Source organism: Ixodes scapularis, unplaced genomic scaffold, assembly GCF_016920785.2.
Source record: "Ixodes scapularis isolate PalLabHiFi unplaced genomic scaffold, ASM1692078v2 PGA_scaffold7__128_contigs__length_106722199, whole genome shotgun sequence".
Lineage (NCBI taxonomy): Eukaryota > Metazoa > Arthropoda > Arachnida > Ixodida > Ixodidae > Ixodes > Ixodes scapularis.
In genome coordinates, this window is record NW_024609882.1 from 21,785,570 (window position 1) to 21,926,887 (window position 141,318).

The 141,318-nt window shown below is 46.8% G+C and overlaps 4 protein-coding genes across 4 annotated transcripts; 2 read left to right on the forward strand and 2 right to left on the reverse strand.

The window, feature by feature from the left end:
* The first annotated feature begins 498 nt into the window (after positions 1 to 498).
* LOC115314433 lies at positions 499 to 69,630 on the forward strand. Its single transcript, XM_040223176.3, has 6 exons — positions 499 to 1,076; positions 29,360 to 29,608; positions 30,623 to 30,806; positions 49,972 to 50,186; positions 63,601 to 63,661; positions 69,432 to 69,630. Exons 1-5 carry the CDS (start codon positions 999 to 1,001, stop codon positions 63,658 to 63,660), a joined length of 786 nt encoding a protein of 261 aa, XP_040079110.1. The 5' UTR covers positions 499 to 998; the 3' UTR covers position 63,661; positions 69,432 to 69,630.
* A 9,570-nt stretch (positions 69,631 to 79,200) lies between these two features.
* Positions 79,201 to 94,693, reverse strand: LOC8040439. Its single transcript, XM_002414211.5, has 5 exons — positions 94,554 to 94,693; positions 84,781 to 84,842; positions 82,480 to 82,561; positions 80,414 to 80,529; positions 79,201 to 79,940 (listed from the first exon to the last, which is right to left on the reverse strand). The coding sequence occupies exons 1-5, from the start codon at positions 94,612 to 94,614 to the stop codon at positions 79,890 to 79,892; spliced, it is 372 nt and encodes a 123-aa protein (XP_002414256.1). The 5' UTR covers positions 94,615 to 94,693; the 3' UTR covers positions 79,201 to 79,889.
* Positions 94,694 to 108,140: 13,447 nt separating this feature from the next.
* LOC8040438 lies at positions 108,141 to 114,751 on the forward strand. The gene is made up of 3 exons (XM_029973589.3): positions 108,141 to 109,137; positions 110,535 to 110,588; positions 113,215 to 114,751. Exons 1-3 carry the CDS (start codon positions 108,771 to 108,773, stop codon positions 113,577 to 113,579), a joined length of 786 nt encoding a protein of 261 aa, XP_029829449.1. The 5' UTR covers positions 108,141 to 108,770; the 3' UTR covers positions 113,580 to 114,751.
* A 2,149-nt stretch (positions 114,752 to 116,900) lies between these two features.
* LOC8053654 (probable vesicular glutamate transporter eat-4) lies at positions 116,901 to 137,955 on the reverse strand. Its single transcript, XM_042286392.1, has 11 exons — positions 137,764 to 137,955; positions 136,217 to 136,350; positions 135,993 to 136,107; positions 135,838 to 135,925; positions 135,536 to 135,622; positions 134,203 to 134,339; positions 131,483 to 131,614; positions 130,327 to 130,459; positions 129,080 to 129,190; positions 118,458 to 118,585; positions 116,901 to 117,221 (listed from the first exon to the last, which is right to left on the reverse strand). Exons 1-11 carry the CDS (start codon positions 137,851 to 137,853, stop codon positions 116,952 to 116,954), a joined length of 1,425 nt encoding a protein of 474 aa, XP_042142326.1. The 5' UTR covers positions 137,854 to 137,955; the 3' UTR covers positions 116,901 to 116,951.
* Between the last annotated feature and the right edge of the window lie 3,363 nt (positions 137,956 to 141,318).

Consider the following 141,318-nt stretch of genomic DNA (forward strand, 5'->3'; position numbering starts at 1 on the left):
ATTCAAATCACTGATTCACAGGCGGAAGGAGACGTGTATTTTTTTTATAAAAAAACAACAAAAAAACATGTTTTTATCTTTCTATTTTTTTTTACTTTTTTATATAGCACGTATAAAAACACGCGATAGAAGCAGCAAAAACGCCCACTCACTGTCACTCGTGTATTGTGTTTGTGCCCGGTGCGTGTGTGTGTTGTGAAAGTTCTATTGTGCCGCATTTAAGTTCGCTTCGTTAAAAACAGTAAAAACGCTTTTTTTTTTGTAGAGTTTTAAACGTTTTTAACAAACATACCGCATTTAAGTTCGCTTCGTTAAAAACAGTAAAAACGCTTTTTTGTTGTTGTTTTTTTGTAGAGTTTTTAACGTTTTTAACAACCATACACGCGAACGAGACACCGCACCCGGTAGCCCCATCTATCGGACTCCCGGCGCACCAGCCCCAACTCCCTCTCCTTTCGGAAAGGGCAAGATGCCAAAAAGGCAGAGCAAAACGCCTCGGCGGCAAGTCAGCCGGCCGGCAAAAAAAGCGGTGCGCTGGGCATCTCTCGCAGTCCGACGCGCCGGTCCGGGGAGCTTCGCAGGATTTCTCCGCGCGAAAAAAGAAGTCTACCGTCAGAATCAGTCAGTGCGCGCTCGCAGAACCCGCGTCAGTCACTTCCCGTCAAGTGTCCTCTCTCCAAGTCTCTTGAAGCCCTTAGAACCTTCCACCGTTTGTGCGTGTGTGCGTGTGTGTGTTATTTCGTACGGGAACTTTATACGATCCTTGGGGTTGCTCCTTAAATTTATTTTCGTGATGTTAGTTTTGAGGATAGTGACGGTTTATCGGTTTCGGGTCCGCGGCGGGGGCAACCGAGCTTCTGGTGCGAATTCGGCCAGCCAAAAACGAGTGATGTGAAGACAGGTTTGACCAGCGCCTGTTGTTTTTAGTGATTTCGCTAAAAGATTTTATATTGAAGAAGAAAAGAAAAAAAAATCTTGCGATTTCGTGGGACTTCGTTATGGTAAAGACGCGATCGAACTGGATGGCCGACGGTGTCCTGTTACTCACGGTCCTTGCCACAGTATGCTTCCTGGTGGTAAGTTTTGTTTTTCTCCTTCCTCTAAATTATCTAAGGGATTTTAAGTGTTTTTACTCCGCGAGTAAGTTAGTCTTGTTTACGTGTTTGTGTGCCGCGCTTTTGTAACAGTCGGCGATTTTTGTTTCAAGAAATACTCGTGGAACGTTCGACGGGTGAGCCCGGATGAAGGCGGGATTTGTCCATTCGTTTATTCACGAGATTGCATTTAGCGCACCGCGCAAATTACCACGTGACTGCGACATTTAACTGCACACATCCTTGGGTATACTGTGAGAAAACTGTGTCAACACAACTTATCCCTCAAAAAAGCGCTTGTTTAAGTGCGTGTCTGTGCGTGTGTGCGTGTGCGTGTGCGTGTGCGTGTGTGTGTGTGTGTTTGTGTTAAATTTTCCCGATAATTTTGTCTACACTTGGGGTCAACTTTCTGTGGCGTTTCTGAAGACGTTAGCAGTGCCCGTGCAATTCTCGTTGTCTGTGACATTTGTTGTAAATGTAGCCAGCGGCGGCGGAACAGAGGGTGGGGAAGGTGCCATCATCGATTTGTAGGGTTCTGTGTTTTCTGATAAATCCGAAAAACACTCGTCAGTAAATTGTACGTCAACTCAGATTTATCCGAAAAACTCAAAATTTAGAGGTCAAAACGACCAAATAAAAGTCCCCCCAAAAAAGGCGGTGTTTTAGAAATCAACTGTATGGAGAGCACAGGGTCAGTGGTCCTGAGGAGATTCAACTCCAGTTTACTTTGAAATCTCGAACGACTGGCAATTGCCTTTTAGCGCGTCAAGGATCTTCCAGGGCGACGGATCATGGTACCTGGACTTCATTTATTTTGTTTTTGAAATCTCAAACTACTGACAATTGTGTTCCCAATTTTTTTTTTAATTTAAAGCACTACATAAACTTTAAATCTTAAAGAATTGGGAATCTAACAAAAATAAACTCCGATAAACCCCGAATTTTCGGCGAAAAATACCTAAGTTCCGAAAAACATCTTCCGAATTTCATGAGAGATTAACTCCGAAAACACGGAATCCTACCGATATGTCAAAATTTTAGTTTAAACAATAGGAGGAGAAAGTAAAATATCGCCCCCCCCCCCCCTGCCTTCCCCTCTCCCGAATAGTACCGACGTACGCCTTCTAAATTCGGCATTTACGTTCACGTTTACTTTCGGTTGTGATGGGTATTGTTAAAAAGTGGTTACCTGCTCATATACTATTGGCAGTAGTACGATGACGCGGCATCGCTGACTCGATCTTTGTCGTATAAACTATACGGCGAGAAATCGAGGGAGAGGGGGAGAGTGCGCCCGGACGTCAGGGCACCGAATTCTGGTTGAAAGGATTCGTTGAGAGACGTAAAGCTGCTCTTGTCTCTCTACTCGCTGTTCGAAGGGTGAGCAGATTACAAAGGCAGTTCGTCCACCCCAATCAAATACTGTTTTCTAGCAAAAAAAAAAAAAAAAAAAAAAAAATATATATATATATATATATATATATATATATATATATATATATATATATATATATATATATATATATATATATATGGTGGAGAGTTTTAGGTACAAAATTGGAGGTGTATTGCCTGACGGCTCAGCCCCTTCGCGGCTTAGTGCTGATAGGGTACGCGCTCCTCCAAAAGCACAGAGACACGCAAGAGCTTGTCGTCTCTGCATGGTTTATCGACCGCGTAGAAAGACTCCTCATTATGATCACAGAGGGCATTCACTGGACGCCATATTGGAGTGTGCTGTTTAGAGCGCACGCTCAGAACGAGCCTGCTGAGTCCGGCAATCTCGATGGTGCAGAATTACAAGGGCGAACTGTGGAAGCTCGCTGTCAGCACGCGCACGGCAGCCGCGCGTCAAAGCTATATGGCCGCCAGTGAATAGCCCCTATAGTGATTGACAGGTTAAGAATCGCGGGGCGTGGCTTATAATTATGTACTCGCTTCGCGATTGGTTCTCGGACGTTCTCATCGGCGAATGCCGCGAGTCCATTGGATGTGGGATGATGATTAGATGCTCGGGACACACCCTGCTGCGCTTCTTGCGTTGTCCATGAGATTTCGTGGGGTTTAACATTTTCCAGAGTAAAATATACATATAAACAAACGTGCACACCGTACAAGACGAAGAACATTCAGACAGCGCTGCTGTGCAAGCGTATACCACCTTGAGGTAATGTAATTACCGGTTATTCAATTTCCCAAATTCCTACCGCGCAGACAAAGGCGCAGGCGCGTGAGCCTATGCATGCCTCACATGATGATGTCGAACACCGTTGTATCCACCATGCTGGGGGTTGACCAACACCACCTAGACAGAAGGCCTCCGCATGGTTTCCTCTTCCTCTATGAAACGTCATCACAGTCGGATCGCGCTCGGTCGGCTATTGGACCCGAGTCCGACCTTCGACGCGCTGATTGGCCACGAGCCGCAGCCGAACACTGACGCAGCACTCGTGCCCAATCTCTTGCCTCGATCGATCCGACTATGATGACGCGTGTGGAGGCCTTCTGTCTAGGTGGTGTTGGGTTGACTCGACAGCCCTTCGCAGCGAGAACAATGGTGAACTGCGCCGCGCTTGGCTGTAGCAATTACTACGTATACCGACGATCGTTTCCTCGGCATGCCCCGCGAGACAGAGTAGCCGGCAACTTAGAGAAAGTGCGAGCGGCAGGAAAGGGATGGGCGGCCGCGGGTTACCGAGTCTGCGGGACGCATTTCATAGCGGCGAGCGACAGCAGTTTTCTACCGTTGTTTACGTTCGCGCACGCCTTTGCGTCGGCTTTTGCCTTTTCGTGGTGTAGATTCCCTTTGCCTTTCGCTACATCACGCCGTTTCCAGGCTTCGAGCGCACCATCGGGGCTCCCAGCCGAGTACGGGCGAGTGTCGCGTCGTGAGCCCGACCAGACGGCGATCGGTCGGCGGTGGCCCCCGTGTGCAAGCTCGCCGAGACGTGCCGCCGCCGGGGCATCGGTTTGTGCCGTCCGCGAGACGGTAACCTTTGCAAGGAGCGAAAGTATGCGGGCCAGCCGGTTAGGAAACGTTATAATATAAACCCCGCCACAAGGAGAGTTGTCTCGTCCGTTATTTGATGTATCCTTGTCTCAGAGTTTAGATTATGACGAGAACCTTGCGTTTTTTACCAGCATTTCGCAAAATCGTAAAAATTTTTTTCTACAAGCGTCTCCTAGAGGCGTTCATCAGATTTTAAGGCACGCAATTAAGCTTTTTTATTTGTTATTATTAATTTTTTTGGGGCGGCACGACAGTGCTTTGCTTTAAAACTTCGTCGGCGGCATATTGAAACTAATTCTGCTCGTAGCGCAATCGCACCAATGCCGAACGCACGTACTGGCTGAACGCCATCATCGTAAGCTCGGCACGTTTTTCCAAGCTCACATGTAACACAGCTAGGTACCTTTGTTGAAAATGTGGTGCATGTCAGCGCATGTCCGGGCAGTTAGCGGCATCCTACGCTTCGATATGCACATCCACGCCGTGTGAAGTCCGCCACCAGCATGGTGCAGGGTCCCGTCCTTTCCTAGCGTGACGTCATGTGCAAAAGATGTATAGCTCGGTGAAATGTTTGGCAAAGTGACAATCTCGCACTATTGTCTTTGTCAGTATTGCAGAAGTTGGGGTATACATACACTAAATATGGCGCACGTTCCAGACCCCGGGTTAGCAGTTGGCAGACGCGGCCTACGTACCTAACATTTCCCCTAAGCAGTGCCTCTATTAGTCTATACGGTCTATACAATGGATGGATGGATGGATGGATACTAATGGCTGTGTACCCTTTATAACAAGTGGCAGCCTGCGCCATCTACACTTCACAACATGGCAGCGCGCTGCTGCCCTCTAAAACGTCCCACCCTCCGTTAAACGTGAACGTTATGCGCTCCCCGGGGGTGAGGGAGTCAAAACAGAAAGGCTCCGCGAGCTTCCGGCTTTCTGTATGATGCTCGGAGGCTTCGAGTGACCTGCTCGATCGTTCAACCCATAATCAATCAATCGGCTTTCTTTTGGAGCGACGGCCGTCTTCCCGGTAATCTCTCACGTAAACATGGCCTCGTCCATCCGTCACCTACGTCACGTTTACTCTCGACGGAGTTCTTTCCTTCCTCTTTTTCGGTCACCGTAGGTTACGCAGATACTCGCCGAGTGTGTGCGAGTGCGTTGTGCTCCCGTCAGGGACTACAGACGCGCTATCTAATCGACATGACAGTCTGCTCTACGTGTCTCGACGGCGCCGTGCACTTTCTAGAATAATCCGGTTTTTGTATAGCTGACGGGTCGTTGTCTTCATCACCTTGTTGACGTGACTTCCTGTAGAGAACATTCCGGTGTTTAAGTGATCCTCGAGCACCACGGTCTTGTGGCAACGGCCATCTTAACCCCTGTCACAAATCAACTCTCTCCGTCATAAATGTTTCTCACCTTTCGTATAAAAACAAAAGCTCAGATCATTAAAAAAAAACAAAAAAACTCTACGCATTATACAGTTTCTATGCACACATATATAGTGAGGGTTCTACCAACGTGTTCAAATCGATGCCAGCAATTGCTGTGCCAAGCAAATTAAAAAAGAAGAAGAAGAAGCGCTTAGCATTAGGTTTGCTCGCAAAACGTCAACAAATTCAGGGTTGATGGACGTACTTTGCGCGAGGTTGTAAGCGCGAACACGATTTGGGAAATTGTAACATTTTACTTCCGGAGACTATCGGCGAGCATCAAATTTACCGCTTAGGGGGAGGGCTCCAAAAAAAAGAACTTTCCATTAGACTAGTAGTTTTGATTAGAGCCCTTTAATACAAAAAAATAAATAAAAATAAAACAGTGGATTGCTCGTTCGCGCTAACATTGTTAGCGCGAACTAACGCTGCTCACACTCAAACTCCGTGAGAATGTGACGCTATAGCGGCTGGAATAAAAAGCGAAAGTTTTGAGAAAATGACGCCATTTTGATCAAAATATAATTGAGAAAACACGAAATTTCTTAATGAGCCGTCGTCCAGCTAAGCCTAATATCGTCAAAAGTAGAAATGACACCGTAAACGCCTCTAAACAAAAATCAGGAAAAAAATTATCAGCAGGAAAGAAAACAATATCTTCTTTCTTGATAAGATTTTTTTTTTTTTTTAAATAGGTGTTACATGTTTTTACTGTGTCATTTCGCGTTTTAAAGATATTAGGCTTAGGTGGACGTCGGCTCATAAAGACATTTTGTTTTTCTCCATTATCTTTTGATCCAGGTAACGTCACGTTCTCAAACTTTCGCGTTCTATCCCAACCACCAGCGTCACATCCCCGCGGAGTTCGAGCTTCCTGCGACGCATATGTTTATTTACCCATGCCGAAAAACACGGTTCTCCTTTTTCGGAAACTCCCTTTATTATGCGACCGCGGCTTTCCCGTTCAGAAAAGGCTCGGTGACACTGTGGCTCCGTTCAACGCTCCGCTGAGGCAGCAAACGCCCTGCTTGTCTTTTCGCGAGACACATGCACTGACTTCCTACGGCGTGAAATGATTTTTACTCTCATTAACCTCCATCATCGTCCGTGTACTCTCTTTTTCACTTGATATTCATCTTGCCACTCTTTTGGTTCTCCAGTGCAGTCATCTATAGCCACTAGCCAGCGAAAGAGCGAGAACGGCAGGACATTTCTTTCATATATGCCCTAGCTGCCTCCACGCGCGCGCTCGTTGTGTAAATTCTGCCGTGTCTGGGCTGCGCGTGCTCACGAGTCGCTCATCTGTCATAGGAAGCTTGCGTCAGAGGTGGGACCACCGAAAGACCTCCCTGCCGTCCTCATCCTGTCAGTGACCATGGAGAATAACTTCTTCGCCTTTCAGTCATCCTTGCTTTCTCCCATAACATTAAGTTTGTGTCCTGGGAAACCGTTGACGACATTCGCAAGGTCCGAGTGTTTACAAGGTCAGTCTGAAATCCAGTGAAAGAAGAGACGGGTGTCCGAACGGCACCGCCTGGCCATGGAGCAAGCGTGGCTACGGTTCACTCGCATTTCCGACAAGCTCCGTGAGATGGCGCAGCATGTAAGGGGCCAATCGAGGAGCCGCCCCTATTCGCGAACACGTCTACGAGGCCGCGCGTCGCGCGATCGCGCCTGCTTTGGTTACCCTTGTTCTTCAGACACCTCGCATTTATTCTACCGTGATCATGAAAACATCATCTACCCTGTATTTGATGATGATGATGGTGGTGGTGATGATGATGATGGGTATGATGATGATAGAAATGTTGTTTATTCAGATAAAAATAGATACACTTCGGTTCTCTTCACTAAAGGAATCTCCCTCTCGCTTTCTGTTTCTCTCTCATATACTTTCCCCACAACTTGATATTTCCAGGCTTCTGCTGGTGGGTGCGTCAGCGAGAACGTTATTTTTTTTTTTGCATTCATGGTCACCACACTTTAGGGAGCTTTCGTACACCGTTTTCAGACCTCCGCTATAGGCCCAAGCTCTATAAAGGCTTGTTCACACATGTAGCGGAGCGCTACAAGCGTAGCGCTGACCTCGCGCTAAGCGCGTGCTGACGGGAGCGTTCACCAGCTTTGTGTGGCACCGTCAATACTATTGTTCATGGCAGACAATAAGTAGCAGACGACACGTGAGAAGCGCTACATTAGAGCTTCGCTGCATGTGTGAACCGGCCTTTACGCAGACGCCGCTACTGCGCATCCGCCAGCCTTGCCTGCAGAGTTTCTGTCTCGTAGCGGGTTGCCAAAAAGCGTTGCGAAACGGCGGAAACGACCTACGAAAATTCCTTGTTGACACGGTTCCCTGGTGTGTCGTTAACGACGTTTCCCATGTTTATGTGCTTCCGCTAAAACGCGAAGCAATGCATTCACCGGTCGCGCTAAACAAGCAATTTCATGTCCTCGCGTGGCACACTGCTGTATGCTGTGGCAGCACAGCTGGGGTGGATCCTAAAACCAAATGATCTATCTGGCCCTGGCGTCCCCTTCTTCGTGCGTCATCGGAGACCTCGTCCTCTGCAGCAACCAGGCCTCTTTATCGCGCGAAGATAAATGGAGGGCGATCTAGATGCCTTTGTGTACCATTTTACGACGCCAGGTGATCTTTAGGAGCGCGTGGAATGTGCACCGCTGCGCGCGACACTGTTTACTGTCGTAGCGCGCTCGGGAATTCAGACTTTTCCCTAAGGTTCCCAGGCACCAATGTAGCCAAGCGCCAAGGAGCAAGCTGCAGTACGCTGCGCATGTTAGCGTCACCTGACCTAACCTAACGTAACCCAACCGAACCGAGCTTAGCCTAACCTAACCTAACCTAACCTAACCTAAGCTAACCTTACCGAACCGAACCGTACCAAACATAAATTTGAAATCTAAAATAAATGGCGGATTGAATGTCTGCTCGTCAGTGCCTTATTATATATATATATATATGTATATATGTAAATTGTTAAAAAAAGAAGTATGAAAAAAAGCTGGTGGAGTGTTAATCTTCAGCAACATCTTTTCGCACTTAATGTTTAGTTAATTTTTTTTTGTCTTCTATTTTCTTTGTCAGCACAAAGTGTGTAGGTTTAGTTTGATCATATAAATAATATGAACATGTGTATTAGAATCAATAGCACAGATAAAGCTGCAGCAAAAACCGGTTGTTCACTCCTAAGATGGCGGTGTATCTTGACTTTAATAAGCTCTTTCTTTTTTTTTTCAACATCATTTTCCGACAGAATGAGGATAGCAGGACGTACGCGTGTCTTTCGAACCCCCGGCCTCCAGCGTGCTCTCCATGCCTTCCACCGTGCTTTGTCTGCGCCTTCGAGGTGCACGAGACGTTGAAGCGTTGCCGAAGGCAGGAAGCTCGCGCTGGAGGCGGGACAACCGAAGCTCCTCCCTGCCGTTCTGACCCAGACGATCATCAGACATAGCGTGCAAAGCCTGACTCTTCTGCCAGATAGGGCATTTCACTCTAAAAGATGCTTGTGCGTCTACTTTCACGCACAAAACTCGGAGAGCCAATCACCGCAACTTACGGAGGCAGCTCAGCGAATGACAATGCCGAAACATATGTTTAGACCGAAAAACGCAGTCTGAGTTGTGACATTGAGCAATGCAAAACGTCACGCTTGCATTGCTTAATGTCACAACTCAGACTGCGTTTTTCGGTCTAAACATATGTTTCGGCATTGTCATTCGCTGAGCTGCCTCCGTAAGTTGCGGTGATTGGCTTTCCGAGTGTTGTACGGGAAAGTAGACACAAGGACTTTTTTTTAGAGTGAATTGTGCAACGAACGTTTATAGCTTTCCGGCCTTGAACAAAACGAAGCAACGCCTATAACACTGTCCTGGGTGATAATGCAACTAAACAAAATCAGTTTTTGGTAACGCAAGCAATCTTATGCAACACCGCTTTTTCATAATTTTGTTTTATATAATCATATCTGTGTAAAAAAAAAAAAAAAGCACAAACACACATTCAGTTGCGTTTTCTTTTCTTTTTCTTTTTTGCTAGCATAAGGAGAGGAAAGGCGCGTTTCCATATATACCTTTTGCTAGATTTCCCAGGCAGCAAAGAACATGCTGCGAGTGTGATTACATGCGCTTCCCCTGCTGGCGTCTGTACTAAAGCGAAAATCTAAAACAAAGGGCGCTTAAAAGCGCAATCTGCGTCGCCTTGTTTTGATTATTAACGTGAAACGTTCTTTGGCTAGATGCTCAACCTTTCGTGAAGCCTGAGAAGCGAAGCCTGCATGATAAGCGTGGCCGCTAGGCTCGACGCTGATTGGTTAACGGGGGAGGTACGTCATGGAATCAGAGGGGTGGGCGAGGAGGAGCTCGACCACCTGTGCGCAACGAGGTAGGAGGAGCTCGAGAATATGGAGGGCTCAGCAAGATCGCCAGGTTTATCAGCCCTGCGCACGTGAAACTCGGAGTATCGCTAAACATTTGTGATGCCAGAAAGTTTCACGTACACAACATAATTGCCTAGCAATTTGCCGTGCGTTTTTACTTTTATATAGACGCTTTACACACGCGCCAAATTACAGCCGCCATTGCTGACCTTCTCTTGTCTTACCGAGATGCCGAGCAACTGAAACGGTAGTTGACGATCCTCTACAAAGGCCGATGCTTTAGAAAAGGACATAGTTGAATCTAATATGGAAATAACCTGGACTGCTTTGGTAATGATGAAGTGAAATAAACGAAATAAGAGGAAACAAAAACCGAAGGTCAGTTATGGCGGCGTTCATGCACAGTTGCTGCAAAGCGTCTATAGAAAAGCCGAGCGCGTGCAGAGCGTGTACCCACATTCCCAGCATGCTCCTTGATGCTCGAGTAATTTGGCAAAAGTTCTCTTCGGGCGAATAATTCACGCTATAGCCCTCCTCCGTAACATTGGATAAAATCGAGTGAATTACGTCACAGGGTCTTTTCGTCGTCTGCTTTTTCGAGTTGGTACGGCCACATGTCGCCAGCGCAGTTTTTTGGAAGAAGATAGTTTTTTTGCTTTGTTTTTTTTTTTCAGCTAGTTTTGAGCAGTAATAGAGAACCGACGTTTTGTATGAGTGCTCTGGTAGGTTATTCTAAACTCCGGGATTTGTGTTGGGGCTGATTCTAAACGTGTACTGGCCCACAGAACGTAGGCGTGTCGTTATCGTTGCGCGTGTGTTTTCAAACGTTGGAGTTCATTAAATTAACATCATATTCGAGGCTCTGGTATAATTCGGCAATAGGCAGAATGTTTAAAGTTGCACCTCTATGAGATTTCTTAACGGCGGAGATTTTGAGAAAGTGTAAAAACACGGGCGGGCTGGTGAAGAACTTCCATAACCGAAAACACAAATCGATAAAAAAAAAAACTAACAACACAACAACAAATTTTGTTTTTTCTGTTGTCTTATCGTTCCGTGTCTCCGTTTACTATGGAAGGAAATTCTAATCCGTATAAATCGGTTTGCTCAAACGAGGAAAGTGTGGCTTCCGCATAGCGTTGCATCAGAATGACGCCTTGTCCCAATTATTTCTGCGCGCAGCGAAGCGGTCGCGAAACGTCACGCGTGTCTGTCCAGCCAAATTAAATGATGTAACTTATCACCGGCGGACAACTTGTTGCCTTTTTAATCCAGTCAAGCGACCGGTTTAAACCGGACAAGGCTGAAATAATAATCAAATAATACGATCGCTTCCGCAAAACGAAGCATTTTATTTCATCAGAAAACAACCACGCATAGGTACGCATTATCTTAGAGCAGGGGTCTCCAAACTCCGGCCCGTGGCCGCTTCTACCAACACAAAAAATAAACGTACGTACAAAATATTAAAAAAAAAAAAAACGCGAACGAAGATATTAGGGACTTTTAGTAAACCATTACCGTGTTCCGTCTACCAAACTACCGGACGATGCTCCGGTAGTGCGGCACGCGGTATACTGTATCGGTATGCTAAAAATTCCTATTAAAAAGAACGAGAGGAACACCGCCTCGAAACGCGGGCTCTTTCGCCATATTATTTACATTGAGCATTACTATTCGTAGTCCCCCGTTTCATATCTGCGTAACCATGTTCAAATATTTGCGCTCGCACGTATATCGATCGTGCATTGTGTCATGTGTCCCAACCATTGCATATTGTCATAGTCAGATCTACACTTTTATTAGTCTTGTGCCCCGTATAAATGTGCCATGTTCCTATGCGCTTCGATTTATTCACGCTGCGTTTTCTGGGTCACAATTTATTTTGCAATGTCATAATTAGCGACACGTTACATTTAAAATCACGTATATGTGTTCATCCACCTCACATTCATTTTTAAAAATTATTATTCTAATTTATTATATTGTATTTAAATGCTTATATAGAAGTGACTTACTGAGTATTCCCTCCTTTATATAATCTTAATTAGTTTCCAGCCTTAGAGACTGCTAAAAACTTTCGAATCAGGCCCCTTAGCCAAAACGTTTCGTTGACCTTGTCTTGGAGAATACTTTTCCTTCGAGTGATCTTCTTCAGTGAATGGCATGTCGTTTCGTGAAAACGTACGGTTGTTTCATTTAACGACGTTTGAGAGATATAATAATCTTGATTTTGTTGTGTCCACAAACAACACATAGCCTAAATCCTTTTATCCCGAGGTTTATGGAAGCGTTCTCCGCATGCTATAACTGAACACTCGCTGGAATCGGTACACAGATGATAAAGGAGTAAAAACGTAGGCAACCTGAGGAATAACATCCATGCTTCACCCAGATTGTGAAAGAAAAAAGAAAAAAAAAAAGAGTTTTTGTGGCATACCTAGGCATAGCTATTATTCAAAAGTCTCTAACGCATGCCCTCGCACGAAATACACAACCCACATTGGCCTTTATTTTTTTGCTTTATGTTTTTCTTTTTGTTTAACGATATTGGTGGTGGCCAAGACGAGAGTCAACTGCTTTGCAGGCTGTATAAGTAAACCAGACGAACAACAACAACAGCAACATTAAATCGTAGGTATAAACAGCAATAACACACGATGTAAATGAGTTACGGGCTTGAGTTGGGCTAGTTAATGCATTACTATGATAGAACCAGCTGGAATTTAAAAGACAAAAAACGTTAAAAAAAAAAGACAGAAAGAGAAGAGACAGAGATAAAGATACTGCTGACGCAGATACCATCAGTATCGCTATCTTCGTATTTCTTTTCTACCTCTGTTTTTCTACGTTTTTTCGGCTCCAAAATTTTATACCCCTGTCAGACGGGCTAGTTTAGTGTCACTACAAGCGAGTGCACTTCGCCCTTAGTGTCATTTCTGTAGTGTGCCACACGGCCGCTTTCTGAGGAACACACTTGGCTTGGAGTGAGTTTGACGAACTCACTTCGCTCGATCGAGTGCGTGGAATCAATAGGAAGTATTCACTGGCCGCCATAACTGTGTGCGCGACTGCTGAGCGCGTGCTGTCGGCGAGCTTCCCCGGTTCTTTTGCAACGTGCATTCCGCACCATCAAGATTGCCGGTCTTAGCAGCAAATGTGAGTTCCTTGTGAGCATGCGCTCTAAACATCGCCCTCAACTATGGCGTCCAGTGAATACTCCCTATAGGAGTGTTTCAAGAGTAAAGCATAACATCATAGAAACCAAAAAGGTGGCGTAAGTTTTATTTTATAAAGAAATAGAAATTCGTGAAAGAGAGGACACGTAGAAGAGTGGCATTGCAAAAATAGTGGGGTAAACTTGGAGTTTAGGCTGATCTGGAACCAAGATTAGCGCAGCGTGAATTGATAAAAGACGACGATAAAAGTCAGTCATTCAACGGCTATCTTGGTTGGTTAGCAGAGAATGTTGAAGCCTACTTTTGTTTCAGCATGTAACTATTCGAGACAACAGGATAATTATGATCTAATTTGGAAGTTTCAGGGCCTCCTCGTAGACTTCCATGGAACGAAGCGGAACGCCAAAGTTGGATATGCTTCGTTCTTTATCTTGGCTTGCGATGATCGATGAGAATCATGGATTATTCGTGCACAAAAAAAAAAAAAAAAAGGTATCTTTAAAGTCTAAAGATACCTTTTTTTTTTTTTTTTTTTTTTTTTGTGCGCGAGTAAATTTTTATTGTTTTCCTCAAAAGTTGTGCTAGCATTCTCCAAACTCCCGTAAAATCAAATCTTAAAAAAAAAAGAATTGCATTGGCAGGTAATATTTTATTTACGTTCTTATTTGAAGCTGAAAAGTGGTCATTTCGGCCTCCTACTAGCAATTTTGCTGTCAGCCACAGTCTGATCCGAAGCCAATCCAGAAAAAAATATCCAAGCATTTTTTTTATGAAGGCCAAGACAAAAAAAAATAATAATAAAATGTCACCAAATCAAATAAATACGCATAAACATCCAGTAAAACGAGTAAGCAGTTTAGTCCTTGGAGTTCATTTTAACGAAGAGAAGTTAATCAATTGCGCTAGAAAATGCAGCAAAAGATACAATACTCGTCAAACTGCAGGGCAACTCGCTCCACTCGCAAACGGCAAGCAGACAAAGACAAAACAAATTAAAACGTACGTTTTTACAACGAAACTCACTAATCAGTTTTAGAGCGAAATGTTTAGAACGAACACTGGAGCGAATTGTTTGCAACGAATTTGGAACGAATCTTCCAAAATCTAGTTGCAGATCATTTACTCGCATTGTCACATGGTGCACACATGGCTTGCGTGTGACGTCATTTCCATCGTGTTTGTGGTCCTTCCTACTTGTTCGTGCAGGAACAAAAAAAAAAAAAAAAGAAATCGTTGGTGCGAATTTTGTGAGGCAGAGCGTTGGCTCTCAGCAGCAGTGCCACTGATGTAACGTCGATCCAAGCAATTTGTTATCCGCCGAAGTAAGCCCGAGAAAGTTTTGGAACGCAGTTTTAATTAATGATCCCGGGGCACTACCTCGTTGTCTCGTTTGTTCTTGTCACTTGATGCATTGAGAGGCCCCGGAACTCTACGCGTCTCTGCTCCTTCGCACACTTTCAGTTGACGCCTCACTGACATCAACAATTAAGGCTGGCGGGTAATTTTTCTCTGCGTGGGGAAGGCTTAAAAGTCCTCTAACGTCCAAAATATAGTCTAAAAAAACTTTTTATTTTCCGCGAGATGCGCTCGTTTTTAGGGCCGACCTACAAAAAGTTGCTTCTGCAGCGTAGAAAATCTTTCTCGCCACCCTTCACGTTTTCCCCTCTCCCAGTGCTATCTTGACGGCGGTGGACTCGTCTTGTTGCTGCCTCTCGGGGTTAGATAAGTCGGGTTATGCTCTCGGTTTATTCAGCCCCAAAGAGGCAGCAATGGTGGACACTGAGTAGTGAGTGAACACTAAAGCCGGGGTCCATACTGCTTACACATCATACAAAAGGACTGTCTGCACACGGACTCGAACGCGAGTCACCGCGAGATGCGTACTTCGAATGCCGCCGGGCAATGAATTCAAGGAGAAAACTTGGCACGTGGCATTCGAACCACGGATATTTCGCTGATTCATCTTTGCAGACTGTCGTTTGTATGATGTATGTGCAGTGTGACCCCGGCTTAAGAGTGGACCCTGAGTAATGAATTCCTTGCTGCGGGGCAACACCTCCTACACTGGTCGTCAGATCACGAAAAAAAGGAGGTTTTGCGCAATATCAATGCGCTGCGCGAAGTAGTTCTTCCGAGATTTGGTTGTCGAAGGAAAAAGCGATAATTTTGGCTTTTGAAACGTGTACCTCTCGGCAAGAAAACATAAAGCTGATCTAAGATGCACCTACATGTACCTTAATTCAACACTGGAAGGGTAAAATTAGTAACCTTCCGCTAGGAGCCGGACTTTTTTTTTTACTACGATTTTCGAGGTGAATACGAGATTAGACAACAAGGCGTTAGTGAAAAGATTGTAAGTGCGGAGACGAGCTGGTGGTAGCTAATGATGTCGTCATTTTTTTTTTTTTTAGTTTGATACGTTCTTTTTTGACTGTGTTCCTTCGACTAAAAGTTAGTTTCCTTTTCTGCACCAAACTCTCAAGTGTTAAACGACATGAAGGCCTTATTGCTTGATTCGTGACGTCCCCTACTCGAGGCCAGCGTGGGACAGGGATTGGACACGAGTGTAACGCGTCAGGGTTCGACTGGGACTCGTGTTATTGCTGATTGAACCCGAATCCCAGCCGAACGCTGACGCAGCACTCCTGTCCAATCAGTGGCCCGCGCTGGCTTCTGGAAGTTGACGTCACTGGGTCAAGTACTCAGGCCTTGTTACCTAGGAACGAGGAAACCGGCACGGAGCAGCGTAACTTCAGAGATTCCAGCAGGGCCGGCTTACTAGAACATCGTTTCATCTGTGACCGGGTGAAAGAAAGCACTGCAAAGGCTGGGGCGAGTGAGCGTCTCGAGACACGCGGTTTGAGTCTCGCTCAGCCCGTGCGCTGGCTTTGGCAGTGCTTCCTTTCCCCCAGTCTCATCCGAGACGTGCTTTCTAGTAGTGCCACTAAATAAGCTACGCTTCAGAGTAACGTCACTTGGCCATATTGTGTCTTAAAATCAAGGTTGCCAGTTATCTGAAGCTTTATCTGAAATAACAGGAAACGCTTTTCCGCCCTCCACAAATGTTTAAACCGTTCGCGACAGAGCAAAGCGATATTACATGACCTTCCTAACACCGAATCTAATGCTGAGGAAGTCGCACTTTTGAATCATGACGATCGGCAGTTGCGTCCGCTCTGCATACGAGCCAAAATGGCGACGCCCACAACAATGTCGGGGAACGGAGTGCCGATACTCTAAGCGCAGCTCATTTAGTGGCTCTAGTTTCTAGCAAGCTGGCCCAGATCTCACATGAGTTCTTCGCTCCCGACAACTATACATTCAGGTTTAAGTCAACATGATTTTGTGTGTGTGTGTGTGCGCGCGTGTGCGTGTGTGTGTGTGTGTGTGTGTGTGTTTCGGCAGTCATAAAATTACGTTTGGTTTTAATCTTATTAGTCTTTCGAATAATAAAGTACCTCCTCAGACAAGTCGTTACTTCAAAAATATAATCCGAGTTCTGTGTAATTATTGCACGCCACTAAGAATAAAAAATGGACGTTCCGAGCTGCAGCTAATTCTTACCAAACGGTTTGATATACTAAAAAAAAAAAAAGATTTTTTTAGTTGCAATTACATTTTGTTTTTAATATTGGATCCTTTGGCCCGTATTTTCGTAAAACTAAGGCATGCATCATTACCTTGTCAGATACCATGTAACCACGTAAATACCGGTTAAAAAGCTATGCAGAAAGAGAGTCGTCTGCTTCTTTTGCAGGGGTTGCAGTGACGTCAGAAGGACGCCGAGTTCTGATTGGTTGTGAGTGAAGGATAGTGGGTAGACCTCAAAACAAGCTGCCTTGAGGTCTACCCACTCTGCTTCAATCAGAGCCAATCAGAGCTCGGCGTTAGTCTGACGTCACCACAACCCCTGCAAAAGAAGCAGACGAACTTGCGCATAGAAGAGAGAGAGAGAAGGATAAGTGATCGCACACACAACTCATTCGCTAGCGTTCTGTGCCCCTCAGCCTCAACTTACTCATTTTTAGCTTTCTTGTTTGTAAAGGCCCGTTCACACTCCTGCGACCGGGTAAGACCGAGAGAGAGACCAGACCGGTTTTTAAGCCTCTTGCGATGTCTTGGACCAGCTCCGCTGCAGCGCATCCGGTCCTAAAAAGTCGCAAAAGGCTTAAAAACCGGTCTGGTCTCTCTCTCGGTCTTACCCGGTCGCAAGAGTGTGAACGGCGCTTTAGGGTTGTGACCATGTCGCTTTTCCGTTCAAACTGGGAATGGGAACGATTTACAGTGTTTTTCTTTTTCATCGACCAGATGCCGAAGTTTCAGAGCTTTTCCGTAATTTGATTCATAACGTATAAACAATTTGCGGAAATTTTCAATGGGGAATATTGCAGCCCGCGATGCCCACGAATACAGGGAGGTGACGGGCGTCAGCTACCGCGGGAAACGGGTCACATTTATATCCATTCAAACTTTCATAAAATCTTCTATAACTTTTGAACCAGATACCGGCTAGCTCTGAAACATTGGGATTTGGTCCGGACCGCTATAGCCCTACTTTTGGGCAGAGACTTGAAAGTTCAGCAATAACTTTTACAAAAAATAAAAGAAAAACGGTAAGGTTTTTTTGGGGGACACTCTGTATATATGCGTATCATAGATGCAGCTGACCTCTCGGCGAATCAGCGTGGCGGAAGCAGACGGCCAAGCGTCCCCCGAAGTACACACTACACGAGATGTTTTATCCGCGGCTATGTTTGCCCTGCCGAGTGCTTTTTACGCAAGTGTTCCCGATAAGCCCGCGCTCATCGCACAATGACAGACGGCCCGACATATCGTACCGGAGGTGTCGCAATCTGAGACGCCGCCATTTTTAGGCTGGGTCACTTCCAGTATAATTGTCCGACACATCGCGACGCCCCAATTATAACACTTCGCGGAACCCATATTCACCGGACAAAACATACAAGTTAACCCTCCCCAAAAGTGGAGTGAACGTGGAGAAGCACAAGATTAAGCCTCTTTAAGTCTTATAGAGTTGATTCTTTTTTATTTGCGAACAATGATTTTTAAACATGTATGAAGAAAATATTAGAAACATAATGGGGGGAAATCAAAATTAACGACTCCCCAGATTTTAAGCACAGGCCATCTGGGATTAGCAGCGTTCATCATATGGCTTTTATTTTTTTTACTCTCTCTGCATAAGTGGAGGGGGAAAGGGATTATTTCTTGGCCCATATTTTTTTTTTTCTTTTGTCGTCTCTTAAACCTACATGCATAATATTTGAGTATGATGAATCAATCGCCTTGGTGGTTTGTTCACTTCGTCTAGGTTCTCGTCTTTGTTTTTTGGTGCGGTTACTTTTTAAAGATACATCAATCACCTCAAGACATATTTGCGGAAAGTTTAACTGCTCTCAAATCATGGCTTTATTTATACGATTTTTTCTTCAAGTTACGCTCAAATAACGTTCGAAAACGCCCCGTGTAGCCCCGAGCAAAGTTCTTGGCACAAGACTCAGGCTCCAACCTGCCCATATACTTTGTATATTTCGTTGAATATGCACACCGAGAACGTCTGAAGTGGGTCTTATCGTCTGCTATCTCGAGGAGCGATTTTTGGAAGCGCGTCCGCTGGTCGCTGTCGCTCCAAAGTTCGGGAGAAGCACACACAACACGCGCTGCGAAGTTCTTGAACTTTCGATACGGGAGCGTGTGCGGCAAGTTTCCAATCGTCTGTTGACTGATGACTCGCGAAGGAGGCGGTCCGACGCGTACCGTACAGCACCGAAGCTTCCCAATCTTTCGGCGCTATCGTCTTCATTCAGTTGTGAGTTCGAGCAAAGCAAAACGTTACAAAGCTAAGTTCGGCAACAGCGGTGCAAATAACTACGTATTTTCATTCAGACTTCGTTATAAAAAAAACTTGTCAATGAACCTAAGGGTTTTCCATACCTTTTATCTCGTGAGGTATTGGGCTGAAGGAAAGTATAAGGATTGTTTTAGAGCGCAGCTCTTAAGCGCCCGTTTCCGGCTTGAGCGGCGTTGCCGTCGGCGTCGGCGTTGGCGTAACTGGGCGTTGCATTATGGGACATTTACCATATTGACATCACACGTGACGTCACGAGGGTCACGAGTGCCGTCACTCGTGACATCACCGCACGTTGCATTGTGGGTAAATTTCCCAGCTAAATTTAGTGAAAAACTTTCCCCGTTAAATATAGCGGAAAAAAACTCCGCGCTAAATTTAGGGAGAAAATTCCCCGCTAAATTTAGCGGGGAATTGGCGACACCCGGTATTAACCCGCTATTTGGGACATCCGGTAGTAACGTTGACCTCAAGCTTGGCTGTTATCGTAATTGCGCGGTTGCCTTCTCCTGCCGCTCTACGGGAGGAAAGAAAGTTGAAAGTTCGAACGAAATGAGACAAATACACCGAGAACGATTAAACTTTTTACAAAGGCGTCTCTAGATGGTGCACTTATCGTACTCAAATTTTGTTAACGTAGGTGCCTAAAAAAATAATAATAATAATAATAATTTTTTCTTCTTTTATCCGCAGTAGGAAAAAAGGAGCAAACCGTCGGTTTTGCACTGCTACTCGGATATTATACAAAAAATCTTGAAAGCTCTCTTACAGATGAACACCCTAAAGGCCCGTTCACACTCTTGTGACCGAGTACGACCGAGAAAGACTTCTTGGAACCGGATGCGCTGAGCGGAGCTGGTCCTAAGAGATCGCAAGAGGCTTAAAAACCGGTTTGGTCTCTCTCGGTCGTACTCGGTTGCAAGAGTGTGAACGGGCCTTAAAGCTGATCCAGAAGATCCAATCGTGCCTGGTACGCAATGCGAGTATAGCAGCATCAACAAGACGGTTTTCCTCTCCCTTTTCTCCCGTTGCATAGAAAATACTGTTTTTTTTTTCTCTCACTTTCTCCAAGAACCTGCATTCACCACAAAATTTCGGTATAGTAAATGTACCACTTAAAGACATCTTTCTGAAAAGTTTCCGTGTTCCCCGTTCATTTGTCTAGTTATACAATTTCACAATCTTTCTTTTTTCTTTTCTTTTTTTTTTTAGGACCGTGTAGCGTTTGCGATTACTATATTTATGTTGCCTTCTGATTACTTTCCGATGCGGCTAAGACGCTTTTTGGAACACTTGCTCACCGTACAGTGTATGAACTTCGAGTTTTTTTGTTTCTTTTTTTTTTCTATCGGAAGTTAGTAACAAAGCCGGCGAAATTATGCACAACTTGCAGCGTCGCAAAACAACGCTGGCAGTCTTTCGACTTCATGCGATCGCGTTGGCGCGTATCTCCGAGATGAATGCCTTCTGTAGCCAGCTGGCGACAGCGCTTCCGATGGACGCTTGTTTACCCAGCGTGGTATAGGCCCATAAACAGGAGGGTGGGCAGAACGCGCTATCGGTCTCCGCTGTCGCGCTATCAGCGGAACGCCCTTCGGGGTATTAATGTTTCGAGTGGCTGTGGCGATAAAGGTGAGCGATGTATTGCTGCGCTGCTGTTACGTGTGGCCCCTCTCCTCGACCCGCCTTTCACGTGAACTGAAAAGAAACAAAAACACGACTTCCGCGACCGCGCTTCTAGCAGTTGGAAGCTATGGGTCTATAGGAGGTATTCACTGGACGCCATATTTGAGGGCGATGTTTAGAGCGCATGCTCAGAACGAGCTCCCATTAATAGCCTGCTAAGACCGGCAACCTCGATGGTGCTAAATGCACGCTCCAAAAGGACTGCGGAAGCTCGTCGTCAGCACGCGCTCAGCAGCAGCGCACACGGATATGGCCGCCCAGTGAATACTGTCTGTGTATTATAGCGCCGAGATGTTTCGGTGGCGCCCTCTTATGGTTGCCCTCCGTGACGTCACGACTGGGATTTGCCTCGCCGTGACGTCATCAGTTGTTATCCTGGCTACTTACCATCGGGTGCGACGACGAGTTCGATGGTGTGTTTAAAAAGCACAGTAGAAGCTAGGAACCATCGCAATCCGAAACTAACACCGTCAACGTTGACAATCTGACAGTGCTCATATGCCCATGGTTTGTCCAATCGTGGAAAGCTGACCGCAGCGACGCTTTTGGTCGCGCACATCGCTAATAGTGCGGTTCGGTGCACGGGCTTTTCGGTGCACGGACCATTTCGGTGCACGGCCAATCCAAATCGCGAGTTTTTGTTTTAGTATTCTCTAAACGTAATAAGCACTAGTTTAGCTAGAAATTTATTCATTGGCAGTTTATATTCTTCTGGACTTGTCATCTATTTACGACCTAAGTGATTCTGTTAGGCGCAGTACATCCCTGCGGGAAGATTGGAGACGATGGACGTTATGGTTTGTTTGTCGGTGTCTCTTTTCCAACTTGCGCACAAGTCGCCTATTTACGCCTTGGTTCGATGGAAGCGTTATCGGCGTCTTCTGAAAAGGTATCGACTTTGTTATTGGTAATCGTGTACGAACGGAACGGGGTTGAAAATTACCCGAGTAAAATATTAGGAGATTCATCGAACTTTGAGACGTTTTTTTGTGTTTTTTTTTTCTTCCACGAAGTTTCCTATTTTTTACCATACTGTCGGGTCATTTTCAACATTATCAACATTTACCTGCTAGCCTGCACACTCACCGTATTTTCGTAAAGCTTGAGAAGTTGTCTTTTGTATGATAGCTCAGAACGCTTTGGAACATCTACAAATGTGCGCCTACCACGCAATCGTACGCACAACATCGATTGTTTAGCACACTTGACCGAAGAAATTACAGTTCTTCCTATGTTACAAAACGTGTGACGTGTGACTTATATTCCCGTCATGCGTCGCACGTTTTGTAATATAAATCAAGACATAAAACACGTTATCAACGTTTTTTACCAAGCATGGTGCTAACACTCTGCATATAAGCTATTTATTAAAAAAAAACGAAATATGTAAAAAAAAAAAAAAAAGAAGAAACGTTTCTCCGTACAGTTTAGGCCACATCTCTTATCTGTTGGAAATGCCGCCGAGAAGTCCATTCAATAGGGGTACATAAAGCTGCGGGCCCTCGATGTGAAGCTGTTCGATGCGAAGCCACAGCACAGATATTTTCGGCAAATGATTGCAGATCGGTCTACTAAAACTCAGAGGCAACAATGACCACAACTGATGGCTCAGTTGAACAGACAATAAAAAAGGAAAGAACCGTGCTTACAAACAAAACATTGACATCAAGGGGGTTTGTTTGCGGTGGGGCTAGTGACGACCCCGCCCCATCTTCAGAATGACAACTATGTTCCTTCTTTGATCGGCGTCACTCTAAAAAAAAGCCCGTGCGTCTCCTTTCCCGCACAACACTCGGAGAGCCAGTCACCGCAACTTACGGAGGCAGCTAATCGAATGACGATGCGGAAACATATGTTGAGACCAGTGGTTCTCAACCATTGATGTTTCGCGGACCCCTTGTGCATTGACGGAAGTAATGGAGGACCCCATTCGTGGTGAGAGGAGATAAAAGGTACAAGTTAAATTTAATACTAATTCAATAAATGAATATAACTTATGGCTATTATAAAGTAGACCTCTCTTGTTCACATACACACAAAAAAACTCGTCCGAAAACTGAAACCTTTCTTCTCGACCTGAAAAAAGACAACTTTTATTGCCGAGCTTGACTGATGAGGCAGGGCTTCGAGGACCCCTAGAATGCCTTCGCGGACCCCAAAGGGTCCGCGGACCCCTATTTGAGAACCACTGGTTTAGACCAAAAAACGCAGCCTGAATTGTGACATTAAGCAATGCAAGCGTGACATTTTGCATTGCTTAATGTCACAACTCAGACTGCGTTTTTAAGCATATGTTTCGGCATTGTCATTGGCTGAGCTGTCTCCGTAGGTTGCGGGGATTGGCTCTCCGAGTGTTGTGCGGGAAAGAAGACGCACGGGCTTTTTTTAGAGTGTGGTTGTTCCAAACCCCGAACCACTTCGTTTCATTTGGAAGCCCTTCACAATTACAACAATGATCTTAACATCCTTTGTAAACTCGCAAGAAAAAAAAAAAAAGAAAAACTATGAGATGATGGTTGGCCAAAACCTTTTCGTCGGACAGTACCGTTCCCGACCCGCGGTGTTACGGAAACGTTCTTTATTTTGCATTTTTAAGCTATTAAGCAAGAAAAGAAAAGAAAAAAAAAAAGAACGTAGTGACGTCAGAATTGTCTTATGATATGCGTTTTTGTTATTTACTTTGTTCCGTAATGTTGTGTGTATTCGTGACTCCAGCAAGGCGTACGGAACCTAGTGGGGAAAACGCTGAGCTCTGCCAGAACAGGTCCGTTCGCGAGTTCCGCTATACTCTCCCGTGGCACGAGAATGGCAGCAACGACAGGGCCGCTGAGAAAACCGCGACTCGTCATGGCCCGACCAGGGTGTAAGATAGACAGGCGGGGAAACGGCCCATAGAAACCTACCGCAGTGCCGTGACCCGATTGTGTACTCGTCTGCTTGCGGGTGGCTTGCGGGTACCCCCGATTTGCGACAGATGGCGCTGCGGCGAGAAGAAAAAAAATTGGAATCGAATTTGCATGGAACTCTATGGGAGAGTGCGCAAAATAAACTGAGAGCACGACAGTCCTCCATTGAAAATCCACGAGAAACCTTCTCTGTCAGTTTAACCGGTCGCCAGCGTTCGCCCACCCGGAGTGAAAGTTCGCGGTGCTCCACATAGATGGCGCCACAGAAAAAGAGAAAACCAAGGGGGACACAATCCGGTCGCTCATTTGGCTCTCGTTTCCCCACCTGTCTATCTTACACCCTGGGCCCGACGCTATACGTGCGCCGCTACACTGAGCAAGACACTAATGCGTGAAACCATACCTCCTATATACTGACAAAGCCTGGCAGATCGCCCCGAGAAGTGGCCGCCGAAATGGAAAAGGTGGAGCGCGGCAGACAACGGATGAGAGGCGAGCCACGTGACTGGCGCCCCGCTGCGGCTAGACGTCGAAACACACTTCTCCCGAGCCAAGAAGTATGTTTCGGGTCCTCGCCGCTGCAAAAGCTGTGCGCTGGCGTCCAGGTTCCCCGTGAAATGGCTCTTTGATGCTCTGTGGTACCAGATCCTCGCTCTCCAAATCTGCGACCGGGCACTCTATGTCTCCGTCGTCGAACTAACTGCCAGGCCTTGTGAGAATAGACTAGAGGAGGCTTTAGTAAAACTGAAACGTCACGCTTGTTTATTTCCAGTTTCGTTGTTCACTAACCTCCTTCCGTATGATAAAGCGATAACGATCGAGTGCTTTTCGGGGAAAGTGGACTCGTAAGCATTTATCTGGAGCGTAGTCGGCATTACGATCAAAAGGCTTCAACGGATGCGAAACTCTTGCCGGTGGAGTTTTACTATATACATCTTGCAAAAAAACTTCCACGTATTTCTCTTACCTTCGTTGTGTTTGATGGCGCATTCTTGAAGTGCAGGAATTTGAATTTGAATGGCTCGACCTTGACGTTCTTGAATGGGAGGGGAAGGGGGGGGGGGGGGGGGCGAACATGTGAACGCTTGGTGGATCATGCAAGCGATTTAACATAATAAGCAGACCGGGGAGTGGGTGGGGAACCTACCGTCACGCTTGGTGTATGGCGGTGGTTGTCAAATTTATGCCGTCTCTAGCGCTTCTCCGCGGCAGTTCTTTGAAATGAAGTGTGTGGGGGCAGGCATGTTTTGCACGCGTTAGCTATTTCTTGTTTCTTTCCTGTTTGTTTTTGTTGTGTGTGTTGTGAGTTTGTTTTGGGGGTATGATTGCATGCCGCGATGCGGTGCACATGTTGCGCCGTTTTTAATTTGAAGTAACGTAAAAATAATAAAAAGGAAGGGGCTGCGATACTTTTAAACCCTGCAGACGACGACACTAAACTTCCAAATAAAATAAAAAAAAGCATTTGAGAAAGTTGACAGAAACTCTGTTTATCATGGTTATGTTTTTTTTTTTTTTCTTGCAAGTGAAGTGTGTGTATGCGCAACAAACTAGACAGTCATTTATATTTATTTCCAGAAGAGCATACGTTCCTCGTGTTATTTTTTATTCTTTCACTTTCATTTATGTAGAACACTAAAAAGCTCATACCACGAGCTTGACGTTTGATTTGCGCCCACTCTCGCATAAATGGGGCACACGATGGAACCACGCGCTCGCGCCAATTTCGCGAGAGTATAGTTGTGAGCCTCCATGTCTTTGCTCGTGTAAACAAGCCCGTGCAATTTCAAGCTTGGCAAAGCTATGATCACGCGCAAGCTGCACGTGCTTCCACTCATGGGGTACCAGTCGAGGCGCCATGCTTGACATTTAAAGTATACTCTATCTTGGTGAAAACATGTTCAGTCGACGTCGGAGAAATGTTATTTTAAAATACGAACTGATAGTTCAGTTTTGTGAACCACGGTTTTAGAGCAGGATATTGTGAGTACAACTATAAACAGACGCATATTAGACGTTAGATGTTTAGACAGTGTGAGTTTAGTCTGCCAGAGTATGAAGACACTATTGGCGACGTGCGCGACCGAAAGCGTCGCTGTGGTCGGCCTTCCACGATTGGCCCAAAAGCTGACTATGACGTCGGAAAGGGTATACCAGCGACGGAAATAAGAGGAATGAAAGAACTTTAATTTCGACGGTGTTGGCAGTGTTGCTTTGAGAGCGCAATGATTTCAGGCTTCCACCATGCTATTTACAAACACCATCGAACTTGTTGTCCGCAAGGTAATGACGTCACTAGGGGGAACGATAGGAGGGCGCCAATAAAACATCTCGCCGCTAATACTCTATTTCACCTATATGATGTACCGCAGAAAAGTCTACAAGCGCGAGCTCCTTGCTCTGGGGCACATCTCGGCGGCACAAGCTCTCGTGCATTAAATGCAGGTGCCAACGCTATAAGCTCGCGCTTCTAGTCTTCGCTGGGGGTGAAACGGAGTATAGCTATTGCACGCCGTAGAATCGAGATTTAACCAGTGCGGTACGACTGCTAGCCCGTAGTTTTTAACGTGCATCAGGCAGTATAGGCCTCCTGCGTTGCCCAGGGGGTGCTGCGAAAAGGGACTTGTTAGGACTTGTTTTGGGTAGTACAAATTTTAGCGTCTCAAACTGTCACGCATGCAGAAGCGTGCCTGCTCTGGTGCGGAGCGCGAGATCGCGATGAAAATACAAAAAAACAACAAAAATTCGAACGCCGACAAAGCTAAAACACTAAGAGCGTGAGCCAAGAGATGCCGTTTCACGCGTTCCAAAGTAGACATGAAAATGTAAACAAAATGAAAGCGTCTCGACACAGGTGTTCTGACGTCACCACCCAGATATAAGAGACGCGTGCCCTAGCGGTGGTGTCATGAATTTGGCACTTTCGATTGTCTTGCAACGTTGAGTCAGGCCCATTTCTGGCGTCCAAAGGTGTTTTTTCGTTCTTCAGCACCACACGAAATTAAAAAAAAAGATTAACCAACGTTCCATAAGTAGTGCGAGGCTCAATCAGGTGAGGTTGTACTACCCAAAATGAGGGCGCTACAGCTGTTCAAAGCTTCAGCGCAGGAGGCCTATAGGGATACATTACCGCACACCGGGACAATGCCCATCCAGACCGAAACGGGCACGGGCGAGGGTCGAGCCCAAGAGCCCTGGGTTCTTCAGCGCACATTTTTAAATCCGGGTGCTCCCAGCTGCGTTGCGTCAACGCACGCGACCACCGATCTTTCTGTATACCCGCGTGCGAGTAAAGTCAACGCCAACGACACGAAGATTTCGTTGACTGTTTCGCTGTAAAACTCGGCGATGATGTGCTCGTGCCACATTCTGTTGCAGGTCACAAAAAGCAGAGCGGCCATTCACCTCCTCTCTTGCCTGCTATCCAGCGTTAGCTCTGTTAAAGTGGAAAGAGTAGATGGCGTTGCGAGGAGGAAGCTCTTCTGATTTTCTTATTAACCTGCAACACAGGATAACACTGTAGCGAAGTGTCAAAAGAACAAAACAAAAAAAAAGAAAAGGAAGAGAGAGAAAACTGGTGACACTCTACAGGTGATGATTGCGGAGACAAGAGCAGGCGGCCAGAAGCACCTGTTTGCTTTCACCCGCACTTTGCGCGCGGTCTTTGAAAATTGCGCTCCGCGGAGCGTGAAAGTGTCATTTCCGGCTCGGAGCGAATTTGTCGGCCCCTCCACGCGTCAACCGCGTGGCTTAGAAAGACACCTTTTCGAGTGAAAGGAAGTATATATAAAGGAAAGTTGCTTTCCGCGTATTTCGGTATAATGGTTCCCCGAACTGACGGTCGTATTCCTGTCATTTCCTAAAAGTTACGTCCAAAAACGACATGCGCCGAGGAAGGGGGAGGAGTTAATATAATAGCAGTGCATAAGCTATTTGCGGAACATCCGCACGCTCGCAGGAAATTCATCTCATGGTTATGAACGTTAGACACGAACGAGAGCAATACAAACCGTTCCGTTGAACGAGCACCCGCGGTTGTCTGTTCCGCATAGTTGAGCTCTTCTTTTTGTCACGCGGTTGCCATTGCGTGTTGTAGGTTCGATCAGGTTTAAATAATTACATCGTCTACGTGTCTGCTCTCATGGGCTAGGGCGAACTTATAAATCAGCGAGAGTTAAGAACGGAAGCCATTCGTAAATCATCGTTCTGCGCTCTTTTTTCTTGCACGGCACAGAAACCAATTTACCCGCGAGACGAGCGCAACAAATATTAAATAAGCGTAAAGCCGCTGAGTCACGCTGTTCGTATACACATCGCGGTGTTCGCTGGAGCCACGGTGACAGAATCGCCTGCGGACAACCGTAAAGAAAGTTCAAAGCATCCTTAGACTTACAACTAGGTGGCGCAAGCTACCGCTTGTTACAAAGGGTATAGCCATCAACATCCACGCTTCGAGCATGTCTGCGGACAGGGTTTATATGACCAGCGTGACAGGACAATGAAGAAGCACGTGTCAAACAGTATCTGCAGACTGTATTCTTTTCATATGAATTAAGATAGAGAGAGAGAGAACACGAGACAACTCATAGGTGTGGGCAACCCACAGGGTGAAGGACGGCACCGAGCGGCGGAAGCTCGAACTACGGTTGGCGCCCAGGAGCGGACTTGCGCTACCTCTCTTACGTCGATCGCACTTCAAGCTTTCGCCGCCGCTCTGGACGGCCTACACCTGTACAACCCCCCCCCCCCCCCAAACCAAAAAAAAATATTTTTTTTTATTTAGCGGAGGTCACGCGAGAAAGGAGTTTTTCTCTTATCAAAATCTTCTAGGATAGTTGAAGGTCGCCGTCTGGTGATTTTTTTTTTTTTTTTGCTGCCGAAAGGGAAGTCGATTCAACATCTATCTCTGCAACGGTCATGTGGCATGCCATGCCAAGCTTCTAAAAATTTGCTTATTTCATGGTGTGACGAGCACTTGTACCACCGGTCACCCGCGATTGAAGCGAACATTCCAAATTTTGCTTAGCGCGGCAACATGGGCCATAAAAAGAATGGGTTCGAAAAACTTGTATACTTGTTATGTATGTGACAGGAGCGGATATGAGGAGGGGGGGGGGGGGACCGCTTCCAAAAGCTGCCTCTTTATATATATAGAAAGAACGACACGCACCAACTTTTGGGCGACGAAAAACTCTAGTTTTTCGTGGAATGGCAATTACTGGGTCAACAAATAGATCTGGGCAAACCCAGAACGTGACATTCCTTCGTGACGTCTCACCTCTTTGCAGATCCCTTCTCTTTCCCAGCCAAATGCACCCTCACCCTCTCCCAGGCCTGCCCTATAAATCCGCTCCTGGTTTGTGACTAGCGACGGCAAGCCGTGCACCCTTCAGATGTTACTTCACCTTTGAAATAAGCCAACAGTCTCACGCCAGTAGGTCCGGGCTGTAAGGTGAACGAGGCAACTGCGGCTCCTCCAGCGCGTCGTTGGTCTCGTTAGCAGTCGCCCTCAACCATCTACGACGGCAAGCGCAGGGTAGTGCACCGGAAGAGGAAGTGCATCGCCGCCGGTGGAGACTACATTGAAAAAGTTATCTGCTCCTGGGAAAGAGCAGATTTGGAACTCTTATTTGAATGTATCATATTTCAATTCCATCGCTGAATCAAACAGTTACAGCCTTCGAGGCGAAAGTTATTGATCAGCCCTCGTACATGTTTACCGCCTGTCGACTCTCGTGAAACGTCCCAAGATGCCTGAGCTGTTCTCTCGCTTGCCTCGCAGGAGGCCGGCAGCCACCGGCGCCACGGCCACGGGCTGGGCTGCCCCAAGTGCAAGCCCGGGTTCGCCGTGCTGCGCCCCTGCGGCCACGGTCTGGACACCCAGTGCATCCCCTGCCGGCCGGGCCAGTTCCTGCCGCACCACTCGCACCGGCGCCACTGCTTTCCCTGCTCCCTGTGCGGGGAGGAACTGTTCACGGCCCACCCGTGCACGTCCACCGCGGACACAGTCTGCGATTCCTGCCACACACAGGTTGGTCGACGTCGACCCGCTCGAAACGATATGTTGCGCACGCGCACTGACCACAAGTACGCGAGTGGTCCGTGACATGCAGTGTGTCTCATTCAGCTTATGTTCGACTGAGAGGCACGATCGTTTCGAGGGGAACTATACTCTGTTTCACTCTATGATGTACCGCAGGAAGTGCAACAAGCGCAAGGTCCTTGCTCTGTGGCACACCTCGGCGGCACACCTCGGCGGCACACGCTCTCGTGCACCAAGGGCAGCTGCCAACGCTACGAGCTCACGGTTCTAGCCTTTGCTGCGGTAGAACATAAGGTGAAACGGAGTATAAATATGGTTACGAGCAGCGGCTGGCATTCCGCTCGAAGTATAACCGTGCGTCGATTCGATGATTGATCTGAAGGTCTAAGCTGGGATACTAGTTGTCAATAAGAGGCTGAAAAGTGGATCTATGGTATCTTAACATTCGGTCTGAGTGTGTGAAAATTTCCACGGCGTACGATGCACAGATGTCGCCTCATGTATTCGAATTCAACGAATTTACTAAACGGAACTGTAGATGAAGATTCATGGATGCTCGCTCCAGCGACGTATACGAGCAAGCTTTCCCTGACTGACAAGCTGCCTTTTGTAGTTTTTTGGGAAATATATATCTTTTATTTCAGACTCAGCGTATGAGTAATTTTAAAGTCTTGCCCAAGCGTTACAGGTCTTATAACAAGCCATCACAAGACAACAGTCTAGGAGGAACTCACGACAAAGACCTGTGTGGTGATTAACTTCTGCCCAAAAGAATCCGACGCTTGTAGCGAACAAATGCGTTGCATCAAAGCGGTTGCTTTAGTACTATTTGGTACTCAGAAGACAGAATAACTTAGAATATGCCACATTTTCCAGCCATTCCACTAGACGTCCGTGTCGTTAGGTTTCGTTTGTTGTCGGGCACAAACCCGCAAACTCGAGGAACGTCACGGCGCTGTAACTAGAAGCACGCGAGTAAGTTTCAGCACGTTGTTCCGGCAGGTTCTTGGTCCTCACGCGGAGGACTTCTACGTCAAGTGCAACGGGTCGTCTACGGCAGAAGACGAAGATTACGACGATGAGGACGACTCCCCGTCAGACGACGCCCAAGATCTGTGGCAGAGTCGGGAGTCCCCGGCCGAACTCATGCTGGTCCGAGAAGAGCTCAGCCATATGCGACACGAGGGTGAGTCCCTCGCGCTAACCTCAATTACTGTGAGCTTCAAGTACGGACGCGCGCGTTACTAAAGGACGAAAGATAGACTTGTCCAGCGCACAATGTTTGCGGGCTACGCTGGACAAGATACTGGTGTCTTACAGGGTATCTTTGAAGCGCACGCTTATCTTGTCTTGTGTTTTACACGGATCACGCGGGGCACTCTATAGTCAGCGACTCAGATATATCACCATCCTCATCGTCGTCTTTCGTTTATTTTGCGTGCTCATAAACAGCGGCGCGGCGTGCACAGAGGCCAAGTTTCCCCACGCTGACATCTAACAGCAAAATGGCGGATTGACGTCACGTGAAAACATACTGTAGTTTCACGCGCGTAACAAGAGCGAGCTCCACACCTTGAGCGCGCCTGTCGAGCACAGACGAACTCGTGCAGTGCATGAGTATAGTTCAGGGCAGCATGTCCGCGCTTGTAGGTTCGGCTTCGCTCAGATCTATATGACCAAACAGATATATGGTATATTCGGCTGGTCACTTTCGAGCACTCCAATCCTCCGAGTCGTAGCTACCAGATCCTGGAGCGCCTCCGCATCGGAGCGAGAGAATCGGCGCGCCAAGCCGAACGCTCTTCAACTTTTCAGAGCGGCAAGCCGAGCGGATAGAGGGTGGCGTGCGCCACTACAGGATAGGGTGCCTACATGTCTGTCTGTCTCAGGGTGAAGACATCCATTATTGCCCTGAATGTGCCAGCGCGTGACGCTCTCGTGCATTCGGTGCGTGACTTGGGCGGTAATATGGCGTCTATGCATTAGCCAAAGCTACGGGCTCGAGCTGAGTGACACCGGGTTGCGCGCACTTCAAGATGCATAAAAAAAACATTGGGCGGAAAAATGGCTGAGATGTCACCACTCAAGCAAAAGCGCGCGTGTGTATGAAGGCACTCTACTACAGGACAGCGCGAGCCGCCCTCTAGCGGAACTTTTGCTCTTTGGATTCAAAGGGTTGAGCAGTATTCAGTGATCCATCCATCCGTAAATCCTTGAAAAATGGCAACCGTCAACGCGGACGCTGATAAGGTCATCGCAAGTCAGCCGTGCCAAGCGGAAGTTCCTGCGAAACTATCAAAAAAAGACAACATTACACCTTGAAAACTCTCGTACTTTTGTACTTACCGCTTTGTCCGAGTAGGTTCGCACTATAAAAACATAGGCCTTGACCTTGGGCACCGTACAAGACAATTTTGGTACAAGACAACGTTAGGTACAAGACAACGTTAGGTACAAGGTGCGTCAAACAACTCGGCAAACTTCGCTTCGCAAACACGGTCCTCGTCGTCATAGTCCGAGCTGCTGGTGTTGTCGCTGTCTGCTAGCTTCGCCAGCAGCACTGGCGGTGCCACCACTAACATTAAACGTCTTCGTTTCAACGCCATTTCACCTCAATTCGGGGAGAACAACGCAACGGTGTCGGCGTCGAGACTGACGGCTGTTTCTCGCAGCCCTCTTTTTGCGGAGTAGCTGCGTTCTCGCCGTCCGCTTCCGACACAAAAGCAAAATGGCGGAATGGCTGGAGTCACTTGACCGGTCGACCGGTCGGCAGCCAGATCTCTCGCGCGCTCCCACTGTCAGAGCGCCTCAAACCGCTCCGATTCGGAGGCCGGCGAGAGTCGGAGCTTCGGGAGCGCTCCGAAAGAACCAGTTGAATATACTTGGAGCGCCTGCCATCGACCAGCCGAATGCACACCGGCTTTTCAGAGCGCTCCAAGAGGCCGAAAAACGACCAGCCGAATATACCAATAGTCTCTTGTATATGTGCAGTGCCCACAAGTTTTACGTGACCACACACATTTATTAACAATGAGTTGATCGATGAGTTGATGCATTTGTCTTGAAACGTACGCGCTTATCGGTTTTACGAGACCGGCTGTGGTGTCACGTGACTCTTAGTGCCCTGTAAATTGTTTATAATGAGTAGCGAGCATGCTTTTCTGCTGAGCACGCAGGACATTAGTGACGACACTTCACGCAACGTGCATTGTGGTAAGTGTTGCCCATATTTTTTTTTCGGTTTGAAAATGTTTTCATTGCCGCGATGCTGATCATGCAATCAAGGCCGTAACTTCCGCAAATCAGTATTTTTGTTCAAGGGGGGGGGGGGGGGGGGGGGGAATCGGCGGCCGAGTGGGATAGGGCGCACCAGCTCGGAGCACGTGGAGCGCTGCAGAACTCAGGGATCCTAGGTTCAATCCCCACCCCTGCCCGTTTCGATCTGGATGAGCATCGTATACCGGCGTGCGGTCGTGTATCACTACTGCGTGGCGCACGTTAAAGACCCCAGGTTTGCGGTTGTACCGCAGTGGCTAAATTGCTCATCTACAACTGAGACGCCAGACGCCCACTAAGGCAGACTAACTTCCGGCTGTATAAACATACACACAACAATTTGCTTTGTTTGTTCAGGGGAGGGAGAATCGGCTGGAAGGTAAACCAGTAGTTCACTTAGCGCCGACAGGTGGTTAATCGTCATATTTACAAGAAATGTTTTGAATCTAATGTCCTTATTGTTTTTTTTTTTCTAAATTTATATTCCATAGTGACACAACGCCGTCAAGCTGGCACGACACAGACATACGGTACTAAAGCTTGAGGTGCTGCCAACCAACAAACATTTGCGCCATATTACGCCAACTAATTAGCGTCGTAATTATGAAATGAGTATCCTCTTTTAAAGCGTTTTCCTCGTAGAGCCTGACGGCTGCGCCTTAACCTCCCCGCATCTGTCTCGCGCTGCGACGAAAGGATCGAGAGGAGGCTTCACATCTATGCCAGTCCGCAAGGTGGTAGTTGTGCGCGTCAGCTGCCCCTTGCCTCTTCATCACATGCCACTCAGTGCCAGTTCTCCGAAGCGGTCCGCAAGGAAAATACGCATCTGGATCCTACACGGATGAAGGTCAACCGTTCCGGCGCTCGGGAGGGGCCCGTGGACGCCCATGCACTTGCATCCATCCCCCTGTTCTTTCTTTCCCACGGTTCACTAGACACGCCGGGAACCGTCTACGGTCCGCGTCTAGAACAAAATACGCGGATAAAAGCAAGAACTTTCTTTCAGCGTAACTCGGCAAAGAGGAAAACGCTACGCCCCCTCAACCAATTAGAGAGAGACGCACGTTACGGCTGTCCACAAGAGGAGTGTGCATTCTGACGCTGTATACGTCGTCACGTGCTTCGTTTCTGCTCTCTGATTGGCTCTCTGGGGGTCGTAACTTTCGCAGTTTTCGGGTTACGCCGTCTGCTGCGACCGAGTAGAATAGACTCCTGCCACAGGTGCGCGTGGTCATTACTGTTACCGGAGGGGATGCGTTTACGCTGCCGACTGGTTCTGGGAGACGTTTGATTTATTTTTAATCTTCTTCTTGTTGCATCTGGTTGTCATTTCTTAGCTCGAAGTTTACTCCTTAATTTGTGTACATATACAAAATTTCCGTCTTTCGACCTAGCTTGTTTACAGGGATGCACGTAATAATGAAGCCAGCGTGAAAGAACGCCATTTGTTTTACTGTAATAAGAAATCTGCGCTTACGCTCGTAAAATAAACGAATTATGACGAAGCATGAAGTTGCTGGTTACACCTGCAGAGATGATGACAGGATTGTCTGCGCTACGAAGCAGACGTGGCTCGAAGCATGTTTCCGTCGTACACGTCTGCGAACAGCATTTTGTGTGACACGGTGTCTGTCTTTTGTATTACGTATTAGCGGCCTGACGGCGGCTTTACAAGAAAACGTGTGATGACGAAAATGAGACGAGATTCTCTCCGCAGTGTAGTTGCACACAAAACACAAGAAATGCGGTGATAATAACGAACACCTCGAGAAGTCGGCCGCATTTCCAAGCGACGATGTGCAGGCCAGTTGGTTCTCGGTAGAACTGGAAACAGCGTGCGCAAATTACAAGTTCGAGAAATGTGCGTATAGACCGGACAAGCGCTGGACATTTAACCGATTATCGAATAAAACGGTAAACGCCGAAGTAACCATCCACACCACTATCGCGTCGACTCGTGCTTGAAAAATGCTGCCTCGTTGTAATGTTTACATAAGAATGACGCCTAGCCGCTTCGAAGCACGTGTCGACGCGATATCGATGTGGATGGTTAGTTCGATGCGCTTCCTTTTATTAGATAATAAGTTGAAGTCCAGAGCTTTTATTCCCGTCTACGCCTCCCTCGTCTTTGTTATTTGTGCTCTGCTTCCAGTTGTATGGTATTTCCACTTTAACTATTACACACGTGGATCCATGGAAGGTTTTTAAATATAGGCCTTGTGCCCGATCTCAGCTGCTTTTGTTTACATTCCGCGGGTATTTTATGGCCTCCTTTTGCCTCGGAGTCCCCAACGCCCTAATATCCATAGACGGGAAGTCATTTGTCACCTGCCTCGCCCGACAGGCTTCCGGTTTCGCAAAGCGGAAGTTTCTTTTGCCAGGTTTCGTAATCTCCAAACAACAAACAGGTGAGACGACCTAAGACATGCCCGAGAGCCTGCTTCCCCTCAGAGCATGAGGCGTGCCAACCGCTGCGACCAAAATAGGAAACTCGACAAATGTGCCGACAAGAAAATACGTTGCGAACATTTTTTTTATTTATTTATTTCGTTACCTTTTAGGCTCAGAGGGCGTTACAGAAAGGAGTGGAAAATATACAAAAAAATACATGAAATTGTCAAAAATACAACAAAGAAACAACAAATGTAAATCACAACTGAAGACAAAAAAAAAAAAAACTTTAATGTCGAGTTTGAGAACTGATGCGTCGGTGATTGTGACGGTTGAGGTGGGCACGTGGTTCCCCACTCATCGCTGGTAGAGCGAGAACTGCTGACAGAAGAATTAAGAACGGCATGGCGTGTCTTTCGGATGCTCGGCTTCCAGCGCGAGCTCATTGCCTTCCTGCGTGCTTTTGGCTGCACGCGCGCACGCTCGAAGCTTACAAGACGCAAATGCATTATCGAGGGTAGGGCGGGACAACCGAACGACCGCCCTGCCGTTCTAATCCTGCCTTGAACCTGCCAAGGATCGAAACCGACCAAGTTAAACTTTTTTTTTTTTAACGTTTAATTTGATCAACTTTGACAAAAAGTATGGCGGAAGTGCGACTACACGTAAACTGAGCATGCGCATAAAGTGAAAACGAGCTTTCACCGCCTGCCGGATGAGGAATGCAGCATTTTAATAAACTATGCTGAATTAATGAAAGCTGATAGCATCATGCTTGCTTTTGGGTTGTGTAAATATTAGAATTTATCCTCCAATAACATCTGAAACGGGCTACTTTATGGATAGTTTCCCCAAGATTTGACATTTCTGTGTTTAAGTCAGGCAACCATTTTCTTAAGAAGTCAAACTTGGTCGATTTTTGACAAAAGTTGAAAGATTTTGCCGAGCCTAGTCGATTCGGCGTACTCACGTTGGCAACATCCCTAGTGAAGACCTCGACCGCTGCTTACCGCGGCCACCATGCTTTCGGTTATTTCGAAATTCGGTTATACGCGAAACAGCGCGTATACAACCATATATAGGCACTGTTGACGCAATTATCGAGTTTTAATATTCGTAACAAAATCGGGACGGTTCTTAGGAACGCGTAACCTCCCGCGTCCTGCCAAGTATACGCTTTCTTTTCTCTTGTTTTTCTTTTTTTAGTCGTTAATGTAAACTTTAGGCTGTATTAACGCGAATCGGGCTGAGCAAGTACGTTTCACAGCGTCAGTCTCGATGCCCCACCTACTCCAAAAATAAGATGACAGCAGCTCAGGGTTTCCCGAGAAAGTGAAATTAAGCTCGGTGCTCAAATTTTTATGCGGGGGGGGGGGGTCCTTGAGAATGAAGGAGACGTTGCGAATTAAAGAGGTGCCTTCAAAAAAATAAAAAAAAAACAAGGAAGGTGTTCCCCCCCCCCCCCCCCTAGGGGGCGTGTAAGGAAATCACTGGACCAGCTTGAGCGTAAGAAAGCCGGTGTGCGCAGAACCCCGAGCCATGTATACGGCTCTGCCGACACAAACCTAGAATAATCGTATCCCACGCACCGGCGTTTCGACCATGATCTCGGTGGGATCGAGCACATACACGTATTGTACACACGAGTGCCGCTTCAGCGTCTCGGCTGAAACGCAGCGCTCGAACACCATGATGGTGCGATTTCGACGCTGTCTGCTTGGTGCGTCTGGCTGCGCAAGATAGCGGTGCTCCTCTGCGTCTTGATCTCCTCGGAAAACGGTCCAAACCGGTGCGGCGGCGTGTTTACGCTGGGCGCATTGTGTGCCCCGGCCACGTTTCGCAGAAGGTCGCGGCGGACAGCCGGCGGCCGACAGCTGCTCCACCCCGCGTGGCCGTGTGTATGCGCTAATGGCCGGCCATCGCGGAAGCCTGGACACCTCCGCTCGAGCAGATGTCTGAGTCTTGTGTCGAGGGCCAGGAGAAAAAACAACAAAGACAAGTGGCGCCGCTGCTGCTGCTGCTGCTGCAGCTTTCGACTCCGTGACGCGAGCGACAGGAATATATGGTGTGTTCTGAAACGTTGTTTCGGAGGGCGCGCGCTTCGAAATGATGTCAAGCCTCGGTCTGCTATGGATGAGTAGAAATGACCCGCAGTATTTCATGATTTGGATGCTCTAGTGCGGCGCACTTCGAAGCGGAATCTCACGCCGCAAAACCCAGGGACTCTTAGTGCAATTGCAGCGCCTTGCATCAGCTTTGATGATGGCGGGCATTGTACTATCGCGAGCAATATGAGCTGAAACAGTCCCTTATGCTTTGAAGTACCTGTCAGTAATTACTTTTTTTTAAGAGCTTGTGTCCGAATAATGTGATTGGAATTGGAAGGTGCGCTCCCATACTTCGGATTATTTGATAAATTGCGAGATAATAGAGAGTTTTAGTAGATCGTTCCCATGACTCCGATAACGATATCCCGATACTCCGCCATCGCCTCCCTTACGCATGCATAGTATCGTTATCGGGGCTATCAGAGGTATCGGAACGATCTACTAAAACTCTCTAATAGAGCTTGTGGGAACCGTAGGCGCAGGAAAAATACGGATCGGATGTTTCGGCTCATGTTGCCCACGGGGGTACCTCTGTTTTGCCGTGTGATTACCGCTACTCGGTGCGCGCTGAAGAGCTCAGGTTAGCAGACGTGCCGCGAGAGGATGTCAATGTATGAATATTGAGAGCAGGCCAGTTGATTTGCTTTGGTCGCAGCCGTGGTGTTCGCTTGCACTGTTCCAATTAAAAACTGTATCCGAACCACACAGGTGCTTACCATAGGACGCTGGGGAGGCTATAGGTGACCCTTCTTCTCGAGGAGGTGCCGCCTCGATGGCTCCGAGGCGAAGCGCCGGCCTATCGGATCCCCAGGTGGCGGGTTCGAATCCCGGCCCAGATGCCCGTAATCTGACGGAGGCTTATTGCGGAGAAGGCGCCGTGTAGCCGACCTTTCGGTTGTACGTCAAAAGATCCCCAGGTGGTTGAAATTAATCCTCAGTCCTCCGCTGGGGCGGGCCAGATGCCCGTCGTTGATTTGGCACGTAAAACACCAAATTTGATTTGAATTTTCTACTCAAGGAGGCGTTGTAGTCAGGGCGCATGGCGTCCGGCATTTGACATAAGAGCTTTACGTGAGAAATGAAAGCAACATTTATTTGTTCCCTTTGAAAACTGTCTCTATCGTAGCAGTTCAGAGAGAGTAAGCCTTTCAATGTGTAAAGTGAACTATAGTTGTTGATTCTTTTACGATAAAGTAACTCGGCCACCCTTTTTTTTGTTCTTTTTTCTGGACAAGAAAAAAGTTTGAGGACACCTAAGCACTTCTTGTGAGTTGTAAATGCGAAAGCATGGATGTCGTTCTTCCGCTTCTTTAGTTCGTTCGCGGCGTAGTGGTATACAGTGTACTAGAATACGGGGTAGTGTTTGGACCAGCGCGGCTGGGCAATGGGTGCTTTGGGAGGCTGCGCGTGTAAACAACAATCGCGGCGCTGCAGTTGACAGGGCAGCAGAAAGTCGCTGCAATCCGCACGTGCCGCCGCACACGGTGCACGCACACAAGCACCGCCATACTGGCCCTACTGCCGATGCGCCGGTGTCGACCCCTATCGCTATCTACACCACGCCTCACGCGAGCCGCTCCGGTCACAACACTACCCCCTATTCTATACTCTGTTTCACCTTGTGATGTACCGCAGGAAAGGCTACAAGCGCGAGCTCCTTGCTCTAGGGCACATCCCGGCGGCGCTTCTAGCCTTCGCTGCGGTACAACATAAGGTGTAACGGAGTAAAGTACACTGTAGTACTGGCGTGGACGGCCACGTTTCCTCGGCTGAAGGCCGAGCACGCGCTCTCGTGAAGTGGCCACGCCGAGCTGAGCTCACCTAGGGTGCCTTCATGTGCGATTTGCTTAGGGTGGAGACAGGACATTGAGGCACCCAAGCTCACCCACGGTGACTACGCCGCACGAGAGCTAGTGGGAGCCTCGTTCCTTGATGATCCATCAGAAAGAGGCTTCACTTCGCTCCATTGCGAAAGGGGATTTTACGTACCGTTTTGCCAACGTTTGGCGTGGTTTCAAAGCTGATGAGTCGGTTCGCTCCATGGGACCCAGTTCATGCTTTCGCATTAAAGCACCTACATTGCTAAGTCCCCCACGCGCTCCTAGGTTACAAGGCCTGCATCCAGATTAGATGATGTTTCAAAAATGTCAATTGAAGATTGGAAGAAATGCAACCTGGAAGGTGCACCTCACATTTTTTCAACGGCAGCATGTATATAGTGATCGCGTCTGTGGAGCTTACTGAAGGGACTATCGTAGTCAACGTTGCTGAAAGCTGTTGCAGGCGCAGCTTGATAGAATATATGCATGCTCGATTGTGACCTCTCGGCCGTTCGAGCCTCTCATCTTGGTTGTTTCCAAAGGGACGGGCGATCTGGGAGTTTCTTGATCCACTGCCGAGTTGAGAGGGGCTTGCTCGAAGATAAAAGGGAAAAGAATGAAGACTACGTCGTTAAGATATTGTCGACGTGCAATATCAAAAGCTTAGATGTGGCCGGCCTTCTACGATTGGCAAAACGTTCACAGATACGTTTTTTGGTATACGATTATTTCTGCTTTCATCGACGAAATTAAAAGGGAGGTCAGCCTGTCAACTTGGACGGTATAGTTGGTGTAATTACGCGACAACTCCACGCTTCCATCATCCTTTTTAAATACGCCCTCCAACTTTCCATTCGCAACTGGCAATTAATCATGACGTCACGGGTATTAACCACAAGGGGGCGTCACCGCAACATCTCGTCGCTATATAGAGAGCCCCGGAATTAAGGGAGGGAGCAGCTCAAACGATGGAAAACGTTTGCAACTTAATGGTGGACACCTTCTGCGCAAATTGGTTCGATCAGTTGCACTTGCGCACGATTGCGTTGTCAAGTCACGAGGAGGATAGTGGTCAGAAAGGCTGAACAAAGCCTGGATATGCTTGCAGGCGATCGACACTTTCTTCTCGTCTTCGTAGCTTGTAATACAAACGTGGCATATCAGCCACGTCACCCCAATACCGGGACGTTTAGAAGCACTAGAGCGTGGGTCCAGCGTGCGCGTGCTCAATCCCTGCTTTGAAGTGACGGCACGAGTTTCCCTCTTGCAACGCCAAGTTCTAGCGTTGGTCCAAAACTAAAAGCGTTGGTGCATTAAAAAGTTTTTACTCTCGTCTCTAGAAACGTTGCTAGTCGCCGATTTAATTTTCTTCGACGTTGTGTATGCCGCTCGGTTTTGAGCGAGCCGCGATACTAAAATCCTTTCGTGGAAATTGCCCACAATTCTTCCACGGTTTCTTTCGATGAAAAAAAAGAACGACGCAGCCCTGAACCTTATTGCCGCACGTTCCGCGCAGCTGCCACATGAAGCTGGAACCCGCGGAAGAACGACTTCTTGCGACAGTTTCGCAGCTTCGGCGTGAGCACATCTGCGCCCTCCACGCTCGACGAGGAAACAAACAAACACACACACAAGAAGCGTCTTGCCTTCTCGGACGTAAATACGAGAACTTTGGTGTGCCGAGATTTCAGAGTGTTTCCAACTTGTTGTTGTTAGGGGGGTGGGGGGGGGGGGGGGGGGCGGTCACGTGGTTTAGGGGGCCGCGTTAGCGCTGCGTGGAGACGACGAAACCGTTAAGCCGAGGAGACGCCGCTAATACGCCGTACAAAAGTCTGTTTGCAGACAATGTTCGAACTCCGAAGCATATATATGCATGAAGCGAGCCAGCTTCGAACATGCTCGAAGTGCATGTGTCCGCAGCCATTTCTGTCGTCCTGTCTACAGCCAATACCGTGTCTTTTGTAAGGAGCGATCTGACTGCAGCATTAATCGTCTACAAGCACCTCGTGGACCACTTTTCCTCCTCGCGACGCGTCAACGCAGCGCATGCGCACTCGCGACCGACCCGCGCGCGCGAGAAGTGGCAGCCATTACATTGCGAACGCCCTCACCGTGGTTTTGAGCTGCTCGCTCTCTTTCAACTTCTAGGCTCTCTGTGAAGAAGTTCTTCCGTACGCCTGCGGAGCTCAAGGTGCGCGCGGGTGACCTCGACGCTGAGAGATAGATAGCCCCTATTTGCCTCTATATACGCGCTCCGTTCAGTGACAAAGCGGTGGAAGCTACATACGTGGACTAGTCCTGCTTCTATCTTTCGTCACGTGATCACGCTCTCGTCCGAACCCACGCGCAGAGAGCCCGGGTTGGTTGACGACGGTTTGGTGGTTGATTGCTCCAGCGAACGCGTGTAGCTCCCACCGCACTGTCAGCTTAAGGGTGAACCAAGTCGACAGTCGACATTTCTTTAGTTTGATTCCTCGCTCCAGCCGCCCAAGTCGGCGGCTATTTGGTAAGACGTAGCGTGCTGGAGACCGCTTATCTCTGCGGCTCGGAGCCGCAGCGATCGATTTGCACAGACCGTGGAGCAGCTGTTACTTCCTGCAAACAGAGCGCGACCGAACGCCATGTATGTATGCTCGCTTATCCGCGCCGTATATACGAAATTGTGGCTTTGCGACGTCGAGTTCGACTCGAATTTTTCTATATTTGGTAGACATATAAAGAGCGCTCCACTATCGGCGAGGAATAAAAATGTGGAAATTTGTCTGGCAACCGTGCTGCATACGTTAAGCGTTCTAGCATCGCGTGACATCGGGTCACGTGGCGTCAATATCCCCGCTAAATTTCGTCGAGCTCGTTCTCCATAGAGCTGGGTGTTTACTCAACACAAGGCCCGTCGAATGGACTCTTTACATGATCATCCTCGATCCAGCGCGGGATGAGACGCGAGTGCTGCGTTTGGCGTTCGGCTTGAGCTCGTGCTCAATCGGTGCCTCACCGAATGAACACGAGCTCCAGCCGGATGGTGCACCCCCGCGTTCGGCTGCGTCAACCGAGCATTGCGTCAGAGTTGTTGTCCCCGTCGCTTTAGTTCTCAACTCCGCCGCTAGGGGCGCGACAGTCAGATCTGGTCCAGAACATATACTCGGCGTTAACTATACGCCTCGCAAGTGGGCTCGTTTTCGTATTCTGCGCATGAGAAAGGAAGTAGCGGTGACGTCAGAACGCCGAGTCCTGATTGGTTGATCGCGACCCCCTATCTGAGCGTCGTCTGCTCCTTTGCAACGTCGCCTGCTTGCAACATCGTCTGCGTCTCTCTTACCTTTCCTGCGACTTTCGGAGCGAACTCGACTTCGCCTTTACAGGAGGGCAGACGAAATTACTCGAGCGGTACGCTGTTTTTGTCAAACAACTAGCAGACGCGCATCAAGGAGGGAAGTCAAAGGACTCACTGGCGAGGTGTCCCGGGGCGCCGAGGTTTGTTTGCTTAGAACCGAGAGTGAGCGTGTTAGTGTCCGTAAGTTCCCTCCCAAATACTTTTTCCCTCCATTCCTGTGCGGCGAGACCCCTCACTCTTCGACGGCGCCGGCGGGTTGGCGCAGTTAACGTCGCCTGCTTTACGTCTGCTAGTCAAAGCGATGGCTGCTTTACCGTTCCTGCGTCTGTCGGAGATTCACCGCTTTTTCACCGGCGAGAGTCACCGTTGCCTCGGGAAACAAGGAGATAACAAGAGGAAGAAATTGACCTCTTAATCTAAAATTGAGGTCAGCGATCAAAGTATAACACGGGAAGGGTTCACAAGGGTCGCGCGGGCATATTCCATTCAGCACGTCAGCCGGTCGTGGGCAGACGGTCGCCGAGTCGCGGAGTGCCTGTTAGGCCTAACTGCCCAGCTCGTTTGGTCGCGTTCGGTGGAATCGTGGCCGTTGGAGCTTTTCCCCGGTGTTTGTGGATCCAGCGTTCTTGTTTGTCGTGCTCTGTTTCAAGTAATTTTTACTTTTTTCTTGCTGCTTGAAGTCAGGACGCATCAGAAGCTCACGTAGAAAAATAAACGTCCGTGGGTCGTCGCGACTGCGACGCTGTCGGCCGTGCTGAGTTGATCGTAAGAAGTGCGTAAGAGAGCTTCGGAGCTGCCGTAGGATTTCGCCGTAACCTGCGCAAAACTTACGAAAATTTCGTTTCGCGAATACAAATTTGTTCTTAAGCTTTGTCTTACGCACATTTTTGGCGTAAGATCGTTCCGTGCATCTGGCCTCTGCACTTCCGAAAGTCGCAGGCAACGTAAGACAGACGCAGACGACGTTGCAAAGGAGCAGACGACGCTCAGATAGGGGGGCGCGATCAGCCAATCAGGGCTCGGCGTTATGACGTCACCGCTGCCCCCTGCGCAAGAAGCAGACGAACTTGCCCTCCGCATTGCGTGTCACGTAGTGAAGACTACAGCGTAGGTTCCGCAGTGCACCAATTTAGTTATGGGAAGCGCCCGAGATGAGGACACCGGAGAAGGAATTCCGGAGCAAGAAACGCGAATGATAATAGGCCCGGCATTTTATAAGCTATGAGTGACTCTATATAGACCTGTATAGACCAACACACGGCTTTGTCGTCACGCTGCTGCGGTGGAGCTGCTGTCGGCATGGTGCTTGAACATACGCTTAATGGGACGCTACAGCTATTTCTTTTTTTTGTATTTTCAGTAACTTGGAATGAATCCTTTGTTTGTAACCTATAAACCACGCGTTAACCTCTCTCGCGCAATAATAATAATTAAAAAAAAGCCGCGTTTTTTTTTTTTTTTAACTTGCAGCCTGAACAACCGGTTAGTGGTTACGTAGTCTTCAGTTATTCGTCGCATAATTCGGTCCATGGAGTTCAGCCCTTAGTGCGTAGAACCTCGACACTGCACGTGCTTAATTCGGTCCATGGAGTTCAGCCCTTAGTGCGTAGAACCTCGACACTGCACGTGCTTGCACCTGCAGAGAAAGTTGAAGTATCCTCACTCTGGGTTGTGAAAAAAAATCCACCAAGCGGCGACACCCAAACTTCTCGCCGTGGTATACTCTGGACATGCTAATGTCGGTCTTTTGGTCGGTTTTGAAGAAAGAATTTGAAGACAGGCACGGTGCCTGTCGTTACCTATGCGGAGGTCAAACATTCCAGACGTTAGCTCGTTGTATTGTTGTTCGTTGTCACCGTGACGAGACTTATATAGGTATTTACTGGACGACATATTTGAGGGCGATGTTTAGAGAGCATGCTCATAAAGAGCTAAGACCGGTAACCTTGATGGTGCGGAATGCACGTTGCAGAAGAGCTGTGGAAGCTCGCTGTCAGCACACGCTCAGCAGTCGCGCACACACAGCCAGCATGCACCTCCTAGACAGCCGTCTAAGAGGTAATGACACAGTTATGGCCGCAGTGAATACTCCGTATAAGCTTATGTGCGCTACGCATTTCAATAGGTCGTGTAAATTCTTGGATCGTTCGGATTCGGCACGCAAAAGACATCTCATTACAATAAAGTGCGATGAATGGTATAGTTTACGCCTCGTACTCAGTGTTCGTAACACTATCGGAAATTAAGCAAATAGAGAAAAGCCTGTTGAGCGAAAAACACCCAACTTTCGTGCGTGTGCCGTTGATGAATACGTACTAGATTTTAACCGCCATTATCGTACCAAAATGTAGACAATGTTTGCTTCACTAGATGGCACCGAATTTGTGAAAGGGTCGATGCTCCCCTCCAATCTATGAGCCGCATTCAAATGTCGTAACTGGGGCACTATGTCAACACTGCGACCTCCGAACTACGTCATCAAGTTTTGCGAAGAAGAGATGGAAAGAAAACGCTCTTTTTTATTCGCGAAATCCTATCGAAACAGAGAGGTTTCTTGGTCAATGGCGTTGCGTGCGAGTATACTTAAGTCCTACTGGTGTCAATAAACTCGTGTAAAGTAGGGAAAAAAACATTCCAAATGAATGAATATCGTTGCGACGCCCCTTTAAGCTCACGCACTTCGGGTATGGGCAGACGCCAAGGCGTTACAAAGACCTCAATAAGGCGGGGCCTTGTGTGCTAGGTTATGTAACTCTTTTGGTACGCCATCCCTTTTAGCTTGGTGCGTTTAGTAAGGATTACTCGTAAAGATGAACCCCATTACAGTGTCTGACAAAGAAACACAATAGCACACGTCCGTGGAGTTCGCGTATCACGCGTCGGTTTTACGACACCGAGGCGCGCGCATGCAGATGCTCGCGCGCAGCCTCCCGTCTACCCTTATCCTTCTGCTATCTGCGAGTTCGAGTCGCTTATACATTATATATGCATATTAAGCGCGGTTATCGCTCGCCTGCCTACCTGTTGGCTTATCTCACTTCCGTAATTTTCTCCCGCTCTTTCTACGCCGTCCTTCTTTTATGCGCGTTATATATTTATTTTTTTTTCTCGACGCACGCCGTGTTTTTTATCCACTTACCAAAAACAACGACGCCAGGTGCATCAAGCGGTGGGGAAACTGACAGAACAAAACGGTCGTGCCGCGTCTGTGGCAGAAGGTCGCATTGTCCGTAAGTTCGTATTTCCGTAGGTTCCGAATTCGTGAACTGCGTGGTGCGACTAAACTGCAGGTCATGACTTGTCGCGAACGCGCTTTCAGTCGAGAGCGAAACATTTCAACGAAACATCGTAAAGCCGTTAGTCGCGCTGTTCTTACGCCATGCAAAAGACACGGCGTTCGCTGCAACGTAATGACAAGAAAAACAAATTAGACACTTAGGACTGTTTACGTGTAGGAATGCGAAAGCATTCCTACACGCAGCGGATTCTTACAAGTAGCGCGCCACGTCTGCCTTTTTCACACGGCGCTCCGGCGGTGACATAATCACGCTACCCCACTGCGCATGCGCGGCAAACCCCGCCGGCTCCACGGCTTCCAGGACGATGCATCAACGTTGCTCTGTATTTGACTATTTTCAGGTTGAAACGTTTTAGTATTTTTTCGTCGCCCATACCGGATACTTCTATTAGGTGGCTGGGGACGAGAGTATACACAGAAAAGGTCTATATGACCAATGCGGCAAAAGTGTCATATACAAAGAAAACAAAAAACATTCCTCAAAGAGTGTCTGGAGGCTGTCTTTTACATGACGTATATAGCAGTGTGACAGCAGTTTTAGAGTGCGCTCTTATTGACGTTCGAGTTTCTAACCCGATCGATCGATCTATGTGCCTGCTTAACGCGTGGCGAACGGAGTCGATTTGAAGGCAGCATTCAACGATTTATCCGACGGATAGATGTATGCTGCGTTACGGAGCGCGAGTTCGTCTGCTTCTTTTGCATGGCGGGTTGCGGTGACTTCAGAACGCCGGGCTCTGATTGGCTCTGAATGAGGGATAGTGGGTAGACCTCAAGGCTGCTTTGCTTTGTGGTCTATACCACTGTCCCTCGGTCAGGGCCAATCAAAGCTCGGCGTTCTGAAGTCACCGCAACCCGCCATGCAAAAGAAGCAGACGAACCAGCGCGCTCCGCATCGCATATGCATGCACCAAGTCCGTGGGGCAATGAATAAACGCTTTCTCGTCGTAGATACTTTTTTTCTAAACAAGGTCGGATGATCTGCTGATCCCGAAGGGTTAATGAGACCTTCCTTTATTTAACTATAGCTTCAAAATTTTGTGCAAGCAACGGGGTAGGGCGACATCAACCTTCTGCTCATCGTATATACACCATGGACCTATATGCTATACGTACGCGAGCGCGCTTGTAGCTTTGGTATAGAGGCGTTCCCGCTGCACCGCCGATCCTGCATGAGGCCCGCGCTCCTGGCCTTGACTGCGGTCCACGTTAAAGCGCTGCCGCACTCTCAGGTTCCACGACATTTTGCAAAAAAAAACACGAAAAAAAAAAATGACGTTAGGCGAGGCTGCGTGAAACGTCAAGTGACACGCGTGTCTCGTTCAAATTTTGCTTCTTCTCGTCTTAACTTCTGGAATCTTACGCGTGCACGCGCACTGAATATACACATCAATGCCCGTGTATATATTACACACAGTCGAGCAACGCTCCAATTAAGCGTGCTCGTTTTACATTTCGCGCATTAATGTGGCGCTCTCCACGCTGTTTTTGTCGGAGACGAGCTCAAAGATGGAGAGCGGGTAGAAAAAGAAAAGGGTCTCGCAACAAGTTCTTCCGCTCTCACGTCGTTCTATTTTTTTTTATCTTTCTTTCTATAGTTCGCTCCCGTAAATAGACTGAAAACGGGCAGCTGCTGATTTAATTAGACGATATACGGACGGTGGGAATTCGTATCGGTAACAAGAAGTCACGACTCGGCGCTGGTCTAATTGGAAGACGGATAGGGCCGGGGATGCGCCGCTCCTTCTCCGAGGTCTCCCTGGAGAGACTGTGTGAATATACCTGTGTATATGTATATCTTCCTTTGAGATCTAGTTTATGGATTTTAATTATTTGACTTTTGACAGCGCACGTCACGCTCATGCGCGCGCTCTTGAAGAACGAGCGTGTTTGCAGGAATGAGAATTTTCGAAAAGGAAATAAAGAATGGAGAGTTCCTGTTTCAAAAAGTAGAATTACTTTTCTTTTTCTTTTCCCTACACGAACTCTTCGATCATTGTTTTCTGCAGACGCGTATATATACTAAAGCCAGCTGTAATCGCCGCTTTGAAGGACGAGCTTCTTCGGAAGAGAACCGCAATGAAAGTTTCTTGATTGCCATTTAGAGCAATCATGTATCTTGATTTTTTTTATATGTTTCATTACATTTACGAATATCTTTTTTTATAATGTGTGTTTAGTTGGGTCGTGCGAAGTAGACGTCCCGTGCGTGTATTTGCCCGATTCTCCGAGGATGGAAGATGACTTTCCAGATAACTTGGCCGCAGAGTTTTCGTAAGGCGTTTACGCCGGTCCTTTCCGCTGCGCCGTCCGCAACGAAGACGCCCCTACTGCGCATGCGCGGCCCTCTAGCCTTGATCCGGAGAGCGTTGCTTGACGGCGGAAACGATCTACGAAAACTGCCGAAAAGTTTTGTGTGAGATAGTGTGCGCATTCGGGGCTGGTGAGCAGTAACGTCGACTGTAAGCAGGGATGTAATGTGCCGGGCGCTCGTCATGGAAAGTACAAGCGCCCACAATGTCATTTTTGTTTTTTTGACGAAATTAGACTATATGGACTCAGGTTCATAAAGAATTTCCGTCCTTCACTTTTATTTTTTGATGCTGCTGGAACGTCATGTTATCAATCTTTTGAATTCTATCAACACCGCCAAGGCTGCATTCTCAGCAAGTTTCAGCTTCAAGTACGATGCGTATAGTCTCTTTGCGCTGGTCGAAAAACACGGTTATCTTTCCTTACAAACACTCAGTATATGTGCGTACGCAACGTCAACACCGTTATTGTCTTCGTATCGAGCACCGACCGACCTAACCCTCCACGGGTTGTTGTCTTTTTTCGCCACCGCTCTTTTACAAAGAATTCCAGAAATGGGTTCACAGAGATACACGACAAGACGGAGAAGGGTATTTCTATTTGTTCGGATATTCGAGCGCTGGATATCGTGCGCACGTGTGTTCGCGGCCTTGGAACGATAAGGCCGGGAGGAGCGAGAAGAAGAAAGTGTCGTTTCGTATAGACAGTGCGCGCCGCATGCGTCAGCTGTGCGATCCTGAGTGTTGTCGTCAGATACCGGACGAGGGTGCACCGCTCGAGCAAACAGCGCTACTACAGGTCATCCGTTGTCTACTCTAGTGCATGCTGCTGCATGCTGCTGTTATCTGCGTCGCTTCGAGTGGTCTGGGACAACCTGGAAAAATATGATGCGCTGTTTTACCGTCTTCTCTCGACGTTGAATTCGAGGCTTGAAGAAATGCCCTCTTTTTCTTTTTTTTTTTCTTTTTGCTTATGGCGGGAAATTTTGGCAAGAAATGATGCCTCGGAAGTCTACGAGCGGATGTCGACAGGGCGACGACATGACACTTCTATAACGCCATCATGCGGAAATTGAGGGATCACTTTTAAAGGGTATAAATTGCGTTTAAATGAACTTTTTTTTTAATTAAAAACACAACTTGGCTGGAGCCTGGAACAATCGAGCGCAATCGCGGTCGACTTGAAAGCCAACGCAGAACACAACCGTGAAAATAATTACAAACAAATCGGAGCGTGAAATGCCACGATGTGTTCGCTACACCTATCCTTTACTTATCCGGCATCACAATTCGTGAAACGTTAAGCCTTCCTCGTGGGGTAACAAGTGGCTGTTCCGTGCCTTGTAGTGCAAGTGAACTGCTGCACACATGACTCCACACAGGTTCATTGAGTCGTATATCCTATCGGACTGTCTCGATGTATAGGACTGTGACGACGCCTGACGCCATAACGTCACGCAACGCCGCAATGTCAGATGACGCTGTGAGGTCCCCTGACGTGGTCACGTTGCACCAAGACGTCACGGGACACTATATATCACCGCCAGATGATAACCGAGAAATCTCATCCCGCTTAATTTACCGGGGAAGTTGTGACCTCGCATAACGCCACGTCTCTCCGTGACTTCACGGCCCTCTGATGTCACCGTGTCACGTGACACTGCTATTCTCCGCTAAATTTAGCGGGGCCCCAACTCCTCGCGAAGCGCGACACACACACACACACACACACACCGCGGGATATTTGCTGGGATCTCGGTCAACGTGTGCGAAAGTTCTGACGCGCGAGGCCGGCGCGTTGCTTCCCTGCAGACCTGGCGGAAGCATCGGAGCACGGGCGCAGCCACGCGGGCCACCTGCAGAAGCACTCGAGGCACCACTCATCCCCGTCGTCCCGCTGGGGCGCGGCGGGTGGCAGCGGCACCACCGTGGTCACCGCCGTGGTGTCCATCTGCGCCATGGCGGGACTCCTGTTCGCCGTCGTCCTCAGCCGCTGGCGGACGGACGCATCCTCGGCGCCTGTTCGGGTGAGCACGCAGACCCCTCATCTACCTCAGCACAAAAAACAAAATTTCATCGTTAAAAAGAAAGTTCCTTGCCTTTGTTTGTGCTGTAAGGAACTCTTGAGATCATCCGCTAGTATGGGATAGCACATTTAGTGAGCCAAATGAACATTGATTGGCGAGTAAGTCACGTACCAGGTCCGAGGTCACACTGCTCTTACACCCTATACGAAAGACAGTCTACAGACAATAGGGAGTTTAGGGAACCGTTTTCACACGTCCGATGAGGTACGGTGGGACCTCCGGCACGAACTGTACATGTGTGAGTCATCTGCAGTAGCGCATGCGCAGTTCGTACCGGAGGGCCCGTCGTACTGAATTAGGATGTGCAAAAACGGTTCCCTAAAACTCCCTATTGTCTGAGGCCTGTTTCTTCTTTGCCTGACGGTCATATGGGTCGTATACAAAAACCGTCCGCAGACAGTTCTACCATCATATCTGTAGCGAACACATTCTCTTTTGTATGATGTGCTACCAGCGTAACTGCGTAACTGTGACTCTGGAAACAGATCGTTTGCTATGAGGAGAGCAGGTCGTCTGTGACTCTGGAAACAGATCGTTTGCTATGCGAAGAGCAGGTCGTCTGCTTCTTGCGCAGGGTTCGTCAAAACGACGCCGAGCTACGATTGGCTTTGATTGGAAGGATAGCGCGTAGACCTCAATGCTAGATGCCTCAATGTCTAACCACTCTTTTTTTTTTCAATAAACCAATAAGAGCTCGGCGTTCTGACATCAACGCGATCCATGTGCAAGAAGCGGACGAAATTGCTCTCCCCATAGTCATTGTTACCGCATCGCAGGCGGGATTGCTGATGCAGGTTTACCCTCGTACTCGTATAGTATGTGCTTTGCTCGGTACCAAGGGTCACATTCAGTGCAGTCGAGTGATTCTTAACTTCCCTGACAAGGGGAGAGTGCGCCGAGAATCTGAGGTTGAAGAGGAGACGACACCGCGCGAAGACGTCAAAACGTCAGCTCTTGTTGGAATGAATAGTGGGAAGACGTAAAGAGGGTCATATTAGATGCGCATAAAACCAACTGGATTCCAACGTTTGCGTAACCTGAAATTTTCCTCGGAAAACAAAACCGACCAACACCGCAGATTCCCATTATTTTTTTTCCCTCAGGAGTTAATAGTGTCCCCGAAACATCCGCCATTTGGTCCCACACGAAATCGACATGGTTACTCACAACATTTTGTTTTTCTCACTCTTGAGATTGCTACCCAACAAAACGTGCATGGGAAAAATCCTAACATTTCTGATCACAAAATTGAGCACTTATGATTGTGTGTTGTCACCAGCGCCAGAATTATATATGGTGGGAGGTATGAGACCAACATGAGACCACCCTTCAAGCCAGAGATCGGCGTTCAGGCGTCCTTCTGGGATTCTGGGAAAGTGGCGCCATTGCCTCCCCTGCCTGCTTGCCGGAAAGAGTAAATTGTGTTTGTGTGCATGTTTATGCAGCCTGAAGTCGGTCTACCTAAACTGGCGACTTGTCTTTCAGCTGCAGAGGAGCAATTAATTTAGCCAGTGCGGTACAACCGCTAGCCTGGGGTCTTTAACGTGAGCCACGCAGTAATACAGTGGGCTAGAAGGGGAAGTGTGCACTGCGGCGGCGGAGGAAGGGTCCTTCTCGCGATGACTGTTCCGCGCGGTACGTGACTCGCAGAGGTCGGCATTTTAGGTCGCCCTCACTCACTCTCACCCTCACAGCCACACTCACCTAAGCCCCTCACTCACCCTCACCCTCACAGCTACACTCACCTTCAGCCCCTCACTCACCCTCACCCTCACAGTCACACTCACCTTCAGCCCTTCACTCACCCTCACTGAACCTCACGCCCCTCACCGCCCTCACGGCCCTCACGCCCCTCACCGCCCTCATGGCCCTCACGCCACTCACCGCCCTCACGGCCCTCACCGCCCTCACGGCCCTCACCGCCCTCACCACCCTCACGGCCCTCACGCACTCATAGCCCTCACCGTCCTCACGGCCCTCACCGCCCTCACGGCCCTCACGGCCCTCACGGCACTCACGGCCCTCACGCACTCATAGCCCTCACGCCACTCACCGCCCTCACGGCCCTCACCGCCCTCACGGCCCTCACCGCCCTCACGGCCCTCACCGCCCTCACCACCCTCACGGCCCTCACCGCCCTCAAGGCCCTCACTCCACTCACCGCCCTCACGCCACTCACCGCCCTCATGCCACTAACCACCCTCACGCCACTCACGCACTCATGGCCCTCACGCCACTCAGGCCAGCTTCAGATGGGGCAATTTCGCCCAAAAACTTTACGTCGCAACACCAGCAACACGCGCCGCCCGCGATCACACGCAGCAACCAATTGCTGCAATTTGCCATCGTCATCATAACATTTTATTTTTCTTGCACTATTTAGACACAATTACGCGTTATAAACGTGTTTTTATGCATTTAAATCTCGTTAAGAATACTAATGCACCTTTCTGAAACAGTTTATTTCCAAAAAACGATCGATTTCAAACGAGAACCAAGTCTTTCGGTGTCATCATCACCGGCACGAGGTATCACGTAAACATTTTGCGTCCCTGATTAGATGCAGCCGCTTCAAACGTACTGGAATTGCTCCGAGTTGCTTTCGAGCCGGACCCGATCTCAGCAATTCGTGTCGATCTAGGGAAAGCTTGAGAACAACCCGCCATTAACACCAAAATTGCTGAGAAAGATGCTCGATCTGAAGGGGGCCTCACGCACTCACCGCCCTCACGGCCCTCACACCACCTCTTGCACTCACCGCCCTCCCGGCCCTCACGCCTCTCATGCCACTCACTGCCCTCACGCATTCATGGCCCTCACACCGTCACGCACTCACCGCCCTCACACCACTCACGCACTCATGGCCCTCACGCCACTCACTGCCCTCACGCCCCTCACGCACTCATGGCCCTCATACCTCTTACCGCCCTCACCGCCCTCATGGCCCTCATGGCCCTCATGGCCCTCACGACCCTCACGGACCTCACCGCCCTCACGGCCCTCACGGCCCTCACCGCCCTCACGGCCCTCACGGCCCTCACCGCCCTCACAGCCCTCACGGCCCTCACCGCCCTCACAGCCCTCACGGCCCTCACTCACCCTCACACTCATGAATTTTGCTGGTTCAGAAACTCACTCACCCTCACCTCACCTGTGAAGATGAGGGTGAGTGAGGGTGAGTGAGGGCAATCATGAGTGAGGTTTGCCGAGGTATGTACGTGAGGGCGCTGCTGCTAGCAGCGTAGAGCTGCGGGAACCGCTCAGACAGCTCTGCAGGCGGAATGAGCGGCTGGTTTTAGTATTGTTTTGTGGTGCCGTTTGAACGATGCAGTTGTTTATATTTGTTCATTGACTGCTGCCCTGCTTACTTATGACGAATTTTAGCACTTCCGGAACGAACAGCCATGGTTCTTTTGTGATAACGTGCTTGCCGAAGGACTCGCCTGGTCGCAGCCCACTGTTACCGTTTTGGCCATTTTAACAAGGTCTTTTTCATTTAGAAACTATGTCCAAAACACTTTTGGCTGAATTTTAGTGCATTGACTTATACAGATTACACATCTATATTTGCTACAAATAAATGTTAATACATTTTGCACTGCTTGACATGCTTAACAGTTAGGAAGCTACCTGTGAATGCATCTGGGTGCTGCTTTTGCTCTTCAGACTGGTCTCCCTCAAGGAAGACACCGGCAAAACAAACAGTATTATGTAATGCTTTATTTGTCATTCAGATTTCTTCAGGAAAACCCTTCCTCCTTTTGTTAGTGAAAATATTTTCACAAGCAAACACAAGCTTATGTACAAACCAAATCTACGATTCCGGTTAGGCTATACTGACATCCTGCTATACAGCCAGGGCCGGATTAAGGTACGAGCTAAGGGGGTTGCAGCCCTGGGCCCCAGGCTGTCAGGGGGCCCCCGTGCTGGCCCCTGAAAATTTAGAAATGTTAGTCTTTTTTTTTTTCTTTTTATTTATGAAAGTTTAGGCAGAAAGCAGAAAAAGCACTTCGAAGGGCCTCTGGCGCAATGGCATTCTCGTTTTTTTTCAAAAAAAAAAATTGGGGGTTGTGGGGATATTTATACAGCGCGTAGTTGGTCAGCCATTAAAGTTGCGACGAGTCACACACTGTAGATGAGCAATTTAGCCAGTGCAGTACAACCGCTAGCCTGGGGTCTTTAACGCGCACCGCGCAGTAGTAATACACGACCGTGCGCCGGTATACGATGCTCATCCAGATCGAAACGGGCAGGTGTGGGGCTCGAGCCCAGGATCCCTGGGTTCTGCAGCGCGAGCTTTCGCTTCACGCGCGTCGAGCTGGGTGTGCGGTTTAGCCCGCTAGGCCACTGATCCCCCTCTTTTCCTCAACAAGGAAACAAGGGTGCCATAAAGTTCCCGTCTCTAGATCGGCTGGCGCTTGTGAACTCGTTGTACAAGAGCGTGCCAGAACAACAAAATTTAACACGGCCTCCCAAGCCCCTTGATAGATTTTTTTTTTTTTCATTGGAGCTTGATTGAAGGACGGTTATGGAGCTTTCTTTTGTACTGGGGCCCCCTTAGCGTGTTTTACGGACAGTTGTGGGCAGGAAGTTAAGCAAGAGTTAAGCAAGCTACGCAGGTGGTTCAGGCATGTTGTTTTAAACCTTTTCACGAAACTCCACATGGAGTTTATTCCAGAACGATAAGTTTGGAACAAGCGAAAAGCTGCCCGTAACTCGTCCGGACACCGTCTCTATAGCCACCAACAAAGAGGACTGCAAGGAAGTGCTCTAGAGCCGATATCTGGTCTGCCAGTGCAACTGAACGTTCTTCCTTCCAGCGACTGATACGAATACTGCAATGATTTCACCAACCTCTGATGTATAACCTCTTATTTTTTAACGTTGAGTCGCAGAACAAAATGGCCGCCGAGGTCTAAACTACTGCATTTAAAAAGAACAAGATTAGTACTAAATCTGATGCGATAACATTTTTCCCATTCAGAAAGACAGCGTGTAGATACAAAAAGAAAACATCTTCTCGATTCTCATAATAAATTCTTTAAATGCAAATGTGCCCGAACGACAGCGGTTGATAGAATCGCACGCAGTTTCTCCTATGCTTTAAATGTGGAAGTCTGTGTTTGTTTGCGAAACGAGGGCTCAGTTATTAGAAGAGCGTTTACGAAGTAGTTTGATCCCGATAAAGACTGCTTCAACCAACGACATTGCTTTCTTGCCTATGTCACTTCCTTCACGTTTCACACCAGTAATTAATTAACAGAGGGCTAGTTAGAAGTTAAAACACTTCCAATAATTTCGAACAATTACAAGAATGAGGACTCTAGATTTTCGTGGCAGTTGTCGATTTGCGAGGCATGCCATTTAGGGGAAGTGAAATTAGAATGGGAATTTTGCAGGTACCTTTTCGGATGCTGCATAACTCAATTCGTGTGTGATTAATGATGTCACTCAACATGTTAGCAAAAGGGTCACCTGTGCTACAAGTTGACATATTGACCAATTTGTATAAACTGGCCCGGGCATGTACTCTATGAATCTAGCTGTAATTCTAGTCAAACTAATTCATGAACGGAGCCAACATTTTAAACGGAATTCAATTTAGTGTTTTTTTTTGTTTTTTTTTTGTTTTGTTTTTGTGGTTAAGTTGCTGGATATGAACAAATCCTAATATTTTTCCGCAATGTTTTTTTTTATTTCATTTTTGTACCTCAAAATTACTGTATTATAAATTTCTAAAGGGGTTAATAATTTGCGAAGTAGCTTCTAAACAATCTCATCCGCCTCAATGCCAACAAGGAAAACCTGAATTCCATTGAATCTACAGATATAAACAAGGCTCGACAATAATCATACGATGAAACATATCTAGATTTACCAAGTCCAAAAATATACATATTCCCGTCGTCATCGTTACCTCCACCACCACCACCATCATCACCACCACCATTATCATAGGTAGAGGCCTCATAAAAGCCTCAGCCCAGGGCCCCCAAATGCCTTAATCCGGCACTGAATACAGCCACACAACAACTCAAAGCAGTTTGCCATCTTCGCTTCCTTCTGACTGCTTTTTCAAATGCGCATCTATTCCAAAATCCCCTAGCGCCCTGTCACACAATGTAAAAAAACAAACAAAACAAAACAAGTTTGCATGCTTGTGGTTCCACTCGGCTTGATCCCTGACTTGTCAGCCCACTCGAAAACAAAAGACAGATGACCGCGGGCTTGGAAACAAAATGCAGATTTTTGCGTCTTCGGTGTTTGCTATCGGTCCTCGTGGTCTCCCAGAAGGACAAAAAGACAAACACAAAAAACGTTTGCCTTTGGGGCCTCTCCTGTCCTCCCAAAAGCTTTGAAACTGACGTCTCGTAACAATGCGCGCTTGAACGTCGTTCTCACGCGGATATGAATGTATGTTCGTTTGTTTGCTTTCTTTATGGGTCGTGTGTTGTGAAGAGTGAGGATCCGGCTTGCGTACCCTGGCCCCGATTGTGTGGAACTAAGGCAAACAAATGTCGTCGCCTCGCCGCACACTGTTGACGAACGGACACACGCACACACAGACGAAGCGAGGAAGTTTCATTGTTCCTCAAACGAAGACCAAACATTCACCGCGTGTTCCGATAATGAGCGTGAACAAAGGATTCCGTGCTGATTGCTCGTTCTGGCTGCAAGAAACTGAAGTCATCGCTCGACCGGAACCGAAGCCAAGAACGAGCTAAAAGCTGGGAACCGATTTTAGCGATTATAGCGCTGAGAGGGTTCGGTTTCGCCCTCCTACGATTCTCATTCTTGACGTCACGATCAGGCCTTACCTTACCGTGCCGTCATGAGCTGTGATCCTGACTACTTGTAATCAGTTGGGGACGACAAGGTCGATATGGTGTCTGTAGAAAGTACGGTGGAAGTTTGTGGTCAACACCATCTTAAACCGAAACGGTTCTAAGTTGACAGTCTACTTTTGCTCTTATTTCCATTGACGAAAGTCAAAGTAAGACATCGTAGTGAGCATTTGACCAATCGTGGAGAGACAACGGCGACTCTTTTGGTTGCACGCTTGGCCAGTTGTCGCCGACGGGATGAGAGTTTTGGGGCGTTTCCTTTACATGCCCGGCCTGCGGCACGCGCTCCTTGCCTTCCGCCGTGCTTTGACTGCGCGTGCACGCTCTCAAGACGCCGAAGCGTTGTCGAAGGTTACGAAGCTCCCCCGGAGTCAGGACAACCGAAGGACTTCCCTTCCGTTCTAATTCAGGCTGGCCTGGCCTAAGAGCTGCAAACAAAACCACGGAACTTCTAAGAGCCGCGGGGGGGGGGGGGGGGGGGGGGGGGGGGGGGAGGGAGGGGAGGGGAGGGGAGGGGGAGGGGGAGGGGGAGGGAAGGGAGGGAGCAGGGCAAACGTAACTTTTGTTCAGAGTCTGACTGTACGTATGGGGGCACAAGGCTGTACGACTGTACGTACGGGAGTACAAGGCTGTCAAACTGCAAGCTGCAGTGTGCTTTATTCTGAAATACTTTCCTTCTTTTTTTTCCTGGGGAAACGCGGAAGGGGGCGAAAGGGGGTCCCCTTACGAGGGATCCGCGAGCCGCACTTGGACAAGCAAAGAGCCGCATGCGGCTCGCGAGCCGCGGTTTGGCCACCCCTGCTATAGCGCAATTCGGTACGCATCTTGTACATCGTTCCACCACAAAGACAGCGAGACAGCTACATGCACTCAGAAAGGTCTGTGAGTTCGCTTTGCTGGAGAGCATAATTACAGCCAATCACAAAGAGATAGAGAATTACCCCCACGAATATCGAAACTCAAAATAAAAGTTAGCTAAAAAAAAAAAAAAAAAGAAAACAAGCGATTTGCCAAGGGACTAGGAGCAAGTGAAACGTCAGGCTCGTTGTCCTTTGCACACATCGCATTTCTATTTGTCTATTCGTAATCCCAGCTTCGTCATTCGCTGGAATTGCTTCGATGTTTGCTGTGATTAACTGCCTCCGGGTTCTGCCGGAAAGAGAACTCACGGGCTCTTTTTGAAGTGCATACCCTCCAAGATGTTTCTGGCAAACTCGAAGGGTCGTATTCTCTGGGACCATTACAAAGACTAGAGGGATGAAGTGTATTCTTCACCCTATAGAACACATACGACTCTCCCAGCCCCCACGGTCGATTCAGCGTGGCTCCTGAAACGTTGCCCCGTTCTTTGAGCGTGACCGGGCAAGTTAGCCCCCGTGAACAAAGCCAGTCGGCCAACCGTCTCCGGTCAAAGGAGCACACCTCCCAACAATGGAAACCCGTTCAACCACACGTTGAAGAAGGAAGCATAAAGGGGAACGGGCTGGTCCCAAACTTCCGAAGCTTTTCAACCTTTGAACCCTCCGACGAACAAATTTGAAAAGAAGGGGGCCATTACGCCGGGGGGCATAACAGGACCTCTACGGCGGTGCCTGGTTCCTCTCTGCTGGACCGACGCGTGGCAATTATACTCCGTGCACCTTCAAGCTCCCAGTACGGTAGAAGCTACCTGCTCGTTAGGCAAGTCATACGTGCATCTTTAGTCACGTGATCATGCTTCCGCTCATACCAACACGCAGAGAGTGGGGTCACGTGATGAGAAAAGAGCAGTTGATTGGTACGCCAAGAGTGTAGCTCCCATCGCACTGTCAGCTTAGCTGAGGCCGCCTGTGCTCGAGAGGGAGTCTGATTCGAGCAAGTGAGCTAATGTGTCAACGGGATGAGCAACTCGGCCAGTGGCTTCGCACCGGAAATCCCTAATTAAAAGGCGTTGCCTTCTCCTCCTTCTGTTCCGTTCTGGACATCCGGGCTTACTCCGATGTTGTTTGGGGGGGGCATCGTGCCGGCTCGTGGATCGGAGGCGGGTGGCTTTTAATGAAGGCAGATGCTGCCACCGTGCAAGTGACGAAGCCGACTGGCGATTCGTTGCTGCGGGTGGTGCGACTGTTGGCAGGTGTGGAGCGCAGTTGGTGTTGTGTTGCCCAAGTTGTTTCGGAAGTCACGAGCAAGAGAACGACAAAAAGCAGACTGTTTTTTGTTTTGTTTTTTCGTATGTTTGGCCTGTTTTGCGAATCAAAGGGATTTATTTCGATTTAATTTGGATTGGAAGTTGAGCGAGTGTGGGGAACTGGAGAGTGACGGCGCAGAAGCTAACTTTTTTTTTTTTTTTTCTTTTGAAGACGACCCTGGAAGGTGTGCAGCATCACAAGGTCGATTAAAATGCAGCGAGGCTGAATTCTAATAGAACACCATAGATGCCGGTATCTGATACCTCTTGCAATATCATTAAAAAAAAAAAGTCTCCAAAGATGTAAAGCGTGCTAATAGTTTGCATTTTAACCAAATAACGTGGAGGTTACATTAACTTAAATGAAGACTGTTACCGCTCATTCAGACTGGAAGCGGATCCGCGTTCGCAAAGCGGTTGCGAACGGGGTTGTATAAAGATCCAGTACAATTGCACGCGCAGGTGTGCACTTTGTACGACGTTTCCGGAACGCGGTGCTTTTAATATTCTATACGTCAAACAATACTCGCAGTACTGTTTGGCTACATTATAACTCTCAAGAGCTTTTTCTTTTTTTTTTACACGCCTGTGTCGGTCAATATACACGGGACAGCAAAAAAGACGTGACGTCACATTCCCCCCTCCAAATTTAACGGAAAATAATTGTCCGATAAATTTAGTGGGAAGTGCTTCCAGTGACGTCACAGTCTCGCGCGCCGCCACGTTATGTGACGTCACTGCCGTACAGGAAACCAGAAAACGCCCACGAGTTCCACTGCGACACCTCGCCAACTGCGCGCCATAAGTGAGGGCGCTGTTTAGAGCACATGCTCAGAACGAGCTCATAGTAATACGCGGCTAAGACCGTCAATCTTGATGGTGCGGAATGCACGTTGCAAAAGAACCGTATAGAAGCTTGCCATCAGCACGCGCTCAGCAGTCGCGTACACAGCCATCGCCGCCAGGGAATACCCCTTTTAGCGATGTGCGCGGCCAAAAGCGTCGCTGTGGTCAGCTTTCCACGATTGGCCAAACCATGGGCATATGAGCATTGTCAGATTGTCAACTTTGACGGTGTTAGTTTCGGATTGCGATGGCTCCTAGCTTCCGCTGTGCTTTTTCAACGCACCATGGAACTCGTCGTCGCACCCGATGGTAAGTAGCCAAAATAACAACTGGTGACGTCACGGCGAGGTCAATCCCAGTTGTGACGTTACGGAGGGAAACCATAAGAGGGCGTCACCGAAACATCTCGGCGCTAATAGGGAGTATTCACTGGCGGCCATAGCTGTGTGCACAAATGCTGAGCGCGTGCTGACGGCGAGCTTCCACAGTTCTTTTGCAACGTGCATTCCGCGCCATCAAGGCTGCCGGTCTTAGCAGCCTATTGATGTGAGCTCGTTTTGAGCATGCGCTCTAAACAGCACCCCCATATATGGCGTCCAGTGAATACTCCCTATAGGGAGTTTAAATAGATGTTTTCGATAACCCCGATGATGATAGCGGATATTCTAATGACGCCTTTGAGCACGCATCTTATCGATATTGTTATCGGAGTTATTGGAACGATCCACTAAAACTCCTTCATAACGGCTATACCCGCAAAATACGGTACAAACTCCAGACTGTCGCAACATGAAGAATGAAACAGGGGACATGAAGCTGGGTCTCAATTTTGGTTAACGCTCATCCAAAGAACAGGAGCGGACAAACGCTCGTTAAAATATATAAACAGAAGTGCTTTTTTCACCCTACCGGACGTAGCCTCACAGTTGGGAGCGTCCTGATGATAAAAATGACCGAGAATCGGCCGACCTTGTGTCGAAATTACCTCCCCCGCCGGAAAAAGAAACAAAAGTGACACAAAAAAGGCAACAAAAAAATATGAAGTTGCTGGGACCGTGTAATGGTCGTAATAGCACCCCTCGTAAACTCACACAAAACAAAAACACGAAACAGAAAAAAACAATGCAGAGTGAAAAGTAAGAGGAGGGAGGAAAGCGGTGCAAGGCAGTTGACAGTAAAAGGAGTGCACGGTCCCTATAGAAGCGTGTGCACGGGTTTCACCTGCGGCCTTGACTCTGGCGTCGTCTTTTTCTGGTCTTCTTGCTTTTGTTACGTAACGCTAATTTTTTTTCTTCTTTTTTTGGGTAGGGGTGGTCTTTTCATTGGGATACGTCGCGAGCCTGCCGAGATTCGAGTTCGAACAGTTTCGACTTTATTCGAACTTCGAACGCAAAGATTGACAAATATTTCGACTTAAGTTTGACCACCGGATATTATGCGCATGCTATGAAATTGAAATTGGAAACCATCTGACGCCACCTAACGGAGAGGGAAGCACAACATTTTGTGGGTGTATATTGTTTAGCATTAAAAAAAAAACTCACTTTATCAATAAAAGCCGAAGTGTTATATGTTATGTAAAATATAAAACAAAGTACTGTATATAACGCAGTTTTCTTCTTCAAATATTTGCTACGGTTAGATAGCTACGTGTGGGAACTCTCTACGGACCGAATTCCTCGCCCGTTTCGGTCTCATCGCATGACGTCACAGTATCACGTGACGTCATCTTGTCATGTGACGTGACGTCTCAATATTTTCGCTAAATCTAGCGGGGAATTACCTCCGCTAATTCCCCCCAAAACGACAACAACACCAACATAAAGTGTTATTACACCTTCCTTGCAATTGACAAACCGTCTAAACTCGGGCATTTTTTTTTCTTCTTATTTGTTTAGAAAGCAGACAACATTGTTCAAAAGTCGAACTTCGTCGAACTTGGCCCAAACTTCGAAGGATCGCCGAACCTGTCGAAACTTGAGGTTCGGTAAGAGTTCGCGCTATCCGTCTTGTCCTACGGCGGTAGATATTTCGATTAGGCGGGCGGGCTGGTGGCTGGAAGTTAACCGCCGTGTCGCGAGCATGCAATTCGTCATCCGAGCTGCTCCGTATACAACAGCGGCGCCGGGTTGTCTGCTACGGGCGGGGAACCGCCGGTGTCGCTCGACTGGACTCATTCCAAGGGACCGGTCGGCCTCGGGAAGACGTCCGCTCGGCGGCCCCGCGGTTTGTCGCTTTCGGTTCCGGGAATTCGCGGTGGCGGCGGCGGCGACTGACATGTGTCACATGATCGATCGCGCGGAATCGCGTGGGACGAGGACCATATAGCTACACTATTGTAGGCGAGCTGCTTCTGATTTACATACGGCATTTGACTTTGGCGAACAGCCGCCCGGAAAACTGTCGGGGACAGGTTAAGCCGCGGTCATATACTGCTTATGCAACATACAATAGACTGCCTCTTCAGAGAATGTCCGAGGCGTGTTTTCTTTTTTAGAGTTTCTCAGACTCGTAGACTTTTTAGACTTAGGCTAGGTGGCGCAAGCTACCGCCCGTTACGAAGGGTACAGCCATTAATATCCATCCATCCATCCATCTTCCATGTGTGACGGATCTTGTCACATTGGTAATGCAAAAATTGTCTGCATACATGTTTCGAGCATACACATAGAGCAAACATGCTTTGACCATGCTTGAGGCCTGTCCGCACATGTAATTCAGTCGTCGTGTCCGCAGCGAACATTGCGTGTGTTTTGTCGGACGTATGTGCAGTGTGGCTGCGGTTTAACCGTTCGTGTCATTGGCGAGCGCGAGCACGGAGCTTGAGCGTCGATCAAAGCGACGCGCTCGCTCTTGCCATTTCTTCCAAACTAACGCGGAAAATTTGCTCTACACGTGCGAACTCGATGGCCACCGACAGCCGGACGCACTGAGCTAGCAATCAATCTCGCCCGTTGACGTCACGTTCGGCCCACAAGGCAAAAAATATGCGAGGAAGACAGAGACTCCTGATGCAGTGGCGCAGCCAGGGGAGAGGCTTATGGGGCTTCAGTAGCGACGAGGATAGATTTCTAAATATCAAATAAAGAGAGAGAGAACCTATATACGCAAGAAATTATGCTTATCATGCTTTCCTTTGATATGCTATAGCCGCGTCTTGGGGTTCTGTCTGCAGTAGAATTTGGACCGTCTGAAGGTTTGTACGACGTGCAGACTTTTCGGCTGAGCGGGTGCTGGAAACTTGCTGTATTTACCTCAACCGCCACGATGTTTTAATTTGAAAAGAACATGGTTGCATCTAGAAAGTTGCGCATTAAAATCCCTGCAAGCTTGATACTTTTTTCCCCGTTGTAACGAAACGTTTTCACAGGTTTCATCTTTATATTACATTACGTTGTCTTACCTCGATTCTTGCAATACGTGGTCGTACCTCTTAAAGTTCGCGAGCTTTCAACATGCTAACCTGTTTCCATCACGTCCTTTTCTTGTTTTTCAGAAAAAGAGCGGGTACGTTGTCGTGCCACAGGCGTCATCAGAAAGCTCTTCTCCAGTTTAAGGTAAGCTTCTCTCACTAGGCAAATATTTTATTTTATTTGTCAATACTGCTCACCTTATTCAGGGCCTTCTGTTAAATTAGAGTGCTATCAAACATCGCTTGAAGCACGGACGATAGCGGTAATTGCTTCGAAATTTCCTCTAGAATATGGGACCTCAAGGACATGCATCGATAAAGTACAATTTAAAAAAGCGGCATTAAAAATAAATAAATAAATAAATGACATCACCTGCATGAGCTCTTGGGTGTCTCGCATTCGAGCACTTAAAGTGCGCGGTATTTTTCGCGCGAACAGGGTAACACCTTTTTTTTTATCATTTTACTCAGATGTTTGACGTACACGAAATTTTATCGCCTAAGTTGACTGACTGGGGGAACGCCTTCCACCCCAGTCAGTAGTTCGATTTAATCCAATTCAATTTAATTCACTTTTATTTTCAACAGAGCATTCCAACGCCCGGCTAGTTGTTCAATTCAATTCAATTTTGTTTCGAACGCAGAATAGAATCTGACTCTTTTTCGTTGACTAGAAAGGTCGTTAACCCGCCGAGGTTTCGACTGGCCCAGGTGCGACTTCCTCGAAATTTAAATTAAAAGTTCGATAAAAGTTCGTTCAAAATTTGACTATTACGCTTCAGTGTTAATCTAAAATAATTATGCGCATGCGCGTAAATTTAGAACAGCTGACGCCGCCTGGCGGAAGAGTACAACATTTATCGGGAATATTGGTTTTAAGAAAACATAACCAAATTCCATTAAAATCTTCCAGGTTTGCTTTTATATTGCGCAAATATTTTTCAATATTCCCTAAAATCTTTAACACACTACTGCTTAATTATCTTTTTTTCTCGCCAAAGATCGAAGTTGCTTGTGTTGAGGTCGTCAGACACTGTTGATTAGTCGAACTTGGTAGAATTTCGCCAAGAGTTCGAAGGTTCGTCGAACCTGTCGAATATCGAGTTTTGATCAAAGTTTTTGGCATTGATAGTCAATTAGTGTTTCAGTTTTGACAGAAAAACAACTGAAACTACGCGAGTGCTTTTTCGTATTGAATTTGTCGCCCTTGGTACGTACACAGAGAGGGAAGTACAGTGACCTCATCGCTACCTGATCGGCTCTGGTAGCCTCGCGGGCCCAGATATGGTGCACCACACCGTTTGGCATCAGTCTATGCTTAAATTGAAACAAAGTGTAAAAAAAGTATCAGATCCGGGAACGCCATTTTTGCTTCGATCGGCGATCCGCGTTCCTTCACACATGTCGTCGTTGAACGTATTTAGAAACAACAAACACATAAAAGGACCGATAACGTAGTTCCGGCATGATTTAAAACGACTTGTAGTGAAACGACTCTGGACGAAACTGCAAGTCTTCTCCGCGTTTTACTTTTACCCACCTCTAAACTTATATTTTTTCTTACGTTGGTATCTTGTCGCGGAGAAGTTTTTCGTCTTGTTTTTATTTGCTATTACTCAAATCGACCGGATTCTATTACGGATGCGAAGCACGCCAACTCCGCCGCGTCTTCGGTTTTATTAGCGGGTTATATAATTGACACGAAAATGGCAAAAAACCAAAAAAGTTCTGACGCAATCTCGGGTTACGTAACAACTTTGTTGTAGAAACGAAACCCTTCGGGACTCTGAAACAGATTTCAAGGTCTCTTCGATCGATATCTACGTAATAGGTTTTTCTTCTGCCCAAGCCTTCTCTCCGATTGGTGAGGAAGGTGGAGCATCGAACCAGTATATATATATATATATATATATATATATATGTTTTTTTTTCAGGATTCGATGAATCTACATTAACATTGTGACAAAAGTAAATTCCTCTTTCTGAGTACTGTACTTGCAGCACGCACTCTGTTACGCTGCTGGATGGCTACTGTTGGCTTGTACGAATTTGATTATTTCTTAGAATAACGCACTGTTCGATTTTGTTTTCTTGTATCGAACATGGACAATACTCGGAGGCTCCGAAATATATATTTCAATGTTCGTGGTCTCTTCGGGAGGGTTATAGCATGTCATGGCCTCAGATATCATGAAGATCTGGGGGGCCATGGTTATAGTTTGCTCTCTTGAGTGCGCTTCTCACCCTGCACCGAAGCATTGCGGAGAAGCAACACCCGCCGAGTACGGATTGTGAAATTGTGTTCGTCTCTTCAAGGCAGCACGGCCGCGTTTAGGAGAAAAGCCCTTTTCGAGAGCTTTCAAGAACTGTTTTCGCACACGCGTCGAATTAAAAAAAAAAAAAAAGAAAAAAAAAAGAAAAAAGAAAATAAAGCAGCTTGGTGAATGCTGATGTGATGACTTTTCCTCGCAGTAAAATGTTCGAAAACGAAACGCGGTTTTAGGCTTTTATATTCTGACCAGTTGCAGGCCCCGTGTGGTTGGCCAGCAGACGAACAAACGTACGGGCTCTCGCCTTTCTTGTTCTAGCCGAGCAAGTCACTCGAGGTAAAACTTATCTGCAAATAAAGATTATTATTATGCGTCGTTGGTCGGGATTTCTATTAAAATTCGAGGTTTAAGAAGGAAAGCGAGTCTATTCGAACAAAACATTGCAACCCCCGTTTAGTTACCCCCTCTTTTTTAGTCATCCAACCATTAAGGGCACGGTCGACCGAAAAAGTACATATTTAAAGCTGCATTAGCCTTAGCATTGAACAAAAAGATGTTTGGGAGTAAGCTAAAAAAAGGTTTGCCTGGATTTATGATATGGCATATATCTCCTACATCAACTTTTAATAATAAAACCCTACATTGAAATGTCATTAATGTGCATTATTAAATAACACTTTTTTTTCTAACTGAAGTATGAATTGGTTTTATTGGAACATTTAATTATGAGCAAAATGTTCGTTTTGGTAATCAAACTTATTGTATTCTAACAATTGTTTTTGAATTTATATTTATTTATTTAATTATTTTATATACTTAGGTCGTTTTGATGCCCCGGCATGTTAAAAAAGAAAACACAAATTGCAATTCAGCACTGCGCACGCACAATAAAATGTTCTCTGTCCTATCCTATGCATAAGTAGAAATGGAGAGTACACAGCAATATAAAAACAAAACAAAAAAGGCACTCAGCAATATATTATTTACCTTTAGTTCTCTATATACCTAAAATAACAATCCAAACATGTTCATGCTCTAAACATCAACTAGCATTTGTTGAAAAAACTTTGTAGTGTCTGATGCTTTTGAGAGCAACTTTAAGCTAGCTGTGCTTTGTAGCGAATGCTTATGAGTGACTGCACATGACTGGGGAAGCAAACAAGGTTGGGCAAGTCAACGCCAGCACATGCTCTTAGCATGGCATTTACACAAAACGAATGAGAATCGAATATGTGCTTGTACTTGGAAAGTTCTTTTTTTTTTTTTTTCTAATCCAAAATAAGGTTTTTTACTGTTCCTAAAGGCCCTCCGATGTAACTCTGACCAATGGCATTACTGCACATTGCTTAAGAAAACTAAAACTAAATGTCACAAGGTCTTTATGAACGAGAAACAATTACAGTTCATTAAGAACACACGTATTTAGCTTATCCACCACCCTCACCCACCAAACTCCCGAAGTAAAGCAGTTTTAATTGTGCACAGTGTTGCCTCCTTTGTCAAAACTTTCTTTCTCATTGTAGCCGATTCAAATATATGCACATAATAAAAGAAAGTAGGAAAGAAAGAAAGAAAGATAGAAAACGTCGCCTGGTCATACCAGTGTATTTTGAGCACGGCTTTGCGTTTAGAACGAACTGCGCGGTTCTTTAACCCTTTGTATTCACCACGAGCGGCGATGATTTAGTTCTAGTTACGGTTGCCGTTTCATTGTTACTGCCCGCAGCGCATACTGCCTGCCCTTTTGTCCAAGTACCCGTGTATTGTTCTCTTCGATGAGGCCGGTTCCAATTCAAACGAGCTTGTTTTTGTTGTTGTTGTTGTTGTCGTTTTACCAAGTAATTTTGTGGTAGACCAGAGAGTCAATTTGCTACAGCGGGCGGGAAAATGGGCCAGTCTCGTTGGTCAAACTGGTGTAGAAACTCTCGCGCGTTCCACATATAGTTGTGGAACGAACTTTGCGTATGCAGTGGCAGTTTGCAGCGTTTTGTGCGTGCGTGCCCCATTGTCGTGACAGAATCGTAATGGGCGTTAGTGGTAAATGAGGGTTCGACTTTATCCTCCGTTCATTAACTAAGCTATGACAGTGCGGTGGAAGTTAGGCGCTCGTTAGGTCAGCCATGCGTCTGTCTTGCGCCACGCGTGATCCTGCTCCCTCCCACTCGCAGAGAGCTGGGTCACGTGATGAAAGGGAGGCTGCTGATTGGTCAGGCCAGAGCGTAGCCCCCACCGCACTGTCAACTTAGGAGTCCCTGCGCGTTTAAAGAAAGCGCGCTCGCCGCAGTCTCGAATTTAGGGTGATTGTTTTCTGACGGATGAGGACGGAGGAGATGAAAGTGCATTTAGGCTACTAAGGTTACCAAGGCCGTACGGATGCCGGGCTATTTTAACTGGGGATAACGAGTTCGTACAAAGCCTGCATTGTATTAAAGGCCTTGTGCGATTTGTGAAGGCAATGGCCTCACGTGGACGCACGGTGAACAAGCGAAATGTGCAAAGTGAAATATAGTTAGGGGTGTACATATTGCTGCCTAAAAAACGTCTTTACCGTCAGTATGACTACTCAGCAAGATGGCTTAATGGTTTACAGGATTTGCGGGTCTGATGGAGTTATAACTTATATCGCGGAAACGTAATATGCAAGTTTAGTTTTATACATAGCTCGGCACGCTAGAGGTTTGTTCAGTTATACGTATAGGCTTGTTTTGTTAAAATGAATTCTTGTCCGCCATGAAAACTAAATAACTGTGCAGCAAAAATATGATCGAGCCATGTCGATTTATTTCCGGGAAAACGTTTTAACTTCAGAACAAAGCTCTGAGATGTGGGGCTCTAAGCCAGATTTTTTACTGTAATGTACAGTAAATGTGCCTCCACCGCGTAATCACATATCTCACTGAGTAAGTTATAGGTTTTGAGGTGAATGTGTATGCTCAATGCATTAAGTCTACTGCGTTAAAACGTTTCACATTCGCAAAGCGTAGATCATACATTCCGTTTAATCTTCTACTCGAAAAAAGGCGGTCCTTAGATACAAGGTCTAAATAATAACTTTATTAAATTAACATCAAATTGAACGATGGGGTTCTATTGTACCCACATATTGAGGAAATGCGATTTCTAACGTGGGTTACAGATTTGCCATAGTACGACTACAATAGCTTTCTACAGTTTAACTGAGTATTAAAACATAACGTTCTAAATGTAGGATTGTTCATTTACATGTTAAAATATTTCGAAGTAATCGCGTGGAAGCTTGTACCAGCTCGTGATTATTTTCTTTTTGGCGTTCATATTGGCTGATGGAGAAATCATTGCTGGTTGCGAATTAATAATAAGATACCGGGGACTCTCTACGTCCTGCTTTTCTTAAACTGTCAGTCAAAGTCAGTCAAAGTCAAAATTTAAATTGTGGAACCAGCTGAACTTACAAAAAAAAAATGTGAGGAGAGATAGGATATCTTTCCTCACATTTTTTCTCTGCGTTCAGCTGTTTCCACTATCTAAATATGTGTAACCAACTAGCTCAGCTCCTTCCCATCGTATGTCAATCAAACCATACTGTGCGCCGTATAACGCCAATCAATAACCGCCTGTGGATACGTACGAAACCGATGCATTTGTTTCTTCTTTTTTTACTTTCAGGTTGACCAGTTTCTGAAGCGAACGCCGGCAACCTACAGATTGTTGTGTGCCATGCAGGAGCGAAAATGGTCCGCGCTGCGAAGACCGTCATCTTCGTGTTTTCGCGGTTCTACAGAGAGGACGCTGCCACATATGAGAATGCTTTTCGTGCATCGATGCGTCGTGGTTTGCGTTGAAACGCCGTCAAACCATAAAACTTCGTCGAATTGAACAAGGCCCACCCCGCCGACACATATCTGCAATGCGCGTGTGCGTATGTTGGTGCGTGTGTGTGTTTGTGTGACTGTGTATGCGAGTGTTGACACTACAAATCCAATAATTTTTATTCATTTCAGTTGGATGAAGGAAACGTAAAAGAAGTTCGACGTGTCGCGGTGAACAAAGTGAACTCGAGACGTGTGCCTGTGCTACTGAATGCCGCCTGCGTAAATACGGAAAACCGAATACGCTGCGGTGGTTGGCATGACACTACTCTTGCGGCTAGCCTATCACCATAGAGTTATTAGAATGTACGCTAGAGGTTCAAATGGCGCTAGTGTGCTGTCGAAAATTGAAGCAGACAACAGCCAGACGGAAATTGACTTCCTGTGATGTATTTCTATGGGAAAAAGCGAATGCATTTTCTCCCTGTGCTTGATTATGAGAGCAAATATCACAAATAATTCGTACGTACTAGGTAGATAGCAGACATGTACTTAACGCGTTGCTAGTAACGAGTAACGTATTTATAGTTACTTTAATAAAAATGAACGAGTAACGTACTTAGTTACTTTTAAGACCAAGTAACCATACGGTATTTCATTACTTTTGAGGGTTAACGTGTGCAACGACGTTTAAACAGCATCGTTTTAATGCTAACGTGAGCATGCGTCTATTGCGACAAAGGCAGATGGGCTACCCGCAGAACAACTCAGCAATATGACAGTACACCAACGTTTATCGCTGAACGCGTCAGTCTATCTGTACGGCTGGGAATGTCCTTCACCGAGAGAACGCAACAAGGTTCGTTGATTGAACCTTCCAAAATAGTGTGCAGAACCCACTGTCAACTTCAAACTTTAGAAGCAGAGAAAACAAAAGAAGGGGTCCCGAATTCACCTGGTCTTTTTTGAGCACAACACTGCCGTTCCTTCGAGCGCGTCAGTAGAACGACTCTTCAGCGTCGCCGGAGATGTATTCTCAAGGAAGCGAGGAAACATAACTGATGATAACTTCGAGAAGCAGCGACTGCTTAAGTGCAACAACTACTGAAAAAGAAAAAAAAAAAAAAACTATGAAACAAAAGCAGTTGTGTATTTGGTCCTCAAAGTAACGAGAAAAATAACTCGCTACATTTGAGGTTAAGTAACGCGTTCCTTTTGCGAAGCAGTATTTACTTACTCTTTAAGAGGTAACGTGTACTACATGTCTGGTAGATTGGAACGTTTGTCAGTCACGCAGGCGAAATAATTGGTCAGTTACAGCGTTTTTATTTCAAATGCATGGCAATAAAAACAGTGTTAAAATGGCTTCGTAAATATAGTTATGTGCACTGCCGGACACAATATACGTCGGCACTTTCCAGCATGGGGGATATACGTGCCATATACGTACCATACGAACGAAGGACGTGGAAAACCAAGAGCGTCGGCAGGAAGTACGCAGTAACACTGGATCAGTAACTCCTTGTGCATGCACACGATCAAAACAAATTGAAGCTACACGTAATATAGTCCGATTTGCAACAAACAAGTCCTGCTTCATTCTTTCTGCTCATGAATATGTGTGGGGATGCCTGTGCGTTCAAAACATCACCCGCACGTTTGAAAACAGGGAAAAGCCAGAGAACAGGTGCCCGATAAAAATAAAAATACAGTAGAGTAGATTGTCGGGCTAGCTGGTTTTGGAACTCGGTATAAATTTTAGCACTCAAAACACAAGGACACAAACACGAGAATCAGGCACCGCAGTGCGCACTGTGGTGTCTTATTCTCGTATTTGCGTCCTTGTGTTTTGAGCGCTAAAATGTATTCCAAGTTAAAAATACAAACCTTTTATAGCCCACATACTTTATTCTTCACATTTTGAGTGTTTTAGACCGCTCGTAAAGATGCACGACGGGGCCATTTTTATATATGTGACAGGAATTGCATATTCGCAGTACCTAAGCAGCACTGCAATGCTGGCGAACTTTGAAAACCCTCTACATTCCTTTTGATTGTCATTTTTTTTTTTTTTTTTTTTTGGGTGGGGGGATCGGTGGCCGAGTGGTCTAGCGCACACCAGCTCGGAGCACGTGGAGCGAAAGCTCGCGCTGCAGAACCCAGGGATCCTGGGTTCGAGCCTCACCCCTGCCCGTTTCGATCTGGATGAGCATCGTACCGGCGTGCGGTCGTGTATCACTACTGCGTGATGCACGTTAAAGACCCCAGGCTAGCGGTTGACCGCACTGGCTAAATTGCTCATCTACAGCTGGGAGACTCGTCGCCCCTGTGAGGCAGACCAAGTTCTAGGCTGTATAAACACACACACAACCCAATTTTTTTTTTTTTTTGATTGTCATTTTTCTTAGAATCGTCGGTCGTTTTTACATACCTGCTATAAAACAGGTTTGGGCCTGAAATATAGCTAAGTTTAACATCGTTCACTGGTAAAAAAAATGTTCTAACTAAAGCAATTCTATTTTCACAATATTAATAAAGGTACACACTCCGGCAATATGAAAGACCCACTGGGAGCGCGTGGCCGAGGCGGTGGATGGCGGGGGCGCTGCGAGCGCTCCGGGCAATTCCATTCTGCTTCGAGGGGAGGACGCTCACTCGGGCTCAGCTAAAGCGAAACGCGCTTATCAGATTGTGCTGACCCCCGAGTGAGCGTCCTCCCCTCGAAGCAGAATGAAATTGCCCGGAGCGCTCGCAGCGCCCCCGCCAGCCACCGCCTCGGCCACGCGCTTCCAGTGGGTCTTTCATATTGCCGGAGACTGTACATACTATTCGATACGATCCAAATAACAAACGTTTTCCATGTTCTTTTCCGACGGAAGGGCAAAATGCACGCACGTTTTTTGATAAGAAGGCGCAGGAACGCCGCAAAAGTAGACTGGATGCTGTATGCTTCAATTTGCCCCCCGGAAGTCGCTTAGACACTAGTGCCAGTTGAACCTCTAGCGTACATTATAATAACCCTATGCCTAGCGCCCGCAAGTTCCCGGATGAAGAGCGTCGTTACTGTGGATGCCGTCGATAACGTCGCAAAACAATTTTTTTTCTTCAGTATTTCGTAACGTCCTTAGTAAGACACCATAGACACTGTGTAGTCCGTCCAGTTGAATTAACTGCGTGCTTGATATGGATCTTTTCCGCACAAAGACGACACCAAGCGGAGAAAGCTGGCTCCTCCGTGATTCAACTGAGTCGCGGAGGAGGCGGGGGGGGGGGGGGGGGGGGGGGGGGGGGCAGGGGAGGTTGCACAACACCCTTACGATTGCGCAGAACCCTTCCTGAGAAAGTCCATTTTATCGCACTATCCATGGTGAACTGATGAACTGAGCCGTGCTGAGTGTCCGTTGGAACATAGTGTCATATCTCCGCACGCGAAAGGCGAAGTCGTCTCGGAAGCGCGTTGCAAATTCCCTCGTTTTAATATATTCAGTAACGTTTACGTTGTAAGTATATAGAGGACCCGAGCGCGTTATGATGCGCATACCTGAAGTATTCTTACCTCCTGTTTGGTGTTTTTGTTTAACGTTTGTTGACAGCGTTCCACGTACAATGAATGGCGCATGGCGCAAAGTCGACTGGATGGTGGACACGTATGCATGCCGTGGATGCATACATTAGTCAGACATCTTTGAAAAGTACAACGTTGTCATTAATTTGATTGTGATATCCAGACGCTGTCTTGCTCGACTCGCTCTCAGAACCGTTTTATGTTTGTTCTCTCACTCCTTTCAATCGCTGTTTGTGATCGAGGGCTCTCGTTCTTCTTTTAGATGTTTATTTTTTTTTTGTTTATGAATCTTTTGGTACAACCTTATTCTGGTCTCAAAGGCATCCGTGTCATTGTCGTCGCGTTAGAATAGCCATTTCAACGTGTCATCAGTGTTTTATTGTTAGACGTTTCTCCAGTTGTCACCACAGCTTCTTTCGAATAAACGGAATCTGTTAGTCTTCGTCAAAACTTAATTTTCTCTGAAATAAAGGAAAGAACAAAAACAATATTTTAAAACACTAGTTGTCAATACATGGCAGACCGGTTACCCGGTTACTATATAGTCCGTTGCAGATTAAGCAAAAAAAAAAAAGTATGGGAGGCTACTCCCACAAAGCTCGTCGTGACTGGTGGTTTTCTAATCTCCAGCATCCGCCCTGCTAAAGTTTAAAAAGGGGAAAGCTTTGTAGGAAGAACTTTGCCCGCTTTCTTTTAACCTGTCACATACTATAAGAGAGTGCAGTCAACCCTGTTACACTGCTTACTATTCACGCTTGCAGGTACACGCGTTTTTTGAGCATTGCCTGTGTGTGCGCCGCCGAATCCCCGATCTTCGAGCCTGAATGAATGTATGAGTATCCGTACCCTTTGTATTGGGTGGTAGCTTGCGCCTCCTAGCCCTGCTAGGGCGCAGTCGTAGTTGCCAGAGCCATGCGTGCGTTGAACGCCGTTCCACTCACAATGACCAGGCTAGCTTTTGACGAGATGATGTCCATCAACAGACTGTTTATAAATTTGTGCGTTCGCCAAATGCGCATCCGAGACTGTTTATGCACATGTCCAACGCGCATTCTTAGGGAATTTTTTTTCGAAAGCGAATCAATCGTCATCGAAACCACTTCAATGAAAATCGCCAATAGAACGCACCACTTGCAATTGAAAAGGGCCTTGTGACGAAGGAACTACGTCCTTACCTGAATGGTGACGTCGCAGAGGCACGGAGGGCATTTTCCGTCGTCCGTGGTTTTCTTTCCGGCAAAGAAGGGGACACATCCATCCCTACACTTACAGTCGGGATTCACATCCGAACCTACGAGACATCCATTACAATTAATCTAGGTTTCCTTATCATTATGTATTATCAATGTTATCATTAACAATCTGCTGATCTACAGAGCAAAGATGGAGCAAATCTGACGCAACTCAATGCTCCGACCTAACTACTCGTTTCCACCGCAAAAACCGTAGTAAAAAATATATATATACGGCTTTTTGCGGCGCATTATTATGATTTCCCTTTTCATGTGAAAAATTGAGATATGTGTAGGTTTTTGTTAGATTATATATATGTTATCTTATCAAGGCTTACACTTTTTTGTATCATTGCTGAAAAAAAAAAAAAGAAGACACGAAGCGTAAAGAATAATAAAATGAACAGGAATACAAGCTCAGACTGCAGTGAACTACAATATCACATTCACCCGGACATACATGCTCAGACGAGTTATTTAGACGTGGTCAGTTTAACGCCTGTAACGTTCTGAGTTTCAGAGCTTCTGAAATCATAAGGGCTTTATTCTTCAGTCGTATGGTGGTCCCGAGAGACCATCAGGCATTATTGCGGAGGGCCAATAAACACGAGAAAAGCATTTCAGCATTTGCGGCACAAACGATTTCACGAGACGAGGCAATCCAGTCCCTAAGGGATTTTACAAAAAAATGAATTTTTGCCCAATTCCGTCCTGGTGCGAAGTTCTCGTATTTTATGTATGCGATTTTTTTCTTTCGGATATGTAATTTGGAGGTGATAAATAGGATGAGCTATTAGCGCAGTTTGTATTATGATAGATACTGGATGAAATCTAGCACAAATTCTTTTGTCGTTGTGCTAATGGATACCATCCTAACACTTTAATCATGATGGTGACACTCTCAAAACTGTCGTTTTGGTTTTGCGGATAAAATTCACATGGACACATTTTTTTTAACATTGAACTTTATCTCCCACTTTTTGCACCATTGCTTTATTCGATATATATTAATGACGGTCTGTGGATCTCACCGAGAATGTTAAAACGTTCTGCAGACGCAATTGCCACATACCTTTTTTATAATATATAATAACGTAGCTGAATGATGCTTCTTTACAAAACGACTGGAAAATGGCACATGTAGTGCCTGTTCAAAAGATAGGGCCCAAAAGGTAAATTACAAATTACATGCCGATTTCACTAACGTCTATATGCTGTGAATTACTGGAGCATGTTTTATACTCTAACATTATAAATCACCTTAACTTTCATATTTTTTTCTTTAAGTCACAACACCAACTTCGAAAGGGATACTCATGCACTACACAACCGACCGACCTATATCATGATTTGGTTACGCAGGCGGACAGATTAACTGTGTGTTCTTAGATTATATAAAAAAAAAAAAAATTTGACACAGTATTAAACTTACTGTTATTACACAAATGAAGGCTCTTAAATCTGTACACTGCCATACTTAAGTAGATAAAAGCAAATCTATCATCACGTCGTTGTTGTCTCCTGACTGTCCTGGATGTTCTTCCACGGGCCGAGAATGCTATTGATTATCAACACAAGGACTTATTATTTGCCCTTAGAATACACTAATGTCCCGTTTTTTTCGGCGTAGGTTGTGTAAACACCGAAAGGTGAGGGGTGTTTTATGGACATGGGGTGGTGAGGGGAGGGGTAACTTTGCTTATTAATTTGGTGAAGGTATGATCGTCTAAGCACGACGTTTAAACGTAACCGGTTGGGAACCGTTTCACTTGGTCGCAAGGCACCGGAAAATTCAACGAAGGATCTACAACAGGGAGGTATTTATAATGACGTTGTCCCAGAGTGACGATGTGATTTCGCGCTAATATTCTTCACCAAGCGTGCTTCATCAGAGCTTGTAGATGGTAGGATAATACGTTTAGGGTGAAGGCTCTGAATTCCCTGCAATAGACTTCCACGTTTCAAACACCAAGAGCATCGCGTCCTCGTCCTCCAACCCAATCCTGTGTGAACTACTTTGCGTGGCTTTTCTATTTCTTCTGCGGAAGAAAAAAAAAAAAAGAAGAAAGGTCGTTTACACATTTGCGCTTGACTGTGAACCAGTATGTTGCGTTTCTTCTATAAAACACTGGCCTGCGCATATATATTTTTATTTTTACCTTACCGCGGGCTCTAAATAATTTTGACTGTGCTATGAGCGACTATTTCTTATAGATAGTGCGTACATTTGATATGGAAAATATTGCAAAACGATCCGTTTAGTTTATACACAAGTCGAGAGTGTTCCAGGCATGCCCGGATAGAAGGCGCCACTGTGCCAGTGTGTTATGCGGTTACAAGAAAACGTAACGCATTCTGTCAGTCAGACGCGAACTTGTAAACTAGTATTTTTTCATTTATTATTCTATCGTTTCGCGACAATTTGAGATACAAACTTGAGTTCACCTCAGAGCCACCGAGTTGGCTATACACCTTAACCAACCAAACTTATATGTTTAATGCCATTAGAATAGATTGGTTCCGTGGGGCTGGTTTGAATAAACTTGAGTTTGTTCTGGATAGGCTTCGTTTCTCGTCTAAACTGCCAACGTGTCGTTCTTCTTCAGCGCACGCAGCATTCATAGAGCGATGATATCTCACATGGTAAGTGATGTCGAACTTTGCATTTAATTGCATTATAATCATAAGGGTATAAGTGATGTCGAACTAATATGTCTTACAGAAAGGAGTCAGAGAGCAGTCTTCTGGCTCGCACCTTTCCTGGTAAAATGCGCACTCGGCGTCCTCAGGACAGTTTATAGCCTAGACCATACATGAGAAGAAAAAACACGCTGTATTAGGGTTTCAAGGAGCAAAAGTACGCAGGCGAGCCGGTTAGGAAACATCATAATCTAAGAACACTATTCCCTTTATAGCCATAGCCGGTAAGGGAGTGGTAACCTTGTCACGCCGTTGCGGGGAGAATTGACTAATCGTGAGAGAAGTCCTTGTCTCGGGGCTTAGATTATGACGTTAGTTTTGAGGAGGTGCGAAAAAATGGGAGGTTTTCTCTCTCCTGATCAGTGAACTGCCATCTCTTATACCATCTAGATGTAAAGGGAATAGCGTTTTTAGCACCGCGAAAACGCATCGCCGTAAGCTTAGACTCCTCCCGAATGTATAGCACTAGCGGTTGGAATAAGTTGCCCCAAGTTTCATAACCAAATGATATCTGATTTTGAAGTTAAAGCAACGACTCGCTAAATATGATTTAATAAGAGAATGGCGGCCTATGGGAGCCCGCGGATAATAAATAGCCTCTGCTGCCAAAACCTGTAGCGTTCTTTTTTACTGGAATTTTTTAAGACTTTCTCTAAACTTTGGTAATGTACAAGGTTTGAGTTCTCTAATGTTTGCATATTATTAAAAACCGCTATAGCGTCAGTCTAAGCATTCGGCGATTAATTTTTATGGTGCACAAAAAAGGATTTGCTTCAAGCCGATGGATCGACGTCATTGTTTCATAACTGCAGTCAAGCTGGCAAAGGCGCCGTGCAACCGATATTTCGGTTTCATGTCAAACAACCTTCAGGAAGCGAAAAGTAGTCCGCACTCCTTCGCCAAGGGCGCGTTAGATGCCCTTCGTTAGTTTGGCATGTAAAACCTCCAAATTTGATTTCAGTCCACGCACTAACTTTCTGCGTTCTCAAAGCAAGACCAGTGATGAAAATGAGCTACTTATATACATGGTGTTAAACTTTAATTCTAGCATATCTTTCCTTTTCTCTTTTTTTTTCTTAGGTCGTCAATGCGGTCTGTGTGAGTCATTCGGCCAGGGGAAATATTTACGTTTTTGCATCACCAGCCTTGCGCCTTGTGCACGAGTGATGGCTTCACTGCACCCCGCGTGCTTCGCACGGGCCTCAAGTATTTCTAAAATGTACTTATCTGGTGGTCTTAGATGACACACAGCGAGTTTTTAATTGGAACCATATGTTTATTTTCACAAATTAGAAAGCTCAATAACAATATTTCGTTCATTAGCTGACTTACCATGAGGATTGGCCCCATATATAGTATGTCCTCCTGACTTTTTAGCTCAACTGCAGAAACCGCATTAGTGTACACATCGCGGCACTGTTAGCGCGAACACGACATCGGCGGATTTTCGCATTTTACTTCTAAATAGTATTAGCGAGCACGAAATTTTATCGCTTACATTATAGAACTTAATTGGCTCTTTCCGCAGAAGTACTAACTTGGATGGCATCCCTTGGTTTCAAAGAGAAAAACTGGCAAAACCGGCGATCGCTTGTTCGCACTAACAGTGCCGCGCTCTGTACCTTTCACTTCTTTTTTTTAATAATATATTCCGAGTTAAAATCAAACACCCTGTATACCGATCGAACCGAATTCCGCATAGTCAGGATGACTTACCTTGCACATTATGGTTGGATAGGACTCCTTCCCAGAGGCAATCGCTGTATGGTACGTGCGACAGAAGAATTAAGTCAAATAGTTATTACGCTCAACAGGAAATTCGGGGTTGTGGATAGTTTTGTTTTGTGGAAACACTGCATCTTACCCAGCGACGAAGCGAACAGAAGACATAGTGCGACAAACAGTTGCATTGTGGTGATCGTGGAGGTTACAAAAGAAAGTTCGTATCTATACTCAGCGGTTGATGATGATTCGTGTTCTTTTTATGGCCGCTTGCATCGTCGCACACGCGTCATTAGTCAGAATGAACGTTATTATAAACGCACTGTCACAACTGACGGTACCAGCATACAGGTATAGTCCCCGTTGGCCGTTACTCAGCCGCGCAGTGCGCTGTCAAGTCAATGCAGTAACAACAACAATGATAACGTCTTTATTAATTTGATAGACTGTAGCGTTTACAAGCATATGTGAAAGACAGGAAGTGCGCCAGACGAGAAGGCCTCGAGCTTTTGTGAGTTTGGCGACCTCTTGATAACGCTGTGTACGAGCAAGAAACGCAAAGCGGCTGACTGAAAACAGGCGAGATGCGGAGCCACTTCTAGAAAGCCTATGTTTAGTCCTAGATTTTTAAAGGAGGCCGCCATTTTGCTGCCTGGTGCGGAGCGGGAGCATTTGGCGTTGATATACACCTACTATTCGAAAATGCGACATCCAGAGCTCTATAGATACGGTGAAAGCTCAGCCGATATCGATTTGCTCTGTCGCGTACTGTTGTAACGTCTCTAGAGGGCAATAAATTGTTTCCGGCGATTTTAGATAAATCTTGAGATTTCTGGCAACGATGATTTTAAGTGCCAAGATGGCTGAAGTGGTGCATATTCTCGGAAGTGTAGCTTATTCGGTGGTTCTATAGCGAGAGATGCTTTCGCAGTGTGCGACCCGGCGTGTTCGGTTGGCCTCCTTGGAGCGCTCTCTCCGTTCGCTTGATTTGAAGGTTGAAGCGTCCTCAGGTTCTGGTCAAGCTGGAGAGAGTCCTTCTGACAAGCCTTCGGAATATGGAATTTGTCTTTCGGGAGTGATTTGCCTCTTGTAGGTTCTACTCGCTGCCGTTCCCATTGGGCTCCTCTTCTCTGACTCTCTCTGGCTTCTGCAGAAAGAATAAAAAAGACAATATATATGCGTGCACCGCTAGATACTGGTCCCAGATCACGTGCCTATATAAGATGCAGGGTTCGGTGAATTACTGTATTGGCGGCGAGAACTTCCGTTCGTCTTTCGTCCGGACCGAAATGTTCGGCCGAATTGGGTCTTCGGCTGAATCGAGCCTTCAGCCCAACTGAGACTGAAGCATCAACGTCCGAGAGATAAACGTGCCTCCCGCAAGAAGCGCACGGGCTTGGCTCGTGACGCTCTCGCTTCCCGATTCGTAAGTCCTTCTTCGGCATTCGGCTAATGCCGACATTTCATTGGCTGCACGGTACGATAATGAGATGCTGGGGACTGCGCATGCGCAGACGCATCATCTCACGCGAATCGGGTTTCTGCGCCGTGCCCTGGTGTGGGCAAACGCCGACTTGTTCGTAGACTCTGTGTTGGTGATATATGAGACCGATCACTCACCCTGACGACGGCGATTTCACAGAGACACGGATGGCAGCCCGTCGACGCCTCCCGGTTCAGGATGGCGTGCGCACAGCCCTCGTTACAAGGCTTGCAGTTTTCCAGCCGAGGCGAACCTTCATTAAAGTAAATAAAAAAAAAAAAAAACATTATTTACATCGGAAAGGCTATATGTACTGATAAAATTTCATCGTGCATTTAATCAAACGCGATCCGAGTCGTGCGGCGCCGCCGATCAGCTCGCGATACCGACTCTGCGGCGCTTTCCGCTCTACATTTGCGATGTCTCAAAAACACCGATTGGGCGCAAGCGTGCGTCGTCTTGCTTCGCAAGAACGCCGTGGCCTTTTAGGTCAAGTAAATCGCTCTAACGTTTTGCGAAACGCGTCGATCGGAGCACGTTGAGCGAAAGCTCGCGCTGCAGAAGAGCGTCCCACAACCAGCATGACGCTGAAATATAGCACGCGACGACGCCAATTGACGGACCGGCGACTTTCGTCAAGCTTTAGCCTGTTTCCCCCTTGGAGAGAGTCGTGGGTCCACTAGCGGTGACGTCATTCGCAGGCCTTGCTGCCCGTTTCGATCTGGATGAGCATCGTCTATACCGGTGTGCGGTCGTGTATCGCTACTGAGTGAAGCAGGCTATGAAGACCTTAGGCGAGCGGCCGGGCTCCGAACTCGTCAAACACAAAGTTGAGGCCGAAGTTCACGGAGCGCACCGATTGGAATATCACGACGATGACTTCGCCCTTTTGTCCCCAGCGTCGGTGCGTGAAGATTTTACGGGCAACGCGCGAACAACACCTCATAGCGAGGCCGTATACTGCTAGATTTTTACGTCACGTATTGGAGGCCAGCGCGGGGGCAAATTACATACACCTCAAAAACAATAAAAAAAAAAAAGCTTGCTTGCGGAGTATATACTACTGATTTACTCCTTTATGCGGTGAATTAAGATATATGTGCGGGTGAATTTTAGATTAGTTTGCCGGCATTTTTTCGAGACGTTCACGTTTCAAACGCCAAACGTATAGTTTCTTCCTACGACGACCAAATGTAGTAAGAACTGCTTTGCGGAGCGTATGAACACAATTGAGTCCCATCGAACCCTGTGTCCTGTGATGATGGCCTCCGATAGATGACGTAGAAAACCCGGCGCTGCGGCCTTATCCCGGAGGTGTTTATCAGGCGCCCTGAAAAGCTGAGCCCGCGATGAAATCGGTACCAGGCCTACACGCAGCGAGCGAAGTTTTTCATCGAAGGTTTATTTTAGTGGTCACCTCTACCTTGGGAAATTACAAAACGTAACCCTGTTCCCGTAAAAAAAAAAAAAAAAAAAAAAAAAAAAAAAAAAAAATTAAAATTTGTAACACCGGGTGTTCACGCAGTACGAGCCTAGTCGAGCATACGGCATCCTGAATTCTTTGCGAGCGAAGCTTTGCGTGTCAAAAACCCGGGAGCCACGGGCAGAGTGGAGTATGCCCCGCGACACTCCGAGCATAGCTCTGCTCCGAGATACCGAACCGCGCGCGCGCGCTTCGGGATCTCGGAGGTCATGGAGGGAGGGTTATGTTTGACTCGTTTGTGGAGAGATGGCGCCACAGTTCATACAAAAGCAGAAAGCAGGCGACGCAGCTGAGCGACGCGATGGCGGCAGATTTGTGAAATCTTGCTGGCTTTTTATTTCATTGAACTTCCGGCGTTAACGTCAATGCGATTGACCTCTGAGAAAAGTTGAAGTACACTGCAGGAGCGTGCGATGTTGAGGACGGAAGGGCTATGGTATACGACAGACTCCGAGCTTAGGTTAAAACATTCCAACAGAGGGGTCGTCACTTTCGGGTCATCAGTTTTGTAGAGAATGTCAGTTCAAACTCGGACATCTTTGTCTAGTGAGGTTCTCTATACACACCAAGATTGTCTTCAATTTCAAACAGAGCCTCCACACGAGGGGCAAGCGCTGCTGGTTGTACACTGTGAGGTATCTTGGTAGCGCCCAAAGACAAGGACAAATGCTAGTTGTACACATTGGCCGAATAACCAAACGGGTCAGGGGATGAACTCACACGATGGTTTGAGAGAGCAGTCCTCGGAAGTGCACTGCGGCTGTTCCAGGGTGCACTCCTTGCCCTCGGGACATTCCAGGCCCTGGGGGAAAGTCCGTGGAATTTTATGACACACTCCGCCACCACCACGATCGTGTTGACCTCTAGCCTGCCAGACGGCATAACTATAAGATACTATATTGGCGACGAGATGTTTTGGTAGCGCCACCTCGCGGGCGCTCTCCTGTGACGCAGCTGGTAGGATGCGGGCAGACGACGCGCAGTGTCAAAGCACGGAGCGGCTATGTTAGCTCGCATCTATGCCGATTAAAAACAGTTTGTTATTAAAGAAGCGGGTGTAACGTGAATGCGAGTAATCTTTCTAATGTATAACATCGCCTCGAAGTTGTTGTTTTTTTTATGAAAAAAAAAAACTTTAAACCGTAAAAAAAAAGATAAAAAAATAAAAAGAAGCTTGGAATTTCACATTATAGCTTGCGCGGCGTGAGTCAGGTCTATTCACAGCCTCCGTGATTCTTATTTTTCCGGATTTGTGGAGGCTGCTGTAGAAAAAGGTTTTGCATTATCCAGAGTAAATGACGTTCTGTCTTCTTAGCTGTGCACGCGCGCACAGTTGTGTTGCAATGCGCCGCACATTTGTTTTAGCTACATTGAACTTGCCGTTACCGACGCAATTCTAGGCCAGTGTGGCTCGACAGCTGCTGCCGACCAAAAGATCGTCAGCAATTGACTCTTAGCTCCTCACGAATCGAATGCGTGGCAAAGAAGTTTGTTACATCTTGACTCCTGCTCGAAAAAAAAGCAGAAATTTTCATAAATTCTTAAATTGTCGGTCATCCATGGCCCGGCAAATTCAGTCGACTGATTAATTTGTTCTATCCTATTTTACTAAAAATTGTTTACAAATTTAAAATTGCTCGTTGAGAAGTGCATCACGCATTATGCGCAGCTTGTTTACTGGTTTACGAAATTTCGAAAGAAATCAAATTGGAATTAATAAGAGACCAGCACTCACAGAACACATTAGAACCAACAGGATACACATAATCGTTTTCACTGATGTGTTTACTGCAACACGCGAGAGGTACTCGAATTTCGCTTTCGCATTTTCAATTTAATGAGGCATTCCTTTCTTAGTTTAATTTTTAATTTTATTTTGTCCGAATCATAAAAAAACACCCTATTTGCTATGGTAGATGTTGTAGTGGGATAAAGCGCTGGATAGTCTATTTTCATCATCTAGCGTTTTGTACTGAGGTAGAGAGCAGCACAGCACCATTCGAGCGCTTCGACACCTCAGAGCCAAAAGTGTTTGTTGGCACGACTACGCGTGCCACGCGCGATTTCAAAGTTTGGTCTAATGTCCTACTATACTCTGTTTCACCTTATAATGTACCGCAGGAAAGGCTACAAGCGCGAGCTCCTTGCTCAGGGCACATCTCGGCGGCATAAACTCGCGTGCGTTAAGACTCCTCCCAACCAACACCACCTAGACAGGCCTCCGCATGGTTTCCTCTTCTTCTATAAAACGTCATCACAGCCGGATCGCACTCGGTCGGCTATTGGACCCGAGCCCGACCTTCGACGCGCTGATTGGCCACGAGCCGCAGCCGAACACTGACGCAGCACTCGTGCCCAATCTCTCGCCTCGATCGATCTGACTATGATGACGCGTGTGGAGGCCTTCTGTCTAGGTGGTGTTGTCTCAACGCTATGAGCTCGCGCTTCTAGCCTTGTCTGCGGTACAACATAAGGTGAAACGGAGTACACAAATATCACTTCACCAAATGTACACAGCGCGTGAAACAGGTTTTGCCGCGCGTTACCCAAACAGCGCATGAAGCGAGCTGACGAGCCGAGGGATCCTAGATCTCCGCCAGCCTGTCCTACCCGTGACGTAAGAAACAATGAAGCTGATATACCCTATTTCCCCTTATGATGTACCGCAGGAAAGGCTATAAGCGCGAGCTTCTTGCTCTGGGGCAGATCTCGGCGCGGCACAAGCTCTCGTGCAGTAAGGGCAGCTGCCAACGCTATGAGCTCGCGCTTCCAGCCTTCGCTGCGGTACAACATAAGGTGAAACGGAGAATAGCTAGAGACGCGCCCCCTGTAGTTTGCACACGCCGCCAATACCAGTTTATATTTGTGTATGTACGTCTGCGGAGGAGGGAAGGGGCATAATACTGGATTTTAAACCCTAACGGGCGTCACAGCCTTTTATCTTTCTGCGGTGGAGTATCAGTAGACCAGTATCACCCGGCTTGGTTCTGCCAAGGAACTGGGCGGTCATTCCATTCTCACCTCGCATAACCACGCAGCCGAGACCAGGATCTTGTTGTCATCAGACTGTGCGTTCACCGTCACTGTAACATTAAAAAGGAGAAATTATTGTGACGCGAGCGGCACGGGTCCGCCGACAACCGGCTTTCACGAAAGCGCGAGGCTTCCTGCGTATGGACGTTCAGGTTTCCCGCTGCATTTCAAGGCTACTCAAACTTCAAGCTATCTAAATCCAACCCGTACCACCAATCCGAGTGTCTTGCATATCTTTGCATGGCTCTCGAAACTGCTTACACCCACATGCGCGCGCGCGCACAGACGCACGAACGCGCACAAACACGCACGCACATTCAAACTTTCACGCACGCACACGCACATGCGCGCATAGACTCACATGCACGCGCACACGCACGCACACACAAACACGCACCGTACGCATGCACACATCTAAACCATACCCGTCGTTTCTCCGTGCCTGAGTAAAGCTCGGAATCCTGCTGTTACGCAAAGAAAGACTACTTACAAATGTAAATATGCGAAACGAGTGCGAGACCCACTGTAAGTCTCTCGCCCACGCACCCGCACCCCTACCTTTTTCTCCTAATTTTTTTCCCCGAGCAGCCTGACTGGAACGGCCTTTGCCCCCGAATGGCTGCCATCACCTGCCCATCAACCTTCATGAAACATGTAACTCATCATCTTCAAGAATAAAAAATGCATTTTTTAAACTGATTTCTTATGTGACATCCCAAAAGGAGTAGGTTAAAGGGATACTTCAACGAAATTTGAAATATATCCGTCGTGTTCAAAAATGGGTTGAATAGACACTCACCGTCACTAGCTGTCAAGATACCTAGACGGGCAATACGAACGAGGCGTTAGCGACATCCACCAGGTGCTCTTTGCTAATCGTCTAATTCGTTTTAAAATTCCTTTTCGTGACTTTTTTTAACAAGATATTGGTGTGTTCGATGTGATACTGCTCCTTTGAACACATATAGACCATAAAATAAGCGCCGACTTTTTGTCGTAGTATCCCTTTAAGGAAATTAAGTGAAGTGAAAGAATAATCGAGAACTCGCGCTCGTTCAGAAGCTACGAGCGCAGGCTCGACCGCCCACTATCGCGACAACGTTTGACAGGCAGACGGCGCAGGATATGCAGGATATAGCCATCGAAAACCCCGTCACGATATGTCACGTTCGTGTGGGCATCCACACGCCCGACGCAGTTCTCAGAAAGAGCCGCAGCAAAGGCGGCAATTTCTCCAAGTGCCGCCGCAACGTCGTCCAACGCCCGCCCACCGATTGTCCCGCAGCGGACAACGGCGAACACGGGGGAGAGGTGCGACTTTGAGAGCGATCGCAGCTGCAGCCGTCTCCGATCGACAACGGCCGCGCGTTTACGCGAAGGTCACGGCGCTCACGAGAAAACAGATCGCCGGGGGAACTTCCCAGAAGAACTGCGTCTTAACGCCCGTGTGTCTCCACTACTGGTCAGAGGGTGGCCGCTGATTGGTCCGGCGAACGCGTAGCTCCCACCGCACTGTCAACTTAGGGGTCAATTGCGCAGAAAGCCGTTTCCTGAAAGGGCGTTTTCGAAATAGACTATATAGGCACGCTCTTAAAATACGAACGCCAACTTGAGTGCCCGCTTGCTTCAATGCCAACTGTGCGAGAAGGGAAGGGGAACGGCGTGCCATGCATGTATTATGTAAGGCGACGCTGACCGACACGCTACTGTGACGTATCGACGCCTCCGATTTCAAGCCCACCTGGGCTCTGAAGGGCTCTTATTCTTTTTTTTTTTATCTAGATGGGGCTCTAGGGCAGCCGTCTGGCAGGGTCGCGTGTGCGTGTAACTATTACATTGCCGATTCAAGGACAACTCCGCAGGTGAGCTGCGTGCTTGTCTACATACGAGCGTGGGAACGTGTTATTCTCGCTCGCGTAGAAGACAAACCTCCACGCGTGCCATATCCTCCATACACACACAAAATTAAAAAAAAAAAAAAAGCTAGAGAAACGCTTTGAGGGTGTCAATTAGCTTGTCCTAGGGATAATACCTTCTGGGTGTTTCATCAGCACCCTTGGGGGCTGGTGAACACCCTAAAGCTAGGATGCTGACGAGCCCAACAGCATCCTGTGTTAGGCATCAACTTTTGTTGAACTATGCTGTTCTAGGCTGCACGGCACTGCAGCCCTGCATGCTTCGCGAGCACGGTGGCTTCGACTTGCGGCTCCATTCATGTGCATTCGCGCAAGTAGCTTTGGTAGCGGTGTGAAAAGAGTATCGATCATTGACAAGCTAGCACAAAAAAGTTGGGGGATCGGTGGCCGAGTGGGCTAGCAGCGTACACCAGTTCGGAGCACGTGGAGCGAAAGCTCGCGCTGCAGAACCCAGGGATCCTGGGTTCAATTCCCACCCCTGCCCGTTTTGATCTGGATGAGCACCGTACCGGCGTGCGGTCGTGTACCACTACTGCGTGGTGCACGTTAAAGACCCCAGGCTAGTGGTTGTACTGCACTCGCTAAATTTCTCATCTGCAGCTGAGACACCAGGCGCCGATTGACGCTAACTTCCGGCTGTATAAACATACACGCAACATTAATATTTCCACAAAAATGTTGACGCCAAGTGTCGCCATATATTTGTACGAGCAACAGCTTCACAATCAATACGAAACCATATAGAACTGCCACACGCACAGAAAATGTGCTCGCTTTCAGAAGCAACAAACATGCGCGCGCTGTGCTGAGCAGATCCCACGCTGGGCTGAGGACTTGTAAATATTAGAATGGTGTATAGACCTTTCCAATGTTTACAAATCCACAGCTCAGCGTGCGATCTCCACAGCTCAGCACGCGCGTGTGCGTCGCTTCGGAAAGCGAGCAAATCACGCGCGATACGCACGAACACTGAAAATGAAACCGGCCAGCAACCCTTTTCTGGAAAGGTCTATACAATGGGCGAGTAAAAGGAACTCATTGCGCCTTTGACTGCCTCAGCATTAAATGCAATTACAACCGTTTTTTTTTTTTTTTTTTCGTATCCATATATTTTGTCAAGTATACTTTCTCGGGGTTTGAAGGATGTCTCCGTCAGTAGAAATTATTAATACAGGTAATGACAATTTTGACATATTCGCTTTAAAAAAGCCTCGCTAATATTGTTGGAAAGCGGGTGCGTTTTTGCATTCTTGCACAGAGCTGTAGCACCCTTTCCTATATGCGGAGCGAGAGTTCGTCTGCTTCTTTTGCAGGGGTTGTTGTGACGTCATAAATACGCCGAGATGTGATTGGTTCTGAATAAAAGATAGCGGGTAGAGCTCGAGGCAGCCTGCTTTGAGTTCTACCCACTATCCTCCAATCGGAGCCCAATCAGAGCTAGGCGTTTTTTGCTCGCGTGCCGATGAGCGAATGCAGCGCCAAAGACGCAATTTGGAACACTTGCTCGCCGTATTATACTAAACAATAAGGCGGGGAAAGGGTGCGTCATGGGTGTATGTAGTCTTATATAGGAAGCTATGGTATAATTGCCCGGGGAACACCCATTCTGGAGACTTAACAGATTGTGTTTAGTGTGGGCTGCGTTTGCCCCTGGGGCCATTCTCGGCTAGGTGGAAAAAAAATTTAAATCATGATGTCAATTATATGCATCATCCCAATATTCACTGCGTATATGCTGCTGTTTTTGTGCATTCTGTCATGCATCATCTTTTAACTAAAGCAATTAATGTTGTGATATATATATATATATATATATTTACTTCTTTGATAAGTACAGTATATCTAAAATGTCTAGCGGTTAAGCGGCTCATGCGGGTGTAGCCCAAAACAACCCCGTTTTGACTCATTCCCGAAACGACCTTCCCGTTTGAACCCGCGTCCCGTTTCAACCCATTCCCGAGTCGCCTGTCCCATTTGAACCTGTCCCATTTAAACCCGTTCCCGAAACGCCATTCTTATATGAACCCGTAGCCGAAACACCCTTTACGTTTGAGCCCGTCCCGTCAAAATCCACTGGTATCTCACCCTCTTCGCGAAAAGTCTCCATCGTTCTAACCCTGGTTTGCGCACATTTTCTCCTTAAGAACAGGTTCCGAAATTTTGTTGATGCAATTAATGCAAAGGTGCCGGCGAGCTATTTAGTTATGTTGTGAACTAGTTTTTATTGTCAACGTGTTCTTAAAATATACATCACTTTCAGACAAGCTCCAACGAAATATATTTCTACTTCAAGATGGTCCCCAAAATGTGGAACTACGAAACACGACAACGTTACCCCGAACACGATGTTGACGACTTTTTAAATGTTAATTCGAAATGGTGTTAGAAGGTACCAAATTGTATACCGCTTAGGTTAGTGGTTCAGACGAGCACTTTCAAAGACACTAATAATATTGAAGGCAGTCATTTGATTCTTTCAGACAAACAGCGAAAACCAACAATTGCTTGTTCGCGCTAACAGTAGGGTGACCACCCGTCCCGCGACTCGCGGGACTGTCCCGCATTGAGGGCTTCTGTCCCGCGTCCCGCGAGAAATTCCCAAATCTTCAAAATGCCCTGCATTTCACACTGTCGTAAAATTCACTCTGCAACGCATGGTGCTGCCGAACAACGGGCCCGGGGAAGCGCGGTGGTCGCTGGTAATCGTGTGAATCGCAATGGTACGCCATTTTCTATACAAGAATTGCGGGAAGCGACTGCCGTTCTTGCAGGAGACCCGACACGCATGCGCCGCTGTGCCTGTCGCTTTGGTGACAAAATATTGTAAGGGAAAACTGTTCGCCAAAAGTTTAAATATAAATTATTGTACTTATTTTCATATCGCTGTATCAATGCGAAAGGGTTCCTGTGAAAGTGTTTTTTAGTGAAGACAGCCACACAAGACAAGAAGCCTGAAACTTACGAAGGTCGAAAAGAACATAATGTTAAAACATTTGTGTAGGACCATGTTGATAAAAGTAAGCGTTGACAGAAAACAATAACCCGAAAAAAACTTCCTGTTTCTTATTTACATTTGATGCATTGAGTTCTGCTGCAGTCGATTTTTATGTTTTCAACTTCGATACATATAATAACACATTTAGCATTAAAAAATTGTATCACTGGGAGTGAAAATTATTCGAAATTAATTGCTGCTATACAATTTGCGAGAGTATAAACAGCAGACGATATTAAATGTGTTAACAGAGCCTTGGGTCGTGGTGTGCGTGTTAAAAAAATTGCTCTACCCCCCCCCCCCCCCCCTCCCCCCTGCCCCGCGTGCCCCGCTTTTCGCTAGCAGGAGAAGGTGGTCACCCTAGCTAAAGGCCCGTTCACACTCTTGCAACCGAGTACGACCGAAAGAGACCAAACCGGTTTTTAAGCCTCTTGCGATCTCTTAGGACCAGCTCCGCCCAGCGCATCCGGTCCCAAGAAGTCTTTCTCGGTCGTACTCGGTTGCAAGAGTGTGAACGCGCCTTAACAGTGTCACCCTCTGTACAGTAACGAAGTCTTAGAATAACATAGGCAAGCACTATGAGTAAGCAAACATTAGCGTTGCTTTAGGTTTTACCATCGCGACGCTATTTTTAGGTTACCGAAAGCGCTTACGTACTTTATTCTAAAACTTTTTTAGAGTGAACGGGATATTTTCAAGAGTGAGAAATCAGACAAGTTGACAGGCATATGATTGCGACTTCATTTTCTTACGAGTTCAAGCACAGAACCCTCGCGCTCACAGGAAAAATTCATAAACCACAAAATGCTATCGCCTTTGTTGAGGAAGTCGAGCTGGAAAATCGCATTATCGGAAAGGCGACACTCCATTTTCAATAGTTCGCGGGTGTCCCCTGGCCCTCACGGCGCCACCATTTGCAAGCTGTTGCAAAGATATTCTTGTCAAGGTTGATTAACGTAGACGTTTGGGCTAGTTGGTATGCAGACATATTTTAAAAAAATTAATAAAAAACAGAGTAAATACGATGGACAAAGTAAAAGGTAACCGATAGGACACAGCGCTGTTGCCGTTCGGTTACCTTTCATTTTTTCTTGTCTTTGCTGTGTTTTGTTTTTAATTGTGTCTTGTCAAAGCGTCGTTCCGTTCGATAAGATCGATGAAGCTGTCAATGTTCGGGTGAGCCCTCCCTGACACAGTTTTTATCTTACGGTTTCATGTCTTCAAGGTTGTTTCGGGAGATGAAGAAGTGAGGTGAGCAAGGAGGACAAACAATGGACACTTGAACCTAACGAACATATACAAACGAACCGACAAATTGATAACGAGCGATGGCCGAAGCGGGAAGGTTGTTTCGGGATAGGGCGAAATGGGAAAGGATGAAACGAGAAGGTCGTTTTGAGCCGGGTCGAAACGGGAAGCTACAAACGGGAAGGTTGTATTGGGAATGGGTCGAAACAGGAACCACCCGCTCATGCAAGCGAAGTGCAAGGTTCGACTTGAAAAGACTGATGTGCACGAATATCGGTATCATTTTTCAGTCTTCAAAACTATAATTAGAAGCCCGCACTATTTAAGCAGTGGAATGGGGTATGTTCGGCAGCGGCCTTTATCCTTCCTTTCCAACAGATTAGTTAGTAGCAGATGCGTATCACCGAAAGTAGTAAATACTAGCAATTTCACCACTCGTTGGGGTTCTGTGATCAATCGAAAAGGCAGATACACACGTTATAGTCACTGACATTCTAAGAAGCGCCGAGTCCCAATCATCTCATTATCGCTTACCAGCCAATCAGATTGCGGCATAAGTAAGTAACCAATCAAGGAACGTTAACATAATAAGACCCTGTGTTTCGTAAGCTGTCGGTGACTCTAAAACCGGAAGATCATCTTAAGACCACCCCACGTATCCCTGTTAAAAAAATAAACATTTATTATGCGGATCGTGTTTGTCTGCTTGGGGCTGCGATGATGTCAGAACGTAGACCTCTTATTGGTCACTGAAAAAAAAAAGAATATATATATATATATATACATACACACACACATATATATATATATATATATATATATATATATATATATATATATATATATATATATATATATATATATATATATATATATATCCCTCCACTATCCATACAGTAAAAGCAAATCAGAACTCGGCGTCGTTATGACGTCACGGCAACCCCTGTGCAAGGAGCAGACGACTTGCTCTCCGGATATGATTCACCCGATGAACGTATCAGAATGGTCAGCCCTAGACTCATATTTCAGATCTTATCCGATCTTTGAATGCATTTTCGTACGTCCATTGGACACAGCTGTATAATTGCTTCACCAGGGCTCCACTCTATCAATTTATGCGACTTGTATGATTGGACAGGTAGATAACCCTCGGACATTAGAGAGTTTTAGTAGATCGTTCCGATGATTCCGATAGCGATACCCGACACTCTGTCGCCGCTTTTGCGCTTGCTTCGTATCGTTATCGGGGGTGGCGGAGGTATAGGAACGATCTACTAAAACTCTCTATTAAGGGAATCGCACGATAAAACAACCTCAAATATTGGGAAAGCTCGAACGTGCGGCGTCTCACTTGTATATAACCATGTGGATATTCTGAAGAGAAGTTCTACGCTCCGACTATTGTATTTTTTTATATATATATATTGGGATTGTTTGTCGTCCGAGATTTGATATTTGACACAAATCTAGAGATAGTTGTGACGTAACTTCACCACTGCATGCAGGAAGGGAACTGAAAATAAAACAAAAATGAAGAGCCTTCCTTGTTCTTCGGACGGCTTGTCGTCTCTTGAAGTGGTTTTGTCAAGATACAAACTTCCGGCATACAAATATCGGCGGGCGGAAGGAAAGATTTAGTCGCTCTTGTCAATCAAGATTGCGCGGCGTCGAGGCCGTAAAGGAGCTTATCACTTCCGACACGGTTATCCAAAGTGATGGAGTTATCCCCGATGTTGTCACCGTTGTCACTTTTACCGCGTCGTCCTAAGTGGAGCGGAGGCTGGAACCGGTCTGAGCATGGATCTTTGAATTTGCCGCGAGCAAACTTTTTTCCTTTTTCCGTGTTGTTATAGCTTAAATCTACATATACCCTGTCATGCAAACAACGTCTATGTCATTGGACGCATCAATGGTGAAAGTTCCGAAATGGTGTCCCAGGGAAGGAGTCGGTACAACCAACAACGCGGATTGTTTGTTGGGACAGCCAGACGGCTTCCCGAGCCTAAGTATTTACCCGCAAGTTCGTTGTCTGGCTCTTAAAAACAATATAAATATTATATTTATATTGCGGTTTTGCAAACAACTTAAGAAAGAATTAAACATAGAAGGACAAACATGAACAGATGTGCTCTCCGAGCTTAGTCCTTGAAAATGTAATTATTTTTAAGGTTTTTCACACTATACCAACGCGATCAGTTTGTCACAGCTCATCAATAGCAAAATAAGAACTGTGGAGCGATCAATCATATTGCTATAACTGCTGTGTCAGCGCTAGGAACGATACACGGATCGGCTACTTCGCAATTCTCAGCAGCGACATATGACGTAGCCTACGATACACACGTGGCAATTCTTTTGACTGATCAAGAATACCTCCTATAAAGCAGTTTTTTTTTTTAAGTATTCCCTGTCTTTATTTTATGGAGGCCTGGTCCTTAGACAAACATAAGCACACCTACTCTCTTTGTCAACGTGAGATATTGACTTTTGATGACGCCTGCAATCTTCATTAGTACCACATGCTTGCAGACATGTTCATGTCATCGTGGAGATGCTAAAGTCTAATGAAACACATATTTTAAACAAGACGTACACGACACGTTAATAATCAGTATTTGATTGTTCGGTAAGCGTGACTCAATATTAAAGTTACTCGATGGGCTGTCATATCACAACTAGACCTCGCGGTTTGTCAGTGAGCAGACAAGCACGTATCTCTAGCTGTAAATCATAATGAACCGTTCTGTTTTGTACAAAAACATGCAAAACATAAAGTGTATCAAGAAGTGCCTACTCCAAATTTATTTAGAAAATTCGAAGTGGCAGACATAATCAATGAAACTAGGTTAAATGTGTAATTGCTTTCAATTCCGCGTCGCCTCCTTTCGAGAGTCAAGAGCTGAGTAAATCATTTAAGTTGGGCGATTAATTTTGCTTAATTAATATTAAAGTTTTAATTGCCCCCTCCCCCCCCTTCCCTTTAACGAAAAGAATACATTCTGCAATTTCACGTTTTATTGAACCGTTCGTCGAGGGAATTTTACAGAGAATTTTCCGGAATATTTCAATGAGACTAGTATACACATTTCCAGCGCTTATAACTCAGACAAAAAGAATACAGAGTCACTGAGACTTTTACGCATGCACGGCATCTGATATGCCGCAAAGCTACTGCGTACGCCCAAAGCCCGTTCCACAGCTAAGTAGACAAAGATGTCAGCGCGCAGGAAGCAATTATTAAAAGGGTATTTTATAGCATGGGTTCTCAAAAGGTTCCAAGGAACCCTGGGGTTCCCCAGAGCGCATTCAGAGGTTCCCTAATCTTCCGACACTAAGCCTAGGCATTAAAGAGAGTTGACGGTTTCGTCGAAATCGCAATGTCTGAGAGCCCCAGGTCTATAGTAACGTCACCGAAACTCACCTGGCGTAATAGTACCCGAAGGGTCATGGAACAAATTCGCAGTTCAAAGCGGCCAAGACAAACGAAAGATTCCAAACTCGATCGAGTCCGTTAACCCACAGCAACCGCCTTTGTCAGAGCGGCCCCTCTAACCAGACGTGTCCCTCCCCAGAAGACGTGGCCCAGATTCCGCGCCACTCACCCGTCGAAGCGGCGACGACGACGACGAGAAGGCAGATCGGGTGTGCGAGCAACGCCGTCATGGTCGCGCGTGTGGTGTTCGTCCTACTCTCTGTCCCTCCTGGGCAACCTTGCTCCTTCTCCGCTGGCGGCGACTAGGCTAACCGGGTTGAGGCCCCCTCCACCCCTATATAGCACTGGCGACGCCATTTTAGCCACTCAAACAGGTCGCCCCCCCCCCCCCCCCCCCCCCTCTCCTCTACTGCCCACTCTTACGACTCGCGCGCGTGCATATATAGTGACCGCCGCTTTGTGTGACCCCGCTGATGGCCACGTCTCAGCTGGCACGCATGTGGTACGTACGGAGTCCACGTGATGTCCGTCATCCTTTTGTCTCAATAGTTCGGGTTCCGGTTTGGCTCTTAATACTTCGTGACATTGCGACCGGAGTAAAATGAGGGTATCTGCTTTGTTTACTCCCTTGAGCCCGAGTAAAGGCTTCGGGCTTGGGAGTTTAATGGGTATTTTAGCCTTTAAAAACACCCATCTGAGTAAATTTTTTTTGTACATTTTATTGTCCCCGACAGCTGAAGGAACGCAGGGTGTGGCGAGTGCCAAACATCTCATTATCATCTCATTGTAACTCTGCAGCCAATGAGATTGCCGCATCAGCAGATGAGAATTCCAAAGGACCAATCACGAACCAAGAAGCGTGAACGTGATAAGCCGAATCCTGCGTTTCCCAAGCTGTTAACGACTCAAGTGTTATCAGAAAGCACGACATGTATAAATCTCGATTAGGTTTCCGGTATAAAATAGGAACGCAGAGGGGGCATATATATGTATATAAAATATCCAATCCGACTTAATTACAAATAAAACATTTTAGTTACTCATCACCTATTCTGAAGAAGTTATTTTTCATTTTGTAAGGTTGCAAGATGAAAACTAAACTTATTTTATTTGTTTTCATTTTATATAAACTTGTTTTCGTGTATAGCCACCTTGATTATAGCCTTTGCCGGATCCTTCAGGCTGCTTTCATTTTCGTACTAGTTGCCGACGGATATCAACTCCAAATCAGCAGAGTGCTGATGCTGATAAACGACACCTCTTCTGCCAAGCGAAAGAATCATGCACAGACACGTCGAATGACAGTTACAGAAGCCCTTCTGCTGAACGTTGCAAGTAATGGCGTTGCCAGGCTTTGATTTATTTTTATTTTTTTTATTTTTTTTTTTTTTTTGGGGGGGGGAGGAGGAGTGATAGAGCTCTGGTCAAAACCGCTTGTGTAGCTCTGAATCAAAACAAGTGACACATATTGAGATTGATTAAACTTTCACGGTTGTTCATAATGCGTGTCAAATTCAGGACAGGGTGACATAACACTATGATCTGATCATGGTCACATCAGACAGAATGTTGCGTTGTGATCGCATCCAGTCATAATCAGCAGTTAAGTTCCGTTTTATCATTATACTTCTTGTGGTTTGGAGTCAGGAATAATGAAGAGAGTATCCGGGTAGGTGTGGTTATAATCTTGGAAACGAGGAGTTAAACTTCGATCAAGCAAACATTCTCTAAATCGGCACAGAGAGACCACGCTAGCAAAAACAATATACAGCATAGAGATGCAGCAAAACGCTCTATTAGAAAACTAAACAAGTACATACGCTAATTCTTGCACATGCCGTTTCTCAACCATGAGCCCTCGATTATGAACACATTCGAACACAAACCCGGGTCCGGAAATAGACCAGACCTACCGGTCTAAACAACAGCGGCTTGCGGAACCACCGCACGTGTTCACAACCCCGGTATTAATCGGGCAGACATAGATCGGCAACCAGCGTAGGTGTCACATTAACCAATGTGACTCTAAATGAAATGTGACTGAATCCGATGTGACAGTAGAAGTAGCTGGCCGCCGTCTTCGAAGGCGAGAGACGCAAGGAGGTGACGCTCGTATCCCGTCAACAGTTCCTGGACGCCATATGAGTTTCTGGGGAGAGTGGTTCGATGATGACCGTCGGCAGCGTAGCGCGGGGGTGGGGTCTGCCCAGGGAAAAGCCATTTGAGCACACGTTAATTGCTGGTCTGGGTGCAAAGTGATTCTGCAAGCTCCTGGAACGGTTTCCTCCAGAGCAGCTGCAGGTTGAGACGCGCTGTATGTGCTCCGACGAGTGCGGACACCTTTAGAAGTTTGCAAGTAGCCGCGCTTCACGATCTGGCCACCGTGGATAGAAAATGTTTTGCTTAAACGCCAGTTTGGCAACCGTGGGCACGCCTTAGCAAGGTTTGACTATCAGACGATCTCCGCAGGCCGATAGTGAGATGGTGCACCACCCAAAGGCCGTATTAGCAAACGTCTACAGACGTTTGCAAGCAACCAAGCGTCAAATGCTATAGTCCGACCCCAGTGAAATATGTTTTGTTTAGGTGCCAGCCTGGCAACCATGGGCACGCCTGAGCAAAGCTTTACTACCAGACGATCTACACGCGCTATAGAAGAAGCAAGACGGCGGCACCCAGAGGCCGAACTTACAAACGTATACGCGAGACGCTGAAAAGAATTCATTTTGGCACCAACGAGCTTGAGTAAACTTATGGCGAATTCCACTGGGCGTTTTGGAGCGCGCCGGGATCAGTTGACCGGATCCGGATTGGAGCACAAGATCCGAACGGGGTCGCGCCACCTACGGATCCTCAGTGGAACATGACCACTGCTCCGGGATCGGCGGATGCCTTCCCGTCATTCAACTGCCTGGAATCCCCTTTTCGCGGCCGCCGCGGTCGTTTCGAAGACGTTTTCGCTACGCGGAGCTAACACGTGTTCGGCGCACGAGTGGCAGGAATGGCTCAGGCGCTTCTAGCAACGATTGTTGGAATGCCCGTAGCGCCGGCAAATACCTTCTCTTCTCCTTCCTGGAAAACGAACCGGCTGTCGAGCCAATGGGTAAGCAAGCGGCCATTAGGAATTCTTCTGATGTCGAGACAATCTAGGAGCCCAGCCCGCGACGTGCTTCTTCTTCTTCTGAGGCGAGACGGGCGAGATCAGGCGAGATGCTCCACGAGAAAGGAAGTCACGTGTGTGCGCCGAGGGCTCCGAAATCGTGGGAACGACTTTTCTCGTGGCGAATTCCACGGGTCGTTTTGGAGCGTGCCGGGATCGATTTTCCCGGAGCGAGCCTATTTCACTGGGCGATCGGGATCGAGATGAACTTGTTCACTGGTCGTTTTGGATTAGCTCCCGCTCCATATCTCGATCTGGATCCGAGAAAAGTCGCTCCCCCGATTTCGGCGGATTCAACCGGAAGCCAGCCGGGTCAGCCCTCGGCGCACACACGTGACTTCCTTTCTCGCGGGCATCTCGCCTGATCTCGCCTCAGAAAAAATGGTAATGGCCGCTTGCTTACCCCTTGGCTCGACAGCCGGTTCGTTTTCCAGGAAGGAGAAGAGAAAGATTTTGCCGCGCTACGGGCATTCTGGCAATCTTTGCTAGACGCTCCTGAGCCATTCCTGCCGCTCGTGCGTCGAACACGTGTTAGCGCCGCAATCTCAAAAACGTTGATGCTTGGAACTTGGAACCAGCCGCTACCAGACAGCTGAATTGTTTAAAAAAAACAAAAAAAAACAAGGACGTTTTGGGGGAATGAATAGATCACATAGCAGGCGGTAGACAAGTAGACAGCATTGAAAACAATTTATTCCACCGATTGTTATGAAGGCCGATGGTGCCGGTGTCACAGTTTTGAAGCACTGTCAGTTCAGCTCAACAACACGTTACAAAAGACGGTTTGGGGTACTGCCGGTGCTAACGCAATTTCACAGTAGAAATAGGAATTGCATGAAAGAACCGGACAGAAACACTTCATACGGTGGCGTAAATGCCGAACATATATCAGCGATGTCACTTTCCTCGGTTAGGGCTATCTGCTTTGTCAGCGAATGAAGAACATCTTGATAAAATAAAGAGCGGAAAATACTCCCCGTGTCAAGTTTTCTAATTACAGCCACTGGTTGATGTCGTACCGTAGTAATTCCCGGCCCTTCGGACGCACTAGCGCTTTGTAGAGTCACATTTCCAGCGATTCCGCGCCGCACACGAACGAAGGTAAACAATCAAGATGTCGGAATGTTCCCCGTGTTGTCCTCGCCGTCAGCACGGTGTGACAGGGTTGTCGGACAACAAATCGGGCAACACTCTTGCCGGGCGGCAGCAACATGTTGCCCGACTGTAGTTGAACACGTGTTAGCACCGCGATTGCGAAAACGTCTTCAAAACGACCGCGGCGGCCGCGGAAAGGGGATTCCCCGGCAGTCGAATGACATGAAGGCAAATGCCGATCCCGGAGCAGTGGTCATGTTCCACATGGGGATCCATCGCCGGCGCGACCCTGTTCGGATTGTGAGCTCCATTTCGGATCTGGTCAACTGATCCCGGCGCGCTCCAAAACGCCCAGTGGAATTCGCCATCGGATCCAGATCAAGATCTGGAGCGGGAGCTAATCCAAAACGACCAGTGAAACATGTCGGTCTCAATCCCGATCTCCCAGTGAAATAGGCTCGCTCCAGAAAAGTCGATCCCGGCGCGCTCCAAAACGACCAGTGGAATTCGCCATTAGAGCGGTAAACCAGCGGCCAAAAATGGCACCCCCCGGTTGCCGCCATCTTGCCTGTTTGCCACATTAGTGATCACGTGACGTTAAGATGGCTGCGCCCAGAGGTGGGCCAGATCAGATTGGCCAGATCACGGTCAGCAGATGGGCACTCTGGGGCTGCGTTCCAATCTTACTCGAATGGGTCCGCTGTTCGCTATGGCTGTTCCGGCGGATCAAGTCACGGGACAAAACAGATACGGCAGTGTTGGACGCGGGTAGGTTTTCAAAAGCAAAGGGTACGAGACCTTCACCCAGGTGCCGAGGAGAGGAGTGAAATAGAAGCTGCGTTCGATTTACCTGCACCTCCTGCACCGGTGTAGAAAAGTTTAGGGCGGTGTACTTCCGGTCGTATCTCAATACGCACAATGGAATTAGACTGCCTACACTTTTTTGCACCGGCGAAGGAGGCGCAAGTAAATCGAAGGCAACTTTATCTCACTCCTGGGTGAAGGTCTCGTACCCGTTGCGTTTGGAAACGTACCCGCGTCCAGCATTGCTGCATCTGTCTTGTCACGTGACTTGATCCGCCGGAAAAACTCGGATCCATTCGAGTACGATTGGAACGCAGCCCCAGAGTGCCCGTCTGCTGACCGTGTACTGGCCAATCTGATATGGCCTACGTCACGTGATCACTAATGTGGCAAACAGGCAAGATGGCGGCAACCGGGGGGGGGGGGGGGGGTGCCATTTCCGCTGCAGGCAGTGGGTTCCGGTTTACCGCTCTAAGGTAAGACTCAAGCTCGTTGTTTGGCACGCGAAATTGAGCATTTCGGTTCCCACATGTTCATTCGGGCGACGGCAGGCGGTTCTGGACCTTCAAAAGTCGTTTGACGACGTGGAACGCGGTACTACAAAAGTCAGTTGAGTTTTGTGGGCTTTGGAGGGAGGGACTTCGAGACTCGGATACCCAATTGTGACATCGATATATGATGCAGGTGAGTTGGTAAAAATGTTTTGAATGTTGTAGTTAGGCATGGGAAATTTTAAGGCCTGGGCATTTGGTCGATTAACCTACAGATTAATCACTTAATGCATTAATCGGGATTAAGTTTTTAACCAGTTAATCGGTTAAATTCTGACGAATAAAAATAAAGTAGCAATCCAACGCGTTTACCACGCAGACGTGGACGAGTACACCTGTATGAAGGCAAACTTTAGGAGAAATTCTGACCTATAAAGTGAATCTGCAGAGCCAAGATTTGCAACTCCGTACAGGTGAAGAAGGTTATGCGTGTCCCAGTTACTTCACCACCGAGCTAGTTCTTTTTAGCGCTCCAGGGACTATATAGTGAACATCCAAAAGACTTCGCTATTGCCGCAGAATATCAACGAACCGCTTTGCCTTTGCGGCTGAATTAATATTTTACGAGTGTGGGTGTCTTTTGGCTGCTCTGAACTACACGTCAAGGTTGATTTAAAAGGCTGAAAGTGTACTGCGCTCTTTACTACATATTCAGCAGAGGCAAATCTTTTGATTTTTTTTTAACTAAACGAAACGGATTAATCGTTTAATTAATCGATTATAGAGTGGCGATTAATCACGCTAAATTTTTAATCGGCGCTCAGCCCTAGAAATTTTACGAAATTGTTTCGTATCTGCTTCTGACACAAGAGTGGTGGTTGCAATAAGTTGATACATCGCGCTGCTGTTCTTGAACTCCACGTTTCATGGGCGTCTGTTTGCTATAACTGTTGTTAGAAGGCTGAACCTACAACGTTCGCTTGGCAGCGTAATTTCAAAGTTGTCTAGCAGTAGTGCACGCCACGTTTTTCATGAAATACGGTGTCACTGTTGTTCAGCAGTGGCAATAACGCTGTGTAGCATGCTGTTACTTATTGTCGGTTGGCTATTGCCGATACCATTCTTCCTAGGATATGGTTCGAGTATGCGCCGCACAAATCCCAGGAAAGGTTGTGCGTATTCTTTTAAAACCAAAGAATTAAACACGGTCCGAGGGCTTGCGTATAGGTGGCCACCGCCAGAAAACGTTAATAAATACGAAGCTGCGCAAAACTGTCATGCCTGAAGATTAAAAAGAAACAGTACGTTGTAAATCTAATGACGCGAGATTTGTTTCAATGTGTCTGTGACTTTATTTTAAAAGAAATACAAAGAATGTCAAACTCTGTTTTTCTTTTGACTTGCTACCGTGTGTTGTGCTAGTTTCTCTTAGACGCTTGAAGGAAACTCAGAGAGCATGTTGAAGTGGTTATTTTTTTTTTTAGAAAATGTGAGCTACAATAAAGTTTCTATTAAAAAGCTTGACATTAGCTGATATCTCTAATGTGTATATATTTCCTGGACTTCGAAAAATTAGAACATAACATTTTATTTCATTTAGTATTGCTGAAGATTTGAATATCTCGTAATGGAAGTAATGGTAATTAGTTGGTACAAAGTTGCTCGCCTGCTCCAGCTAGGCGAGGATATTTGTAGTCATTCGAAATGAATTCGACAATAACAATAACGTCGATACAAAAAAACTTGGCAAGACAAATTAGCAAAAGGAACAGTTGAATAGGAAAACGAACTGTAAATTTTTTAAAGGAAGTTTCTAGAGTGTTAATTTTTCACCAATTCCCACTGAGGAGCAAAATCGGCTAGGTAGACCTGCCATGATAACAGGTAGGTTAAGTTAGTGGCGTACGCCGAAAGCACTCTACGGCATGGATATCACACCTTAATATACTATCAATTAACTCCCTTCCCCGTGCTCCATGTTACTTAGATTTAATTTCTGGCAAATCTTACGGAGTAGTGGTCGGAATTTCACGACATCCACGCTTCTGAAGACGTTCCTTCGAAAAGTTTATCCTGGAATAACATTTGAACTAGTTTCAAACTTCCCAGCTCCAACTGTGTGTGTGTGTGTGTTTTTTTTTTTTTTTTAATTTTACTTTATTAATTTTTTCCCGTAGTCTTGTGTAAAAACTGTAAAATCTTGCTATTTTACAGTTTTCCTTGAAATTCTGTTTGTTTTTAATTCGTACGTTTCGACGATTCACAATTTCTGCAAATCACAAATCTATTGCCAATTAAACGCAGAGCCGTTGCTGTTGTTGCTCTTGGCTTTGTGCAACCTTTAGAAATGCCAATATCAGCGTTCTACAGACGTGGCACGGCTCGAAGCAACACTCGGAATCATGGCCGCGAAACATATATTCCCGCACCCCCCGGGTCCCCCGTCCCCCGGACCCGAACAAAGAAGGCGAACACGTCATCGCCCGTGCACACGCATACATCCCCAGCCCCCGACTTTGACATTCGAGATAGGGAGAGAGAGCCAGACGGACCGTGGCTTCCCCAGGGCTCGGGGCCCCCATCGCCCGCCCCGCACCTTCCCCGGCCCCCCGGCCGGGGCTGCGTGTCGGAACCGGCCTCGTTGCCCGGCCGGGCACTGGTTCCCACGACGAAGAGGGCACCGTCTGCCCCAAACAGCCACCCCTCCCTTCTTCCAGCCCTCCCCACCCCACGCGCAGCCCATGTGCAACACACACAAACGCATTCCCTTTTGAAAAAAAGCAGCGACCCGGGTCTCTCGCCTACCCGCGGCCGGGGCTGCACTCCGTTTCAACCACACGATGGACCGCGTCCGGAACGCTACGAGCCGGCGGAAACCAATCGTTTGCGTCGCGCAAGTTCGTATGCTTCCCACAGGGGTTGTAATGATGTCAAAACACTAAGCTCTTATTGGCTGATTGAGAAAAAAAAATAGTTGGTAGACCTTAGCGCATCTAGCATTGACGTCTACTAGACTATCCTTTCAATCAAAGCCAATGAGAGCCTGCGGCGAAGTTCTTACGTCACAGCAATTGCTCGGCAAGAAGCAGACGAACTTGCGCCTCGAGATGTTTCGAGACAGTCTGCAAACGCTGTCTGAGGCGTTATGGCGGTCCTGCCACGTTAGTTTTCATATGTGACGTCACTGCCAGAGTTCGCCTCGCTATGACGTCACGAGTTGTGGTCTTGACTACTTATCACACCGTCAATCGCTCACAACGTCAAGTTCGATGGCGTGTGTAAAAAGCACGGAGGAAACTCGGAGAAGCCGTCTTCGCACCGTGGACGTTGACAGTCTGGCTTATACACTCTTGTTTCCGTCGATGAATGGAGAATTTTAGTTAGGGTAACCATATTCCCCAGGTAGAAAATTGTACACTCTGGTTTAAGGGGGAGGGGAAAGGGAAGGGGGGGGGGGGGGGACGATTCAAACGTGAAATTGTGTTACCATGAGATAGATTGTTCCGGAGTCGGACAAGCGACTTTCGTCGTCACATTTACACACTGTTTTATTGTTTTAAAACGGGACTCTCCTGCCGAAAACGGGACGTCTGGTCACCCTAATTATAATCTTTTTTTAATAGGTCACAGTCAGTGTTTGGCCAATCGTGGGAAGCCAACCCCATGGCAACGCATTGGCCAATTGTCGAGTGGCCGCGTAGCGTCCGCAGCAGTCCATTGTGAGCGTGTAGGAGAGTGAAGAGCCACCCCCCCCCCCCCTTCCCCCCAATTCGACGGCTCCCGGTCTTCTAAGCCGCGGCTCGTTTCGTGATGGTGTGAGTCACCCGCGCTTGGGGCTCGGGTCGGGTCGCCCGAGGTCCCCCTGCGGTGTGGTCAGTCAGCGGGCGGCGCGGGCATCGGGAGTCGGGAAGGGGATTCGCGGAGTGCGACAGTCGACGAGGTGCTCGGCTCCGAAGAAATCTCTTCCTTTGCACGCGCAACTCTTGTTATATATACTCACTGGCAGTTTAAGAAACTCGGGGCTTGGCCCGGGCATCTCTTTATCGCCATGCGGCCAATCAGATAGCCGCATTGGCCGGTAAGAAAACCGAGGGACCAATCACGAAGCAAGACGAGTGGACACGATACAGGCCACGCTCGGCGTTTCTTGGGCTGTCGGTTGCTCTATAGACCATTCCGATAATTGACTTCTGCGCGCTTCCGTCTTTGTCTACTGGGGTGTCCAAGGCGTTCTAAGCATGCGCAGGAAGGCTCTCTTCTGCGAAATATTGCCGCGCGCGCGTGGCGGACTTGGTAACGGACACGGCTGCCACGCCGAGGAGCGCGGGGTTCGAACTCCAAATATGGTCCGGTCCTTGCTCTCGTCGATCTTTCCTATTCTGGGGAGGCCATGCTCTCAGCTGTCATCGTCTGTTCTTCTGGTTCAGAACGTACCGCGTGAGGACAGTTGTCCTTCCGTCGCCAACGCAAGATGCATTGCACCTTTGCAGGCACCAATTCGCCTCATTGAACATTTATTTTAAGCTCTACATACGTCTAACATCTGTTTACATCTGTGACAATATCAGACACCACACATGCGTCGATAGACCAGTAACTGAACATTTTAGAGCGCAGCTCTTAAGCGCTTGTTTCCGCCTTGAGCGGCGTCGCCGTCAACGTGACCGCGCGTTGAATTATGGGACGCTTCCCATAATGACGTCACGAGAGTCACTAGAATCACGAGTGACGTGACTCGTAACCGCGCGTTGCATTATGGGACGTTTCTCATAATGACGTCACGAGGGTCACTAGTGTGACGAGTGACGTCACAAAGGTCACTCATGAAAGTCAAGACGTTCACCTGACCTTCAGGAATCACGTGACGAGGGTCACTAGATTCTTGAGTGACGTCACGAGGAAGGAGGGACGGAGGAGGAGTAGGGGTAGAGAATGGAAGGAGGAGGGGAAGGTGGAGGATGAGGCGCATACCCTCCTCTCCCTACCCTCCCCTCCTCCTCCTCAAGAGCTGCGCTCTAAATCGGCGCTACAGGGAGCTGTAAACGTCTTTCATTTTTTTATTAGCTGAGTCATAGGCGTCGGGAAAGTGCAAAGCAGGGGAGTCTTTGATTTTTCGTTGACCCCGAGCTCAACCAGGGGCATAAGTAGACTATTTGCAGACGACGGAGGTTCTAGAAGCCAGTTTCAGATACGTTTTACTTTTATTTTATCGTTAATCGAGTATGAATTAGTCGGCTACAGTTCAGATCGAATGACCAGCATCCCCATTTGTTTATAACACATTGAAGAAGGCCGGATACGTTAGACCTTTAGCCTGGCGGATTAGATGCAGTTTCAGGCGGAGTCCTACCTGCAAGCCACGCCGCAGCGCGACTGCTCGATTAAGGCCGCCAGTAAACATATTTCTCGTATACTGAGTAACGGTTAAGAGTTGAGTTCTCGTATACGTCGCGAAATTTTATTTATTCAAAGAATAAGCTCATTCAACAGAAAAAGGTATGTTTAGTGCACTGGTTCGTCGTTATCAAAAAGATTCCCACCCCCCTCCCCAAACGCATGCAGAATTCATTTCAGAAATCAAATTTATAACAAAAACGCGTTTTTTTTCTCATTTTTTAGAAGATTTGCGCTATTGCTCAAGCAAGTCCAAAAGGTACTGTCGACTGTTACGTATTGGATTAGGACGTATTAAATTGAATCATCATCAGCATCATAACATCATAACATCAACGTTCTGTGTTGTCCAGTTTCCTACTTCCTCCTCATCTCGAGGAATGTTTCTGGATATTGAGAACACCCTCGCCCAAATATCTGCAGTGATCATCTAAACTTGGTTGATATTATGAAATGTAATATTCTCTCAATACGTTGCCAGTTTTTTTTTTTTTTTTATCTTGTGTGTATGAAATGGGAAAAGGGCGCAATTATCTCATATGTATCGTTTTTCATTGTAATATCATTTGGTAGATGAAGTATCGAAATAAATATAATCAAACTAGCTTCCTTGCATAATTTTCATGTCTCATTTATTGAATTGTGATATCATACTGTAGTAAACGCACCACAAATTGTTATCAGCTGGTTTGTAGCTTCCGTGACACCGCACTGTGTATATACCTTCTTATATACACAGTGCGGTATATACCTGGCCTGAACCCGGCCCGCGGGACGGACTGGCCTGAACCCGGTCCGTCCCGCGGGCCGGGTTCAGGCCAGGTAGCACACATTTTCTCGAAGTTGTGCCGGCCTCGGGCTGGAACAAAACAAAAATTTCGGGCCGTGGCTGGGCAGTCGTGTGCCGCGAATCCTAAATAGTTGAAGAAAAAATTGGGCTCATTGATCTTTTAGGTTCAATGAAAGCTAACAAGCGAAATCCAAAATCACAACAACACCGTTAGAAAAAAAAGAAAGAAAAGACGTTTTGCATTTGGAAAGTTTTCACGTGGATAAAAGGAAACGTATGGATTCCACCAGCATAGTGGGAAAGTGCGGTGAAGAAAACGAGGGTGCTCCAGTCGCAGGGTACAACATTAAAGTCTTTTTCCTCCACTTTTCGAAAAAAAAAAAGGGAACGTGAGCTTGATTTTGTATTTTGTGCAGGGAGCCTTACTATGCCGTCAAAGATATGCTAACTAAAGATAATTTTATGCTTATACAACCTTTTGAAGATGCACTAGCATGATTGTGATTGTTCCTTCACAAAACCTGTAGATAGGAAAGGTCTCTGTGAAACGAATTGAACAACGAAAAATCCGAAATATCTCCAAGAAATGCACAAATAAAATATTGGCCACTTTTTTTTTTTCAAATTCACTTATGAACTGCGTATTTCGCCCATATTCTCAAAAATACATCGTCTAAATCAGGATAGTTATCGTTTCAAAACAAAAATGAAGAAAAAAGAAAGCTCGGTTCAAGTTTAAAAGAAATTGAAATCAAATATGCTCGCTTTATGCTGAAACAGTTTTTACGTTAAAGCCCGCAAACGTTTTCGGGTTCATCTATTTAATCTCTCAAGCTCGGGCCGGGCTCAGGCTATTATTAAAAAAAAAAAAAAAAAGATATATATACATTTTCGGGCTGGGGCCGGCATCAAACTTCCGTCTAAAAATTCTGCCGGGCCCCGGCAGTGTCTCTTCCGGGCCGAGCCTTGAAATTAAAGATTCTGTCGGGCTCGGGCCGGGCCCGGGCCTTGCCTCTGCCGGGCCGGGTCGGGCCGGGCCTAGAAATTCCGGCCCGTGCAGTGCTGTACTCAAGAGACTCCTTCACCTCCTCTCCTTCCTTTTCTCCACTAGATGAAAAAAAGAACAAAGTTTAGGTTAATAGACCGATCTCACCAGCCAGTTTGACTACGCCACCGCTGCCGCAATGCATCGAGGGAACTTCAGTCTTTCTGCGCGTGCAACAACCTCGCTGGAGCTCTGCGCGTGCAGGGCACGAAAGTCCCGTGCATTGCCGATTGCCCCCTGTGAACTAAAGTAATGGATGCCTCGCGCATGCGTCGAACGCTTGCGTTCGACGCATGCGCGAGAGTTCATTTGGTACGTTCTATTGCCTTAACCACAGAGTAATGCCTTAGCACTTAGCACCCAAGCCATAAAGTGGTGTCTCGCTAATTGTGTCCACAAAAATAGAGCACGTTAATGTAAACATGCTCGGGCTACAAGCAACGAGATCGAGAGGGGTCTCTCCTTTCTACCACCCTGGGCTAGAGCCAGAGGAAGGCAAGGGAGAGGGGGGGTTGAGGGGCGAAGCTGTCGCGCATCATGACGACCCGCTGCTGGCCAATCTCACTTCCCAAAGCAGGGCCAAAGTCCACAACAGAGGAAAAGACCCCCTCCGAGCACTCCCCGAGTCCCGGCCTGATTCACCACCCCCCCAAAAAGGGGGAAGGAAGTCCGGGGAGGGGGCGAAAAGAAGAGAAGGGGGCCCCGTCCCCGACCGCCGCGCTGCCCGCCGCCCCGCGAACCCAACCAAAAAGAGGGGGGGCGAACCCCCCCTCATCCGCCCAAGCCTCGGCCCCATCCATTGCTGCGGCCCTCTTCTCGCGATCCCCGTCGGGCGTCGTCCGTTGGAAGTGGGGGACGTTCCGCCAATGAACGCGAACCACCCAGGCTTCCCCCCCAATCCCCCCCCCCCCCTTTTCGGGCACGTCGTTTTGAAAACCGGGGCCTGCTGCCCTCGACTGGCTCTCCCAGCTGCCGCCCTGTCGGGGTCTCCTACTCGTGGCCAGATTGCCAGGAACGGTCGCCGCACCGACAACACGCGGTTTTTGGCAGCGACTCGTTGGATTTCATCGCTGGACCTGCGTGTTTTTATCGGTCTTAGGCTAGTGCTAGTCACTCCACCACTAGTTCGTCGCGCCCTCCTTTATTTTGTGTTTGTTTAACGTGCAAGAAGTGTGACCGAGGGTGACGTTTGCTGCTCGGCGACGGGACCCGGAATGACTGTGCGATTCTTCGTGTTTTCCAACTATCTGGGACTGGTTATCTGCGCCCGTCAGCGTAGCTGATTGCAAGGACACAACTGGATTATCAGCGCTGAGCAACCACAGTGGGGTTTCCTTTTTGCGGCGCAGAGAGACGCCGTTTTTTTCCGCTACCAGTCACGCTGCATTTTGCCTTCAAGCCTCGTCGCCACCGATTCTTCTTGCGTATTGAAGATAGTAGTCGGTTCCCTGGTGCGGTGATACATACAGTGAATGTTCCCAACTGACGACAATTACGTCCTTTAAAAGAGGCAAAGCGTTCTTCCTTCTGCCCGGGGAGGGCAGCATATTACCCTCGTGACTGGATACACTGCCCTCACTACGTCTCCGACGTCGGGAAGAACTGCCATGGACAACGCCATCAGGGCGAGCATCTGGACTCGGCAAGAGACGAACCTCCTGCTTGACCTGTGGGAGCAGGAGACGCGGCGACAGAACCTGGACGGCACCGCCCGCAACTACAAGGTCCACCAGAGAATCTCCCAGGTCCTGGTGACAAAGGGCTACTGTCGGTCACCCATGCAAGTCCGCGAGCGACTCAAGCGCCTCCGCCGCGAGTTCCGCGAGTCTCGGAGGTGCGAGTACTACGACCGCGTGGCGGCCATCATGGCGAGCAAGGCCGAGAGCAACGGTGACGTCATGACGCATGACGGCGCCGATATGGGCGCCAACGGAACGATCCCCGAAGGTCGGTTGACAATCGACGATGACATGGGTGAGTGGGCGATCGTTTCCTTTTGCCTTTCTTTTGCAGCGTGGGCGTTGTTAAAGGTAGCGGAAGGCGCGAAGTCGGGTAATGGAGCTGTCGAGATCCGTGCTTGTCTTGTGCGTGACGTCGGTTAGGCAATAAAGGTGACTTGGAGTACCTTCTTGGAATTACGACCACGACGACCCTGTTGGATAGGGTAGATCGAAGTTTGAGAACTTGAAACGAACGAAAATGATGCGGGCTTCCGTGTGCTAATAGCGGTTGCCTGACAATCTGACATCAGAATTGCGAAATTTCAAGGAACGTGTTTTACTCTGCCCGAATTGGTCATGTTATGTCTTAATGGTGGGGCGTAACGGGCAATGAGAACATCAGAAACATTGTAGGCTGTATTCGTGAGGCTGAAACTGTCTATGCCTCTGAAAGAAGGGCACGAAAGCGACAGATCTTTTCTTTGGCAAATTGACGCAAGTAAAAATGCGAAAACTTCAGAAAAAAAAAAGAAAGTTCGCTTTTGCCGATTGTTTAAATATCAAAAACGTCGCATAATAAGCACCTGTAGATAAAATTGAAAAAAAAGAAGAGAACCTTCTGTGCCAGGTTAATAACCGATTCAACATTTTTTCTACCAATTGATTTATCAAGGTCACACTGACATTGCAAAAAGAGCAGAATTTTATGTATTTTCGTTACAGTTCTATAAACCGTGACCCTTCAATTAGACTAAACACAAGAAATAATTAAAATTTGAGACAAGGAAGCAAAAGAGGAGACATACAGTCGGTTCGCCAAGAGACAACAATTAAACCAGAGACAATGTACACAATACATAACACATCTCTACCGACAGAGAAAGGATTTGAAAGGCCAAGCGTTCGCCATAATGGTTGTGAGACTAATAAAAAGAAAATGTGAATTTTTAGTATAGTAGGAAAGTAAGACATATGGGCAGCGGCGTCTCTAATTTACACGCTTCGCAACTCCCAGACAAAGCAAGTGAAACCTTGCGCCCAATTTCTCAACATCACAAACAAAACAAACAAAAAATGGTGAAGGTCACGTGAAAATTTTGTTCGAATGAAGGGTGTCTGACCGAAGTGCCTCATATGAGCGTAATCTTCAGCGCTCGCGAACGCATCGCTTTTATTTATTTTAGTTATTTAGAACAAAACTGCGCGTCCGTAATAAAAGCGGTGAACTGGCGTAAGTTTAGAAGTAAACAAGCTGAAGTTTTAGATTGGTTAATATGTGTACAGTACAATAGCGCTGTATTTTGATTGTTCGTGTTTATTCTGAAATGTCGTTACGTCGTCTCATATCGTAAAGTGACGTGATTCAATCTTAATTCGGGAAAATATTACACTACAGCTGAGCGTGACGTGGTCTTTCATTCCCCCTTTCAGGCGACAGTCTAAAAGGCGAAGATTTTTCACAGACAAATTCTGAAAACGAAACGGGTAAGTTTTTTTATCTTTTTTTTTAATCTTGAAATAGTATACACCGACCGTTCTTCCTACCGCTGCATAAAAGTATTCAGCCAGTGTTCATTGTCATACCGTTTTATTTTGGTGGGACTGCTACAGGAGCCTCCGATCTTGTTGGGCTAGTAATGCATTCTAAAACTTCAATGCTGTCTCCAGCAGGTCGGCCACAACCCCCACGCTTTGTGAAAGCCCAGCAGACCCTTTACAAAAATACACTTTATCTTGCGCCGCAGTGCCAATTGTCCAAGGTCGCCGCATTTTAGCCATGCGCTCTTGGCACGAAATTGTAAATGAGATGTGCTGTGGGGCGCTTGTCTGTGGGATTGAATCCAGTCGCACACAGCCGGCTTGAAGTGACAACTAAAACGCGCTGCTTGGAGATTTTTTTTTTTTTTTTTAATTTTATCTTGAGGTGAACTATTACAGATGTACGGCAGCTCGATCGGAGAGGGGATCGAGGGGTCGTGACAGGTGTACACTATAGTAGCAGTGGTAAAACACTTTTATTACGCCAGAAAAAAAAAAAAAAAAAGAAAAAAAGCAGTGCGCGCCAGTCTCTACGAGGCCTGGACGTCTTGCAGGACGCACTCGCACACAAACACACACGCACAGACATATATATGTAAGTTAAGCTGACGAAGAACATCCCTCAAAAGTCGCACGTATCTTTACAATTAAATAAACTTCAAGTTCGTCTGTTCCTGGGTTGTTTCTACTTTCAATTCAATTCAACTTTATTGACTCCAGTTTGGAGAACTGGAGTCAATAAAGTTGACTTTATATCATATATATACATATATTGCAACGATGGAATGTTACAGTGATAATGGGTTTATTATTTACGGTCGCTTGAAGATGGCCGTGGGAAGATCAGCCCGCTTTTTGTTCCAAACCTCTTCTTCCTCCGTTAAAGACCGACGTACACTTCGCACTTTCCACTTCTGCCCTCCTCCTCCTTTCCTATATCCTCTCCACTTCTTACCTTGCCCCAACTTGACCCTTCTTACAGCTTAGGAGAGTGGGAGCGTTAAGAGGATAATCTCCTTTGCAAAAAAAACGAGGTTGTACAACGGCCTTCAAGGATCTGCCATCGCTCGCAGACCCGCAAATGTTATCTTCATCACAATATATAGCGGGTGTTTAAGCGAAGACTGACAAAAATTACTACAATTAGCGTACTCGAGGTAAAAAGATAATTTTCTCTGGACCGCATTGTTCGTGGTAGCGGACGTCAGAAAATGCGCAGTATAGTTACTAATTAGTTTGCAAGCTAATTAAAAATTACTAATTACCTTTGTAAGTAGTGAAAATAGACATATGGTTCCAATTAAAAAACTTGCTGAGCGTCATCGAAAACCACTAAATCAGTCATTTTCCGAAAGACCCCAAGCGCGTGACAAGCGTAATAGTGCACTAAAGTTACCACTCGTGGAGCAGGTACAAGGCTAGCGGTTGCGATAAAGCGCACGCGCGATTTTTCCGTCTCTGATCAGAGACCAATCCTTGTACCTCCATGAGTTGTAACTTCAGCGCACTACAACACTTCCAACGTGCTCAGTCTTTCTGAAAATTACTGATTAGTTGTTTTCGATGACGCTCACCAAGTTTCTAATTGGAACCATATCTATGTTTTCACTAACATAAATGGTTATTTAGTATTTTAATTAATTAGCGAACTAATTAGTATCGCGCATTTTCTGACGTCCACTACGGCGAGTGATGCGGTCCCCAGAAAATTATCTTTTTACCTCAAATACACTAATCTTTTAATATTTTGTCAGGCTTCAATGAAACGCCCGATATACTAAATATATAGAACAACACAGGGGTAATGTCAGATGTGTACCTCCAGGTCCGTCACAAATTAAGAAGTCCCAGTTAAGCACTTGTTATGAGTTGTGAATGCGAAAGCAAGCCACCTGCGACCTATAGTGCTTCCGCCTCGCGTTGTCGAAGGGCCTCTTCCTCTTGCCGCCTGAAACGCTTTGTATCGCGATCCGCTTGCGCCTCGAAAGGCCTTGTTCTGTCTCCTAGCGCGTTGCGTCGCTGCTCGTTCCGCCCGCCATGTATTCGGAGACTTGACAACGATAGTGGATTTCGCTGCCTGCCTCCTCGCTCGTTGTGCTGCGGTATTCCACTCCCTTAGTTCGTTTGCGGCGTACTTGCGTGGACGGGCAGGTTTCGCTACTGGCGAGGTTGCTGCTGCCGACAATGTAGATGCTTTAGGCGCCGCCATGTTCGTCGGCGTCGAAAGGAGTAGAAGCGACCGAGCGCGCGCCACCGTGTTCCTTTTACCGGCGCGCTGCCGGCGCGGTCCCGCAGCGCCATGGGGTGGCGTTCCTTGAAACTATGACGCGAGCCAGCCAATGGGATCCTGTCCATCAAATCGCTGCTACAGGCGACAGGCTTCGCTCCATATGGGACAGGGGAATTTAGGTACCGCTTGGCGCGCGGCTTCAAAAGCTGACAACGCCGGTTCGCTCCATGATCAGTTAATTCTTTCTCTAGGTAAAGAAAGCCACCACCCGATTGCAAGGGTTCGGCCCTATTCCTCATCCCATCCATTGGAGAATAAGAAAAGTGTTTGTTCTCAATGCAGACTATCCCGAGGAGAGACACAGCACGAACGGCGTGTCTCGCGAGGAAGAGTCCGTCCTCCTGCAGCGCAGGACAGTCCAGCTACTCTCGGCGCTAGTCGAGGGCCAGCGCAGGACTCAGAAGTCCACGGTGTGCTTCCAGCGCCAGATGCTGCAGAACATGCACGTCATGGCCACGTCCATGCAGACGGTGGCGGGCGCCCTGGCGAGGGCCTGCCTGTACATGCCACCGCCCGAGAGGGGACCAGATGGCGGCTGCAGTCCTTCGTACGCGGCCAGTCTTCTAGAACATGATGACCTTACGGAATCCCGCGACGGCGACAGCCCTCAACCTCGAAGTTACGTTAAGGACGAGCCCTCCGACTAGATGCTGACGCATCTGTGTTTCACTGATACGGGTCCAAATGGTCTTGTCAAAAAGTATTCTGAGGACTGTTCGTGTAAGGACGTATTATAGAGGATTGCTCGCGTGGACGTATTACCATAACGTACACCATTAATGGTGCGTTTTACCATAAGACACACCGTTAATAAGGCGTTTAGTAGATCGTTCCGATCACTCTGATAGCATCACCCGATACTTTGAAGGTGCCTTTGCGCGTGCATTGTATCGTTATCGAATGTACCGGAACGATCTACTAAATCCCTAACATCCCTACCTGAAAAAAAAAAAAAAGAAACTATGTCAAGGCATACTTTTTTTTATCCAAGTTGTGGATATGAGTTCCCTCTTGCAAGACTTGATCATGAGTGAACTCGTGCTCGGCGTAATTGGATCATGAGTCTTGCAAAATGTAGTGTAAGGCAGCTCATGTTCACAACTTGGATAAAAAAAACATGCCTTATCATTTTTTTTATATCTATTGGGAGCACACGTTGAAGTTTGCGCAATGCACATTCGCCTTACCTTAAATAGTACAAATCTTACAACAACGAACATGAATGCCTGCTTGACTTCAAAAGTGTGCAGTGTGCATCTTTTCAAAAGTTTGGATGATGCATCATTCAATGTGGTGCCCCTCAACAAGTTGTTTCGCAAGTTTGTACTGCATTTTACTTTCGATTTCGTTCGGACCTCTAAAACGAATAGGGACATTAAACCAAAAATTTCCTCCTATATTATAATGTTGAGAAATGTGTATTAAAAAGTTTCCAGTATAATTATGAAGATACTATGATTCACGTGATTAGGAGTTATACCACAAATATCGTGACCGACAAACTCTGCCCCAAATAAAACCCCAATCAATCAGCCTCGTGAAGATGCCGCCACAGCGAACCCGTATTTGTGGCGATTGGTTCGGAGGTCATTTTGCTGATGCCTAATAGCATCGTCAGCGTAACGTACATCCTTGTCATTGTGCCTCGGCTTAATCTTCCTTGGTTCATTCCACGGTATTGTCCTCAATACGCATACAGGAATACAGATGGTTGATTCTATAGAATGTATATCAGAATCCACTTACGATCAGACGTTTCCCGATAAGAGTTGGCTGGAATTACAAATGAAATGATCAATAAAAGAATCATTCATTTCCACTGGAATCTCTTTATTGTACCTTTGGTACGGTCTCACCGGGATTTGGTCTGTGCCGTCGGGGCGGTGGATAAGACCCGAGTACAATGATTGAAGGTTACGCGTATGTACAATATGCCTTCAGTAACAACTCAACAATGGTTCTGCACGAACTCCAAAAGAGCCGCGCTTTTTGTTCAACGACGGTGGATGTTTCTGTACACTTTGACTACGAAAACTATATACAACTCGGCAACACTGGTCGTTCTCATGGCTGCTGGAAAAAAAGCACTTATTTTGTCCCAAGGTGGCTTCATAGATTTCCCACATAGTGTGCTGTAAAATCTGCATGCTAGGTGCAAATTATTATTAATATTATTATTATTTGCGGAACAGGTTGCTACACCTACGCAAACCAAAATGTATACGTGATTACATACAGTAATCTTTCGCACTGTTCACCGATGACTCGGAAAACGATGGGTCCTCGTAACCATTTCGCTCTCGTGATTCACTCGTGCGATCTTCGAAAACATCCAGCCATGCCAATCGGAAGCGCCTTGTATCTCTTCCTTTTGTTCGTAATGTTTGTCTTGTGTTGATGAGTGCCAAGTATTGCACTAAAGCCGCATTCGCACTACTCATACGCCGCACCAGAGACACGAAGTTTCTCTTCAGTCACAATGACAGTTATTTGCATACACACCTCAAGCATGGTCGAAGGCTTCATACACACGTGTGCTTCGAAATTGTCTTCAGACAACTTTGGTATGACCGATGTGACAGGGTCGTCGTACAAGGAAGAAACGGGCCTAAGTCGGGGTCTGCAGACCGTCGTTTGTACGACGTATTAGCAGTGTAACTCCGGCTTAAGAAAACTTCAAATGCTCCGATCATTTGCCCATGTCCTGGTTCTTCGCAACAGTTAGTGCACCGTTTGAATACCGGAGGTGCCAGCGAGCGAGCCGTTCCCATATCTGGTCAATGGGAGGCCCGTATTTTGGTAACCAGTTTTTACACCGCGGCCGCACTTTGGTTGAGTATAACGCGAGCGCCCTCCTCTCCGGTAAACAAAGCGTGAGTTCCTTAATGTGTGTACTTTTATTTACTGCTATAGTGTGAGATTTATACGCACAATGTATCTATTGAGAAAAAGAAAGACACGAGTTTACTCGAATGAAATCTGTGACCTCTGAAATCTCGGCGTAACCAAATAGAGCTGGTTGAAGTATGCAGTAGTAGTGCCTATGGAAGATGAGAATGCATCACGCAAACTAATGCCCGATTCAGACAATTGTGTTGCTTGCGTTCAGAATGACGGAAAGAGCAAATTTAAAGTCCCCGGGACAACTGTTTGCAGTATATGCAACGTGACAAGCAATGCGAAAATTCACTTTCTCAAGTAATCAGAAGTCAGGCTTGTCCCGGTCGTTACTCGTTTTAGTTGCTCTGGACGTAACAGAAGCTGATGTCTGAACCAACCTTTAGTGTTCGAACTTCTGTCACTATCGGGCACGTCACCTACTGGTCTGGTGCAAGAAGTGTCATTGCCAGGCCGTCATGACCTCGAACGGTCTTTGACTGTCACACCGAATGACTGACGTCACATTGTACCGGTCACTTCCCCTACCGGCTTGGAGCAAGTTATGTCCTGCACCGACATCATGACCCTGAACAGTTTGTAATCGCACCTTATGACTGACGCCACTTTGTACCGGATACCCACCCCTACCGGCCTCATGCAAGGAATGTCCTGCCACGACCTCGCGATCTCCAATGGTCTGTGGATGTGTTTGGCCGAATGACTGATGGCACTTCGTACCGGGAACATACCTGTACAGGCCGGGTGCAAGGAGTGTCCTTAACACGCCCTTGTGATCTTGGAACTGTTTGTGACTAGCAACGAATCACTGACGCCACAGCATACCGGCTTGGTATGCTGTGGTCATGACCTACCATGACCTTGCGACATTGAACAGTCTGCGATTATCACACTATATGACCACATCGTACCAGGCACGTTGCCCTATAGGGCAACGTGCCTGGTACGATGTGCTCCAGGCCGGTATACCGGCCTGGAGCAGGGAGTGCCCTTGCCACGACCTTGTGACCTTGATTAGTCTGTAACTGTCACACTGGATGACTGACGCCACGTTGTACGAAATTTTCCCGTTATTTACACTAAATCGCCAAGACCGTTACGATCTCGTGGCTGCAACGACGCTATCGCTTCACGATGACGTTGAGCGAGATGCCGTCGTTGGCGGCGACCTCGGCAAAGTCCAGGTAAGGGTCGTTGTTGTTGTTGCCACTGCCGTAGGGCCCCTCGCAGTTTCTGCTGCTGGACTGGGTGCTGCTGCTGCTGTCCTCTTTGGACCAGTCTTGCTCGGTGGCGGACGAGAAGACGACGAAAATGAGGGCACCCAGGAACTGCAGGCCTCCACTGATCACGCTCACGGCGTACAGCGGCGTCATGTGGTCGTGGCGAATCTTCTGTGAGAGGACATTACAAGCCTCTTGAGAAACTCGGACATTTGATGGATTCTTTTTTGCAGAAAAGCTGGTGGAGTATGTCCCGGAAACATTGACGACATTTTTTTATTGTTTGTTGGTCACCGCCTCCCACAATGTTTGCTAGGATTCATACACAAACGACAATTTTTTTTTAAAGACAACAATACATTGTCTGAGGGGACATACAATATCTAAAGGCAACAAATACTTGACGAGGCCATGACACCCCTTTGACTAAGGCAGCATATCAATACATGTAAATGTAACTAAGATACACTGTAAAATAGATGTAGGCAGCCACATTATGACAATTTTCTTGGTTCAAATCGAACCACTAATCTCGTTGTATGTAACACAAATAATAAAACGTATGTAATTTGTTTGGGGATATCCATATCAGACGAAGCGAAAATGTTGTAATCTAGGCAACGAAAAGCATGGCTTGGCCATTTTCCAGATGTAACTGACCGTCTGAAACAGAAAATCTCAGCAATTTACGTTACAGGCTTTATTCAAAGACGTGAAACCAAGAATAGCTATTATCAAAAAAATCATAAAAGAAGATAAAGTAGTTTCTCCTGACTCCTTGCAAGAAATGTTTTCAATCACAAGAAAGCACCACAAAACAAAACTGATATTTCGCACTCGCGGCCCGTCACCTAGTTGATAACGGACGCTTTGACAAAAGAGAGCACGTTTCTCCAACCAGGTAAACTGCAAGTTCTTGTAAACACAGAAATTGTCCCCTTTCGATATATTGCCAATGGTTTTGATTATGTGTGATTGTCGGGATTCTAGCCCTCATAGGACACGCAGACCCCCTAATCTTCTGACCCGCACAGTGATGTCTCGTTAATGTAGACACGCACTTCCCCCCCCCCCCCCCCCGCCCTGTCAAAAAAAAAAGTCCATAATGCGAGTTGTCTTCAGTAACGAGACAGAAATGCATGGATGTACCCAATTCGTACCCGGCAATGTGGTCTATATAGTGGGGTCCGCATTAACAAGACATGACTGTATTAGCACGATGGAATGTTGCCGTGTCCCCAGTCTAGTAAATAAACGAAGGCCAGTCCCAAGACCATACTGACTATTGTCCGGTAAAGCACGACCAGAATAATCGTACATATTTACGTAAACATATCTGGTTCCAATAATACTAAAATGAAAAATAAAAAAAGAGCGTATGCCCCCGCATGATTGTTGGCCACTTACCCACGTGTTGAAGATGTGGTTCATCATCGGGTAGAAGGTAAGGTCTCCAAGGGACGCCATTGCCCCGGAGAGTCCAGTGATGATGCCCGCGTGCTGAGGCGCGATGTCCAGAGGGTTCACCATGTACCCTGCGTGGAAAGAGGCCGGACATTGGCGGGTCTAGCGTCGACGCTCGTACTCTGACTGCTCAGGGCGAATTGGCACGCGGTTGTAGGACACAGCATACGGGTAAGTACAGTGTTGAGTAAAATGCATCTAAAATGCGCTTGAAGTGAAATACGAAGGAAATGAGAGGTGATGTATGTACTTCAAGTAAAGTAGTAAGTGCACCAGGTGCAATGTACTTGATGTAAAGTACTATAGATAAAATTTACTTTCAAAGTAAAGCACAAGTAAATTTTAACGCAATCTTTTATGGGGCACTTTCATTCCCCGACACAGTGATCTTTTTAACTGGTATGCATCGCCCCAGGGGTAATCGGTACTGCATCACTTATTTTCCGAAATGGCGGCGAATATTGGATAAAGTCACGTGGCCACAAAGTAAGAGTTATTTTCACAAATGGCGCCAAATTCAGAAGTCTGACTTCTAAATTTGGCGCCGCTTGTACTGGCTTGGTGCACTTAAGAGGATTAAACGTTCTAGGAGAGAGCACAACGTCAGCCCTGCAGCTTTCGCAAGCAATCCTTCGTAAAGGAGTGGCTTTTCCTTTACGAAAAAAAACAAACAAACAATGAGTGTGCAGGCGAGCTGGCGATAATTAATCATAATTTCACACCTCAGACTGTGGTGCGGAAAAATTAAGAAACTTTCAAGTCGAAGGAAAAGACAACGGAGGAGAACGTGTCAAAACATTGAGGCGCTCTCCTCTGTTGTCTTTTTCTTCGACCTGAAAGTTTGTTAATTTTTCCACACCGCAGACTCAGGTGTTACATTATGTGTCCTCTCCTGATATTTTTAACCTCCTCGCTTGCGCTGACCGAGCGAGAAGTGGCCACAGTTCGCAAAGCTACGGGAAAGCCGCCCCCAGAACAAACGGAGCAATGCGTCGTCTGCTCGCGTTTCCGGTGAGAGTAAAATATTCCTCCCACTATGTTTTCAGGATTGACAAAGCATCATTTTGTGATAGGAAATTGAACAAGGACAAATTTTGGGAATGTACTTTGGAGTAAGCAGTTATACTTTCCTCGGAAAGGATACCAGAAATTACATGCTCAGAGCCTTGAGAATATACTTCAAGTAAAGTACAAGTTTTCTAAACCGGCTTGAAGTAGCACTTTAAGCACAATGTACTTAAAGTACTTCCCAACACAGGGTAAATCTATGTTGGATGAAAATAGGGCGCGATGCATTTAACACGAACATACGATCACCACATGACTAGCAGTCTGCCCGTGAGGCTGCCGGTACCTTGAAAAATGCTGATATGTGGCACGAACATAAATGCATAAAAATCTTGTGGTGACGTAGCCGGAAGTGACGTCACCGGCGCCGTCACTTCCGGGTCTCGGACGTTCCCGCTAGAGCCACTAAATGAGCTGCGCTTAGAGTATCGGCACCCCGTTCCCCGATATTGTTGTGGGCGCCACCATCTTGGGGCTTGTGCAGAGCAGACGCAACTACCGACCCTCATGATTTAAAAGGTACGACTTACTCAGCATTAAATTTGGTGTTAGGAAGCTCATGTAATATTTCTTTGCTTTTTCGCGAACTGTGTAAACATTTGTGAAGGACGGAAAAGCGTTTCTTGTGATTTCAGATAAAGCTTCAGATAACTGGCAACTATGATTTTAAGCCACAATATGGCCAAGTGTCGTTACTCTGAAGCGTAGCTTATTTAGTGGCACTAGTTCCCGCCATAGAGTTATTATAATGTACGCTAGAGGTTCAACTGGCGCTAGTGTGCTGCTGCGAATTGAAGCAGACAGCAACCAGTCGGAAATTGACTTCCGGTAATGCTTTTCTATAGAAAAAAGCGAGTGCATTTTCTCGCTGCGCTCGATTACAAGAGCAAATATCACGAATGTTTTTGTACGTACTAGGCACATTGGAACATTTCTCAGTCACGCAGACGAAATAATTGGTCAGTTACGGCGTTTTTATTTGAAATTCGTGGCATGAAAAACGGTGCTAAAACCGCGTCGTACATGTATTTGTGTGCACTGTCGGACACTATTAGCGCGAAGACGGCGTCGGCGCTTTCCGCCATGGGGGATATACGTGTCAAACGAACAAAGGACATGTGGAAAACCAAGAGGGACGGCAAAAACTACGCATTAACACTGGATAAGTAACTCCTTGTGCATGCAGGCGATCAAAATAAATTGAAAGCCGCGTAATATAGTCCGATTTGCAATAAATAGGTACTGCTTTATTTTTCTGCCCGTGAATATGTGCGAAGATGCATGTTCTGGGTTCAAATCATCAACAACACGCTCCAAACCTTTACAAATAAGGAGAAGTCAAAGAACAGGTGCCCGATAAAAACTGCCTGACATAGGAAATAATAAAAAGACACACCTTTCGTAGCCCACGTGCTTTATTTTTTACATTCGAATGTTCTTTAACCGATCGTAAAGATGCACGACGGATTCATATTCATAGAGTGACAGGACGGGCATATTAGCAATATATAAGCGCCACCGGAATGCTAGCGAACCGTGAACACACTCTACATTCCTTTCGATCGTTAGTTAGCTCAGAATCGTCGCTCGTTTTTACATACCTGCCATGGAACAGATGTTTGGGCCTGAAATATAGCGAAGCGTAACATCGTTCAGTGGTAAAGAAAAGGGCTGTAATTAAAGCAATTACACTTTTACAATATTAATAAAGGTACATACTATCCGGTACAACCAAAATAATAAAAGTTATTCATGTTATTTTCCGGCGAAGAGACAAAATTCACGTGCGTTTTCCCATGGGAATGTACAGGAGCACCGCAAAAGTAGAGTGGTTGCTCTCTGCTTCAATTTGCCTCCCGGAAGTCGCATAGACACTAGCGCCAGTTGAACCTCTAGCGTACATTATAATAACTCTATGGTTCCCGCACGGCCGTTTTGCGGTTTGGATTGAGCCAAACCGCAAAACGGCGAGAAGGTATAGTGCCTACACCGCGCAGGTAAGAATTTGCGAGCCATTTAGCTGGAGGCAATTATGCGTTCGGCTAGCATCAAGTTTGTCTATACCCGTTTTCACCCAAAGAAAAAAAAAAAAGAACAAGTTTTACGGATTGTTCATACGCGGCGCGAAGTAGTTCTTACGAGATAATTGTTTGTCGGAGAAAAAAGTGATGCTTTTGGCGTTTGGAACGTGTACGCCTTCATAAGATAACATATATATCATCTAAAAATTCTCCTACATATATGTCTTCATTATCAACATAAAGGGGGAAATTAGTATTGCTCCGCGAGAAGACGGACTTTTCTTACTATGGTTATTGAGTGAAAACGAGGTATGTTCCCGTCATTGCGCCTCGAAAGGGCAAGCTTTCAAGTTTTGTAGTGCACCTGGCTCACCAAAGCAAGTAGTTTTACGTTCATTATTTAAGACAATCTTGAGACAGGGGAAACGAGAAGGACAAACACGACGAAGTCTCAAACAAACCATGCTCGCCTGCGCCTTATCACTCATTTCAGCATTTTTACGTCGTGTTTTCATTGTGCGTCATGAGCACTGCTCTCTATTGTAGTAGGCTGTATCGCGGATTGAGGCTTGTTTTGCTATGGTCGAGTGGCACCACCAGAAGTTATCAGTTGAAACCAGCTGGGGAAGACAAGAAAAAGTGTAATTTCTTCCGCTTCTAAGCTGTTGTCGGAACTGAAAGCTTTTGGTTGCTGTTCAGGAAGCCAGTCAAATAAGTTGTGCACAAACATTAAAACTGACATCCCTCACAGTTCTCATAAATTAATGTTTTGCGGTCGAGAGTGATTCCGCTGGGCGAAAAACGACGTGCAGCTCAATGAGACGAGAGTCACCTACTGTCAGCTCCGAGCGCTGGCAAGCGGAAGGGAGAGGGCAAATAGTACGTGTGGTTGCCGTGCGGTGGAGCCACCTAGGCGTACAAACCTGCTGTGTAATGAAGCCAACCACCTCTTCTGTAGGAGGTTCAATGATGTCGCCCCAGCAGCACCGACAGCAAGAAATCTAAATGACAAGACTGATAGCGCCGGATCAGCTCGCCATTTTTCAACGGAATATTACTTCTTATTTTCTACCTCTTCACCCGCACACGACCCGGCGCCAACTATTTCTATGCGCGCGATTCAAGGTGACCGCCAAAGCCATAAACTGCCGCCAAAGCAGACGGTCAAGCGGCCAAGCGTTCTCCTCGTTCACGCTGCAGAAGCGAAGCCTGGCCGTGCTCGTTTCGTTGTTTCGTATTTTGTCTCAGCGAAACTCGTTTGAATCAGCGCGGTCACATCCAGAGCAGTGTTCCACATGTTGTTAAAAAAAACATATACATGATATATCTTCAATAATAATGTAAATGCAACATGCTATAAAAAAAAAAAAAACGAACGTCCGCCAGGCGGCGCTGCCTAGCTGTACGTGCGTCAGCAGTCATGATTTTTAACAATGATGAAGTTGAGAGGCTGAAGATACAGAATATTACAGTTGAGAAAGCTAGTAAATACAAGTATCTAGGAGTATGAATATGTGACGGTGCAGAATATCTCAGTGAGCATGAAAAGTATATAATAGGTAAGGGCAACAGAAATGCAGCTGTAATGAAAAATAGAGCACTTTGGAATTACAACAGGTATGAGGTGGTGAGAGAGATTTGGAAAGGGGTCATGGTCCCTGGCTCGACTTTTGGAAATGCAGTGTTATGCATGAAATCCGAAGTGCATGCAAGACTAGAAATAAAACAGCGCGGAGTAGGTAGGCTGGCTTTGGGGGCACATTGCAAAACGGCAAACCAGGGAGTACAAGGAGACATGGGATGGGCGTCTTTTGAGAGCAGGGAAGCGATGAGCAAGATAGAATTTGAGGATCGGTTGAGGCAAATGGATGGGGACCAATGGGCACGAAAGGTTTTCAGCTATTTATACATGAGGAGCATAGACACAAAGTGGAGACAGCGCACTAGGAAATTAAGAGGAAAGTTTTTAGGCTATAGTGGAGATACGGAAGAGCAGGTCTCAGTTAAAAAGAAAGTTAAGGCCACAGAAAGAAATCGGTGGCTAGACGGAATGCAGACAAAGACGGCTCTGGAAAGCTATAGATTAAACAAAACAGTTATTGCCAAAGAAAGCATTTATGACAATTCTAGGGGAAGCTCATTGCTGTTTGAGGCGAGGACGGGTGTTCTGCGAACCAGAACATACAGAGCGAGGTACCAAAGAATGGATACAGTGTGCACTGCTTGTGGAGAGGAGGGCGAGACGGCTGAGCACTTGATACTCTACTGTAAAGGGCTTCACCCTATGCCTACCGAAGACAACATGGATTTAATAAAGTCGTTGGGTTTTAGAGACAGTGAAGGGAGAGTGGATTTCAAGACTGTAGAGATTACCAAGCAAAGATTAAGTGAATGGTGGCAGAAAGCGAGGGAAAACTAGGTATTTTCTTATTAACTGATGGCAAGGGGGTTTTATAGCCCCACTTTCTTTGCAGTGCGGGGTTAATATAGATTTCACATTTTAAATATTCTAAGCTTAAATAGTAAAACAAAATGGCTAGGTGGCATAAGCTACCGCCCGATCCAAAGGGCTCAGCCGCATTCATCCATCCATCCATCCATGCGTGTTGTGAGGTGAAGCATCGGGCCCGGACACCTCTCGGCAAAGCAAACCACTCCGTTGGGAAACTGCCATAGAGACTGCTTTGAAAAAGTGGCCCCGATTTGTCCTCGAGCACCGAGCTAATGACGAATACAACGGCACCATTTCTCCCGCAGCGGCCATTCGAGGAACCGCACGTTACTGCTATTTTGGCTTTATTCGGCCATTTCGGCGCCGAAACAGATACAGTGGAAGAGGTTACAGGGTGCCAACCCCGTCTCTCCAGCGGACGCTTCGCATCTTACTACCTAGGTTAAAATGCACCTAGGTCGGGACGCGCTACCGGAAAGCACCGCTGAGGCATGGTAGTGTAAAAACAATATTAATTGTGTCGCAAAACCTTGCAAACTAAAGATTTTAAAAACACCACGCGCCCTTCATTTTGTACTAAACTCCAATGAATTTCGCACAAAAAGAGTCTTTCCGTTGGTTTTTACGCAAAAAAAAAGTCTTTCTAAAATCTCAAGGTGACCACAGTACAGACAAATGATAAAGAGTGGCGCTGTTGTCGTATTTAGCTCGGTCTCGGTGGACGCCAGCGGCCCAGGTTTCCACGGCGAGTTTCCCAACTGAGTGTTTTAGTAACGTTGCCTCTTGGGGACAAGCTGACAGGCATACTGTAACTTATATAGGAGGCACTGCCTAGAGTTACCGCAGAGTCTGTAGCGGTTTCGATGAGTTGGGTTTAGCAGACGACAATCTTGAAGGCTTTGCTACGCTGACTTCACTCACTTCAGAAAAGCCGCTGTCAACAGTGAACTTTTTCGACATTTATCAACTTCTGGATTGCTCCGAGGGCGGTCTTATTTATGGTAACTTCCTTTGATTACTCCACTACGAGAGCAAGCTTGTTAGCTCAGCCGTGGGTGCTCCGGCACGTTTGATTTTTTTAATCTGCGTTCGAACGCATTTATGTTTGTCCTTTGTCCCTCTTGTTCTCCTTCTCCAGGGATTATTTTCGTCACTCTTGTCCACCTCGTTTGTACCTTTGCATTTAATTGTATTATAATCATTGCTACTTTTGTTTGTTTCTCCCGTAGACTCGCGTGTATTGCCTGGTGTCAAGTAATGGCAGCCGGTGGTGCCAATAACGGGCTTCCGATCCGCGATCCAGCCTACTACAATAGGGATCAGTGGTCATGACGCTTACTCACCTTCTTCGAGGATGCCATATGAAAAATATAACAAGAGTAAAGCTAAAAAGACTGACTATTTATTTTGTTGATTTCTTTAGTTCTGTCAGTCGCTTATTACGCACATCGAAAGACGCTGGCAGACGCTTGTATTGGACCGTGACTCGTGCATGATGGAACGCTAGAACGCCGCTCTCATGGTCGCGTCTTCTGAACGTCGCAGAAGTTTTTAGGCGGGGAGGGAATAGCAGACGGACGAAGGCGAAAACGGACGCCGACGCGCAACTGCTTTCGTGTCCGCGTCTCACGGCGTTGCAGACGACGATAGACGACGGTGAAATAGCAGACGATACCGGAGCCTGCCGCTCGTCCTCTCGCACGACTTCCAGACTACTAGACGCACCAGATGACGCGAAAAGGGAGACACTACGATTGTGAGCCTGTTTAGTCGAGCAGACGAGCCAGTTCAGTAGTAATGTGGGCGGGGCCACTGCTCTGTTTGCGTGGCTTAAAGGGGCACTGACATCCCAAAGGTCGTATTTATTTTTATTGTCTAAAACGATGCAAGTTGCAGTCATAGACACGCAAAAAAAAACCGCATCGCGAAAAAAAATTTTCCCGCGCGCGCGCGCGCCTTTTTATTTTTGGCGTTTGATTTTCCCGCGTCTCGCCTCCTCGCTTCTTTTGATCGGTGACGTCAAAAATCAGGAAATTTAGAAGCTTTGTAGGCGACATCTCTATAACATTTAATTACGGCAATCCTAAAACATGTTTTTTAACGCAATTGCGAACGCACTACGGCCCTTCTTTTTGAAATACCAAAAATCGTGAGTTCGTTGTGGTGCCGTCTCCTGGATTTGTATCCTCCAACGGAAAACAGGCGACACCGCTCAAAACCGGTCCGCCGCAACGCCGGGCGCTCGCTCCTTTCCTCCTCGCTTTGGGTCGCCATGGCAACAGCAGGGAGTGGTGAAAGGAAGTCGACTCTCAGGTCTCCGCGATTTTTGACGTCAAGGCACCGGCGCCGATCGCGCGGGAACTTCAAATTCGGCATTTCGAAATTGTTTTTTTACTTCACGAATACTGAATTCCCAAATCTCAAATTTTGAGGGTAATGTCCCGGCATCGTTTTCAATCGTTTCGGATAATAAAAAAAAAATATGATTTTGATGTGTCAGTGCCCCTTTAAAGCGGGCTGTGACCTCCACCTAAATGGCGTCTGAGGGCGGAAATATCGCGCAAAAAAAATGGTTTGTTCGTTTTTTTCGGGGAAAAACTATTAAAAAAAAGTTATATCCATTCTGTGCTCTTGAAAGATTTTTTTTTTCTTTGCAGTGTTTTTTACGTTGCGAAATCCGGTTCCTTGTAAATACTGGGCGCTTAAGATAGAGCCAGAAATCGTTATCCTGCCCGCTTATAGTTTTGACTGAAACGTTAAGAAAGCTCGTTAAACGTTCTTAACGTGGTTTAACTAGTAAAGAAACCATTAAAAAAAGAACGCGCGCGTCATGGCAGGGGATCACGTACGGACCATAAAACTCGGGCTTCTTGAGCTGGCCACTTTGCGTACATTCAAAAGCACTTTGGGGGGCACGCTCAAAATAGCTCGTAACTCGTCGTTTGTTGGACAGGGGGCTATTTGCTTTCCTGGAGCCACGGAGTTCACCGAGTTAAAGGCAGCATTAAGCTTCACGTAAATATTGGATCAAATAACGTGAGCTTAAAGGGAAGTAACAAAGTGTCTTTAACAGAAATGGGAGAATGATACCAGACGCATTCGTACTTTTCTAGGTTTCTATAGAGGGGATCGGTGGCCGACCCCCCCCCCCTTCCCCCCCCCCTCCCCCCCCCCCCCCCCCCCCCCACACACACACACACAGCTCGGAGCACGTGGAGCGAAAGCTCGCGCTGCAGAACCCAGGATTCTGGGTTCAATCCCCACCCCTGCCTGTTTCGATCTACAGGGTGATACAAGGAGACGCCAGGCTCTTTAAATCGACCGGAAATTTCGGTTTCTTAACCTATCGCGCTACGACTTTGTGCAGCGTTGCCCACAGATGGTGCATTTTTTTTTTGTGAAATTTGCAAATAGCGAATTTACCTGAGGAAAAAGTAAAGAAAGAAAAAGGCTTAGCTCCTATGGAAACGCAGCGACGCCACCGGTCTGCAAACAACACGGCGCCGTTTCGCACGGGAGACAAGAGATGGCGCAAGCGGTTGCGACGCCAACTGCCGCCAACGAACGAGCAGACGACGCCGAGAGCCGGCCCTTTTGCAGACAAGAAACTGCAGTTCCTTGCTGTTACCGCGCCTGTCTTTTTTGTTTCTGCGACTGTCGCCGCCTGCGGAACGCGCGCCGCTTTTGAGTCGAAAAGATCGTCTGCTAAAATGGCCTGCTCTCGGCACCGTATGCTCGTTCGTTGGCGGCGTTTGTTACGCCATCTCTTGTCTCCCGTGCGAAACGGCGCTGTGTTGTTTGCAGACCGGTGGCGTCGCTGCGTTTCCATAGCAGCGAAGCCCTTTTCTTTCTTTACTTTTTCCTCAAGTAAGTTCGCTCTTTGCAAATTTTACACACAAACAAATGCACTATCTGTGGGCAACGCTGCACAAAGTCGTAGCGCGATAGGTTAAGAAACGGAATTTCCCGGTCGATTTAAAGAGCCTGGCGTCTCCTTGTATCACCCTGTAGATGTGCATCGTACCGGCACGTGGTCGTGTATCATCTACTGCGTGGTGCACGTTAAAGACCCCAGGCTAGCGGTTGTACTGCACTGGCTAAATTGCTTATCTACAGCGAGTGACTCTTTGCAACTTCGAAAACACTGACCAACTACACGCTGTATAAATATCCACACAACCCCAATTAATTATTAGGTCTCTATAGAAAACAGGCGAGCTGGTTGACGTGTCCAACGTTGAAAATCCGCAATAAAAGACACGCAAAAAGGTGACACACGCAATTCACCTTATGTACAGGGTGTCACAAAAGAAAATTTACACGGTCCTTTTTACCGCACAAATAAACTAGGCAACGCCGAACGCTCATTTTCCGCCCAAAACGTAGCGCTAAAGGTCACAACCAGATGCCAAAGTTTCAGCCCGATCCGATAACTTAATCAAAAGTTATAAGTGATTTTCTGAAAATTTCAATGGAAAAATGGCGGCCGATGGAGTTTTCAAACACACGGGGCTCTATGGCACCAGAAACCGAAAACGGCCAAAAATGGGCTCCATTTTCCCATTGAAATTTTCAGAAAATCACTTATAACTTTTGATTAAATTGTCGGATCGGGCTGAAACTTTGGCCTCTGGTTGTGACCTCTAGCTCTACCTTTGGGCGGAGAATGAGCGTTCGGCGACGCCTAGTTTAGTTTTGCGGTAAAAAAGACCGTGTAAATTTTCTTTTGTGACACCCTGTATATGCGTTCCTTGTTTGTGTTTGTCCTTCGTTTATTTTAAGATATGCTATATATGAATTATATGCAGATTCACACCGAGGGCATTGCAGACTGCCTCGAGTGGCCTGCTGCAGGTTTAAAATATCAGGACGACCCTCACCCACAAAGCTTTCGGCTCGCCATGATTGAAGGTTTCCTCCTCTCGAGCGTTCGTTCTGCTGAAGTGGAATGGTCTTCTTTATTTATTTTTTTTTTAAAGTTGATAATGATCAGGGATTTTACTTCGCGATGGCGGGTCACTCACCGGCCACTGCAAGCTCCCGGACGGACATGGCGAAGAAGTACAGCACGATGGCCGGATTCGTCGGTCCCACGTAGACGACGGACAGGAAGAAGACGCCTTCAGCTAGGAGCCCTACGAGATGAACGGTGCGCTTGTTGTCAGTGACGATGTAGTGCAGCTGCGCGTTTTGAGATTACTCTATCCTCGGCGTCGACTATTTTGTGCCACGTTGTCGAGGCTATGCGAAGCGCGAGTTCGTCTGCTTCTTTTGTAGCGGTTGTGGTGACGTCAGAACGACACCGAGCTCTGATTGGCTCTGATTGAAGGACAGTGGGTATATACTTCAAAGCAAGCTGCCTTGAGGTCTACCCACTATCCTTTGATCAGAACCAATCAGGGCTCGGTGTCGTTCTGACGTCACCAGAACCCCTGCAAAAAGAAGCAGACCAACTTACGCTCCGTATAGCGTAGCATTCACCGTGGACTGCGCACGCTAACGGAAGTAGCTTTGACAGCGTTAGAATACTGCAGAAGCTACGTTAGCCTTGACAGCATAGCACAGAATAGTTGACGCTGAGTAGAGTGTGAATGTTATATCGGATATTTTGGTTGATGTTGAGGACGGGGAGAAAATGTGAAACGTCGAAGGTACCGATATCACATCTAGCTGTTTTCACCGTGAATAGGGATTATCCGGAGTTATTGTAGACATAAAATAGGCTTTTTATTGCCTAAAGGAATGCCCCATGGCGCTATTCGACGTTCACTTTGTCCACTGGCAATTTCATTCGATACAATATGCACGTAGACCAATAGCCGACACAATACTTTTTTGGGCATATTTATTTCAAAGCAAGGAGAAAGCAGTTAGAAATCTGCAACTTGGCGCGTGGAACATAAAATGTAGATGATAACGCATCTCTAAAAGTGATTTGTAACTTGTTACATAAATAATTAGCTTGTTTTCGACTTGTTTATGGCTAGATTTTGAACGAAAGCGACAGCATTTATTATTACTGTGCACCGCTGAGTGCACTAATAATGAGTGACTGCTCTCGGGGACATCTGTCTGTGGCATTTAAGGAGCATACGAAGAGTGCAAATGCACAGCTTTCATGGGCGCTCAAGGTGCGCGAACTCACATGTACATATAGCTTTGCCACCATATTCACAGAAGGTCGTCCTCAAGTCTAACAAGACGCGTTTTTGTGGCGTAAAAGATACGTCACTTCGCTTTCTTTTTTTTTAACTTTTTTCTATCACCTCACCTGTGCCGGCGAAAGTCTTGCGCACCGTGGACGTTGTCATAACGTTTCTCTGCTGCAGGGAGTCGGCAACGAAGCCGCTCAAGATGACGGACACCATCATGAAGAGGTAGGGAAGCTCCTTGGCGTAACGGACCTGCATTGACAGAAAAAGATTGACCAGTTGCCTTCATCTCTTCATATACCCCTCTCATCTCTCCTCTCCTCTCATCGCGCGTTTCACGCCACGGTGTCACGGGACATCAGGATGACGTCTCGGTGTCCAACGCGGCAGCACGACTCGACAGCGTGACGTCGATTTTCCCCGCTAAATTTAGCTGGAAAATTTAGGTCTCGTGACGTGCTCGCTTGACGTGACGATAGCTTGCACCGCGTGACGTCAAGTCACGTGACGGACGCACGGACGGACAAGTTCCTGAGATCTCGCTAAAAAGCATTCGATGCTTGAAAACAATAAAATACACGCTTCGTACAGCCTTCTATGGGTAATGGGTTTGAATCCCGTCCGAGATACCCGCAATCTAATGGAAACTTATTGCAGAAAACGTGAGTGTAACCGACATCAGGTTGCGAGTCAAAAGATCATTAATTAATCAATTAATCCCCAGTCCTTCTCGCTGGGGAGTGCCATGTTCCTTTCGTTAGCACGGCACGTGTAAACAAAAAAAGAAGAAAAAAAGGACGTAGTAGTGTGACGAAAATAATCCCTGGAGAAGGGGAACAAGGGGGACAAAGGACAAACATAAATTTCCATACACAGCTAGGTGACTGGTGCGCGACCGAAAAAATCCGCCTGGTCCGGATATCGAACCCGGGACCTCTCCATTACAGGTGGAGCGCTCTACCAACTGAGCTAACCAGGGGTTAGACGTCAGTAGAGCAAACGGGTTTTATCAGCTGCCACCAGTCGTACACCAACAAGGGTGAAGCTTGCAATTTAATGTTATAATTTCGGTCGCGCACCAGTCACCTAGCTGTGTTTGGAGATTTGTGTTTGTCCTTTGTCCCCCTTGTTCCCCTTCTCCAGGGATTATTTTCGTCATTCTTGTCCAGCTCGCTTGCACCTTCGCATTTAATTGCATTATAATCAAACGTAGTAGTGTATTCGCACCGTGCACGGGTTTGCGAATGAAGAAACACGAAGAGAGCGCGAGCTCACCTCGTCGTTGTAGTACCACTGCACGATGTGCAGGAGGGTGTTGTAGGTCCAGCTGCGACTGAACGAGGCCAAGAGGATGGCCCACACAGGACCCGAGGACAGGATGGCCTTGATGGGCACGCTGCCCTGCTGCTGCTGCTTCTCGGTGGGGGCATGGGGGCAACAATCGGCAGTTAAACATTCGTGTCTACTCTCTACGGAACGAGTTGTCCGACATTAAAGCCGTAGTCACACCGCTCGCATAATGTTCAAGAGACACGGGGTTTCTCAGCAGACACGATGAAGAATTCTCCGTGTTCGAGTTAAGCGGGTTCGAATTAAGCGGGTTAGCTTCATGCGTGCGTATATATTGAACATGTCTGCAGAGAGTGTTTGTCTGGCCAATGTGACCCTCAAACAAGGAACAAACACGCCACAGACAATGTCTGCAGACTGTGTTTTTGTACAATGTGTGTGCAGTGTGACCGCCGTTTTTAAGCAACGCGAGAGATGTGAAGGTAGGACCTGAGTTTGAGCGCTTGTCTGTTGTGCTCTTTCTCGATTTATTGTCCTGTTCTACTTTTGCTTGATTTTTGCGCGCGTTTCCTTTTTTTTTATTTCTACATTATGAATAACTACTAACTATAGTTTAGCTTACAGCCCCTCCTACTTTTCTCAAGTGAAGGATTTCTCGGTATAATTTAGAAGATCTGCCCATTGCCACTTCGTTGTCAGAGCTATAAATAATGGCTTGCTAGCATTTTCATAAGGTTACCTGCACACGCTGGACTTGGAAAAACACGCTATATGAAACTTTTTTTTTCGGTATTTTGTTGTTGTTTTTTGCTTACACTGAGGTGGAGGGAAGGATTTTTTCAGAGGCTTTTAAACTCGTCTCGTTTATGGCTCGAGTATCCCGTACTGCGAAAGTCCTGGGAAGTTGTTTACATCATCTGCCATGATATAAGAGACGCAGTCCATGATAAATATGCCCCATGCTGGGAGAAGTAAAAAAAAAAAAAAAAAGATTGAGAACGTTTGTGTTCTATTCGTGAATCAATTTGGACTTATTACATTACAAAAGAAGGTATATAAAAGTCTACTTCAAAAGCTTTTGTTTTTTTCAACAGAACGCAAATGCAGATGTAGTTTGCATGATAAAAATGCAAAGTAAAAAATAAAACTAATTTAATGCACTTTCAAATGCTCCACTAAATACACTTTTTTTTTGCAACATTAGCTTAAAGCAAAGTGGAAATATACCCTGATTTATTTGATTTAAATCATATTTACTTCTTTTAAAACGTATTATTTTGCTTTAAATCACTGAAGCCGTGCAATAGTGCTTTTAACGTGGCACATTTATTGATCAATTTGTCTGATTACTGAAAACAATGCGGAAGAAATAATTACTGTAAATTTAAAGTACAGTTCAATTAACAATTTTCTATGAGGTAAACCCCTCCATAGTAAAAAAACAAACAAAAATAGATGGATATTTTTAGGTTAGTGAAAAAGTATTCGCGTTCTCTTTTATTTATTCAAAATACCTCAAAGGCCTGGTGGGCATTACATGAGGGGGGGTTATTTTCCAACAAAGGCATATAGTACAACGCAAAAACATTGAAACAAAAAAATAACAGAAATTAGAACATACTGACGTGCGACAAATTGTTTTCTAGTAGGACATTACTTTTCCAGTGGGTTTCTTCCTTGTGCGTTATTGCACTACTTACAATAGGAAGTTACGTAGCTGACGAACGAAGTGAGTGGTAGAAAGGCAACTCAACGTTCCGATTTGCTTAGAAGACAACAGCTTTGTGCACGTGTTCAACATGATATAAGGCTTTCTTGTCTGATGATTTATTGATTTAAATACAAAACAAATACACACAGAAAGCTTCAAATAATATACAAACAGTAAACAAACAAAACATTTTTTTTTTAAATTTATGTTTGCAGAAAAGGTTTGTTGAAATTTATGCTGTTCATGATGTAAAACAATCTGATCTTATTCACGATATAAATTATCTTGATTTTTATTCTCCACCCTGGGCTTAGTCTCACGATAGCGTAACACCTCCTATACAACAAGGCCTATAGCGCTGGAGTTTCTACGTCACGTACCGCAGGCCAGCGCGATGTCCAGATCAGGCAAAAGTGCTGCGTCAACACTCGGGCTGAGGACTGGCCTTCTCTCTGATCAAACTGAGCCCCAGCCGAGACCTAACGCAACGCCCGTGCCCCGTCTGTGTCCTGCGCTGGCCCGCGTCGGGTGACGTAGCAAGTACAGCATCGCGGCCTTGCTGCGTAGTATATGGTCGCTTCATCTCGCGCGAGTCTGGTTTGTGCGCACGCGCAATGCCCACACCATGTGTGGGCCAGGCCAACACCTCCTAGACAGCTTTCAAAGCCTGCGCGTCACATAACATGACGTCACGTCCCTGAGGCCTGCACGGGCGCTGATTGGATGCAAGTGCCGCGTCAGCATTCGCGTGGAACTATCATAGGAAACGAGTCCCACGAGAACGCTGACGCGGCATGCACTCCCATCCAATCAGTGCCCGTGCAGGCCTCAGGGACGTGACGTCATGTTACGTGACGCGCAGGCCTTGAAAGTTGTTTAGGAGGTGTTGGCCAGGCGGGCTTGTTTGTAAATAGCGTGGATGTCCATATATGAAGTGCTTGGTGGTGTCGCTTCGCGGCTATCATTGATACAACCGAATTGCAGCGAACATTACCGAGAAGGGGACGTGCTCCTGCAGTTGCAGGGAGTCGATGATGTAAATCTTCTCTCTCGTGGAAACTCCCGGATGCTTTGACGGCGACTCGGAGACGAGCAAAAACCAGGGCAGGACCCACAGGATGCCCATCAGCCCTGTCAGAAAGAGGCGCAGCTCGTTGCAGTCGCCGACTGCCGCAACCACTTCCGCGTCCTGCATCCGAGTGTGGCTTCCAAATATCGTGAGATTTATTCTTTTCACCTCCAACGGGAGTGGAACTATACGCGCCTTTGAGTGTCGCGAGACAACGCTGATCAGGAACATAGAGCAAAATTTTCAGGTGGTTTTACGTGCCAAACCAACGGAGGGTCTGGCACGCCCCAGTGGAAGAATGAGAATTAATGTCGACCTGGGGTCTATTCTTTGAAGCGCAACCAAAATGTCGGTTACAAGGCGTCGTCCCCGCAATAAGCCTCCGTCATGTGGGCACCTAGGCCGTAATTCGAACCCGCCAACTCGTTGGCACCTGCGCATTAATTGCATTATAACCATGACGGTCCCAAGCGCTTTGTTCGCGGCCACAGAGGTAATCTGGCCAGTGAAGTATATATGCATAGCCTCCTATATACTGACAAATCCTGGCATATCGCCACGACAAGCGGCCACCGAAATGGAAAAGGTGTAGCGGCAGACAACGGATGAGAGAAGAACCACGTTACTGGCGCCCCTAAGCGGCGAGACGCCGAAACAGACTTCTCCCGAGCAAACTAGTGCGCTTCGAGTCCTCGCCGCTGCAAATGCTGTGCGCTGACGTCCATGTCCAGGTTCCCCGAGAAATGGCTCTTTGATGCTCTGTGCTACCAGACCCTCGCGCTCCAAATCTGCGACAGGGCACTCCATGGCTCCGTTGTCGAACTGCCAGGCTTTGTGAGTATAGAGGAGACTATGATATCTGTCTTCGATGAAATTGTTCTGCTTATTAGGTATGGTGGCGCAGATTGTTTCGGCTTGTTTTACAGCACTTTAAAACGTCTATCATTACGCCATTTGGTACAGCCACATCAAGTGTATCAATAGACTGTAACACAGGTGCGGTATCGCAGCAGACAAAGTTGTTTGAAAATTTAGGGACTTAAAAACAGGTGGTGTCTTGTAATGTTCGTGTTCCATCATGCAGAAATGAGGTTTAAATTGAGAACAAAAAGATAAGTTAAAAAAAACACTAAGTCAATGACAAATGTTAGAATGCTTATCCTTGCTTTTAAGGTGTTCTGTATATATCGATGTTCAAAATAGTCGTACGAGGGCTGTAAAAACGCCGAGCGATTAAATGTCCGAGCTCGAAACTTACCGTAAAGGTATAGCCCCGTTGTCGAGCTGAACAGCCTCTCAGATGCAGAGAACACTTGAAAGCCAAGCAAGCTTCCGCAGTGAAGTCCTGAAAGAAAGGATGGAATAACCACTTACACAGTTCGTTCGCAATTGTACGGTAGTTTATTACCAAAATCTTTGAAATCACAGGCCGATGACTGAAGGAAGCACATTTCAAAACTCTTATTATTTAAAGAAGCACACAGGTAAAACGAGAAAAATCATTGTCTTCGTTTTCCCTTTTTTCCTCCGTCCTTTAATTGAAAAAAAAAAAATATGTACCTGCATAGCCAGCTGTGAACATTCTCGTTCGCTCCAGAGGAGGTGCCCAATACCTTAGGAGACCCTGAAACGCTGGAAACGTCAGTCCCTGCAATGTACAAGAAAACACCACTCTAACAACGCTCGCCAACGAATGAATTCTGATGTTTTCTTACGTCAGCGACCCCTTGGAGAAACAGCAAGGACATTAGGAAGATCTGATGGACCTGCATCACCCCCGCCACGACTAGGTGCAACGAAGAGTCCAGCAAAATGGCGACTGCGAATACCCTGACAGAGTGAAGCATCTGTTAGAACGTCATCACTCCAGGGCTTCTTTATGCCATCTTAATGTCTCAACATTAGGCGTATAGGACGCTACGAATTAAGTTATGCATACCCGTTGGCTGGATACTTGTAAGACAAGGCCGATCCTATCACATGGCCTATGAAGAGCCCCCACGTAAAAGATGACTGGAGGGAACGAATGAAGTCCGTCGTCCAGTTCCCAGCAGACGTATCGTTGTTGAGCATCTGCAGAATATGAAGAACACGATGCTTAAAGGGAAGATGGGGCACTTCTACATTTGAGAAAAAACGCTTGAATTGCGTTCATTTGGCCTTTAAAATAGCAGATATCACAATTATATTTCAATGCGACGCGCCGGAGAGCCATAAGAGCAATTTGAAAATAGGGCTGAAGCCCCGCCTCCGTAGCCTTGGCAAGCCAAAAGATCCGTCGATGACGTCACGTACAGCGACTATCTTTCGCGTTTTTCTCGCGTTTAAAAATTCTTGCGCGGCAAATGGTTTTGGTATTCCGGTTCACGAGGTAAAAATACACTAGAATTCACTTCTAACTCATTTTTTTCAAGAAGCTCCGTAGCTTCCCTTTAAGTACGGCAAGCCGCAAGCCTGACGGCGTACTCCGTTCTAGCAATCCCTAATTTTAGCCTTAGAGCGAATGCTGCGACTGCAAAATTAAAACTTTTGGAAGACATTCCTCGTGATCGGGAGCACGTGCAGTATATAGATGCGCATGCATGGTTTAAAATTATAATACTAAGTTGAAAAAAAAAGAACAGCTTGACAGACATACCGCGCAGTCTTAGTATGTCTTATTATCTATAGATTTGCCGTCTCCAAAACGTCTGGGTTTTTAACCATCATCTATGTCGTCACCCATTCATCTCGCATGCGCAGTTCCACTATACTCTTTTGCAACATTTGATCAGCAGGGTATGGTCTGCCTCCAGCACACGCTCGATGCCTTCGCTTTGGCTGCGCGTGCGCGGGAGTGTTATCAAATGTAGAAAGCTCGCGCCAGAGGCGGAGCTTCCATACTGCAGATCTTATGCTACAACGGCCTCTTTTCTGTTTGCTGCGTCTTCAGTGTAAATTGTCTATGCGAAGCGCAAGTTCCTCTGCTTCTTGCACAGGGTTTGCGATGAAGTAAAAACGCCGAGCTCTTATTGGCTGATTAAAAATAATTATGAGTAGATCTCAAGGCCTCTAGCATTGAGGTCTGCCTACCATCTATCAACCAAAGCCAATCAGAGCCCGCGGCGTCGTTCTGACGTCACCGCCACTCAAGTACAAAAAGCAGACGACTTTCTTTCCGCATAGTTACTGGCATGCCTCGGAAACGCAGGACATGGCCTATTGTGTTCCCACTTCTGGCCTCGTGATTGGTTCTACGGCGTTCTTGTCGGCTCATGCTGCAATCTCATTGGCTGTGGAGCGATATGATACTCGAGACTTGCCACACCCTGCACTTCTGAAGCTATCGGTGACTTTATAGTGTGCCGCCATGCGCGGTTCGAGACAAACATTCTCCCCTCAGTGAAAACAGGCTTTCACCACGCTATCTGTCACGTGGTCCAAACGGGTAATCTGGTAGGTCAGTGCACCAAGGACTATAAACCTTCCATGCCTCCTCTCCCTCACCTTCCAGTGAGCGTCCCTTTGTAGGCTGAAGGCGGCCTCTGTGAAGGACCGACGGATCCCTGACGTGAGCGAGAAGCCCATGAAGGCCATGGAGACGAGGATGCATCGCTTGGGCCATGTCTGCAGAATGGGACGGCCAAGGCACAGGCGTTGGGCGACGCGCCGGAGAGGCTCCAAGCGTCCCTCACACGCCATCGGAGGGGGCCCCTGCGCAAATCATATCCGGCACCCCGTTGAGCCACATTACCACTGCTCGCACGTAATACAAAAGACAGGGTGTCCGCTACAGACACAATGGCAGGATTATCTGAGGGCAAGCCTCAAGTATGCATGTTCAAATCATCTTTGTTTTGTTCCTTTGTATACTTCGAACATGTCTGAAAATATAGTACACACCAGCTCGCTTGCTCACTCAGTCTACACCAGATCCCTTGCGCCCTTACGTTACGTTCATTTTCTTTTGTAAGCAGTCACTTACAAACAAACCGAATTCGGTTTCATTAGAAACCCCTTTTTTTTTCTTTCTTATATTGTTATGTTGTTGTTTTGTTGGAATCGCCGTCAACCTGCTGCGTCAGCGGTGCCTACTGCCATGATTGAACCGATAAAAGTGGCTGATCCTAGCAGCTGGAGGGTCTTCGCCCTACTGCCGAGATGAAATTTAATAAACGCAGTCAGACCAACTTCAGTCTCCGTCTCCGTGGGTTACCCAATATCTTCTTATCGAGCCTTCGCAGAACATTGGTCACTGCGTTTCTATTGGATATTTAGCAATTGAATTTCAAAAGAATTTTAATATGATTTCATTGGCTGTGTTTTAATTGAATTTCAACAAAAAATTTAGCAACTTCATTAAGAAAAAAGCTTGCCTCTTGTTGGGAATTCTTATCTTATAAAACATTAATGCATGGTACTAGGAAAAAGAAGAAAAACGAAGTACACGAAGAAAACGAACACAAACAACATACTCGCAACACCTGAATCACTCATCCCTCAACTACTCCACCGCCTTGTGTGCCCGACATGTGAGGGGTATTCATTTGGCCGGTAACCACCTCGGCATTTATTGAGATTCCTAGTGTCCTATCGCCTCCTCGGAAGTCTGATGAACGGTAAACAGTGTTTCGACGTATTAAACCCTATCCCTTAAAAAAAAAAAAGAAAAGAAAGAATACAATGGTACATATTAGCAAAAATCCTTCGGTACAGTTGCTAAATCCCCAAAAACTATTCTACGTCCGGTACATTATCACTTCTCTGCATAGCACCTCTCAGGACGATAAGTGCAATAAAGGTACTTGCTCGCTTTAAAATATTTTTATGATTGTGTTTTTTTTTTTTTTTTTGCGAAATGAACAGGCTCAATTAAGTCATGATAGTCACTGAAATAGTGAGAACGGCATTGTGTGCTTTTCACACGCCCGGCCTTCAGAACGCTCCGTGCCTTCCACAGTGCCAGCGCGCGCGCGCTTGATGTGCACGAGGCGTTGAAGCGTTTTCGAAAGGCAGATTTGCGCTGGGTGGCAGTGAAGCTCCCATCTGTTTTTCTTAGGTTGTCAGTGACCCTAAAGTTATTATAATGCACGCTAGAGGTCCAACGGGCGTTAGTGTGCGGTTTAAAATTGAAGCAGACGGCAACCAGTCTGAAAATGACTTCGGGTAATGCATTTCTATGGAAAAAGTGAGTGCATTTTCGGCCTGCGCTTGATTACAAGAGCAAATATCAGGAATAATTCGTACGCCTACTAGATGGCTTGGAACATTTCTCAGTCACGTAGACAAAAATAGTAACCAAACACGGCGTTTCATTTTTTTTTTTTTTTTTTCAAATTTAGGTCATTATGAACAGTGCTATAATGGCTTCGTACATATATTTATGTACACTGTTCAACACTGCTGGAGCGAACACGGCATCAATCGGCGCTTTTAAGCATAAAAAAGGGGGGGAGAAGGGAGGTGGGGGGAGAGGTTCGTGTTAAAGCAGTGAAGAACATCTCGAAAATCAACAGAGACGCCAAGAACTACGCACATAACACTTGATCAATAACTACCTGCATGTAGTCATTTAAAATAACGTAAAACCACATAATGATTGCGATTTGCAATAAAACATTAGTTTTATTCACTCCGTTGCTATGTATGGGTGCGAAGGTAAGTTTGTTCTAGCGTTCAAAACTCACATATTCATGGTCGAAAAACTTTAAAAGGGGTAAAAACCAGAACACTTTTATTTCCCGATAAATTCCGCAAAATAACAAAAGGAGAAACACCCTTTATTATGCGCCTAATTTTACTGTTTTGCGCATTTTAACTGATCGTAAATGGGGGTCATTTTAATAACATGTTACCATTACAATAAAATCATTTCACTTTCTTGGCACAGTTCCATTTAAAAAGCATAAGGGCATTTCTTGTACACCCGTGAGCGATATAAAGGTGAACAGCCTCTTCTTGTTTTTGGCGCTCCTGCAAGTTTTGGAACAAGCTCTGTTCCAGAAAAGGGCAAGAACGCAAAGTTTAGACCCCCAAGCCACGTACCATTTGAGACGTTGAGAGTTAATGTAGCTTTAGGGAGCCCTAAAACAGGCAAGAAACCAGGTAAGGTGTTCACATTACATATTACATATTACATATGAATCTGGGAAAACCATTTATTCTAAGTAACATAAATGCGCTCGTCTTTTTTTCTCTCTCTCTTTTTTTTTAGCTATAGCTAAAAACAAATTCCTTAACTGCAAAGTGTGCGAATCTATTCGGGTCTTCAGCTTGTTGCTCGCCCTCCCGCGGCGGAAACGGGAAGCACTCTGTTGAGGTTCCCCCGATTCTCCTGTTCAGTGGGCACGGCGGGACTGCCCGCGATCATGGATCGCGATATGTCATTTCCGAATGCACACAACACTCTTTACAGCCCAATGTAGTGCTGCAGCCAGTATGGGATTGTGCCTTATTAGAGAGTTTTAGTATTGTGTATAGAAGCAAACGCTGTGCCTTCTCGGTAGAGTTGGTGCTTCACGCTGCGCCTGCGCCTCGTCACCATGCGCTAATCGAAGACCGCAATTTTGGGCTCCGCGCACGCGACTGTGGAACACAAACACCCAGTGATTGCGTTCGCTCGTATAAGTCGTACTAAAACTCGCTAATGTTTCACCGGTTTCCAACGCCAACGAAACGTGCTGCCCCGAGCAGTCGTGCAAGCGGGTGGGCGTTCCTTCGAACTGGAAAGGCTGAAATGGGCAAAACGACGGCGCGTAAAAATGATACAAAACTAAGTGTTTAAAAAAAATAATTTAAAAAATCACTTTTTTTTGTTTGCTTGTTTGTTTTGGAAAAGGGGGAGGGGGGGTTAGTCCGGAAGGACTGGCGGCGACCTTGGAAGTCAGTGCCGATAGTCAAACATCGCGACTTCGACAGCACCGTATGCTTTACCCAGAAATAATGTAATTTTATGTGGATTTCTCAGATTAGCTAGAATGTTTTAATTAATTTTAGACTATTTTTATTTTATTAGTTGTTAATTAACCCTCTCATGCATGAATTATATTCACTATGTCAGAA

Bases quoted from the DNA above. Each gene is read 5' to 3' on its own strand.
- LOC115314433 (XM_040223176.3), top strand. From the start codon at position 999: ATGGTAAAGACGCGATCGAACTGGATGGCCGACGGTGTCCTGTTACTC. The intron at 1,077-29,359 runs GTAAGTTTTGTT...CTTGCCTCGCAG, and splicing joins CCACAGTATGCTTCCTGGTG to GAGGCCGGCAGCCACCGGCG. The intron at 30,807-49,971 runs GTGAGTCCCTCG...GCTTCCCTGCAG, and splicing joins CAGCCATATGCGACACGAGG to ACCTGGCGGAAGCATCGGAG.
- LOC8040439 (XM_002414211.5), bottom strand. From the start codon at position 94,614: ATGACGGCGTTGCTCGCACACCCGATCTGCCTTCTCGTCGTCGTCGTC. The intron at 84,843-94,553 runs GTGAGTGGCGCG...TTAATGTTACAG, and splicing joins CGTCGTCGCCGCTTCGACGG to TGACGGTGAACGCACAGTCT. The intron at 79,941-80,413 runs GTGAGTGATCGG...TTCTTTCTGCAG, and splicing joins GTGAAATCGCCGTCGTCAGG to AAGCCAGAGAGAGTCAGAGA.
- LOC8040438 (XM_029973589.3), top strand. From the start codon at position 108,771: ATGGACAACGCCATCAGGGCGAGCATCTGGACTCGGCAAGAGACGAAC. The intron at 109,138-110,534 runs GTGAGTGGGCGA...TCCCCCTTTCAG, and splicing joins GACAATCGACGATGACATGG to GCGACAGTCTAAAAGGCGAA. The intron at 110,589-113,214 runs GTAAGTTTTTTT...TTCTCAATGCAG, and splicing joins AAATTCTGAAAACGAAACGG to ACTATCCCGAGGAGAGACAC.
- LOC8053654 (XM_042286392.1), bottom strand. From the start codon at position 137,853: ATGGCCTTCATGGGCTTCTCGCTCACGTCAGGGATCCGTCGGTCCTTC. The intron at 134,340-135,535 runs GTAAGTTTCGAG...TCTTTCTGACAG, and splicing joins AACGGGGCTATACCTTTACG to GGCTGATGGGCATCCTGTGG. The intron at 131,615-134,202 runs GTAATGTTCGCT...GAGAAGCAGCAG, and splicing joins AGGAGCACGTCCCCTTCTCG to CAGCAGGGCAGCGTGCCCAT.